Source organism: Heterodontus francisci, chromosome 2, assembly GCF_036365525.1.
Source record: "Heterodontus francisci isolate sHetFra1 chromosome 2, sHetFra1.hap1, whole genome shotgun sequence".
In the NCBI taxonomy this organism is placed as follows: domain Eukaryota; kingdom Metazoa; phylum Chordata; class Chondrichthyes; order Heterodontiformes; family Heterodontidae; genus Heterodontus; species Heterodontus francisci.
The window spans coordinates 25,662,583-25,806,761 of record NC_090372.1 but is presented as its reverse complement, the minus strand read 5'-3'; the positions used below and the strand labels follow the sequence as shown (position 1 = coordinate 25,806,761).

The window sequence follows — 144,179 nt, the reverse complement described above, 5'->3', positions numbered from 1 at the left end:
AGATGGTTGGGCCTAGGACACAACCCTGAGGAACTCTTGCAGTAATGTCCTGGAGCTCAGATGATTGAACTCCAACAACCACAGCCATCTTCCTTTGCACCAGGTATGACTCGAACCAGCAGAGAGTTTTCCCCCTGATTCCCATTGACTCCAGTTTTGCTAGGGCTCCTTGATGCCATACTCGGTCAAATGCTGCCTCTCAAGTCACTCTCACCTCACCTTTTGAGTTCAGCTCTTTTGTCCATGTTTGAACCAAGGCTGTAATGAGGTCAGGTGCTGAGTGGCCCTGTCAGAACCCAAACTGGGTATCACTGAGCAGGTTATTGCTAAGCAAGTGCTGCTTGCTGGCACTGTTGATGACACCTTCCATCACTTTGCTGATGATTGAGAGTAGACAGATGGGGCGGTAATTGGCCGTGTTGGACTTGTCCTGCTTTTTGTGTACAGGACATACCTGGGCAATTTTCCACATTACTGGGTAGATGCCAGTGTTGTAGCTATACTGGAATAGCTTGGCTAGGGGTGCGGCAAGTTCTGGAGCACAGGTCTTCAGTACTATTGCCGGAAGATTGTCAGGGCCCATAGCCTTTGCAGTATCCAGTGCCTTCAGTCGTTTCTTGATATCACGTGGAGTGAATTGAATTGGCTGAAGTCTGGCATCTGTAATGCTGGGGACTTCAGGAGGGGGCTGAGATAGATCATCAACTCGGCACTTTTGGCTGAAGATTGTTGCAAATGCTTCTGCCTTGTCTTTCACACTGATGTGCTGGACTCCCCCATCATTGAGGATGGGGATATTTGTGCAGCCACCTCCTCTAGTTAGTTGTTTCATCGTCCACCAACATTCACGGCTGGATGCGGTAGGACTGCAGAGCTTAGATCTGATCCTTTGGTTATAGGATCGCTTAGCTCTGTCTATTGCATGCTGCTTATGCAGTTTGGCGTGCAAGTAGTCCTGGGTTGTAGCTTCACCAGGTTGACACCTCATTTTGAGGTATGCCTGGTGCTGCTCCTGGCATGCCCTCCTGCACTCTTCATTGAACCAGGGTTGGTCTCCTGGCTTGATGGTAATGGTACAGTGGGGGATATGCCGGGCCATGAGGTTACAGATTGTGGTTGAGTATAATTCTGCTGCTTCCACAGCGCCTCATGGATGCCCAGTTTTGCACTGCTGGATCTGTTCGAAATCTATCTCATTTAGCATGGTGGTAGTGCCACACAACATGATGGATGGTACCCTCAATGTGAAGGCGGGACTTCATCTCGACAAGTGGTCACTCCTACCAACTCAGTCATGGACAGAAGCATCTGCGGCAGGCAGATTGGTGAGGATGAGGTCAAATATGTTTTTCCCTTGTGTTGGTTCCCCCACCACCTGCCGTAGACCCAGTCTCGCAGCTATGTCCTTTAGTACTCGGCCAGTAGTGATGCTACCAAGCCACTCTTGGTGATGGACATTGAAGCCCCCATCCAGAGTACATTTTGTGCCCTTGCCACCCTCAGTGCTTCCTCCAAGTGGTGTTCAGCATGGAGGAGTACTGAGTCATCAGCTGAGGGAGGGCGGTAGGTGGTAATCAGTAGGAGGTTACCTTGCCCATGTTTGACCTGATGCCATGAGACTTCATGGGGTCCGGACTCGATGTTGAGGACTCCCAGGCAAACTCCCTCCCTACTGTAGACCACTGTGTCGCCACCTCTGGTGGGTCTGTCCTGCCAGTGGGACAGGACCTACCCGGGGATGGTGATGGCAGTGTCTGGGACATTGTCTGTAAGGTATGATTCCATGAGTATGACTATGTCAGGCTGTTGCTTGACTAGTCCGTGGGACAGCTCTCCCAACGTTGGCACAAGCCCCCAGATGTTAGTAAGGAGGACTTTGCAGGATCGACAGGGCTGGGTTTGCCATTGTTGTTTCCAGTGCCTAGGTCGATGCCGGGTGGTCCGTCTGGTTTCATTCCTTTTTATTGACTTTGTAGCGGTTAGGTACAACTGAGTGGCTTGCTCGGGCATTTCAGAGGGCATGTAAGAGTTAACCACATTGTAGTGGATCTGGAGTCACATGTATGCCAGACCAGGTAAGGACAGCAGATTTCCTTCCCGAAAGGACATTAGTGAACCAATTTTTTTTAATTTATTTTATTTTATTTAGAGATACAGCATTGAAACAAGCCCTTCGGCCCACCGAGTCTGTGCTGACCATCAACCACCCACTTATTCTCATCCCATATTAATCCCATATTCCTACCACATCCCCTCAATTCCTCTGCCACCTACCTACACTAGGGGCAATTTACAATCGCCAATTTACCTATCACCCTGCAAGTCTTCACAAATTTTATCTACAAACAGTGGATTTATACATATAACAGGAACAAGTGAAAAGATATGCATATATGTTAGCATAGTATCAAAGAATACAGATAATGGGATAGACAAAGCAGTGATTACAAAGCTTGAGTAATTTATGAACAGACCAGGATAAAATGATTGCTACATATTGATAGATACTCATTGCAAAGTCATTTATTCTGTGAGACATAATAATGAGTGATACAAATAAGTCTTACTTGATTACCTTTAATTCATGCCATGGTATGTTTCACTTTGTAGAAAACTGTACATCTTATTCAATTCTTTTTGTGTTTTAATTCAGTTTCTTTCATGGGGTAACATTGTATGAAAAATACATAGGTGTAACATTGGCTCATGATGTTTGACACGTAAAATAGCATCATCATAGTGTGGCAATATTGCATTTCTCTTCAGAATTGGAGAAAACACTTTAAAACATCACATATCAGATGCATATTTGAGAGCACTAATACTGAACTCTGCATTTCATGCGTTGGAGAGGGTGCAGATGAGATTTACTAGAATGATACCAGGGATGAAGGACTTCAGTTGGATGAATAGACCAGCAAAGCTGAGATTGGGCCCCTCAAAACAGAGAAGGCGAAGGGGAGATTTAATAGAGGTGTTCAACATTATGGTGGGTTTTGATAGAGTAGATAGGGAGAAACTGTTTTCACTGCTGGGGGTTCGATAACCAAGGACACAGATTTAAGATAATTGGCAAAAGGACAGTAGGGAAGATAAGGAAATTTTTTAACACAGTGAGTTGTTATGATCATGAAGGCACTGCCTGAAATGGTGGTGGAAGCATATTCAATAGCAACTATCAAAAGGGAATTGGATTGAAAAGGAAACATATGCAGGGCACTTGGGAAAGAGCAGCAGAGTAGGGCGAATTGGACAGCTCTTTCAAAGAGCTGGCACAGGTACAATGGGCCGAATGGGCTCCTTCTGAGTTGTATGCGGCATTCCAGTAGATGGAATTATGTCCCTTGTTATCAGTAAATAACTCTTAAATGCTTCAAAACTCTACCATGCTAATCAAGCTCAGTACTTTGTAGTGTAGCTCCCTTTTATTAAGTGAGGACTTAATTCTAGTTCCCAAGGACATCAGCTTCTGAGATGGATAAATTTGAAGAGGGTGGAGCAGCATCTTGGAACATAAAGAAAAGGATGTAAAAATGGCCATTCATTCATAAAAATCTTTGCACGGTTTCTAATTATATTTCATTCTTGGACTAATCCCAATGTTACTGGAGACAGAGCGAGAGAGAGAGGAGCATGGCAGGAGCGGAGCAGGGAAAAATCGAAAAGTGGCATCAGAATGACATCACAGTCAACAGGGACAGCAGGGAAACAGAGAGCTCTGGGGTGAGTGTACAGGTAAGCTTTTAATTTAATTTAACTCAAACATAGCATCAAACATCACAGGCAAGCAGGTAGGTGATTGGTTTGGGAAGATGCTACCTGTTTGGTGAGTATGTGGTAAGTGATTAAGGTCCATTCTGATCCTAATGTTTAAAATAGTAAAGGAACTAGTGGTAAGCTTAATAAAATATATAGAAAAAGGAAAATAAATTAAATAATTGAATAAAATAATTAAGTAGTTAATTAAAACATATTAATGATGGCAGGACAGATGATGTGTCATGGCTGCAGCATGTGGGAGCTCCTGGATGCCAGTGTGATCCAGGGCAAACACGTCTGCAGTAAGTGTTTGCAGCTCGAAGAGCTTCAGCTCAGAGTCATTGAACTGGAGTTCGAGCTACAGACACTGCGACACATCAGGGAGGGGGAAAGTTACCTAGACATTTTGTACCAGGAGGTGGTCACACTCCTTAGGATAGGGTCTTCTGATTTGGTCAGTGGTCAGGGACAGGAGAATGTGGCTGCAGCTGAAGTAGGTAAGGGGACCCAGAGTGCAGGAGCCTCAGCCTTTGCGATTGTCCAACAGGTTTGAAGTTCTTTCAGCACGTTTGGATGAGAGTGGGGGTGGCCCCCAGGGTGGATGAGCAACCTGACCATGGCACTATGCTACAGGAAGCCATTCAAGTGGAGGGAGAAAAAAGGAATGTAGTGGTAGTAGGGGACAGTATAGTTAGAGGGATTGACACTGTTCTCTGCAGCAAAGAGCAAGAAACGGCTGTGTTGCCTGCCAGGGTTGCAGAGGAATTTACAATGGGAGGGGGAGGATCCAAGCGTCATGGTCCATGTAGGTACCAACAACGCAGACATAACAAGGAAAGAGGTTCTGCATAGTCAGTATGATAAACTAGGCAACAAATTAAGAAGCAGAACCTCAAAGGTAATAATCTCTCGATTATTACTTGAGCCACGTGCAAATTAGCATAGGGCAAATAAGATTAGAGAAATTAATGCGTGGCTCAGAGACTGGTGTGATAGAAGTGGGTTCCGGTTCGTGGGGCGCTGGCACCAGTACCGGGGAAAGTGATGGCTATACTGTTGGGAAGGTCTATACCTGTACCATGCTGGGGCCAGTGTTCTAGCAAGCTGCATAACTAGGGAAGTAGAGAGGGTTTTAAACCGAATAGTGGGGGCAAGGGATCAAATTTTGGAAGATATGATAAATCAAGGAGTGAAAACAAGGCAAGAGAGAAAGGTATTAATATGGGAAATGATAAACAGACTGTGACAGGAAGGGAGAGAGCATACAAATTTAAGAGTAAATCAACAGATAGGGCTAGAAGTTACAAAAATAATAAAAGGACAAAACTAAAGGCTCTGTATCTGAATGCACATAGCATTCGAAGCAAAACGGATGAACTGAGAGCACAAATATAAATAAATAAGCACGATCTGATAGCCATTACAGAGACACGGCTGCAGGATGACATAGATTGGGACCTGAATATTGAAGGGTATGTGGCATTTAGGAAGGACAGGAAGCTAGGAAAAGGTGGAGGGTTAGCTCTGTTAATTAATGATGGTATTAGCGCAATAGAGAGGGGTGACCAAAGTTCAAGAGACCAGGATGTAGAAGCAGTTTCGGTAGAGATGAGAAATCATCAAGGCAAGAAGTCATTTGTGGGAGTGGTGCACTAACATTAACCACACTGCAGGATGGGTTATAAAGGAAGAAATAATGGCAGCTTGTCAGAAAGGTACAGCGATAATTATGGGGGATTTTAACCTACAATTAGACTGGAAAAATCAGATGGGCAGAGGTAGGTTGATGAGGAGTACAGAGAATGTTTTTGAGATAATTTCTTGGAACAATACATTCTGGAGCCAATCAGAGAGCAGGCTACACTAGACTTGGTATTGTGCAATGAGATAGGATTAATCAATGACCTCATAGTTAAGGCACCCCTAGGCAGCAGTGATCATAATATGATTGAATTTTACATTCAGTTTTAGGGAGAGAAGAGTGGGTCCAAGATTCGTGTTTTAAACTTAAATAAGGGCAATTATGAGGGCATGAAAGCAGAGCTAGCTAAAGTGAACTGGCAAATCAGGTTAAGGGATAGGTCAATAGAGATGCAGTGATAGACATTTAAGGGGATATTTCAGAATACACAGAATAGATACATTTCAATGAGAAAGAAAAATTCCATGGGTGGGACCTGCCATTCGTGGTTAACTAAAACAGTTAAAGATAGTATCAAACTTAACGAAAAAGCCTATAATTGCACAAAGATGGGAGGCAGGTCAGAAGATTGGACAAAATATAAAAAACAGGAAAGAATGACTAAAAGATTGATAAGGAAAGTAAAATTAGAGTACGAGAGAAAGCTAGCTAGAAATATAAAGACAGATAGTAAGAGTTTCTATAGATATTTTAAAATGTGTTGGTCCTATAGAAATGAGTGTTGGTCCTATAGAAAGTGAGTCTGGGGAATTAATAATGGATAATAAGGAGATGGCAAATGAATTGAACAGATATTTTGCATTGGTCTTCACTATTGAGGATACAAGTAACATTCCAGTATTAGCTATAAGTCAGGAATGGAAGGGAGGGAGGAACTCCAGAAAATTACAATCACCAGGGAAGTGGTACTGAACAAATTGTTGGAGCTGCGGGCTGACAAGTCTCCAGGTCCTAATGGACTTCATCCTAGCGTGTTAAAAGAAGTGGCTAGTGAGATAGTTTATGAGTTAGTTTTAATTTTCCAAAATTCCCTAGATTCGTGGAAGGTTCTATTAGATTGGAAAATAGCAAATGTAATTCCTTTATTCAAAAAGGGAGAGAGACAGGAAGCAGGAAATGACAGGCCAGTTAGCTTAACATCTGTCTTAGGGAAAATGTTAGCAGCTATTATTAAAGATGGTATAGCAGGCAGGGCATTTAGAAAAATTCAAAAAGTAATCAGACAGAGTGAACATGGTTTTGTGAAAGGGAAATCATGTTTAACCAATTTATTGGAGTTCTTTGAGGGAGTTACATGTGCTGTGGATAAAGGAGAACCGGTGGATGTATTGTACTTCGATTTCCAGAAGGCATTTGATAAGGTGCCACATCAACAGTTATTACCGGCAATAAAAGCTCATGGTTTAGAGGATAGCTATTGGCATGGAAAGAAGATTGGCTAGCTAACAGGAAACAGAGAGTAGGCATAAATGGGTCATTTTCTGGTTGGCAAGATGTATCAAGTGGTGTGCCACAGGGATCTATGCTGGGGCTCAACTTTTTACAATTTATATAAATGATTTAGATGAATGGACCGAAGGTATGGTTGCTAAATTTGCTGATGTCACAAAGATAGGTAGGAAAGTAAGTTGTGAAGGGGACATAAGGGGGCTACAAAGGGATATAGATAGGTTAAGTGAGTGGGCAAAGACATGGCAAATGGAGTATAATGTGGGAAAGTGTGACATTGCCCTTTTTGGCAGGAAGAATGAAAAAACATATTATCTAAATGGTGAGAGATTGCAGTGCTCTGAGATGCAGATGGATCTGGGTGTCCTAGTGCATGAATCACAAAAGGTTAATATGCAGGTACAGCACGTAATTAGGAAAGCTAATAGAATGTTATCATTTATCGCGATGGGAATTGAATACAAAAGAAGGGAGGCAGAGTTAACGTTTCGGGTCAGTGACCCTTCTTCGGAACCAGTTCCGAAGCAGGGTCACTGACCCGAAACGTTAACTCTGCTTCTCTTTCCACAGATGCTGCCAGACCTGCTGAGTGGTTCCAGCATTTCTTGTTTTTATTTCAGATTTCCAGCATCCGCAGTATTTTGCTTTTACAAAAGAAGGGAGGTTATGCTTCAGCTATACAGGGCATTGGTGAGACAACATCTGGAGTACTGTGTACAGTACTGATCTCCTTATTTAAGGAAGGATGTAAATGCGTTGGAGGCAGTACAGAGAAGGTTTACTAGACTAATATATGGAATGGGCGGCCTGTCTTACGAGGAAGGATTGGACAGGCTAGGCTTGTATCCACTGGAATTTAGAAGAGTAAGATGCGACTTGATTGAAACATATAAGATCCTGAGGGGTCTTGACAGGGTAGATGTGGAAAGGATGTTTTCTTTTGTGAGAGAATCTAGAACTAGGGTCACTGTTTAAAAATAAGGGGTCGCCCATTTAAGACAGTGATGAGGAGAAATATTTTCTCTGAGGGTCATGAGTCTTTGGAATTCTCTTCCTCAAAAGGCGGTGGAAGCAGAGTCTTTGAATATTTTTAAGGCAGAGGTAGATAGTTTCTTGATAAGCAAGGGGCTGGAAGGTTATCGAGGGTAGGTGGAAATCTGGAGTAATCAGTTCAGCCATGAACTTATTGAATGGTGGAGCAGGCAAGAAGGGCCGAGTGGTCTACTCCTGCTCCTAATTTGTATGTTTGTATGTTACTTTATGGTTATTTCTCTAGTTTTATCATAAATGTATAATGTTTTTCCTTGCTATCTGTTCTGAATTTATTTTTCATTAGTTAACAGTTATGTCCTCAGGCCCTTTTTCTGGCTCACTTTGAAGTCAGGATCAGGCTTTTCTTATCTTCCTTCCATTATTCCTTGTACATGCTATTCCTCCCACACTCATATCCCACAATCTCCTTCAGGCGAGTCGTTTTCATAGTCGGCTACGATATTTCCAACCACAACAATGATTCAGTTCATATCTTTCTCACATCCTCCTTTGACTGTCATGCATCTGGTGGATGGGTAACATGGTTCACCAGTTGGACCACTTCGTTCCTCATTATCTTTCTATTTTCAACTTCCACAGACATAACTTTGTTTTTGGAAAACTAAGGGGAGAGTCTCTGCTTTAATTTTCCTGAGACAAATCAGAAATTTGCAGGTCTCCAGCCCCTAGATTTTCTATTAATTTCTAAATGGACAGAAAAATCATAGATTGGGGATGTGTCATTTCCTGATATGGCTGGGAACACTGAATCTAAAATGTCTCTTTTAATTTTAAGGCCCCACTTCTTCTCTCCATTCTTCTCCCTCTGAACTTCCAGCTCTCTGTATTCCTGCTAACTAGGATAGAACCAATATTGCGTGATGCAAGACCTCTAACATTTTGAAGCTGAATGGCAGCAATCTGGTTCAAACGTTTATTCCTCTCCTTGATCACGGTCTCACTATCAGCCGTAAAACCACACTGACTCCAACTAATCAAACTTTTGCTTTGCAATGCTCATTTCTACAGTAAGCCAAAGCACCTAAAGAGGATTACCACAGCAGACCCACTGGGGGAACTTTTAACAAACAACAGTGGGCTTAGATGGAGTTGGAGGCCCGGGTTCACTGAAAATGTCAACGCATCTGGAAGCAGGCCCCAATCTGCTGACCTCTGGGTTTACCTAGAGCAGGTTGGGCTTGTTGCTTATAATGCCCCTGGGAGAGGCAGATTGGCTATTAACATATGCTATTCACTCAACTGGAGCAATATTTCAACAAACTTTCAAATGTAATGGCACATCTGTGGGTTCCCCAGGTTTCCTTAAACTCGCCAATGACACCAACAACAATTGATGGGGCTGATTAAAAGTCATGCAAATACTCCAATAAATACTCAGTACTCGCAAATGCTTTCTTACTGACTGGTGGGAAAATGTTTGTTCACAGTACTTGTTGAGAGTTTACTTTCTACACTTCAGAAGTTTTCAGAATCAGATCAGGATGGGTGGCACCTTAGCTGCATTAGATTGGGCCTCAGACAAAGAATAATATGACCATCAGCGGCAACAATAGGCTGCTGTTGACAGACAAGAGCTGGAAAACAAAGAGGGGAGCACTAGAAAAGAGAGAGCAGAGGGGTGCAGCTCCTAGGGGGCACTATCCACCAAACAGGTTATATAAATAGAGTGTGAGCTTCCTTGACCTGTCAGGAGTGATGCTTCCAGAGGCTCAGATTGTCACGTCAGGTGGTGGCAGACATCTTAGCCTCCTAGAAGAAGATCTGGGACTTGCTGAGCCTGGTGGTCACACGTTACCTGTGGCCGTCAAAGTGACCACCACCCTCAACATTTTTTGCCTCCGGATCCTTCCAGTCCGCCACCGGAGACATATTAAGGATCCCCCAGTCGGCAGCACACAAGTGCATAAAACAGGTCACTAATAGGTTGTTTGTCAATGCTGGCTATGTGAACTTTGCCTGTGATGATGCCAGTCAGAATGAGCAGGCATTCGGGTTACCTTTGTGGCTGGCTTCCCCACAGGTGCAGGGCACCATTAACTGCGTACGCGTGGCAGTCCATACACCCCCAGATCAACCTGGAGTATCGGTGAAACTCAACGGCTTCTACCCCATCAATGTGCAGCTGGTGTGCAACCATGAAAAGATATTTATGCTGGTATGTGCAAGATTCCCGGAAGTTGCAATGATACTTTTATCCTGTGGCAGCCCAGGCTCCCTGACATCTGCAAGCAGAGATAAATGGGTGGCTGCTGGAAAATAAGGATATCCCTTTCAAACTTGGCTGATGACACCATGACAAAGCTGAAGCCCAAGAGCTCTACAACGAAAGCCAGATGACAACCAGATGTGTCATTGAGCAAGCAATTGGCATTCTCAAGATGCACTTCAGGTGCCTAGACAGATCTGGAGATGCCCTTCAGTATGCACCAGCCAGGTTGTCCAGAATGGTCATAGTTTGCTCCACGTTGCACAACATTGCGCAGAAACAATGCTTGTACCTGCAGGTGGAACAAGGCGTGGAGCACACATCATCTGCAGATGTATCCAAGGTTGAGGAGGAGGAAGACAAGGAGGAGGAAAGTGACAATGCTACTGTAGCAGCAGCTGCTCACTTTGCTGCCTGAGATGCAAGGAATTCTCTTATTAATGGAAGGTTCAGTTAGTTGCCACCACTGGACCAATGTCGTAACCCACTTTTCCACCCCGCACCGACACTGACCCAAAACAGCCCTGCAAACAACCAACCATTGAGTATCTTCAATTGGTCCCCATCAATTTATTTCTTCCCATTCATCATCAAGCAAGTAAAAAGGTGACTTCGCAGATCAGCAACCAAGAATGGAAAATACAGAAAAGTGGTAAAAGGTAATAACATGTTAATGGTATATCAATTATATGCAGATGAAGGCATTAATTGGAATTTCACATATAAAGAGACACTTGCTGAAACTGTGGGGTGGTTGAGTTAGCAAGTGCATGCTTGTAATGTTTTACACTGTAAATAAATATAAAACTGAGAAAAGATTGGCTCCTGTATGATCCTTCACCAACTGGCTTTCTGGAATAGAACATGGGAGCAGAGAACGGTTGCCTAAAGGTGAAGGTTGGAAGCTTTAACAAAAAATTCAGATGGAAGACTGCAATCCTAGAAACCATTGTGAGACATAGCATAAAGCAAGTGTAAATTGTCAGGGTATGATTACCTTCTCATGTTCTTGGAGTCAGAACTATATGAACAGTGGAAGAATAAAGTGAATAAGTGGACATAGATTACGTCCATACCAGAGAGGATACAAGGTATGCCCTTGGCGTTGTTGCTTCCTACAAGAAGTAAAATGAGAAATAAAGTATTTTGTGATGTGATGGAAATCACACCTGCCAGATGGAAACATATTAATTTCGTCATATGGGACACTGCTTGAAACTTTTTTACTGGACATTGCAAATAACTTGTTTTTTAAAAAAAGCAGAACTGAACAGCTGAAAACATGGTTGCACATTTGTATTCTGAGCAGACAAGAACTAGCTAAGAGACAGTTGAATAGAGAGACAATGGGAGTGCTCACTGATTAAATTAGTGAGATGGGTTCTGTCAATAGTGATGATCAAAAAACATCGACAGCCTTTGACTTGGTAAGAGCCAAAACTCAATGAAATGCTATATAAAATCCCAGCTGGTCAACCACACTGCAATTTGACAACTGCCCTGGCATGGGCAATTCATGTAAAGAATTTGCTTCAGATGGTTGGAGGGTGTGGTCCCTATTAATTGGTCTATGGGCGGAATCCCAAACTGCCTTCTATGCTGTGCAACAGCCTTCCTGCTCTAGAAGGTACTACAATTAGTTCTTTTTTTCTGCACATTGGAATGCTTTACATGCAGGGAGATAGGCTTTCATCGAGGCTCAAGTCTTGGAGAAAATTCAGAGCTCTGAGGCATCATATAAGACCATCTGAGACAGAAACTAATTCAGGAGATTTGGTGTATTATTAAAGAGAAGGTCATAGGGAATGGAAAGGTGTTGGTAAGGTAGTAGGTTGTGATGATAAGACAGTACTTACCAAACATGGCAATCAAACTGTTAAGGTTCATTCCTCAGGATTAATAGGGATTCATTATAAAATCGCAGTGTCTGAGCAACTGTTAAGTAAACAAGGCATCTTGTACCTCAAATGCTCATATGTTTCCTGATGAAGGTCCTGAGGAACAGAGTACAGTTGATCAAGGGCTGGATATTGGTAATGTGAGTGATCATGATGCACAGGACAAAACTATCGCATCCAAAGGCCAATTGCCCAGTGTGGGTACTCAGGTGACATATATTCCAGAGGGGTCTGATGAATGGAGGGATGTGAAAATTATGGGATGTGCAGGAAAAGCTATTGGCAAGTTTAAATATTAGTTGAATGTTCAGGATGATGGCCAAGAAGCGAGGTCCATAGACTGACAGAAAGGGTGAAAGTACAGTGCAAGTACTGATCGTGGCTCTGGAAGTGACAATTCTGTCAGAAAACAATCATGTACTGGAGAAAGAGCCTCTGATAGTGCAAGAGGGAGATGTCACTGCAGTAGACCTGACAGACATCAAACTTCAAGTAAAGGCCGTAGCTTGAATAGATTAAACAATGAAATGAAGGCGATAAACATTTACGGAACGGAACTGGAAGCACAAGTCTTCAGGACCGTGACATTTTTATGGCTGCCAACAAACTTGAGGATGAAGTAATGAGAGGCAAAACAAAATGAAATAGATAGTTTGAGAGAGTTTGGAGTGCATTCTGAGGTATCAGATAAGGGGCAGCCTTGCCATATAGAAGGATTTGTACTGAGTACCTCCTCGCAGATGGGACTTATAAGTCTAAGTGAGGCTAATTTCCAGGGGATGTGAAGAGCAACTGGGTGATACAGATTTAACAGTGGACTCTTCCACAGCTGGAAAAGTAACATCTTTGAAATTGAACATCTTTTTGCTCTTTTGGCCACATATTCATGGGAGTGTAGATAATTGGCATAAAAGCCGTGTTTCTGCAGGACAATACTTTTCAGAGAAATATTTCTGAATCTGTCCAAAGAGGCAGAACATGCAGAAGGGAAACTATGGAAACTAAGCAAATGTGGCTAGTGTCCTGAATGATGATTCCAGGTGTGGTATTTTTCAGTGAGATCTGTTTTGCTGAAAATAGATCGTGTTCAACTAAAAGCAAATCCTGCAATGTTTTATTGGTATCATAAAGGGAAACCTTCCAACATCTTCATGATGGATGTTGATGATTTCTTACGGGGTGGTACTGTGGAATTTGAGAAATGTGCTATTAATAAGATTAGAGTAGAATTTAAGATTGGGAGTCAGGCTTCTAGGGTTTTTAAATATATTGATTTAAATATTAAATAGAGTAGGTCTGGAATCAATAAATAATCCTATTTAGGAAGTGTTACTCCCATCCCAGTTAATCGTGCTCGGTCATCACAGAAAGATGATATTACAGCTAAAGATGAGACAGAGCAATTGCAAAGCTTGATTGGTCAGTTGAACTGGTTGTGCACTTAGACTAGACCATGTTTTGTTGTGTTGAAGTTAAGTACTACAAGGGGCATACTGAGGATAGTATACCCATTGAATGGTATATTGATAATCATTCCTTGTGGGATAATGTACACTCTACAAAATGTGTGTGAATGTGAAAAAGTTATGGATTGACCTTGCTGACTTGAAACTAACGCTGGAGAGAAAAGAAATCTCTAAAATTAAATGGCTGATGCAAGTCATCAACTGTCTGATTGTCTTACAAAAGAAATACTTGGAAAAAGAAATTGCTCATGGACCTAGTATCTTGCAACTATAATATTTTGTAAAGAATACGGAAGCTTCTTGATTTGTTTTAAAATATTATTTGTGCTGTCATGCAGGCCCTGCCAAGAATGAGGCATATTAATTTTGCTACATGGACATTAAATTTGAAATGGTTGCCAGGAAGAAGAGAAAGCCATTAACAAAGACTGCCGGACATTGGCAGGAAAAAAACATTTACATGCTCACAGACATTGAAGGCAGGGAAGTCCATTCCATTCCCTAGTAAGATGATACAATACACAGAGCCAGACGTGGACAGACCAGTTGGTGACATGACTAACCTACTTGGCAAACTGGGAGTTCTTGAATTGCACAGTTTGAACTGAAAGCCAGCAGAAAGTAGAATGTCCTGGATTGAAGAAGACCTCCTGTCTGTTCCCATCTCTTTCTCGCGGAACTCCAAAAACTGACTGAAGACACATGAACCCTAAGAGAGAAAAGTCTCCGACAGTGAACAACATTTAAGAAGAATATTGGGCCACAAGGAAAAGCAAGATCTACCTACAATCAAGGAGTCTACAGTGAGCTTGAAGCACAATAACAAAAAAAACCTCTTCACAGATTGCCGTAAACTTTACCATTTTATTTTTCTTCCACTCTTTCTGTCCCTATCTGCATGTGTGTATCGCGTATGCATGCTAGCTTGGGTGCACCATGCATCCATAGGCATTAACCAAATTAAAGTTTAAGTTTAAGAAATTTCAATCTTTCGTCTTTAAATCTAAGAAAGCTTGTGTGTGCTGGTTTTTCTGCCTTGTAATTGGAAAGCGGTGAAAAAGGATTCACCAAAGGGGAGCTAAAAACACAGAGTGTTTAAAAATAAAACCCTGTTACAGTAAGACCAGGTGAATGCTGAAAGGGAACCCTAGACCTCTTTCTCACCTGGTCGTAACAGTGCATATAAACTCTAAGTTTTATTTAAAGACAGAAGGGAATCTGTCAATTGTATATCAATTGTGTTTAATTATATGCAGGTGGAGGGCATTAATTTGGGTTTCACATTTAAAGAGACACTTACTGAAACTGTGATGTTGAGTTAGGAGGTGTATGCTTCTAATGTTTCACTCTGTAAATAAATGTAAGACTGAGAATAGATTGGCTCCAATATCACCCTTCACCAACTGGCTTTCCAGAATATATTTTATATGATTCTAGCAAAGAACAAAACTTCACAACGTAATGTTTTATCATTATGTTTTCTCATACACCCATGTGCATAGCCTTGTGCAACTACAAGCTTTCCTCTTCCTTTTCCTACTGCTCTTCTGTCACACAGCCCCTGTGGCTTCAACAGAGGTACAGGCAGGCTCCTCAAATCCCTGTTGACTGCTTAGATGCTTTTTGCAACCAACCTCTGCAAGACTGACCCAGAGGCCAGGTGACAGCGTTCTATAACACTTCACCTAACAGTCATTCATGTTGATTTGATTTCATCAGTAACTGAAATGTCCTGATATGCAATATGCTGAGCTTCTACCCTTTCTCAATGTCAGCACCAACACATGTCTTTGAGCTTCCACAGGTCCCTCACGGGTGATAAGGCCAAAGTCCTTAGAATGCCAATAGTCTGAAGATGCGAACACTCTGATGATGCACTATCACATGACTCCTGCGCACTCTCCACCAGGACAGATAAACACACCTCGGGTCAGGGAGTGGAATCCCTTGCAATTGATGAAGGCTCCAGGCTGATCTGAGAGTGCCCTGATTTCCACTTGTGCAATCAATGACATCCTGCACCTGTGGGAATCCAGATACTGAAGCAAAGCCGACAGCCCTCTGTGTTAGACTCGCCTCATCTGTGGTAAAGCGAACATAATGGAAAACAAGGCATTGGTGACCTGGGAGATGCGCTCACAGGCAGCAGATTGAGATATCCTTGAGATGATACCAGCAGATCTCTGGAAGGAGCTGGAGGTGAAGACATTCAGTGCTGTGGTGACCTTGACGGCCACTGACAATGCGTTCCCACCTGGCCCACTTGGAAAGACATCTTCTTCCAGGAGACTGCAGATGTCTGCAAAGACCTGCCGTGAAAGCCTGAGCCTCCTGAGGTATTGTGAATCTGCATGTTGAGGAAACTCGCGCTCAGTCTGTAGACTTGTGCTGGGGGTATTCCCTCCTTCAAATTTCAATGTCCATTCCCTCTGTCATGTGGAGCGGCATGTGGATGCAGAAAAGGCAGCTGATGTTGGTGTTATAGCTGCTCCAACTCATGCTGGTGCTGCAGCTGTTGGTATGATTTTTGGTGCTAGTCTGGCTGCTTCTGTTTCTCCTCATCAGAGGTCCAGACCACAACTGCATAAGTTGCTCCAATTCTGCACTGAAGGATGACAGTAAGGAAGTTGAGGTAATGGTTAGTGCATTCCAAAGTTGTTAAAATTATTTCCAAGAAGTTGGAAATTACCCTCAAAATTCAGGCTCTCAGAACTAATCCTGCAAGCACAAGTCTTTCACCGTGGCTGGCCATAATCTTTGTGATTTCACTCTTTACAGGCTTCCCATCACTTCGGTTTCATTGAGCAATCACTCCCCACTGTTCTCTCCCTTTATTAACCCTGGTGAGTTGCAGACAGCTTGGAAACCCCTTGCACTGGCTATTAAAGCCAGAATGCTGGGTTCAATTCAAACTTAATTGCCTCTTTGAATAATGACTTACCCGATAACTGCATGGAGGTTTTCCACTCACCTGTGAATTCACCTGGGTTAAACCCAGAAGTGGGTGGGACTATGAGTACCTGACCTGACACCACTTTTTTGGGATTTAACCCCCCCTGCCTGCAATTGAGCCCTCCTCCCCTTGGCAGTTAAAATCCTATCCCAGATATTTGGATAAAGATGTCCTTATTTGGAATTGCTTGTTGTTACAGACTGATGGGAAGTGATGTGGATGGCTTCCATTTTTCACCTCCCAACTGACCACAGTAAGTGTTTCAAAAATTATGTTTTGGTCCCCGAGTGTTTGTAGGTTTTCTCCTCAGTTAAAAATGTTAATATTTATACAATAACAATGAACGATAACTAAAAAATGTTCAGGACATCACCCACTCCCACACACACAAACATATGGAGCAGAGTGGCCGCATGCAGTTATAGTCCAGCTGTTGTGAAAGAGTTTGTTGTTTTTTAAAAATTATCAGCAGGGTTCCTGCTTAGCTAGAACTGGAAAAGACCTTCTCTGGCTGCTCTTGCGCGCTTGCTCTCTCTCTCCAGAGAGATAGCTTTTAAGGTAGAAACGTATCAGGTTGGGGTGTCGTTCAGGTGACTGAGGGCTCTCTCCCCTGGGGTGATTCATACATTGTTCGAGGATATGGGAACCATTGTTACATGATAGCATCTGAATGTGGTCCATTCTGATGAATAGGTGTTACTTCACCCCTATTATTTTGGACTTGGCTTCGGAGTCAGTCTGTCTGCAGAAGTCTTTGTTAACTCCATTCCTGCAGATTGCAGTCTTTAGCATGGAATGGACTGCTTTTCATTTCAATGTGTTTTCCCCAAAGTTAATTTAAGCGTGGAAAAAAAAGGTTTCATCTTCAACAGGCAAACATGTTTATTGACAGTTCTGATGAAAGGTCACTGACCTGAAATATTAACTCTGCTTCTCTCTCCACAGATGATGCCAGACCTGCTGAGTATTTCCAGCATTTCTTGTTTTTATTTCAAATTTCCAGCATCTGCAGTATTTTGCTTTTATTTGTGTTTATTGACAGTACAGGAGGGGTCACCTGACCTCTACTCCATTTTGTCTGTGGCACAAATGTGTCCATTTTTTGTAGTTCAGTTCAACAATTGACTTCTATTTCATAATTCCTCCAGTTCATTTCATATTTTATCACTGTTCCCTTCATGAGCATGACATTGTAAAGACAGCTCCTGTGAATGAATGCAGTAAAATGAATTACACCACTGAGATTCTTGTCCGAGGTTATTAGAGTTGGCCTGATATCCTGAAAGAAAAGAACTGGTAAAGATCCCAGAATAACAGGTGTCCTCATCCTAAAAATGAGCATGATTAAAAGCAACTTTGGAACTACATCAACAACTCCTTAGGGCTAGCAGTTCCCTTGCAAAACATTGCCTCGAGCTGCACTTTAGAAGTCTAGGTCCGCTTTTCTGGTGTGCCTGTGCTGCCAGTCATTTCCAGTGTGGCCCTTGCAGCAGGAGAAGGCTGCATATAGGTGCATCCCCTGTGTATGCTGGAAGGTATTGGCTTATCACCATCCTGATGTCACACAGCCCAACCACAGATAGTCATTTTTACTGATGCTTCACATGCGAATCTTCATGATGGGTATTCAAGTGCAGTTGGTTTCATAATATTTCTGATGGGTGAGAATGGAAAATGATCTTTTTTAGCTTGGGAAGTGAAGAAAATAAAAAGGGTTGTTAAAAATACTTTAACTGCTGAAACACTGGCTCTTGGAGAGGCAGTGGATGTGGGATTCAATTTGTCGGATAACATTCTGTACAAGGGGCACACTGAAGATAGTATACCCATTGAATGTTATATAGATAATCATTCCTTGTGGGATAATGTACACTCTACAAAATGTGTGTGAATGTGAAAAAGTTATGGATTGACCTTGCTGGCTTGAATCTAATGCTGGAGAGAAAAAAATCTCTAAAATTAAGTATCTGGTGCAAGTCATCAACTGTCTGATTGTCTTACAAAAATAAATGCTTGTATAAAGAAATTGCTAAGGGCCCTAGCATCTTGCAACTGCAATACTTTGTAAAGAATATGGAAGTTTTTTGATTTGTTTTAAAATGTTATTTGTGCTGTCATGCAGGCCCCCACCTGCCAAGAATGAGGCATATTAATTTTGCTACGTGGACATTAAATTTCAAATTGTTGCTGGGAAGAAGAGAAAGCCTGTCACAAGGACTGCCAGACCATGGCTGGAAAAAAAACATTTACATACTCACAGACGTTGAAGGCGGGGAAGTGCATTCCATTCCCTACTAAGATCTAAGATGATACAATACACAGAGCCAGACGTGATCAGACCAGTTAGTCACATGACTAACCTACTTGGCAACCTGCGGGTTCCTGAATTGCACAGTTTGAACTGACAGCCTGCAAAAAGTAGAATCTCCTGGATTGAAGAAGACATCCTGTCTGCTCCCATCTCTTTCTCACAAAAGTTCAAAAACTGACTGAAGACACCTGAACCCTAAGAGGGAAAAGTCTCCGACAGTGAACAACATTTAAGAAGAATATTGGGCTACAAGGAAAAGCAAGATCTACCTACAATCAAGGACTCTACAGTGAGCTTGAAGCACAGTAACAAAAAACCCTCTTCACAGATTGCCTTAAACTTTATCACTTAATTTTTCTTCCACTCTTTCTGTCCCTATCTGCATGTGTGTATCACGTATGCATGCTAGCATGGGTGCACTGTGTATCCGTAGGCATTAACCAAATTAGAGATTAAGTTTAAGAAATTTCAATCTTTCTTCTTTAAATCTAAGAAAGCTTGTGTGTGCTGGTTTTTCTGCCTTGTAATTGGAAAGCAGTGAAAAAGGATTCACCAAAGGGGAGCTAAAAACACGGAGTGTTTAAAAATAAAACCCTGTTACAGTAAGACCAGGTGAATGCTGAAAGGGAACCCTAGACCTCTTTCTCACCTGGTCGTAACAGTGCATATAAACTCTAAGTTTTATTTAAAGACAGAAGGGAATCTGTCAATTGTATATCAATTGTGTTTAATTATATGCAGGTGGAGGGCATTAATTTGGGTTTCACATTTAAAGAGACACTTACTGAAACTGTGATGTTGAGTTAGGAGGTGTATGCTTCTAATGTTTCACTCTGTAAATAAATGTAAGACTGAGAATAGATTGGCTCCAATATCACCCTTCACCAACTGGCTTTCCAGAATATATTTTATATGATTCTAGAAAAGAACAAAACTTCACAACGTAATGTTTTATCATTATGTTTTCTCATACAGCCATGTGCATAGCCTTGTGCAACTACAAGCTTTCCTCTTCCTTTTCCTACTGCTCTCATGTGACACAGCCCCTGTGGCTTCAACAGAGGTACAGGCAGGCTCCTCAAATCCCTGCTGACTGCTTAGATGCTTTTTGCCACCAACCTCTGCAAGACTGCTCCACATACACCTGTGTGGAGACAGACTGCGCCAATGGAAGGCTGCATTTTTGTATTGGCTGAGAGTGGGGCAACAGGTAAGTAGTAGAAACACTTTGCGTGGAGTTTGCACTTGCATGGCCCCTTTAGCCATCATCACTCTCATTGACCATTTGCACTTCACTGCTACTCCGATGGAAAGTAGTTTTGTTAAGATCAACGAGGCATTTTAAGGCTACTAAAATATTTGTCATCCTAGTTAATGCAGCAGACATGTTGGCATCCAGAGTGTACACAGCAATGGTCAAGTCTGGCATGAATACTTTTCATACCCATGATTGATGTTCCCGAGTTGGCCACTCTATCCAAGCAAGAAGACATCATCGCGAGTTGTTATGATATGGAATGCACTGCACTCCTCTGACCAACATGACTTGCAGTTCTACATGTTCCTTTCTCTCCAGGCACCTACTCAAATCTTCATCTGAACAGCCAACACACACACTTACCTTCATCTTAGTCCGCTCTCGCACCCATCATTCATGGTTACCCTCCTCAAAATACATCCTTAGCACAAATTCAACCTCTCACACTCGTAACTCTCTGCTTTCTCTCATTGCAAAACAGAGCGTACAAGTCTAGGGAGAGGCGGAGAACTGGGGGTGGGCCTGCAACCCAAAACACCCTGACTGCATTGGAGAAGGACTGCCAGGAGAGCGGCAGGTTGACACACTGGGCATTGGCGATGGAGAGATGGAGGTGACCCAGATGCCAGGTGACAGCCTTATATAACACTTCACCTAACAGTCACTCATGTTGATTTGATTTCATCAGTAACTGAAATGTCCTGATATGCAATATGCTGAGCTTCTACCCTTTCTCAATGTCAGCACCAACACATGTCTTTGAGCTTCCGCAGGTCCCTAACAGGTGAGAAGGCCAAGAAGTCGTTAGAATGCCAATACTCTGAGGATGCGCACACGCTGATGATGCACTATCACATGACTCCTGCGCACTCTCCACCAGGACAGATAAACACACCTCGGGTAAGGGAGTGGAATCCCTTGCAATTGATGAAGGCTCCAGGCTGATCTGAGAGTGCCCTGATTTCCACTTGTGCAATCAATGACATCCTGCACCTGTGGGAATCCAGATACTGAAGCAAAGCCAACAGCCCTCTGTGTTAGACTCGCCTCATCTGTGGCAAAGCGAACATAATGGAAAACAAGGCATTGGTGACCTGGGAGATGCGCTCACAGGCAGCAGATTGAGATATCCTTGAGATGATACCAGCAGATCTCTGGAAGGAGCTGGAGGTGAAGAACTTCAGTGCTGTGGTGACCTTGACGGCCACTGACAATGCGTTCCCACCTGGCCCACTTGGAAAGACATCTTCTTCCAGGAGACTGCAGATGTCTGCAAAGACCTGCCGTGAAAGCCTGAGCCTCCTGAGGTATTCTGAATCTGCATGTTGAAGAAACTCGCGCTCAGTCTGTAGACTAGTGCTGGGGGTATTCCCTCCTTCAAATTTCAATGTCCATTCCCACTGTCATCTGGAGCGGCATGTGGATGCAGAAAAGGCAGCTGATGTTGGTGCTATAGCTGCTCCAACTCATGCTGGTGCTGCAGCTGTTGGTATGATTTTTGGTGCTAGTCTGGCTGCTTCTGTTTCTCCTCATCAGAGGTCCAGACCACAACTGCATAAGTTGCTCCAATTCTGCACTGAAGGATGACAGTAATGAAGTTGAGGTAATGGTTAGTGCATTCCAAAGTTGTTAAAATTACTTCCAAGAAGTTGGAAATTACCCTCAAAATTCAGGCTCTCAGAACTAATCCTGCAAGCACAAGTCTTTCACTGTGGTTGGCCATAATCTTTGTGATTTCACTCTTTACAGGCTTCCCAGCACGTCGGTTTCATTGAGCAATCACTCCCCACTGTTCTCTCCCTTTATTAACCCTGGTGAGTTGCAGACAGCTTGGAAACCACTTGCACTGGCTGTTAAAGCCAGAATGCTGGGTTCAATTCAAACTTAATTGCCTCTTTGAATAATGACTTACCCAATAACTGCATAGAGGTTTTCCGCTCAGCTGCTAATTCACCTGGGTTAAACCCAGAAGTGAGTGGGATTACGAGTTCCTGACCTGACACCACTTTTTTGGGATTTAACCCCGCTGCCTGCAATTGAACCCTCCTCCCCTTGGCAGTTAAAATCCTACCCCAAATATATGGATAAAAATGTCCTTATTTGGAATTGCTTGTTTGTTACAGACTGATGGCAAGTGATGTGGATGGCTTCCATATTTCACCTCCCAACTGACCGCAGTGTTTCAAAAATTATGTTTTGGTCCCTGAGTGTTTGAAGGTTTTCTCCTGTTAAAAATGTTAAATATTTATACAATAACAATAAACGATAACTAAAAAATGTTCAGGATATCACCCACTCCCACACACACAAACATATGGAGCAGAGTAGCAGCATGCAGTTATAGTCCAGCTGTTGTGAAAGAGTTTGGTGTTTTTAAAAAATTATCAGCACGGTTCCTGCTTAGCTAGAACTGTCTGAGCAATTCAGCTGGAAAAGACCTTCTCTGGCTGTTCGCGCGCGCTTGCTCTCTCTCTCCAGAGAGATAGCTTTTAAGGTAGAAACGTATCAGGTTGGGGTGTCGTTCAGGTGACACGGGACTCTCTCCCCTGGGGTGATTCATACAATGTTCGAGGATATGGGAACCATTGTTAAATGATAGCATCTGAATGTGGTCCATTCTGATGAATAATTGTTACTTCACCCCTATTATTTTGGACTTGGCTTCGGAGTCAGTCTGTCTGCAGAAGTCTTTGTTAACTCCATTCCTGCAGATTGCAGTCTTTAGCATGGAATGGGCTGCTTTTCATTTCAATGTGTTTTCCCCGAAGTTATTTTAGGCGTGGGAAAAAAAGGTTTCATCTTCAACAGACAAACATGTTTATTGACAGTTCTGATGAAAGGTCACAGACCGGAAACATTAACTCTGCTTCTCTCTCCACAGATGCTGCCAGACCTGCTGAGTATTTCCAGCATTTCTTGTTTTTATTTCAGATTTCCAGCATCTACAGTATTTTGCTTTTATTTATGTTTATTGACAGTACAGGAGGGGTCACCTGACCTCTACTCCATTTTATCTGTGGCACATATGTGTCCATTTTTTGTAGTTCAGTTCAACAATTGACTTCTATTTCATAATTCCTCCAGTTCATTTCATATTTCATCACTGTTCCCTTCATGAGGATGACATTGTAAAAACAGCTCCTGTGAATGAATGCGGTCAAATGAATTACACCACTGAGATTCTTGTCCAAGGTTATTAGAGTTGGCCTGATATCCTGAAAGAAAAGAACTGATAAAGATTCCAGAATAATAGGTGTCCTCATCCTGAAAAGGAGCATGATTAAAAGCAACTTTGGAACTACATCAACACTTCTTAAGGCTAAAAGTTCCCTTGCAAAACATTGCCTAGAGCTGCGCTTTGGAAGCCTAGGGCCGCTTTTCTGGTGTGCCTGTGCTGCCAGTCATTTCCTGTGTGGCCCTTGCTGCATTGCAGCAGGAGAAGGCTGCATATAGATGCATCCCCTGTGTATGCTGGAAAGTATTGGCTTATCACCGTCCTGATATCACACAGCCCAACCACAGATAGTCATTTTTACTGATGCTTCACATGCGAATCTTCATGATGGGTATTCAAGTGCAGTTGGTTTCATAATATTTCTGATGGGTGAGAATGGAAAATGATCTTTTTTAGCTTGGGAAGTGAAGAAAATAAAAAGGGTTGTTAAAAATACTTTAACTGCTGAAACACTGGCTCTTGGAGAGGCAGTGGATATGGGATTCAATTTGTCGGATAACATTCTGTACAAGGGGCACACTGAAGATAGTATACCCATTGAATGTTATGCAGATAATCATTCCTTGTGGGATAATGTACACTCTACAAAATGTGTGTGAATGTGAAAAAGTTATGGATTGACCTTGCTGGCTTGAATCTAATGCCGGAGAGAAAAGAAAATCTCTAAAATTAAATGGCTGATGCAAGTCATCAACAGTTTGATTGTCTTACAAAAATAAATGCTTGTATAAAGAAATTGCTGAGGGCTCTAGCATCTTGCAACTGTAATACTTTGTAAAGAATATGGAAGTTTTTTGATTTGTTTTAAAATGTTATTTGTGCTGTCATGCAGGCCTCCACCTGCCAAGAATGAGGCATATTAATTTTGCTACATAGACATTAAGTTTCAAATTGTTGCTGGTAAGAAGAGAAAGCCTGTCACAAGGACTGCCAGACCAAGGCTGGAAAAAAAACATTTACATACTCACAGACATTGAAGGCAGGGAACTGCATTCCATTCCCTACTGAGATGATACAACACACAGAGCCAGACATGGTCAGACCAGTTAGTCACATGACTAACCTACTTGGCAACCTGCGGGTTATTGAATTGCACAGTTTGAACTGAGAGCCTGCAAAAAGTAGAATCTCCTGGATTGAAGAAGACCTCCTGTCTGCTCCCATCTCTTTCTCACATAAGTCCAAAAACTGACCGAAGACACCTGAACCCTAAGAGGGAAAAGTCTCCGACAGTGAACAAGGTTTAAGAAGAATATTGGGCCACAAGGAAAAGCAAGATCTACCTGCAATCAAGGACTTTACAGTGAGCTTGAAGCACAGTAACAAAAAACCCTCTTCACAGATTGCCTTAAACTTTACCACTAAATTTTTCTTCCACTCTTTCTGTCCCTATCTGCATGTGTGTATCACGTATGCATGCTAGCGTGGGTGCACTGTGTATCCGTAGGCATTAACCAAATTAGAGATTAAGTTTAAGAAATTTCAATCTTTCTTCTTTAAATCTAAGAAAGCTTGTGTGTGCTGGTTTTTCTGCCTTGTAATTGGAAAGCAGTGAAAAACGATTCACCCAAAGGGGAGCTAAAAACACGGAATGTTTAAAAATAAAACCCTGTTTCAGTAAGACCAGGTGAATGCTGAAAGGGAACCCTAGACCTCTTTCTCACCTGGTCGTAACAGTTCATATAAACTCTAAGTTTTATTTAAAGACAGAAGGGAATCTGTCAATTGTATTTCAATTGTGTTTAATTATATGCAGGTGGAGGGCTTTAATTTGGGTTTCACATATAAAGAGACACTTACTGAAACTGTGATGTTGAGTTAGGAGATGTATGCTTCTAATGTTTCAACTCTGTAAATAAATGTAAGACTGAGAATAGATTGGCTCCAATATCACCCTTCACCAACTGGCTTTCCAGAATATATTTTATATGATTCTAGGAAAAAACAAAACTTCACAACATAATGTTTTATCATTACGTTTTCTCACACACCCATGTGCATAGCCTTGTGCAACTACAAGCTTTCCTCTTCCTTTTCCTACTGCTCTCATGTGATACAGCCCCTGTGGCTTCAACAGAGGTACAGGCAGGCTCCTCAAATCCCTGTTGACTGCTTAGATGCTTTTTGCCACCGACCTCTGCAAGACTGACCCAGAGGCCAGGTGACAGCGTTCTATAACACTTCACCTAACAGTCACTCATGTTGATTTGATTTCATCAGTAACTGAAATGTCCTGATATGCAATATGCTGAGCTTCTACCCTTTCTCAATATCAGCAGCAACTCATGTCTTTGAGCTTCCACAGGTGCCTCACAGGTGATAAGGAGAAGAAGTCGTTAGAATGCCAATACTCTGAGGATGCGAACACTCTGATGATGCACAATCACATGACTCCTGCGCACTCTCCACCAGGACAGATAAACACACCTCGGGTCAGGGAGTGGAATCCCTTGCAATTGATGAAGGCTCCAGGCTGATCTGAGAGTGCCCTGATTTCCACTTGTGCAATCAATGACATCCTGCACCTGTGGGAATCCAGATACTGAAGCAAAGCCGACAGCCCTCTGTGTTAGACTCGCCTCATCTGTGGCAAAGCGAACATAATGGAAAACAAGGCATTGGTGACCTGGGAGATGCGCTCACAGGCAGCAGATTGAGATATCCTTGAGATGATACCAGCAGATCTCTGGAAGGAGCTGGAGGTGAAGACATTCAGTGCTGTGGTGACCTTGACGGCCACTGACAATGCGTTCCCACCTGGCCCACTTGGAAAGACATCTTCTTCCAGGAGACTGCAGATGTCTGCAAAAACCTGCCGTGAAAGCCTCAGCCTCCTGAGGTATTGTGAATCTGCATGTTGAGGAAACTCGCGCTCAGTCTGTAGACTTGTGCTGGGTGTATTCCCTCCTTCAAATTTCAATGTCCATTCTCTCTGTCATGTGGAGCGGCATGTAGATGCAGAAAAGGCAGCTGATGTTGGTGCTATAGCTGCTCCAACTCATGCTGGTGCTGCAGCTGTTGGTATGATTTCTGGTGCTAGTCTGGCTGCTTCTGTTTCTCCTCATCAGAGGTCCAGACCACAACTGCATAAGTTGCTCCAATTCTGCACTGAAGGATGACAGTAAGGAAGTTGAGGTAATGGTTAGTGCATTCCAAAGTTGTTAAAATTATTTCCAAGAAGTTGGAAATTACCCTCAAAATTCAGGCTCTCAGAACTAATCCTGCAAGCACAAATCTTTCACTATGGCTGGCCATAATCTTTGTGATTTCACTCTTTACAGGCTTCCCATCACTTCGGTTTCATTGAGCAATCACTCCCCACTGTTCTCTCCCTTTATTAACCCTGGTGAGTTGCAGACAGCTTGGAAACCCCTTGCACTGGCTATTAAAGCCAGAATGCTGGGTTCAATTCAAACTTAATTGCCTCTTTGAATAATGACTTACCCGATAACTGCATGGAGGTTTTCCACTCACCTGTGAATTCACCTGGGTTAAACCCAGAAGTGGGTGGGATTATGAGTACCTGACCTGACACCACTTTTTTGGGATTTAACCCCCCCCCCCCCCCCCTGCCTGCAATTGAGCCCTCCTCCCCTTGGCAGTTAAAATCCTATCCCAGATATTTGGATAAAGATGTCCTTATTTGGAATTGCTTGTTGTTACAGACTGATGGAAAGTGATGTGGATGGCTTCCATTTTTCACCTCCCAACTGACCACAGTATGTGTTTCAAAAATTATGTTTTGGTCCCCGAGTGTTTGTGGGTTTTCTCCTCAGTTAAAAATGTTAATATTTATACAATAACAATAAACGATAACTAAAAAATGTTCAGGACATCACCCACTCCCACACACACAAACATATGGAGCAGAGTGGCCGCATGCAGTTATAGTCCAGCTGTTGTGAAAGAGTTTGTTGTTTTTTAAAAATTATCAGCAGGGTTCCTGCTTAGCTAGAACTGTCTCAGTAATTCTGCTGGAAAAGACCTTCTCTGGCTGCTCTCGTGCGCTTGCTCTCTCTCTCCAGAGAGATAGCTTTTAAGGTAGAAACGTATCAGGTTGGGGTGTCGTTCAGGTGACTGAGGACTCTCTCCCCTGGGGTGATTCATACATTGTTCGAGGATATGGGAACCATTGTTACATGATAGCATCTGAATGTGGTCCATTCTTATGAATAGGTGTTACTTCACCCCTATTATTTTGGACTTGGCTTCGGAGTCAGTCTGTCTGCAGAAGTCTTTGTTAACTCCATTCCTGCAGATTGCAGTCTTTAGCATGGAATGGACTGTTTTTCATTTCAATGTGTTTTCCCCGAAGTTAATTTAGGCGTGGAAAAAAAAGGTTTCATCTTCAACAGACAAACATGTTTATTGACAGTTCTGATGAAAGGTCACTGACCTGAAATATTAACTCTGCTTCTCTCTCCACAGATGCTGCCAGACCTGCTGAGTATTTCCAGCATTTCTTGTTTTTATTTCAAATTTCCAGCATCTGCAGTATTTTGCTTTTATTTGTGTTTATTGACAGTACAGGAGGGGTCACCTGACCTCTACTCCATTTTGTCTGTGGCACAAATGTGTCCATTTTTTGTAGTTCAGTTCAACAATTGACTTCTATTTCATAATACCTCCAGTTCATTTCATATTTCATCACTGTTCCCTTCATGAGCATGACATTGTAAAAACAGCTCCTGTGAATGAATGCAGTCAAATGAATTACACCACTGAGATTCTTGTCCGAGGTTATTAGAGTTGGCCTGATATCCTGAAAGAAAAGAACTGGTAAAGATCCCAGAATAATAGGTGTCCTCATCCTAAAAATGAGCATGATTAAAAGCAACTTTGGAACTACATCAACAACTCCTTAGGGCTAGCAGTTCCCTTGCAAAACATTGCCTCGAGCTGCACTTTAGAGGTCTAGGTCCGCTTTTCTGGTGTGCCTGTGCTGCCAGTCATTTCCAGTGTGGCCCTTGCAGCAGGAGAAGGCTGCATATAGGTGCATCCCCTGTGTATGCTGGAAGGTATTGGCTTATGACCATCCTGATGTCACACAGCCCTACCGAAGATAGTCATTTTTACTGATGCTTCACATGCGAATCTTCATGATGGGTATTCAAGTGCAGTTGGTTTCATAATATTTCTGATGGGTGAGAATGGAAAATGATCTTTTTTAGCTTGGGAAGTGAAGAAAATAAAAAGGGTTGTTAAAAATACTTTAACTGCTGAAACACTGGCTCTTGGAGAGGCAGTGGATGTGGGATTCAATTTGTCGGATAACATTCTGTACAAGGGGCACACTGAAGATAGTATACCCATTGAATGTTATATAGATAATCATTCCTTGTGGGATAATGTGCACTCTACAAAATGTGTGTGAATGTGAAAAAGTTATGGATTGACCTTGCTGGCTTGAATCTAATGCTGGAGAGAAAAAAAATCTCTAAAATTAAGTATCTGGTGCAAGTCATCAACTGTCTGATTGTCTTACAAAAATAAATGCTTGTGTAAAGAAATTGCTAAGGGCCCTAGCATCTTGCAACTGTAATACTTTGTAAAGAATATGGAAGTTTTTTGATTTGTTTTAAAATGTTATTTGTGCTGTCATGCAGGCCCCCACCTGCCAAGAATGAGGCATATTAATTTTGCTACATGGACATTAAATTTCAAATTGTTGCTGGGAAGAAGAGAAAGCCTGTCACAAGGACTGCCAGACCATGGCTGGAAAAAAAACATTTACATACTCACAGACATTGAAGGCAGAGAAGTGCATTCCATTCCCTACTAAGATCTAAGATGATACAATACACAGAGCCAGACGTGATCAGACCAGTTAGTCACATGACTAACCTACTTGACAACCTGCGGGTTCCTGAATTGCACAGTTTGAACTGACAGCCTGCAAAAAATAGAATCTCCTGGATTGAAGAAGACATCCTGTCTGCTCCCATCTCTTTCTCACAAAAGTTCAAAAACTGACTGAAGACACCTGAACCCTAAGAGGGAAAAGTCTCCGACAGTGAACAACATTTAAGAATAATATTGGGCTACAAGGAAAAGCAAGATCTACCTACAATCAAGGACTCTACAGTGAGCTTGAAGCACAATAACAAAAAACCCTCTTCACAGATTGCCTTAAACTTTATCACTTAATTTTTCTTCCACTCTTTCTGTCCCTATCTGCATGTGTGTATCACGTATGCATGCTAGCATGAGTGCACTGTGTATCCGTAGGCATTAACCAAATTAGAGATTAAGTTTAAGAAATTTCAATCTTTCTTCTTTAAATCTAAGAAAGCTTGTGTGTGCTGGTTTTTCTGCCTTGTAATTGGAAAGCAGTGAAAAACGATTCACCCAAAGGGGAGCTAAAAACACGGAATGTTTAAAAATAAAACCCTGTTTCAGTAAGACCAGGTGAATGCTGAAAGGGAACCCTAGACCTCTTTCTCACCTGGTCGTAACAGTTCATATAATCTCTAAGTTTTATTTAAAGACAGAAGGGAATCTGTCAATTGTATTTCAATTGTGTTTAATTATATGCAGGTGGAGGGCTTTAATTTGGGTTTCACATATAAAGAGACACTTACTGAAACTGTGATGTTGAGTTAGGAGATGTATGCTTCTAATGTTTCAACTCTGTAAATAAATGTAAGACTGAGAATAGATTGGCTCCAATATCACCCTTCACCAACTGGCTTTCCAGAATATATTTTATATGATTCTAGGAAAAAACAAAACTTCACAACATAATGTTTTATCATTATGTTTTCTCACACACCCATGTGCATAGCCTTGTGCAACTACAAGCTTTCCTCTTCCTTTTCCTACTGCTCTCATGTGATACAGCCCCTGTGGCTTCAACAGAGGTACAGGCAGGCTCCTCAAATCCCTGTTGACTGCTTAGATGCTTTTTGCCACCGACCTCTGCAAGACTGACCCAGAGGCCAGGTGACAGCGTTCTATAACACTTCACCTAACAGTCACTCATGTTGATTTGATTTCATCAGTAACTGAAATGTCCTGATATGCAATATGCTGAGCTTCTACCCTTTCTCAATATCAGCAGCAACTCATGTCTTTGAGCTTCCACAGGTGCCTCACAGGTGATAAGGAGAAGAAGTCGTTAGAATGCCAATACTCTGAGGATGCGAACACTCTGATGATGCACAATCACATGACTCCTGCGCACTCTCCACCAGGACAGATAAACACACCTCGGGTCAGGGAGTGGAATCCCTTGCAATTGATGAAGGCTCCAGGCTGATCTGAGAGTGCCCTGATTTCCACTTGTGCAATCAATGACATCCTGCACCTGTGGGAATCCAGATACTGAAGCAAAGCCGACAGCCCTCTGTGTTAGACTCGCCTCATCTGTGGCAAAGCGAACATAATGGAAAACAAGGCATTGGTGACCTGGGAGATGCGCTCACAGGCAGCAGATTGAGATATCCTTGAGATGATACCAGCAGATCTCTGGAAGGAGCTGGAGGTGAAGAAATTCAGTGCTGTGGTGACCTTGACGGCCACTGACAATGCGTTCCCACCTGGCCCACTTGGAAAGACATCTTCTTCCAGGAGACTGCAGATGTCTGCAAAGACCTGCCGTGAAAGCCTCAGCCTCCTGAGGTATTGTGAATCTGCATGTTGAGGAAACTCGCGCTCAGTCTGTAGACTTGTGCTGGGTGTATTCCCTCCTTCAAATTTCAATGTCCATTCTCTCTGTCATGTGGAGCGGCATGTAGATGCAGAAAAGGCAGATGATGTTGGTGCTATAGCTGCTCCAACTCATGCTGGTGCTGCAGCTGTTGGTATGATTTCTGGTGCTAGTCTGGCTGCTTCTGTTTCTCCTCATCAGAGGTCCAGACCACAACTGCATAAGTTGCTCCAATTCTGCACTGAAGGATGACAGTAAGGAAGTTGAGGTAATGGTTAGTGCATTCCAAAGTTGTTAAAATTATTTCCAAGAAGTTGGAAATTACCCTCAAAATTCAGGCTCTCAGAACTAATCCTGCAAGCACAAGTCTTTCACTATGGCTGGCCATAATCTTTGTGATTTCACTCTTTACAGGCTTCCCATCACTTCGGTTTCATTGAGCAATCACTCCCCACTGTTCTCTCCCTTTATTAACCCTGGTGAGTTGCAGACAGCTTGGAAACCCCTTGCACTGGCTATTAAAGCCAGAATGCTGGGTTCAATTCAAACTTAATTGCCTCTTTGAATAATGACTTACCCGATAACTGCATGGAGGTTTTCCACTCACCTGTGAATTCACCTGGGTTAAACCCAGAAGTGGGTGGGATTATGAGTACCTGACCTGACACCACTTTTTTGGGATTTAACCCCCCTGCCTGCAATTGAACCCTCCTCCCCTTGGCAGTTAAAATCCTACCCCAAATATTTGGATAAAGATGCCCTTATTTGGAATTGCTTGTTGCTACAGACTGATGGGAAGTCATGTGGATGGGTTCCAATTTTCACCACCCAACTGACCGCAGCAGGTGTTTAGTTTAGTTTAGAGATACAACACCGAAACAGGCCCTTCGGCCCACCGAGTCCGCGCTGACCATCAACCACCCATTTATAGTAATCCTACATTAATCCCATTTTCCTGCACACATCCCCACCTTCCCTCAATTCTCCTCCCACCTACCTACACTAGGAGCAATTTTTACAACGGCCAATTTACCTATCAACCGTCAAGTCATTGGCCAGACTCCACCATGCTCCTTGACAGGGACAGGAGGCTGCCTGAAAGGCCAGCTAATGCACCCAGCATGTCGATCAGCGTTCTCCAGTATGGCGCCCCATCAAGATCCTCTTCTTGCACAGGACTCATCTGTGATCTTGCCCTCCAGGGAGCTTGCAAACTGGCTGATGCCCAAATGTGCTTGAATGACTCACCACATGATGATCCCAACTCCCTACTAACCTCCAAGGTATGTGCAGTGCCAATATCTGAGCTGTTGGCTGTGAATGTCAAAAGAAGTGACAGGGCCTTTTCATCAGTGTTGTTCTGTTGCTCTCTCTTCCTCGTTGGACCGCTATGGCTGGGCAGGCGGCAGTTCTTTGACGTCTGAAAGAAGGGGAATCAGAAGTGGAAGGTTTCTGTGAGGGAAGGGGGTGGAGTGTAACGCAAGAAGTCCATGGTCACACCATCAGCAGCGTGCTCATCGTGCCATTAGCAAGATAAGAGTGTACTGGGAGTTGAAAAGGGACATAAGGCAGGAACATACCACTATATTCAAATTTCTCAGTGACGGCTGATGCCACAGGCTCTGTCGCTGTTGGCCCTATGATACTGAGAGTCATCCCCTCCATAGGGCTCAGGAAATGCAGGTATCATTGTCCCCTGCCAGTTCTGCCCTGCTTCCTCCTGTTATAGGCCATTTTGTCTTGCAAGAGAGAGGACAGTATGTCAGTGATTGATGGGTGTGAGGCTGACAGCATTGGTAGGTGTGTGAGGGTGAGGTGGAGCATCTGGGTGTTACACATGAGTCCTAAGTCCCAGAGATTGCTGATGGGTGAGTGATGGGGGTGTGGTGTATTGAGCAGCGCATGATAGTTTTGTGGCATGGTAGGTAGGAGAGATGATGTGAAGATGCAGTCACTGACTTTGACCACCCACGTGAGGTTCTTGTCGAACTGCCGCCAGGTCCTAGGGTCCAGAATCCAGGAATTGGCCTCCCTGGCTACCTGCTCCCAATCCCTTCTGAGGGTGGTCCTTGAGGGCCTCCTGGTCGCCCGTGGTGTCTCTCTTCCTGCTCACTTCATGCCTCCAATGTCAGAGCCATCATTCTGGAACCCTCTCTCTAGCCCGGTGTTAATTTTTCTGTTTCAAATCACAGCAATTTTTTCAGTGGAGCTTCCTTTTAAAAGGGACAGCCTAGCTTTAAGAAGGGCAGGTTGGCTGCACCATATGTTTGTGAACAACTCTATTCGGCTCCTCTACTGAGCACAGAGGAAGCCAGCAGCGGTATGAGGTAGGAAGTAGGACAGGACACGCTCAGCCAGATGCTGCAATCATTTAGATAAGGCGGGTACATCAAGTTTGGGTGTTGCCCACCTTGATCAGAATGGGTGTGGACAGGTCACAAATAGTAACTACTGTGCCTAGAAAATGGAGCACAGCAATTTTTAGCCCAAAGTGTCAAGATACAGATAACATCCTCTCTCTTTTTTTACCATAAACTACATCAGGGTAATTAAATTCAGACAGATTATATTAGCATTTAAATATAATAGCTACAGTATAGCACAAATAGAGATAAAAAAGAGCAGAAGAAATAAAGTGGAAAGGTTTGAAGCAATATCTGAAGAGTTTTTGTTACGTCTCTTCGAGCTCATTGTAGAGTCCATGTTTGTAGGTGGATCTTGTTTTTCGTTGGGCCCCAGTATTCTTCTCAAACCTTGTTCATGTCGGAGACATTTCTCTCTTGGGGTTCATGTGTCTTCAGTCAGTTTTTGGAGTTCCGTGAGAAAGAGATGGGGCAGACAGGAGAGGAGGTCTGCTTCAGTCCAGCAGCATTCTGCTTTCTGCCAGTTCAAACACTGTCTCTCCAATTTAAAACTCTCAGTTCAAACTCTGCAACAGCCAGTTAGTCAAGTGACTAACTGGTCTGACCACATCTGTTTGTGGATTGGAGCAGGGAGTAGCTCCTTTATCTACAAGCACTGTCTGTTAATATGAAAAAATGTCTTTCCAGCCAGGGGCCTGGCAATCCATTGTAACAGGCCTTTTCTTTTTCCCAGCAACAATTTGAAATTTAATGTCCATGTGGCAACATTAATGTGCCTCATTCTTGGCAGGCGGGGGCCTGCATGACAGCGCATTTCAAAAAGCTTCAACGTACTGAAATATACCCCAAACCGGCAAAGACATTCCACAGAACCCACCACCTCATGCCAGAGTATGGATTGGGTTTACCACAAAAATTTGCTTTGAGATGCTGCAGAATTCCAAAGACCTCAAATATATTTGGGCTCCACCTTATTTTGTCTCTATTCCATTTCTTCGTGGTCTGAACATTAATAATCTTATTTTTTGCTTTTCTCCATTAATCTAACATTTCCGTCTTCAAGGGGAAGCTAGAAGTATATAAGGGATAAAGGAATAGAAAGATAAGCTGATAGGTTTAGATGAAGTAAGGTGGAAGGAAGCTTGTATGGTGCATGAACTACTGGGCCAAATGGCCTGTTTTTGCACTGTAAATTCTATGGCCCCGATATTTACAATGCAGCAGGGAAAATGTGGGAGATGCTTGTAGCAGCCAGGAAAGCTGAATTTGATGGGAGGACCTATTTTACTTTTTGTACTCTGCTTCCCAGCATCAGCCAGCCAAATAGAGTGCTGGAGGCATCTGAAGGGCTGTGGACATCAGTGGGGGATGGGGTAGAGACATTTGATGGGTCAAAGACATCGGGAGGGATGGGGGCTCACAAAGACATCAGAGGGGCTGGAGATATCGGGGTGTGTTCAGATTGTGGAGCGGGGAATATTCAGCCAATCACGTGGGGTCTGATCGCAGGGAGGTTTAGTTTTGCTTGGTGGGCCAGGGAGTAGAACTCCTAATCCTCTTGGTCCACAAGCAGTGCTAGAAAAGCATTTGCCTGTTGGAACCAGCCATTCCAGCCTGTCTTCAGTTGCTAGCTTTCCCCTAAGGCCTGGGAAATTCAGCCTGCAGCCACAAAATCTGAATGCAGCTAAAATTGGAGGTGCGCTGCAAATTAAAATATTTGAATTAGGAAGGAAGCGTATTGGTCACAGTTTGGGGTCGGGTTCCCCATTTTGAAATTTTAACTTTCCCCCGCCGATCCTGGAGCGTTACAATTACCCTCTCCATACTTAACTGTTGTCTTCGTTTCTTTCTTGCTATTGACCTTTGCTCACTGGTTTATTTGCTATGTTTCCTTGGTTACATTAGGAAACACAAGTGAAAAAAAAAACAAAGCTGCACTTATCCACATTGAAAAAAAACATAAAATAAAATATTTTTTAAAATACTACCTATGAGCCATGATAGAAACACACAGAAATACTTCATTCCCAATTTGGGAGCAGTCTGGCCCCTTTTATTGGCATCTTCATTCATCCAATCAGAGAAGACTCTGACCTGTCTCCGGGTCAGGCGGAAGCGGAAGTGGTTGGTGGCCGGTGCTCTGAGTCCAACTGTGCGGGGGCCGGGGGGAAGCGGGGACAGGGCGGCGGGTTCCCCCTTTACCTGTCATTCAGTCAGAGTTGCGACCGGGGGCGGCAGGATGGACCCGAGTGTTCTGGAGCAGGATGCCGTCAAATTTGCTCAGGTGGCGGTGAGAAGCGACCAGAGCGGCCGGTTCACCGAGGCCGTCTTCTACTACAAGGTGAGCCCGGGGGGCGGGGGCAGGCCGCTTGCTGGGTGTTGATGGATGCGCCGGGCCTGGGGTGTCAGGGACGAGCAGAGCGCTGGCAATGCAGTGTTTCTTCAGCTAAAGTGTATTTGTGAGTGTCATTTTGAGGCGACAAAGTCTAATTTAGTGTGAAGCAAAGCGGAGAGCTTCCATTTGCACAGTGTCTCACAAATATTCTGAAGTATTTCACTACCAACTGTGCTGGTGCTGCCCCTGATGCCATATTCAGTCGGTGTGTTTGTACCAGTGGCAGAGCTTTATCCACCAGTACTGTATCCAGATGTTACCCCAGTGCATCTTCTTTCTTCTTCTTTGGCCTCCTTGTCTCGGGAGACAATGGGTAAGTGCCTGGAGGTGGTCAGTGTTTTGTGGACCAGCGCCTGTAGTGGCTATAAAGGCCAATATTAGAGTGACAGACTCTTCCACAGGTGCTGCAGATAAAATTGGTTGTCAGCGCTGTTTCGCAGTTGGCTCTGCCCTTGCGCTTCTGTCTTTTTTCCTGCCAACAGTGCATCACTGGTGCTGAAATAATCCAAGAGTAAAAGGTTGGGATCTATAATTTATATCTGTCAGCAGCTGAAAAGAGGAAAGCTGGATGGAGGTTTTGGGTGTAGACCCTTCATCAGAACTAGAAGATAAACAAGTGCCTGCATCAGTCAGATTGCGGGGCTCAGTCAGGCTCAGTGTTCCTGATTAAGAGCAAAATATTGCGGATGCTGGAACTCTGAAATGAGAACAGAAAGTGCCGGAAGTACTCAGCAGGTCTGGCAACATCTGTGGAGAGAGAAACATCTGATGAAGGGTCGTAGACCTGAAACATTAACTCTGTTTCTCTCTCCACAGATACTGCCAGACCTGCTGAATATTTCCTGCACTTTCTGTTCTCATTTCAACTTTCCTGACTGACTGTGCGGGGCTCAGTCAGGATCAGCATTCGTTCATTTATCTTCCAGTTTACAGTTCTGTTGAAGGGTCTACCCCCAAGGCATTTTCTCTACAGCTACTGACAGACCTGCTGTGTATTTCTAGCATGTTCTGTCTTATTTGATTATCTGCAGTCTTCAACCCTAACCCCATCCCTGCCTTTTATTAGAATTTCTAATTATACCGCTGGGTCTTGCCATCCAGCGAGACAAACAATGATTGCAGCTGTCACCCACTATCTTGGAAAGATGAACAATGACACTGACATCAGATCTTTTGAGAACCTGCAAGTGTAAATGGCACAGATTCCGTTTCTGTTCCTATAGTTTGACACAAGCAGTCTTTTTGCCTTGGCTCAGTGGTAGCACTGTCGCCTCTGAGGCCGAAGATTGAGAGTTCAGGTCCCACTCCAGAGACATAAACACGTTGGATACTGTAGCATAATGGTTATGCTACTAGACTCATAATCCAGAGGCCTGGACAATGATACACAGGCATGAGTTTACATCTCATCATGGCATCTGGGGAATTTAAATTCAGCTCACCAACGACATCCCGCGGGTCAACATTGACCAGGAACTTAACTGGACCACCCACATAAATACTGTGGCTACAAGAGCAGGTCAGAGGCTGGGTATTCTGTAGTGAGTAACTCCCCTCCTGACTCCCAAATCCTTTCCACTATCTACAAGGCACAAGTTAGGAGTGCGATGGAAAACTCGACACTATCCAGCTCCAAACAGCCCATTTGATTGTCACCCCATCCACCACCTTAAACATTCACTCCCTTCACCACGAGCACACCGTGGCTGCAGCCTGTATTATCTACAAGGTACACTGTAGTGACAAACCAAAGCTTCATCGAGATCACCTCACAAACCTGCAACCTCTACTACCGAGAAGGACAAGGGCAGTAGGCACATGCAAACACCACAACCTCTACATTCTCAAGTCTCACACCGTCCTGATTTAGAAATATATTGTTTTTTGTCATCGAATCCTAGATCTCCCTACCTAACCACTGTGGGAATACTTTCACCAGATGGGCTACAGCAGTTCAAGAAGGTGACTCACCACCACCTTGCTGAGGACAATTAGGGATGAGCAATAAATGCCCTCCTTGCCAGCAGCGTTCACATCCCAAGAACAATCTTCAAAAAATCCAGGGGGTGCTGTCTTTCAGATGAAATGTGAAAGATCCCATGGCACTGTTTGAAAAAGAGTAGGGGAGTTCTGTCTGCCGTCCTGGCCAATATTTATCGATCACCCATCTTCACTAAAAACAGATTATCTGGTCGTTATCCCATTGCTGTTTGTGGAATCTTGCTGTGTTTCCTACATTACACCTCAAAGGTATTCCATTGTAAAGCACTTTGAGACATCCTGTGGTTGTGGAAGGCCCTTTCAAATGCAAGTCTTTTTCCTTTTGGAAGTTTGCACCTAAGAAGCCTTAACCTCTGTGCCTGTATCTACTAAAACAAAACATTTATTTTGTAGGAAGCTGCTCAAGCATTGATATGTGCTAGTATGGCTGGATCAAAGTTGGATGGTATTCAGGAGAAAATAAATGAGTACCTGGACCGAGTACAGGCTCTTTACTCTGCAGGTTTGTACAGTTTACCTTGGAAATATGAGTAACGAATGACCCTCTTCTAACGCACTTGTATCACAGCACTGCTAACCAAAATAGGTATAGATTCATGCACTATGAAGCTTAAAAATTGTGTTTTAGCCTATTACTTCTAATCACATATTTTTACAATGCTTTGCTGTTTTGAAAATGTATGTATTCTAAAAGTTGGAAAGAATGTTCGCAGCTCTAAATGTTGACATCTTTACAAATTTTAAGTTCAAACACAGAGCAACACAGGAGACCCTCTAAAGACAAAGCAGCAGATGGATCTAGAGCGTGCTCACTTCCTGGTCACACAAGCATTCGATGAAGATGAGAAGGGCAATGCAGACGAGGCTGTAGAACTATACACTCAAGCTGTTGAATTGTGCCTGAAAACAGTGAGTAAACTGTAGAATCATAAAACTAATTGGGGCACAAGGAACCCTATCATGTAAAGTTGTAGTATGCACATGACCAAATATAAGTTAAAGGGCCAAATGCAGCAAAGAACTAAGCTTAAATGCTGTCGTTTTCATCCTAGGCTCATGAAACCTCTGATCAAACGCTGCAGGGTAAATTAAAGCAGTTAGCTCGACAAGCACTTGACAGGTGAGTCACTTTTTGCCCTCTGGCACACCTACTTCTGAACTTTTATGTGTCAAGACCAAGAATATTTCACTTTCGGGCATCTGTGTGAATCTTGCACACAGTGCCATGTCAGGTACAGCATAACTAGCTGCAGAACTAAATTCCCTCTGCTCTGTCTTAATACTGTGCCTTAATCCTGAGCTGAAAAGAACATCCCTATTGCATTTTGTCTCCTAATTCTCAGTGAGATGTCTGCTGCTGAATTATAGCTGCATTTTGTGCTATTGTTTTGCCAGGAACTGGGTTTGGACAACCCAAGTTAATTTCATGCCACAACCAACCATGTCAATACCTAAGTTTGTTGTTGCATCCGTCTAGATGTAAACCCAGAATTGAAAGTACAATGTACTGACCTGCTGAGTCCCAGTAGTCCCCTTCTTCCTCACTCAGGAGAACGACCTTGTTAGTTCTGCATCACATACTGATCTACCTCAGGTGGCCTTGTGTACCGTACTCTCTTAGGTGATGTCTTTTGACTACCAGAGGTGGTGACTTGAAGTTGGTTAGTTGCTGCTTCAGCATTCTACATTAAGAATGCACTTACTTTAAACCAATTGAGAAATAACTTATTGTGATGCTTTCCTGTGGGAAAGGAGGTTTTTGTTTTGAAGAAAATAAACCCATTAGGCTGTATTGTTTCATTTTTGTTTCTATAACATTTGCAGATCAACCTGTTAGATTTCTAACTGTCTTGTTGCCAATCAAACTTCTCTATTCATTTATAAAATGATCTTGGTATCTGTGAGCGCATGTTTGGAATGCAGATTTCTGCAAGGGGAAGCTTTAGTAGGTGAGGCCTTTTATACGGTGTTGTTATCTGAACATTGCAATTGAGGGTTTTCATAAAGGAGCAGTATTGTTTGACAATACAGGTTCATATACAATGACTAGGGAGATCAATGTAGTTTGGAGGTGGATACAACATTCCATTTAGCCAGTGGTAAACTCTGAAATGCACTTGGGTATATTTTAAAAAAAGACTTGCATTTATATAGTGCCTATCACAACCACCAGACTTCCCAAAGCGCTTTGCAGCCAATGAAGTACTTTTGAAGTGTGGTCACTGTTGTAATGTAAAAAATGCAGCAGTTAGTTTGTGCACAGCAAACACCCACAAACAGCAATGTGATAATGACCAGGTAATCGGTTTGTGTGATGTTGATTGAGGGATAAATATTGGCCAGGGTACCAGAGGTAACTCCCCTGCTCTTTTTCTACATTGTGCTGTGGCATCTTTTACGTCCATCTGAGAGAGCAGACGGGCCTTAATTTAACATCTCATCTGAAAGACGGCACCTCTGACAGTGCAACACTCCCTCAGTACTGCACTGGAGTGTCAGTCTAAATTGATTTGCTTAAGTCCTGGAGTGGGACTTGAACCCACAACTTTCTGTCACAGAGGCATGAGTGCTACCAACTGAACCGCTGAAATCCATGTGGTGAAATTGCTCACACAGTGCTATTAGGTTGGGCGTTCCAGGATTTTAACCCAGTGATCTAAAGGAACAGTGATATATGTCCAACCTAGGATGGTGTGTGATTTGGAGAGGAACTTAGTGTTCCCATGCAATGGTGGCCCTCTTCCTCCTAAGAGGTGGAGGTCGTGAGTTTGCAAGGTGCTTTATAACTTTTTCTTGTAATTTTGCCCTCTGTTTTTTTTAATTTGTTTCTCATCTAGAGCTGAAGCATTAAAAGAATCTGTGTCCAAAACACCTCCAGAAATGAAGTACAGTGCAGGGAAACCGAGTCAGCCTGTTCGAGCCTTCCAGCCCCTGGGATCAGACTTTTCACTGAACGATAAACCACAGTTATCTAGAGTTCAGGGCAGTGAACGATCAACTCATGGACAGCTTTACTCCACAGAGGAAATTGAAGTGCTCCGGTGAGAATATCCTTAAATTAATTTAGGATTAAATCAGCTCGGAACTAATAATCAGGAAATACTTCATACAAAGGATAGTTAGAACGAAAGAGCTTGCATTTATATAGCACCTATCATAGCTTCAGGACATTCCATAATGTCACAGCCAATGAAGAACTTTTGAAGTGATGTCACTATTGTAATGTAGGAAACAGCAGCCAATTTGTGCATAGCAAGACCCCACATCTGTTCTTATTTCAAGTCTTCCTGTTTTGAATGGGTGCAGGCACTCACAAGTTGTATTCTTTGATTCACACTGTACTATATTGAGTTTCACTTGCTCTTCCAGTAAAACAGTGTAATTCAATTTACTGGGTGCATCAGTCTTTAATTTTGGGAAGTGAATTATTTTTTGGATGCATTTGGTAATGTTTGAACCTCTGTACTTTTTAAACCTTACCCTTTCATTTGATGCTTATCTCTTGATTTGTCTTTCAGAAAAACTTCTAAGATTAATCGAATTGAATATGTGCCTTTCATGAGTGTGGATCTTAAAGAGCGGTTTGCATTTCCGATGCCATTCTCGTAAGCTATTTGTGTTTCTGATATAAAACTTGCTTGTAGAAATCCAAGAGTTTTTAATATATCAGCTTTTGAACTCTGCAGCATTGTTCGTGTATATAAGGGAATTTTTTTAAATTCTTGCAGTACTATTTCCATGTGAGAATTTGGGATAAAGAAGTTTTTTTAATACTTGGGCCATCTAAGTATATGACTCATCTTTTCTCTGTGACGATATGTATATGTGATGCTAATGGCTAATTAAGTCTATTAGAATGTTAAAGGTCATTGGACTCTTCACCTTTGACGTGACGATGTAGTGTTGAAGTTTTAGAATCCGCTGACTTGTATCAGAAAGGTCACCAATCCTCTCAAGATAAAATCGGAAAGTAGTTTATTTTTTAAAAAGTCAGATCAGGCAACTGAAATGTTATTTTGTTTTAATAAATAACCTTATTAGATGTTCCAGCAGCACTTCACAGAACAGTGAAGTTTGGCAGCCCAGTGCCAAAGGAAATTGCATTTCAAAAATGTTTTTTGTCACTTCCATGATGCAAAAGAGAGAGGAAACCTAGGCTTTCTCCAGTGTGGGCAGTATGCACTCTACCTTAGCAGAAATAATACACTCTGTATTGCATGGTGTAAAGAAAGAACTTGCATTTATATAGCACCTTTCGCAACCACAGAACACCCTAAAGCCAATTAAATACTTTTTTTTTAGAGTAGTCACTGTTGTGATGTAAGATTAACAGCAGCCAATTTGCACACAGCAAGGTCCCAAAATAGCAGTGAGAATAGTGATCTGAAAGATGCTCCCTCTGACAGTGCAGCACACCTTCAGTACTGCACTGAAGTTTCAGTTCAGGTTATATGCTAAGTCTCTGGACTGGGGCTTGAACCTACAATCCTGACTCGGGTGACAGTGCTACGACTGAGCCAAGGCTGACACTTTGTAGAACTTCTGTGCTTACATTACAGTTAATTATCTGACTTGCCACGTGTGATGTCATGGAAGATTTATATTTATAGAAAATGAGGGTGTGTTTATTCTGTCTCCCTCCAGGTATTAAACACCAGACTTTGTTAGAGATGCAAAACAATGTCTTTTTTTTTAAAGGGCTATAAAGCCAGTCACTTAAGCGGCAATCTGCAACCAGGACTTTCGAACCTTCACAGCTCACTCTCCAAAGTATCAACTTTATTGCTCTGAGACTATTTATTTAACAACAATTTTGAGGTAACCTGATGATTTAGGAATATAGTGGCAGGGATTATTTGCAAAATCCTGAAAATTGCTTTTCAGAAAATGGATGCGAACAGGCCTGAGACTCCATAAGTCTTGGTCTCAATTTAGGGAGTTTACGTTCAGCTTTGTGTGCACTCCTGTCTCAGGCCAGTCCACGTTTAACCTTTTTTAAAATATTTGATTTTCCACTGTAAATTAAGCCACCACTTCAACATCCACTCTCAGGACTGAATTTTGTTGTGACGACAGGAGAAGGTAGGGGGAGGATCCATCTAGGCCCTATATCAGATCCCCGAAGCCATTTAAAGGCAGGTAGGCAATTAACTGTCCTCCGTCCAGGAAGCTTTCGCTTTAAGAGACGAGCTCCCGCCTCCAAGAGCTGCCAGCCAGTTGGAAGGCCAGTAGCTCTGCAGTATCGGCAATGCCACTGGGAGCAATGGCGACTGCCGGTACTGCAGGCGGCCCTGCAGCATTGAGGACATCTGAGATCCCGGGAGAGGTAAGTGGGGTCGGTGTTGTCTGGGCCTTTCAGCCAGGCCCTGGCAATGGGATGGAGAAGGGGATTAGTGAGGGTGGTGGGGGTTTTGGCAATTGCTGCTGGGGGGGGCCTCCTGGGGCCTTGGATTGCCCTCAAAGGAGGGACACACCCCCCCCCCCCCCCCACCCCCAACATCGTTAGGAGACCATCAAGTTTTACCTGTCGGCATCTCCAGGCGGTGGCGGATCCCCTCTGCCTTGAATAAAATTGAGACGGGGGCAGGAAGAGACCTTTAAGTGGCTATTAATTGGTCTGGGCAGGAAGGACATCCAGCCTTCCCTGCCCCGGACTAAATTGGAAGGCGATGGGCACTCCAACCCCCGTCTTCCAGTGCAATTTTATGGGGCCCCCACCTCTCTTCCCATCGCAAAAGGGCCCATAAATTTCAGCCTTCAGTGTCTGCAAAGCCTCAGCTTGACATCAACTTTCACCTTGAGTCATGGGTCTTTAGCTGCATCCTTAACTGTCTCACCATAAAAAGACCTCCTCTCCAGCCCAGTATGTGGTCAGGGAGATCTACTGGTTTTACAAAGTCTCTCTTGTTTGTCCAGGGACAGAGCTGGCAAACTGGTATTGTCACCGAAACAGAAAGCGTTATTTTCCCGGTGGGTCCGACCAGATGACATCTGCACCAACCCTACGATGATCTACACTGTATCTAGTTTTAGTATAAAACAGGTCAGTCTTTTAAGATCAGCTTAATCTGTTCACTTTTGCTTGTTTTAAATGTTAAAGTTTAACATTATCACCCAATTCCATTTAGTCCAGTTTCTAACTGAGCAATTCTAGCAATGTGGGAAACTCTCTTCTTCTGTGCACCCCTACCCAAACCCCCCCCCCCCCCCCCCCCCAAAAAAAAGCTGTGGATGCTGGGGGCCAATAAAAAAATTTCAAAACCATGATTGTTATATCTTTGACTAGTAAACGTGTTAAGGTATATGGAATGTTAAGAAAAAGTTCAGCCGTGATCTGATGGAATGGCAGAACATTTTTGAAAAATGCAATGTAGTTTTGTCTGCTTGCCTTCATTAATGATCTGTTATTTACAGACAGTTCCTCTGGTCTAATTGCCTTTTGTAGTTTTAATAACTTTTCTGCAATGGTAGGTACTAGAATTCACATACAGCATTAAACGGCTGCCCCCTGCAGGAGGTGTTTGGGAAAGTGTGCCCTGTGGCTGTTGAGCATAGTCTCTATCTTGTTCAAAAGGTTTTGTAATGGGTTTAATTGAGGAAGTGGCTGACTAGCTATTTACCAATCCCAAGAATCCTTCACTCTCTTTTCCAGACAGTGGTATCGGACTGCTCTTTTGTGGCCTCTTTAGCCATTGGTGCTGCATATGAAAGACGTTACAATAAAAAGTTGATCACAAGGTAGTCATTTTTTTTCTCTTTGCATAATTTAAAGAAAAATGCTTTTAACAGATCATCATAACCTGTACAGATCTCTCGGGGGTCACCTGTCTGAATATCTCCTTACACGGCTTGATAAATTTCGATCTGTTAACTCCCCTGTTAAGCACCTTTGGAAGTTCTACTGTATTAAAGGTACTATATAATGCAGCCCCCCATTTTACTTTCATTTTTAGTTATTTTTTCTTTTTTACATTTTTTACCATTTTTTTTTTCAGGTTTGCACTTGCTGCTGTTCAATATTCAGTCCATTAACACCTAATCTGTACTAATGCTTTGTCTTTCAACACACCATTAACATATTGTTTGCCTTTGCTCCATGACCTTTTGGTCAGCTATGTGGCCTTGTCCAATCTACACCTTCTCCTTTGTTATCTCTTGCCCCACCCCCACCTCACTTGCTTATAACCTGTGACTTTTCTAATATTTGTCAGTTCCGAAGAAGGGTCACTGACCCGAAATGTTAACTCTGCTTCTCTTTTCACAGATGCTGCCAGACCTGCTGAGTGGTTCCAGCATTTCTTGTTTTTATTTCAGATTTCCAGCATCCGCAGTATTTTGCTTTTATATTACTATATAATGCAGGTTGTTGTCATAATTGTATACATAGGAAAGCAGGGATATTTTGAACTTCAGCTCTTGCTCTCAACACAGCAGCACTTGTTTATGATGGAGCAAGGTGGAAAATGTAACTGTTTGTGGCAGGTATTGGTGACGAGATGATACAGCAGCCAATGATGTCACACAGGGTTACTAAGTAGATTTGTACCTGCTGTTCTACACTTATTTGGTTCCTGACTTCAGCTCTGAGATTCAACAGGAGTGCTGAGCAGAGGTTAGGCATCTCTTTAGTTGGGGGGAAGCTCAGTGGGAATGATTTCCAGACTGCTGCCAAACACCCATGAGCAACTAGTTGTAGAGTGGCATTAGTAGGTGCCTGGGAAACGGTTACCCTTCTCCCAGGCCGAGGATTGTACATGGCATTAAAAAAAACTAGTACAAAGAAAAAGAGAGAAGGTAGTGGAGTTGAACACATGCATCCTTGACGTTGTACATTCAATGTGTGTTTTTCTTTCTTTATATTTTGATCTGCAGCATTATTTATCCTCAGAATAGGAAGGGTAATCCAGAGTATAATCCCTGTGGGAAATACATGGTAAAGCTTCATATCAATGGTGTTCCCAGAAAGGTAAGCCTATCCCACACTCTCGACCATTAAGTCAAATCAAGCAGCAGATTGTTTTCCCTCCCTTTCTTGTATTTAGAAGGTGTCAATTCTGGTTGCTCTTGCGTGCTTCAGTACATTGCCAAGTATCAAGTCGTCTTATGTGAGCCTAGACTCAGACTGTTTGACCCAGGGTCATTGGATAGTGATCATGAGTTAGAAACTTATCTGTTTCTGCCCACCCCTGCCCTCCAATCGTTCTGCAATGTTGGCTGAAACTGGCTAGCTCAACACAGACCAGGGATCAAATCTGCGATCTTCCTTTCTCTGTATAGAACATAGAACATTACAGCACAGTACAGGCCCTTCGGCCCTCGATGTTGCGCCGACCTAAACTATTCCATTTTCATCCATATGTCTATCCAATGACCACTTAAATGCCCTTAAAGTTGGCGAGTCTACTACTGTTGCAGGCAGGGCGTTCCACGCCCCTACTACTCTCTGATTAAAGAAACTACCTCTGACATCTGTCCTATATCTATCACCCCTCAACTTAAAGCTATGTCCCCTCCTGTTTGCCATCACCATCCGAGGAAAAAGACTCTCACTATCCACCCTATCTAACCCTCTGATTATCTTATATGTCTCTATTAAGTCACCTCTCCTCCTCCTTCTCTCTAACGAAAACAACCTCAAGTCCCTCAGCCTTTCCTCGTAAGACCTTCCCTCCATACCAGGCAACATCCTAGTAAATCTCCTCTGCACCCTTTCCAAAGCTTCCACATCCTTCCTATAATGCGGTGATCAGAACTGCATGCAATACTCCAGGTGCGGTCTCACCAGAGTTTTGTACAGCTGCAGCATGACCTCGTGGCTCCGAAACTCGATCCCCCTACTAATAAAAGCTAACACACCATATGCCTTCTTAACAGCCCTATTAACCTGGGTGGCAACTTTCAGGGATTTGTGTACCTGGACACCAAGATCTCTCTGCTCATCTGCACTACCAAGAATCTTCCCATTAGCCCAGTACTCTGCATTCCTGTTACTCCTTCCAAAGTGAATCACCTCGCACTTTTCCGCATTAAACTCCATTTGCCATCTCTCAGCCCAGCTCTGCAGCCTATCTATGTCCCTCTGTAACCTACAACATCCTTCGGCACTATCCACAACTCCACCGACCTTCGTGTCATCCGCAAATTTACTAACCCACCCTTCTACACCCTCTTCCAGGTCATTTATAAAAATGACAAACAGCAGTGGCCCCAAAACAGATCCTTGCGGTACACCACTAGTAACTAAACTCCAGGATGAACATTTGCCATCAACCACCACCCTCTGTCTTCTTTCAGCTAGCCAATTTCTGATCCAAAGCACTAAATCACCTTCAATCCCATACTTCCATATTTTTTGCAATAGCCTACCGTGGGGAACCTTATCAAACGCCTTACTGAAATCCATATACACCACATCCACGGCTTTAACCTCATCCACCTGTTTGGTCACCTTCTCAAAAAACTCAATAAGGTTTGTGAGGCACGACCTACCCTTCACAAAACCGTTACCGAGGGAAGAGGGCATTTGTTATGTTGTTGTACATAGTGGATATGCAGTGGTAATAGACAAGTTAACCTGCAGGTAAGAGTTTATAACTGCTGTGTAATCAATTTAAAACTCACTAAAGATTTCAAAATTTAATTGAACAAAGTTGGCTTACTTGTGAAGGTTCAGAATGAAAAGAATCCTTAATTCGGCCAATGTAAAAATTATTTCTGGTTAATAAGAACAGTTTTGCTTTTTACCTTTCTATTTTGCTTCATTTGTTTTTCTATTTTTTTTCAGTGTTTTACCTTAATTTAGTTTTATATACATCCGTGTTTTCTTTGTTTTTATGTCCCTCTTACTACTTTCTCTCCTGTCCCCCACTTTCCATCATCCACAACAACTGAAACTTGAGATTGCTGTAAAAAGTCATTGGATATTGTACTGAGAAATCTATCCAGAGAAAGACTTTGAGCTTCCGCTAGGCCCCCTTAGTAATAGTGAAGAATTTACAGCACAGAAACAGGCCTTTCGGTCCAGTAGGTCCATGCTAGTGTTTATGCTCCGTCGCTCCCTTCATCTAACCCTATCTGCATAACCTTCTATTCCTTTCTCACTCATGTACTTACTTAACTTTCCCTTAAATGTACTTAGTTATTCAGTGTAATAGGGGATTCCACATTCTAACCACTCTCTGGGTAAAGATGTTTCTCCTGAATTCCTTATTGGATTTATTGGTAACTATTTTATATTTATGACCCTGCTTTGGGACTCCTACACAAGTGAAAACATCTCTATATCTACCTTACTGAACCCCTTCATAGTTTTATCGACCTCTATAAGGTCACTTCTCAGTCTCCTTTTTTCTAGAGAAAAGAGCCCCAAGTCTTTTCAGTCTCACCTGATAGTTGCACCCTCAGTTCTAGTATCATCCTTGTAAGCGACTCCTTCTGTCCAGTGTTGCCAGGATGTAAATGACATTAAACACTTCATATTGTCATTTGCTAATGTGGTTAAAAATTTCCTTCGTCTCTCTCCCTGTCCATTGTGGAACGCTGCCATACAGTTTGCAGTCTCACAAGTAGATTGATTTTAAAAATTTAGTGCAACCATCATCGCCGTTGCCAGTGTTGGTAGGCTAGAGAGCTTGTAATTAAGATTCAACGAGCATGCAAACGGAATTAGACTTTGAATGCTCTCTGGCCTTGATCATGCATCAAGTCACTGTGTTCCTGAATCAGTAGATTGATATATAAACAAACCAGGAGGAAGTCATTGCTCTCAGTCCCAAAGTATAGTGCTAATCAGAGATACTGAACAAGTCAGCAGCGATGTGGTGCTGTCAATCTTACAGCCTGGTCTGTTGCTCCACAGTACATCCTTGAAGTAGATGATCTGCTAAAGGTGATTCATATATCTTCTTTATCTGGATTTACCCGTCACTGGATTTGTTTTGTAATTGTAGAAATTTCCAGTTCACTGATTTTTGTTCCTAGATTGGGACAAATGAGCTAGGAGGTAGGACAGGTAGTCCTTTCTATGTAGCTAAATATTTTCTTGTGCATTTCTTCCACCTGTTTACAATGTTTGCATGCCCTGTTTTGTTTTCTGGTGACTATACATTTAGAATGATTTATCTGCAGCAAACACTGCACTGAAGTCTAATTGCTTCCTTTTCTCAATTATGCCTCCAAAAAGGTGGTCATTGATGACTTTTTGCCTGTGGATTACAATGGTGAGCTGCTGTGTTCATATTCCAATAACAAGAATGAACTTTGGGTCTCTTTGATAGAAAAGGCATACATGAAGGTTATGGGAGGATATGATTTTCCAGGCTCCAACTCTGTAAGTATTAATCACATATATATCTTGAGTTCATTTCTCCAATACAACTATTGGTGCTGTTGTGAATCAATGATGCTGCAAAATTGCTGCTATTCTACATAAACTAATTTCAAATGCCCACATATGCTACTTGAGAAAAAAGTATTGTAAATTTATTGCATTTTTGTGTGGTGTATTATCTTTCTCAATCTGCAGCTGTTTCCCAGCCCACCCCAACATTTCCATTTTAATCAGCCACCTGGTTTGCTTTTAGGTAAGAAGAAACTTCCATTTATGTAGCGCCTTTCATGACCTCAGGGTGCTCATCAGCACTTCACAAACAAAGGAGCATTTTTGAAGCATAGTCACTGTTGTAATGTAGGAAACAAAATCCTCTTGAATGTGGTAAAAGGTAGCATATGATGCTGTAACCAACGGCACTTAGTTCTTTCCACTCAAAGATATTTGAATTCAGGCTCTAATTTGAAACGGTGCTTGTGAATGGAGCAGAGGGTGCGTGGAACATAAGACCCGCTGGTATCTTCCTTTTATACTAAGGCTGCAGAACAGGAACTTTCTACAGGAAATCACAGGAAAAGGAGAGTATGAGATAATTTACAGAAAGAGGCGGGATTCTGTGTGAGGCCTGCAGAAGGTGAGAAGAGATGTAGTGGATTGTCTGGAAGGCGTACTGTTACAACTGAGGCAGGAGAAGTGCACTGTTTGTTCTAGTTCCACTTCTCCACCGGTCACAACATCTATTTAAATATTTTCTCATTTACCGATAACATCAACCATAGACTCTATTTTTAATCCCAGAATAAAACGCACCAACCAGGTTTCTTTAATAAACTACAAATTATCAGTTTATCAAACAAGTCTTAACCAGTAATGAAGTAAAGCAGAAACACACAGATTGAAATATTAAAATTCCCTTTTTACCTTAGTCACTCACACATACATATGCACCGAGTTAAAAAGTTAACCTGAAAAATAAAGGAATTTTTGTTTTTAGAGCTCTATTACAGATTTAAAAAACACTTGGGCTGACTACTTGCTCATTCTTGAAGAAACAGCAGATGGGATCTGTTGTAGCCCAAAACTGGCATACAGTCTGGCCTCCGAGTACACATAGACGGGTCATTGTGATCTTTTAGAACAGCTCTTTTCAGGCAGTGTTGAGAATTAATTTAGCAGGTTTTTCTTCAAAGAAAGGAGACGCAATGAATTGACACAGTGAACTTCTCAAGGTCCTTTAGAGAAGTCCTGGAAAGCTGAGCTTGGTTGTGGTCTTCTCTCCTTCCTTGGGAATTCTCTTCTTTCCTTTGGAAATTCTGTCCTCTCCTTGGAAGTTATCTCCCTTTTCATGCATTTCAACCCTAACTCAAAACAATTCAAAAGTGAAACTGACAACAGGAGGTCAACCTTTTGACCTCAATCAATCTTGACCTGTCACTTCCTTGTAAAATAATTCATCTAGTTGTACAAAATTCTTTGTTGTTTATTGAGCTGGAAGTCAGGTGGTTTCCTGGAAAGACTTGTTTTCCTCACAAGACCTTTCAGTGCCCCTTTTAAACAAACACTTCCAGAGCCTGTGTTTCAAAATCAAGTGGCCTTTACACGACCCTGTTTGAAGAAATGTTAAACTTTGGGGTTTTCAATCTTTCAAAAATGAATCCTCAAAAAATATATTTAACAAAACACAGAGGAACTTTCGTAACAATACACAGAATGGAGAAGAAGCAGTAATGAGGAGAGACTTTTAGAAAGATGAAGACAAACAAGTCTGAGACAGCAAGAAAAAGTATGTGAGAGCCAGAGAATGGGAGACGAGGTATATCAGACAGACAAAGAATTGGATAGTGGTGGTCGAGCAGCTAGGCAGTAATGGGGAAGGATTGTTAAATACTACTATTAGAACAGGGCTCTGCCTATTAGAATCTTAATTGCGGAAGCAAATAACCTATTTTGTCTAGTTTGCCAAAAGAATGCTTTCAAGATGCTTTTTCTGTACCATCCAGGACTCTTAGAGCTGTAAGCAGCCTGTTCCACAGTCCTTCCAATGAAACTGAACTCCAGGTTCACTTCTAATAAGTCTGTCAGCAGCCTGAGCTTTAATGGGTCCCAAGAGTTTAGGTCAAGAATTTGAACCTCCTGTATATTTCTAGCTACAAAGAGGTTCTGATGTTTTTGGTGACTGTAATATTTTATTTCATGAGTGGTCAGTTAAGTGATCAGACAAAAGTACAGTTGTGTCTGTAACCACTTGTGACCTAATCAATCGCATCAGGTCTGAAATCTTTGAAGCTCAAGGTATTTGGCTGTTCCACCTCTGGCAATATAACCTAGTATATAAAATTGTGCGTTTTGCTTAATACTGCAGAACATTGATCTTCATGCTTTGACTGGCTGGATACCAGAGCGAATTGCGATGCATTCAGACAATCAGAAGTTTGATTACGAGGGCACTTTCAGAATGCTCTATCAAAGGTAATCTTAGACTGCTGTCGATGTATCGTTAGGAGTGTTTAAAGGGTTTCAGTGAGCGCTTTGAGAACATTTCTTTGTGTCCAAATCCAACAGATTTCATAAGGGAGATGTTCTGATCACCGCAGCAACCGGCATTATGAGTGAAGAAGAAGGAGAGCGATGGGGGCTGGTACCTACACATGCATATGCTGTTCTAGACATCCGGGAGTACAAGGTAACAATGTTTCCACGTGCGACATACAGGATGGGACAGCCCATTTCCAGGTACAATCAGATCCCTAATTCAAAGTCCTAACAGCAGATTTGGTAACTGATTTGATCCGTTGTCAGTATCACTGCCCAACTTGACGAGCAATCTAAATTACGCTGTATAGCCCTTCTAACTCTGCACATATTAGGGCCGCGGGAATGAGCCCACCTGAGTATATGATGGTTATGCCGTAGGAATTTCATCTATGCCTCCCCACGATATTACAGAGGACGCTGAGAAGTTGTCGCTCACCTAAATTAATTGTCTTGGGTCAGGCCCTACAATGGGGTTTTCATACCCTTACTGAATATTGCATTGACTCTTTTGTTTTCTTTTAAGTTGTCATTAATAAAGCTGTATAAGACATTGTTTAACTCATTGGTTAATGATCCCTTAGTAAAAAGATATTTTTTAAAAGTTACACAGAGGAAAATGTGTGAGATTAATAGTTTAGTGGTGTAGTAAACACTATGTGGTTTAGTACCCATCAGATATGCAGTGACTGGTAAGGTGTGAGCCTTAGACAGTGGCATGAATGGCTGAAGAAAATGATTTCAGTGAGTGGTATTCGTTTTTGCTGCTGTAGTAGACTGACACGAGGCTGATATCTATTGGGCCTTTGTAATTCTATTGTCATAGCTGAATGCATGTGTACAGGTGGGTGGGTTGGCAACAATCTTGCATTGTATTGCAGCTAATAGCATCTGATCTTAATGCATCTATATCAATTAGTCAAATATCAAGTATTTGTGAGCATTTCCTGTTAACTTTTTTTTGTTATTAATTCCTAAGATTGATTTTATAATGAGAATTGTCTGTGTAAACTTGTCATACTGCATTACACCCTTTCGTGGAGGTGCTGCAGTACCACCACTGGCAGGAGGGTGTAATTACAGCAAGTTTAGGTAAGTAAATTCCACTCCAGCTGTGCACATAGGAATTTATAATGGAAATATAAAAAAGAAACTAAAATAGGAATTGCATTTATATAGTACCTTTCATGACCTCAGGGTATCCCAAAGCACTTTACAGCTAACTAAATACTTTTTGAAGTGTAGTCACTGTTGTAATCGTTATGACCAAGGTGGGAGGAGTGCACTATCGTTCCTAGTTCCACTTCTCCACAGGTTACAACATATATTTAAATGTTTAGCCGGGTACCGATGCGGTCAATCATAGACACTATTTTTATCCCAGAATAAAATACCCTAACCAGGTTTCTTTAATAAACAACCAAATTATCCGTTTATCATCAAAACAAGACTTATCTAGTAACGGAGCAAAGCATTAACACACAAGTTGAAATATAAAAGTTCCCTTTTAAGTTAGCCCCTCACACGCGCTCTGAAAAAAAATACAGAAATTCTGTCTCTGCAGAGGTTTGTTACCAAAAAAAAAACAAAAAAAAATACTTTTGCCAATTACTTGCTAATTCTTGAAGAAAAAAAGAGAAGATATGGAAAGATGTTGGTTGTCTCTGTTTGTCTGGCGTCCCAGTTATGCATAGAATGTTGTCACTGGGATCTTCCAAGAACAGTTCTTTTCAGGTGACGTTGAGGATCAGTTTGGCAGGCCCTGCAGGAGAAATGTGGCAAAAGTTTCTGTCTGGTTCTTACTTTTGCTTCTCTGGGCTTCTTATAGAGATGGAAAAACTGGCAGGCTTCTCAAAGAGTTGGAATAAGCTCAGCTGCGGTTTTATTCCCTTGGCAGGTTTTCTCCAACTGTCTCAAACCGTTCACACTCAAACCCTGTCCAAAGCAAAGCCAAAAAAAAACTCTCCAAAAGCAAAACCCTGTTAGATCTCATCAATTTCAGAGACAGAGTCCGATGGTAACTTTCAAAACTTTATTGAGGTAAGTAATTGTTACAGCTTGACTTCCTCTCCTTGATGTAGGTTTTCTTCACTACAGCAAACAGCTCAGCCATGTTATAAAAACGGACAGAACTTTGTGTTACAGCTTGGAGAAAAGACGGACTGAATTTTGCGCGCCGAAAACGAACTGTTCTTTGCGTGCCAAAACCAGCCTCCTTTATACTCGTCCGTAACACACACACACCCCCCCCCCCCCCCCCTTTGTTCCTAATTGGTCTGCAGACTTCTGCAATTTTTGTGGTGTCGGAGCCTAATTGGTCTGCTCACACCAGCAAGTTTCACATTTTCCCCCCCCCTTCCTTGAACTGTTAGCTGCAGCTGTCCTGTCAGTTTCTGCCTGTTAGTTTTCTTTATAAACTGTTAGCTTATCTTTAATCTGTTCCCACAGTCCCCCCTTTGATTCTTCAAACTTCTTTAAGAATCACTCCCTCAATCCCGCCTTGGTGCCTTTGATGGTCTACTAGCTTTCAGCACCCGGAGGGGTTGTGCTTAATACGTTGCCCGCTTGTGCCCCAAGAGGGAGCGGTGGGAGCTCTGTAAGGGCATAAGCTTGGCGGGGGTTTCGGTCACTTGTTTGCAGCAACACTGAATAAGCAAAAACGTAAGTGGTGGCATGTACCGGGTCGCTTATCAGGCTCTTTGGGCGTCCAGCCCACCAGCAGTGCTCGGAGCTTTGCTCCCATGTCCCTGTCCAGCTGACTGCATCGGTCAACCAGTGCTGCGAAGGATATATCTGTGCCGTCCCAATTCAGTAGGGTTACTTTCAACATCTTGGATAGTTCTGGTTTTAATCCCGTGACAAAAGCCGACTTCAGAGGTGGAAACCAGGTGTCGTCTAGTGCCTCTGGGGCAATGTCTCTGTTATCCCCGAGTATTCCAACCAAGCAGATCTAAACCTCTCTTCATACTCCCGCACCTCCTCCATGTCTTTTTGCTGACAGACGGCAATTTTACCCCAATCCGTTTTTGACGGACAGAACGCTCGCAGCCACTAACTAATCACAGCCCATCCGGCATCTAGTTGTTGCTCATCCTCGCCCAAAGCGGTTTGGACCTCTCTGTTCAGCCTTCACCCCGCTCGCCCAGGCACCATCACGGTCAAGATCTGTACCCCGTCCCACGGATGGAGGTGGTAAATTCCCTTCAGACGTTCCAACTGCTCCCACGTCTTCTGGCCCCCCTTTTTCGGGTCAGGCAATTCTTCAGACCATTTATCAATTTTCTCAGGATCCGCTGGGACATGCATCCAATAAGTGTTGTGCTCAGACATGATCACCTCGTTACCGTCTGTAGTCCTCTTTTCCTGCTTGACCTTAACGCGTTTCTGCTTAAGTGGGACGAGCCGCGCAAAAGGAAACTCCTCATCCGAATCACTTTGATCACTGGAGGACTCAGCTTCCTCTATACCGGCTTCACGCCGTTGCGTTTTTCGTTGTTTTTTTAGTAACGACTCCAGATTCGGGTACAGGCGAGACTGTTGTGGTCGGTGGGGTCCGCAGGCGGTCCCGGTCCCTTCGTTTGGGTTGCCTGTCCGCCTTGTAATTGTTTTTTAATTTCTTTAATTTCAGTCTCCAGCCTTTCCTTTTCAGATTGTTTTTCAGTCTCTAATTCTTCTAATTTAAGCTTTTCCTTTCTTAATTGTTCACAGACCGCCTTCAGTTGGTCCTTCGCATTAGTCAGGTTGCGATCATGTTGAGCTTGTCGGATAATTTCATTACACTGTCGGATCTGGCCCATTACGGCTAAGGACCATCTGGTTCGTTCTTTATCCTTTAAACAGGTCGCCTTCCCCCAATCTCTCTTTATATCTTCCAGGGACCACTGTCCCTTGGAGACACCATATTTCTTTTCGATCTCGGTACAGGTTTTGGTCAGGTTAAACCGTTGCTCTATATATTCTTATAGTTGCCGAAGAATTTCTTCTTCGGGAACGTCTGGCGGGGCCCGTCCACCTTTTACGGTGGTTGGTAACTGTCGGTTGCCTCGTCAGGCATTGTACCGATTTTGTGTAGGGGGTCTCGAGCCGTGGGGCTTCTTTTGCAGATGCCGTGGGGCTTTTCAGCCGGGTCGGTGTGTTACAGTCGAACACCATCGAGTATAAAGGGGGTCTAGATCTGTGGGGCTCCTTTTGCAGATGCCATGAGGCTTTTCAGTCGTGGGGCTTTTCAGCCGGGTCAGTGTGTTACTGTCGAACGCTGCCGAGTATAAAGGGGATCTAGATCTGTGGGGCTTCTTTTGCAGATGCCCTGGGGCTTTTCAGCCGGGTCGGTGTGTTACTGTCGAACACCGTCGAGTATAAAGGGGGTCTTGAGCTGTGGGGCTTCTTTTGCAGATGCCATGAGGCTTTTCAGTCGTGGGGCTTTTCAGTCGGGTCGGTGTGTTACCGTCGTACACCACCAAGTATAAAGGGGGTCTCGAGCTGGAAAAGTTTGGGATCGCGTAGTGGAGTACCAAAACTAGACAACGGCCGAGGACTTTTTTTTTTTTAGTAAAGAGGAGTCCTTGCCTCCGGGGCCGATATAGGTCCGATGTCCAGGGCTTCGGTCTCTATCCTCCAGCGATCCTGCCGACTGCACCAAGTTGTTAGATCTCATCAATTTCAGAGACAGAGTCCGATGGTAACTTTCAAAACTTTATTGAGGTAAGTAATTGTTACAGCTTGACTTCCTCTCCTTGATGTAGGTTTTCTTCACTACAGCAAACAGCTCAGCCATGTTATAAAAACGGACAGAACTTTGTGTTACAGCTTGGAGAAAAGACGGACCGCACTTTGCGCGCCCAAAACCAGCCTCCTTTATACTCGTCCGTAACACACCCCCCCCCCCCCCCCCCCTTTGTTCCTAATTGGTCTGCAGACTTCTGCACTTTTTGTGGTGTCAAAGCCTAATTAGTCTGGTCGCACCAGCAAGTTTCACATTTCCCCCCCCCCCCCTTCCTTGAACCATTAGCTGCAGCTGGCCTGTCAGTTTCTGCCTGTTTAGCTGCAGCTGGCCTGTCAGTTTCTGCCTGTTCGTTTTCTTTATAAACTGTTAGTTTATCTTTAATCTGTTCCCACAACCCCAAACAGCAGGTCAAAAAACCTATGACCCTCATAAATCTGGCCTTGTTGCTTCTCTCTAAACATCATCTCTTAGTCCAAGGTTTCCGTTGTTTATCTTAAATCACATGATTTAGAGCAAAAGGTTGTTTTCACAAACATCTCAAGTGTTCCCTCGGTGAACTTTTAAAAGAGTCCAGTAACTATGAAATCTTCAGCCTCCAAAAAAGACTCAATTTCCGCAACATAAATATAAGTCCTCAAAATTTTAACATAATGTAGAAAATGTGGCAGCCAGTTTGTGCACAGCAAGGTCCCACAACTATGTGATAATGACCAGATAATCTATTTTAGTGATAAGGACCAGGTATTTTTTGTTTGTGTGATACTGATTTGAGGGATTAATCTTGGTTAAGACATGGGGGATAACTCTCCTGCTCCTCTTCAGAATAGTGTCATGGGATCTTTTACTTCCACCGGAGAGGACTGATGGGGCTTTGGCTTAACATCTCATCCGAAAGACAGCACCACTGCAATTGTAGTACTCGCTCAGTGCTGCACTGAAGCAAGAGTCTATATTTTTGTGCTCAAGTATCTGGGATCTAAAAATAAGGACAGAATGTAGTTCTTTAAAATGGGACTGAATTATGTCTGCATGACCTGGTCTAATTCTCTTCTACCATCTAACACTGTTTAGTCTGAAAACTATACTCTGTCTTGACTCGTCATGTGCTGTGCCACAAGGAAATTGACTGGCTTTTCTTAGTAGTTTCTATTAAGTTTGCATTTCTAGAAATAAGCTTTGAGAAAAGCATAGGAAAAGAACCAGTTATTGTAGGCACTGGATGATTTAATTGATTCCTCCTTGTACTGCACAAAAAGATGTTGTATTATTTATTTTTAAACATAGTTCATTGTCCTAAATTCTTGATCTGATCTCAAGCTAAAATCTGTAACCAAAGTCTAAGTTACTGAAGTATTGCACATACTATTCAAAAATAAGTTTATAGGTAACACTTGTGTTTTTCCAGTAGTCATCCTAGAATAGTTCTGCACATCCATTTAGGAAGGCATCAGTATTTTACATAGTGCTCAAAATTTGCTGTAATGCTTCTTGAGTGATTGGATATTTTCTTTTCTTTTTGTTTTTGCTATCTTGTAGGGTCTTAAATTTCTTCAGCTTAAAAATCCCTGGAGCCATTTGCGATGGAAAGGACGGTACAGTGACAAGGATGAGAAGAGCTGGACCCCAGCTCTCCAGAAATATTTGAACTTTGATCCCAAAACGGCACAGAAAATAGACAATGGTAAGCTCCCATAGTATTTAGAGAGGGGCATTTTTCATACAATGGTTCACCCTTGTTTCTAGTACTAACACAACAGCTTTATTCTATCACTGTTCTTTGGGGCTCCGCATTTGTCTTAATTGGTGCAGATTTCCTCTTGTTGCTCTTGAACGTTAAGCGTTTCCTGGATGGAGGGTGTCAAGGACAATTGGGTAGGAAGGACTGCACGCCCCTAAAGAAGCTTGTCCTATTTTCTGCCCATTAACTTCAGTGGACCGAAATTTGCAACAGACTCTGTATGAGTGCCTGATCCTTCCTGCCTTATTTTCCTCCCTCTGCTCCTATCAGACATCTTTTATACCCTAGTACTTTAAGCAGATAATTTACCCTAGTGACTTTACTAAGTCCAAGGACTTTGAAGCATTGCATGCTCCCAATAGTACAATAAAAGCTCAACGTGTCCACGTAAAATTCCTCTGGCCCTTGAAAGTTGCAGTGGTGGTCTTTTTTTTACTCATGCTGGTTTTCTGAATTCTTGCACATTACAGGAATTTTCTGGATTAACTGGGAGGACCTTTGCCAGCACTATGATGTAATTTATTTGAGCTGGAATCCTGCACTGTTCAAAGAGTCAACCTACATTCACAGGTTAGTACTGCCTTAATTTCCTTTGTTTCTGAGGGCAGTGTGTGACCTTCTATAGATGGAGTCCTGCACTGTCAGAGGATACAATCCTAAATGAAGGTCTTGCCGGCCACTTCAGGTGGGTATCTCAAATCTTATAGTATTGTTTAAAGTAGACTTAGGAGTTTTCCCAGAAGCCTGGTCAACGTTCATCCCAACTCCGCCAAATCAGAGTGGCTGTTTGTGGGATGTTGCTGTATGCAGGTTTTGGTAGATACTTTTGCCCATGTAACAGTGTCTATGCTTAAAAAGTAATTTGTTGAAGTGCTTTGAGAGAATGTGGGTGTAGCTGGCAAGGCTGCCATTTGTTGCCTGTCCCTAGTTGTGCTGAGAAGGTGGTGGTGAGCCATCTTGAAACATTGAAGCCCATGTGGTTATCCTGTGTAATGGTTTAATACAATTAAGTGCCTTGCTGGGCTACTTCAGAGGGCAATTAAGAGTCCGCAATGTTGCTGTGTGATTGGAGCTACATGTAGTCAAACGACATTAGCAAACCAATTAGGTTTTTAACTATAATCTGACAGCTTCATAGTCATGTTTTTATTTGAGACATGCTAAACAATTATATAAATTAGGTCAGTTTCTTTATTTCTTACTCACTGACATCATCTATATTCTTTATGTTAAGGCTGCTCTATTCAGGAAAAGTAATTTCCTCTTAACAAACTGTATTAATTTTGAGTTGTGAGGAGGATGCAGAGAGGCTTCAGGGTGATTTGGACAAGTTGAGTGAGTGGGCTAATGCATGGCAGATGCAGTATAATGTGGATAAATGTGAGGTTATCCACTTTGGTAGAAAAAACAGGAAGGCAGATTATTATCTGAACGACTATAAACAGAGAGGGGAATATGCAGCGAGACCTGGGTGTTCTCGTACACCAGTCGCTGAAGGTAAGCATGAAGGTGCAACAGGTGGTAAAAAAGGTATGTTGGCCTTCATAGCGAGAGGATTTGCGTACAGGAGCAGGGATGTCTCGCTGCAATAATACAGGGCCTTGGTGAGGCCACACCTGGAATATTGTGTGCAGTTTTGGTCTCCTTGTCTGAGGAAGGATGTTCTTGCTATAGAGGGAGTGCAGCGAAGGTTTACCAGACTGATTCCTGGGATGGCGGGACTGACATATGAAGAGAGATTGAGTCGGTTAGGATTATATTCGCTGGAGTTCAGAAGAGTGAGGGGAGATCTCATAGAAACCTATAAAATTGTAACAGGACTTAACAGGGTAGATGCAGGAAGGATGCTCCTGATGGTGGGGGAGTCCAAAACCAGGGGTCATAGTCTAAGGATACGGGGTAAACCATTCAGGACTGAGATGAGGAGAAATTTCTTCACCCAGAGAGTGGTGAACCTGTGGAATTCGCTACGACAGAAAGCAGTTGAGGCCAAAACATTGTATGTTTTCAAGGAGGAGTTAGATATAGCTATTGGGGCGAAAGGGATCAAAGGATATGGGGCAAAAGTGGGAACAAGTTACTGAGTTGGATGATCAGCCATGATCGTAATGAATGGCGGAGCAGGCTCGAAGGGCCGTATGGCCTACTCCTCCTATTTTCTATGTTTCTATGTTTGTACGGGTAGAATCCATCTAAACAATTTATTTACCTGTTCCTTGTTTGTAGTGAAGTATATTTGCCAAGATGCTCTTCAGATTCCAGTATTAAATCCTTCTGGCCTATACATTTAATTTTTTATGATTTATATTTAATTTGATATTCAAAAGGATATCTGTGACAAATTAAAAAAATTAATTCCTCCTAGCTCTTCAGAGAAAAGTTTCCTGTCTGGATGTATTCTCAATCTATATGGTTAGTTAATATTGTAGTGGGTCTGTGTATCCATGCTGATTGATCAGTGATGTTATGTGGCAAGCATGGACCATTTGCATCCAAGCAAGCTATTAATTTTCTACATTTTTAAATTCCTATTTTAAAAATTATTTTGACCATTATTCCCTCCTTTTATAAAAGCAAAATACTGCAGATGCTGGAAATCTGAAAGAAAAGCAAACTTTTACTTGTGGCTGTTCAGTTTTCAGTCTGTTAACACCCGATTTGTATTGATGCTTTGTCTTTCAACACACCATTAACATATTGTTTGCCTTTGCTCCATGACCTTCTGGTTGGTTATTCCCTGTGACCTTGTCCTACCTACACCTTCTCCTTTGTTATCTCTTGCCCCACCCCCGCTTTATTTGCTTAAAACCTTTCACATTTCTAACATCTGCTAGTTCTGAAGAAGGGTCACTGACCTGAAACGTTTACTCTGCTTCTCTCTCCACAGATGCTGCCAGACCTGCTGAGTATTTACAGCATTTCTCGTTTTTATTCCCTCCTTTTAATTCTGTGCCTAATACAAATGATGCCCTCCCCATTGACCTGGATCCCCTGCCCTCACCAGCTCATGTTTACCCCCCCAACCCTTCAACCTCACCAGCCCACATTTCCACCCCTTCCCCCCCCCCCCCCCCCCCCCCGCCCTCCCCCATTCACCAACCCGGATATCTCTCGCCTTTCGAGTGTACTTTTAAACTTCCAGGCTGATTCTGGTTCTTCACCTTACCCGACTGCTCTCCACTTCCCCTGCCTCATTTTTCTTTCCTCACCGCCTGGCCCATGCCCTCCGTTACCCATGTGTGACATCACAAGAGATCAACTGTTGTTTCTCTGCTAACAATCCATGAATAACTTACCCACAGCACACAATGTTGAAATGTATCATTTATCAATGGCAAGACGGGTTTTAATCAGCTGCCCAGTTCTTTCAAAGTAGTCCACCTTGTATCACAAAATAATTTTGCGTAGATGGCTAACAATTTATAAAGTATTGATTAGAATAACAGTGGGGATGGCAGTCTGTGCAGCATTGTGTTAAGATTTGTTGATTTCCTGCCATAGTCAGTTGTTCTTTGCTGGTCTGGTAGTGAGACTGGCAAGCCAGCACTTATTGCCCACACCTAATTCCCCTGGAGAAGGTGTGGTCAGCCACCAACTTGAACCTCTGCAGTTCGTGTGGTGAAGTTATGGGAGTTGTTGTCGAAGAAGTCTTGGCAAGTTGCTGTAGTGCATCTTGTACACGGCACAAACTGCAGCTGTGGTGCGACGGTATGAATGTTTGTTTCCCTCACAGGAAGAGAGAAAATCTAATGAGTCATTGGAACTGGTCCAGAGCAGATTACCTGCTTGCAACCCTGATTGAGAATTTTCTCTAGCCAAAGAGGTCTTTCATGAAGAAAAAAACTTAAACAGGCTGTGGAAGCTGAAGAAATTTACGTGACTGTATTCTCTGCAGAAGTTTTTATCTTGTAAGGCTTTGTTTACATTGCTGGAAAAGCTCAGAAAAGTGAAATTTTCTTCTTTTTCTCCAGTACTTGGGATGCAAAGCAAGGCCCTGTGAAAGATGTGTACAGCTTGGCTAACAACCCGCAGTACAAACTGGAGGTGCAGTGTCCACAAGGTGGTGCTGTAGTTTGGGTTCTACTGACAAGACATATTACTGACAAGGTAAGCAGGCATGGAGGGTGTTGCAGTCTTCGGTTAGCTGGCCTGGCCTGGCCTGGTTGGAATTTCAATATCTTTGCCACCTTCTTAATTCAAATGCTAATTTGAAACTCAAATTCATTCATGTGTAGTCTCTCTGACTATAAGAGCAGTATACACATTCTGTGTCTGTTTTAATCTCTCTCCTCTTTGCTGTCGCACTAGAATGTCATTTGTGAGCCTTCGTAGAGTGCATCTAGTGTGGTGGAAAGTTCAACATTTTCCTCTTTTGCTCTGTTCATCTGTAGTGTACAGCTTCTATGACTATTCTTTGTTTTTTCTGTGCCTATTGAATCATTTTTGATGCTTTGTTTACTTAATGCCTTAGTTACTGTTGGTTGGTTCTTGCAGTGTAGATGTTAGTCATCACTTTATGGGGTTTTTGAGTTGGCAGTCTATTTTCTAATCCATTTAATTTTCTTTGGTTTGAACTCCCATGGGGAGAGCAGGTTAGAAACGTTTTGGATTAATTTGTGGATTGGTTGTTTGAGCATGCCCCACCTGCAAGAAGGCACATATAACTTTATAAACTGGACATTTATTTATCCTTCATGAGATGTGGGCATTGCTGGGAAGGCCAGCATTTATTGTCCATCCCTACTTGCCCGTGAGAAGGTGGTGGTGAGCTACTTTTTTGAACTGCTGCAGTCTGTGTGTTACAGGTACCCCCACAGCACTATTAGGCTGTGAATTCTGGAATTTTGACACAGCGACAATAAAGGAACAGCTATTATTTCCAAATGAGTATACTGAGTGACTTGGAGCTGGTGGTGTTCCCATGTTCCTGCAGCCCTTTTCTTTCTAGGTGGTAGAGGACGCAGGTTTGAAAGGTACTGTCGAAGGAGCCTTGGCGAGTTGCAGTGGTGCATCTGGTCACTGGTACACACTGCATCTTGTAGATGGTACACATGCTGGTGATGGAAGGAGTGGATGTTTATGGTAGTGGATGGGTTCCCAATCAAGTGGGCTGCTTTGTCCTGGATGTTACTGAGCTTCTTGAGTATTGTTAGATCTGCAATCTTCCAGGAAAGTGAAGAGTACTCCATCACACTCCTGACTACTGCCTTGTAGATAGTGAAAAAGATTTGGGAAGTCAGGAAAAGAGTTATTTGCCACAGAATACCCAGCCTCTGACCTGTTCTTATAGCCACAGTATTTATGTGGCAGGTTCAGTTTAGTTTCTGGTAATGGTGAACCCCCCCTCAGAATGATGATGGTGTGGCATGGCATTCACTGATGGAAATGCTGTTGTATGTCAATGGGTGATGGTCAGATTCTCTTATTGGAGAAGATCATTGCCTGGAACTTCTGTGGCACGATTGTTAGTATCCACTTATCAGCCCAAGTCTGAATATTGTCCAGGTCTTGCTCCATGCAGGCACAGACTGCTTCATTATCTGAGGACTTTAGAATCGAGCAGAACACTGTGCAATCATCAGTGAACATCTCCGCTTCTGTGCCCACTAGTGGTAGAGGGAAGGTCGTTGATGAAACAGTTGAAGATGGTTGGTTCTAGGGCACTGCCCTGAGGAACTCCTGCAGTGATAATCCGGGGTTGAGATGATTGGCCTGCAACAACCTCAACCATCTTCCTGTGTGCTAGGTATGACACCAGCCAGTGGAGAGGTTTACCCCTGGTCTCCCCCTGACTTCATTTTATTAGGGCTCCTTGATCCACGCTCAGTTAAATGCTGCGTTGAGGTCAAGGACAGTCACTCACACCTCTGAAATTCAGCTCTTTTGTTCATGTTTGAGCTAAGACTGTTTTGAGGTCTGAAGCGAGTGGTTCTGGTGGAACCTAAACTGAGCATCGGTGAGCAGGTTATTGCTAAGTAAGTGCGGCTTGATAGAACAGTCGCCAACATCCTCCATCACTTTTCTGATGATTGAGATTAGACTGTGGGGCAGTAATTGACTGGATTGGATTTGTCCTGATTTTTGCACAGGTCATAACCTGGGCAATTTTTGACTTTATCGAGTGGATCGCACAGCTAGTTCTGGAGCACAAGTCTTCAGCACTACAGCCAAGATGTCGTTGCGGCCTATGACCTTTGGTATATACATTGCGCTAAGCATTGCTTTATCATGTGGGGTGAATCGAATTGACTGAACACTAGCTTCTCTGATGAACTTGAGGAGGCTGAGATGGATCATTTACTCTGCACTTTTGGCTGAAGATGGTTGCAAATACTTCAGCCTTATCTTTTGCACTCAAGTGCTGGACTCCACCATCATTGAAGATGGAGATGTTCATGGAGCTGCCTCCTCCTCCTCATCTTGTTTGTTTAATTGTCCACCACCATTCACGACTGAATGTGGCAGGAATACAGAGCTCTGTTCTGATCCGTTGATTGTGGGATCACTTTACTCTGTCTATAGCATGCTGCTTTTGCTATTTAGCAGTGTGGTTCACTAGCTTGGCACCTCTTTTTTTAGCTATGCCCAGCATGCTTTCTACACTCCTCATGGAACCGAGGTTGGTCCCCTGGTCAGATGGTGATGATGGAGTGAAGGATATGCCAAGCATGAGGTTACAGATAGTGGTGGACTACAATCCTGCTGCTACTGATGGCCCACAGTGCCTCATGTATGCCCAATTTTGAGTGCTAGATCTGTTCAGGATCAGTCTCATATAGCACAGTTGTAATGCCACACAACACATGTCTGAGAGAAGTTTGACAAGAGGAGATATTTATGTTGAAGAGTGATTCTGTGGCATGCAAAACATTTTGTGTCAACTGGCCATCAATCTGATGTGAAGTAAACTTTTCTTCTGCACTCAGCCTAGATTGCTAGCCCATAAATAATATGCAATTGTTTCCTTAGCTCATTACCAAGAGCACCTTTCAAATGTATTTTTTTCCAAGTTTTGGACTGATGCAGCAAAGCTGCTTTGCTGCCATGGATTTAAATGCTGTACAAAAAGGGCAAGGGAGGGTAATCCATTTTTAGAAAGAAAGCAAACTGCTGTAGCAGCCTGTGTTCTTGATGTTCTAATGCACTGTGACACAATATGGTCAGATACTGTGTCTGTGATTCTCTGTGTGGTAAGGCTCTGCTTTCAGCTGGGATAATGGGGTGAGGGACTGTCTGGGAGCAGTGAGAGAACTTGAGGCCAAATCGGTCCCTGCCACACTTGCTCATCTAATAACAGGCTTGAGGGCAGCAAATGCAGATTGCATATAATTTGTTTATGTCTGTGATCTCTTGTGTAAAATAAAAGGCAAGCATTATAGACTTGACTGCAGCATGGGACTCCTTGACAATGCGATTCATAAAAAGTATTGAGAGAATGAGCTGGTCCTTATCTTGCATTTATTGACGATGCAGTAAGAGCTTTGTTGTTCCACGGGCTGAGAAGGAAAGGGAGGAGGAAGGTCAGGAAAGCAATAATAATAGGGGATTCAATAGTTAGGGGAAAAGACGAGCATTTCTGGGGCTGCAAATGTGACACCAGGACTGTATGTTGCCTTACTTGGTGACAGGGTCAAGGATGTCACTGATAGCTGCAGAACATTCTGAGGAGGAGGGTGAGGTCATGGTCCATGGGACTCACAAACCTAAACACCTCCTGGATATCAAAGAGCATACAGAGGAGGATAAGGCAAAAAAAAAAGCTTATGTCAGATACCAAGAGCTCAATACTGCAGAAAGCCTAGAGGAGTACAGAAAGTGCAGGTGTGAAATTAAAGAGGAAATTGAGGAAGCAAAGAGAGGGCCTGAAAAAATATTGGCAAATAAAATCAAGGATAGCCCAAAGATATTTTATAAATATGTAAAGAACAAGGATAACTAAGGAAAGAGTAGGGCCAATTAGAAACCAGACAGGTAACTTGTGTGTGGAGGCAGACAGGGCATGGTTCTTAATGCATACTTTGCATCTATTTTCACTAAAAAGGGGGACGAAGCAGACACTATAGGCATGTGAAATATTTGATGGAATAAACATAGTGCTGGAGGAAATGTGAAAGTGTTTAGCATCTTTGAAAGTGGATAAATCACTAGACCCAGATGCAGTGTATCCAGGCTGCTAAGGGAAGAAATAGCAGAAGCTCTGGCTATCATTTTCCTTGCTGGCTATAAGCGTGATACTGGAGGACCAATAACATTGAACCACTAAAAAGGGATGAAGGGATAGCCTGAGTAATTATAGGCCAGTCAGTGGTGGACAAATTATTGGAAAAAAATTCTGAGACACAGTATAAATCATCAATTAGAAAGGCACAGATTAATCAAGAACAATCAGCATGAACTTGTTAGGGAAGATCATGTCTGAGTAACTTGATAGAATTTTTTGAGACAGTAACAAGGAGGGTCGGTGAGGATAGCACGTTTGATGTAGTCTACATGGATTTTAGCAAGGCTTTAGACATGGCTGACTAGTCAGAAAATTAAAAGGTCATAGAATCCAAGTGAAGGTAGCAAATTGGATCCAAAATTGGCTCAGTGGCAGGAAGCAAAGGGTTATGGCCAATGGATGTTTTTGTGATTAATGTCCAGTTTACTGTGGGATTCTGCAGGGATCAATACTGGGTCTCTTGCCATTTTGTGATATATATTAATGATTTAGACCTAAATGTTGGGGGCATGATTAAGAATTTTGTAGACAATACAAAAATTGGCCATGTGGTAGATAGTGAGGAAGAAAGCTGTAGACCGCAAGAAGATATCAATAGACTGGTCAGGTGGGCAGAGAAGTAGCAAATGGAATTCAATCCAGAGAAGTGTGAGGTAGTGCATTTGGGGAGGACAAACAAGGCAATTGAATATAATAAATGGCAGGATTCTGAGAAGTGTGGAGGAACATGGGGACCTTGGAATATATGTCTACAGATCCCTGAAGGTAACCGGACAGAAGGTCAAGAAGGCATACAGAATACATTCCTTTTATTGGCTGAGGCCTAGAGTATAAGAGCAAGGAGGTTATGCTGGAACTATATAAAACACTAGTTCGGCTGTAGATGGAGTACTGGTCACCGCATTACAGGAAGGATGTGATCGCACGAGAGAGGGTATAAAGGAGATTCATGAGGATGTAGTCAGGAAGGGAGAAGGGAGAATTTTAACTATAAAAGAAAAATTGAATAGGTTGGTGTTGCTTTCTTTGGAGCAGAAGAGGCTGAGGGTGGAATTGTATATAAAAGCATGAGGGGTCTAGTTAGAGTGGATAGGAGGAGCCTATTTCCCTTAGCAACGTGTTCAATAACCACAGGGTATAGATTTAAAGTAATTCATAGAAGGATTAGAGGAGAGTTGAGTAATTTTTCACCCAGAAGGTGGTAGGGATCTGGAACTCGCTGCCTGAAAGGATGGTAGAGGCAGAAACCCTCATCACATTTAAAAAGCACTTGGATATAGACTTGAGATGCTGTAACCTACAGGGCTATGGACCAAGTGCTGGTAAGTGGGATGAGACTGGATAGCTTTGTTTTTTGGGTGGTACAGTCACACTCAGCTGAATGGTCTCCTCCTGTGCTGTAAATCTTTCCATGTTTGTATAAAATTTTCATGATTCTATCTTTATATAAATTTAGGAAGGATGTCAAGACAATGGAGAGGTTACAGAAAAGATCTACTAAGATTATATCGTGCATGAGAGAGTTTGGTTATGAGGAGAGAGCAGAGAAATCGGGGCTCTTCTTCACTATGACCGAGAAGGTTGCAGAGAGTTCTGATGGATTTAAAATTTGGAGATGAGCTTACGAGAGAGAAGCTGTTTCCATTTGTCAGTAACTCAGTAACTGAAAGGAATAAACTTATCAAAAAGAATGAAGGGAGCAGTTTCTTTTATCCAGATGGTCATTAGGACATGGAAAGCTCTACTTGAAATGATGGAAGCACAATCGATAATTACTTTTAAAAGGCAAGTGGACAAATAATTGAATTTCTTTAAAGGTGTGGGAAAGGACAGAGACATGGAACTAAATGGATAGCTCCTGTCAGAGAACTAGCACAGGTACAATGGGATGAACGGCCTTTTCCTGTGCTGTAAGGTTTACTATGATTCTGTGTAACTTGTTGACACTCTAACCCAACTACTAAATTCATATTCTGATTACAGGATGACTTTGCCCACAATCGAGAATTTATAACATTGGTAGTTTACCAGACTGGAGGAAAGAAAGTTTACTATCCAAGTAAGTATGATGCTTGCAAAAATGACAGTAGTACTCAAGATTTTAGAAGAGCTATTGGATGGGCTCTGGGAGGATTAAAGTGAAACTAAAGTGTAAAACTAAAGAAGAATGAGTTGTTTTGAAGCCATTTTATGGCATGTGGAAAGGGAATAAATCCTGACAAAAAAGTAATCTAGCGAGTCCAGGAATAAGGAGCTCAAAATAACCTAAAGCCAAAATAGAAATATTTTAAGGTCCAGCGAAGCAAACTGTGTGAGGAACGGGGTTCGTACAGAAGTGAGTGGAGAAGTGCAGTGAATGATGAACAAAGGAAAACTAATGATGGGCTGTAGGCAAGAGTGAAAAGGATCCCAGGGATTTTATTTTTTATTCATTGATCTCTCGTGGTGCTATGCCAGAAGATCAAAGACCAAGTGGGATTAGAAATGGATAGTGGTGTTGCAATTGGGTTTGTTTAATTTGCAGTATGATTGTAGAATTATAGGCCATGAATATAAAATCAACAAGCCTCAAGCAAATTTGAGATTAAAAATGAATTTTCATTCCACAGGGTCGTGGATATGTGAAATAGACTTTTTAACAGACCGGTTTAATGGCAGATCAACTAATGTATGTTTTTAATTTTTTTTTTTAAAAACAGGCTTTTTTGTTAGGGATGATATTGAAGGTTGTGAGTAGAAATGGAGTTAGAGTTGATCACTGTTTTGTAGGCAAATGTGACGGGCAACTTTTGCACAGCAAGATTCCAAAAAAGCAATGAAACCATGACCAGATAACCTGTATTTAAATCTCTGCTACAGCAACTTACATTTATATAGCACCTTTAACATAGTAAAATGTCCCAAAGTGTTTCACAGGAGCATTTATCAATCAAAACTGTTGCTTTCTCAATGATATTACTAATTGAAGATTAAAACTATAATTGCAGTCAGTTAATGAGACTACCAGATAAGTCCACACTGATTTGATTCTTGGATTGCCATGTGCTGAACTCTTAACCTAGTTTGACAAATTTATTTTCAAATATCATGTTTACTTGTAGGCGATCCTGCTCCATACATTGATGGAATTCGAATAAATAGTCCTCATTACCTGACCAAGATCAAGCTGACCACCCCAGGGACGAACACATTTACTTTAGTGGTGTCTCAGTATGAGAAGCAGAACACCATCCATTACACACTCAGGGTATGTAGGGTATTGCATCACATTTGCTTTCTCACTGCTGTTCCTAATTGAAGTTGAAAAATATTTCAGTCATATTTGAAACTCTGCCTGATATGTCCACACTGGTTCCTAAAAAAAAAGTCACTGCACTTCAAAGCATTTTGTTGTGTGAAGTTCTTTTAAAGGTTCCTAAAGGACGTGAAGTACTAAATAATGCAATTTCTTCCTACCTACCTGCTTAACGGGTACCTGCTTTGTCATTTGGCACCCACTATCAGGTGCATTATAGCCCCTGGTCGGAATGAGTTGAGTCAAAAGTGGAAGCACGGGAGCTGTGCAGTGAGTCAATGGATGTCATGGGGAGGGGGAGTGACGAGGGAAATTCCTGTGACTGCAAGAAACTGGCAGGATGGAGGCAAAAAGGGCAGTAATGTACTACAAAACCAAGGAAGGATTACTTGCATATTTATAGTACCATTCACAACCTTAAGACATCACAAAGTGTTTTACAGCTAATCAAATACTTTTGAAGTGTAGTTACTGTTTTTTTCATTTGTTCATGGGATGTGAACTTCGCTGACTAGGCCAGCATTTATTGTCCATCCCTAATTGCCCTTGAGGAGGTGTAATGTAATAATTGCAGTAGCCAATTAGCAAACAGCAATGAGATAATGACCAGATAATCTATTTTAGTGATCTTGGCTGAGAGATAAATATTTGCCAGGACATTAGGGAGAGCTCCCCTGCTTTTCTTCAAAAATAGTGGGATCTTTTATGTCCACCTGAGGAGGCAGACAGGGTCTCCGTTTAATGTCACATCCGTAAGACAGCATCTCCGATAGTGCAGCTTTCGCTCAGTAGTGCACTGAAGTGTACCCTAGATTGTGTGCTCAAGTCGCTGGAGTGGTACTTGAAGCCACAACCTTCAGACTGAGTCAAAAGTGTTAAGCACTGAGTCACGAATGACAGTGCCAAGGTAGGACAGTTGTGGTTTGGAACAGCAGCCAATGGACACAAAGTAACCCTGATTTGCAAGTACAAAGAAAGGGGAAAGCTTTACATGGGTGAAAGGGTTGCTTGAGAAGTAGGTTGGATAGCCCGTTCCCACGCACTGTCAAGGCTAACACGTCACTAGTTTGACGTACCAGGTGGTGACTGGACCCTAACAAGGAATCGATGCTTTCAAGGGAGAAAAAGTTGGCAATTTTAAAAAAATAATAAACTAGTGACTAAAACTGAAAAATGCTGCTGAATAGTTTCCTTATAAATGATTCACTGGACTGTCACGTTGTGGTATATAAATGATCTCGCTAAGCTGTGTAGTAACTTCTTTTCTCAACTCTACCTACTGGCACAACTTGCTGGGTTTTACACCAAAGACAGAAAATATGTTTATCAGTCACAGAATTTTTTTTCTTTAACAGGTATACTCCATGTGCAAGTTTACATTTTCAAAGATCCCATTTCCATACACACAGTATAAGAGGGTGAGTGTTTCTGGTGCCAAACTACAGAAAGGTGAAATTAAAGATTGTATGTGCACCTATAGAAGACATATTCAGGTGTTTGCTGGCCTTTTAAGTAAAACTTTCATTTTTTTTAAATACTGTGTATCCTGTTATAGTTTGGAATGGTGTAAAATAGGTGTCCAAAAAGTTGACTCGCAAAAAATCTGCGATCAATTGAAGGAGATCTGGAGCACTGCAATAAGAGCTGTCAGTCTAACCCAAAGTCACAGATCTAACATCAGCCTGTTACTCAGATCTCAGGCTTGTGAAGGGTCCCATCAGTTCATGGGGGACTGCAAGATGCATTGTATCTCCCTAAACAGAGGGGCATGTTATACATTGGCCGTCTTATTCCATTCGATAATCTTTCCTTCATAGTTGATGAATAACCTCCCTTTAAGTTTAAACCATGCAAGACGGTCCTTGATTCTCAAAAGAGAAGAGAGGGCAATGTTGTCCTTAATTAAAAGGAGAACATTTCTGTGATTCTACAGTATAGAAACATCTTATCACATAGAATGAGGCCATTCAGCCCTTCATGCTTGTGCCAGCTCTTTGAAAGAGCTATTCGATTCATGTACCAGGACACCCAGATCCCTCTGTACCACTGAATTCTGCAATCTCTCCATTTAAATAGTATTCGATTAGTCCTACTCTCCCATAGAATCTTAGCAGTTCACCAACATCCAGAAGAACAAGATGGATTACTGGTTCGGGTATAATACTGTGTTCAAACTCACCTACTCTCAGGAAGCTTAAAAAAGGCAGTATGTTATTTTTCAATGAATAACAATCTTTTGTCACATTACCATCTTGACCCTTAATGTGCTGTGGATGAGTTTGCCAGCTTGATTGCATTTTCCAGTTACTACAGTTTGAGTTACCCACTGCACTTGGGAATCATAATATTGAGGAATTCACTATTCAGTCTAGTTGCCCCTGATGGAGGTGGGGGAAGAAATAAGCAGACAAATTAGGGAATTAAGTGAAAAAAATCAAATATTGATCGTGGGGATTTCAACTACCTTGATAATTGGACAGAAGAGGTAGTTAAAGGGGATAAGGGAATGGAGTTCCTACCATGTGTACAGAACTCCTTTCTGACCCAATATGTAAAAACCCCAACAAGGGAAGGATCACTGTTTGGATCTAGCAGTCGGGAATGAACCAGAGCACACAAAAGATGTAAAAGTGGGGAAACATCAGGGCAATAGTGACCTAATATGCTCCCCCACACTCTCTGTCTCTCCTCCCCCCCACCCCCCCACTCTGTGTCTCCACCCCCCACCCCCACCCACAAGTATTTACTGGGGAGATAGAATTGGTAGACATGACATTGAATGATGGGATGAGTAATGAGATGACTGCATTTAAAATAAAGAGGATGTATTGAATAAACCAATTAAACTTAAGCTCCTTATCCAGATGGATTGCATCCTTGCATTTTAAAAGAATCTAAGGAAGAGACAGCAGAGACATTACTACACATATTTAATTTATTAGAAAATGATGTAGTGCCAGAGAACTGGAGGATAGCTAATGTAATTCCTCTATTTAAGAAAGGAGCTACAACATGGTCTGGGGATTATAGATCATTCAGCTTATCAGTGGTAGGAAAAATAATGGAATTCCTGCTGAAGGAGTGAACATCTGAAAAAGAAAAATATAATAATGAACAGTCAGCATGGATTTCAAAAGGGAAAATCTTGTTTGACCGACCTTATTGAATTTTTTGAGGCGGTAACAAGAGCGTAGATAATGGTAAGGTAGTAGATGTAATTTATCTGGATTTTCAAAAGGCCTTCGATAAATTGCCCCTTTAGAGATTAATAAATAAGGTTAGACAATGCAGAGTCAGAGTACAAGTGGCAGAATGGATTCCGAGCTGGCTTCAAGACAGACAGTAGAGAGTGAGAGTAAAGGGTAGCTATTCAGAGTGGCAGAAGGTGTAAAGTGATGTTCCACTAGGATCAGTGCTAGGGGCCACTGCTTTTCACAACTTGCATTAACGATTTGGACCTTGAAATCAAAAACACAATTCTTAGTTTGGAGATGACATCAAGTTTTGAGGGGGAGGATAGTCAATATGGAGAATGCAACAAATTACAGGAGAATATTAATAATCTTGCAGAATGGGCAAATATTTGTCAAATGAAGTTCAACACAGATAAATGTAAGGTAGGAAGAATCGTGAGGTCACTTATTACTTGGAAGATGTGGGTCTTGGTGGGGTAGAGGAACAAAGGGATCAATCACTAAGTTGCGCCTAGGTGAGTAAGGCCAGAAAAAAGCAAACGAAGCAATGGACTTTATTTGTAGAGGGCGAGAATTGAAGAGTAGGGAAGTTATTCTGAACCTGTATCGAACCTTAGTTAGACCACAGAGGCAGTGGAAAAGATGCAGAGAAAATTTACAAGGATAATACAAGAAGGTGAGGGTATACATTATTGGGTAAGGGTCTCTTTTCCCTGGAGAAAAGAAGGCTGAGGGCTGACCTAACAAAGGTCTTTAAAATTATGAAAGGATTTGATAGAGTGGATAGAGAGAGAATGTTTCCACATGTGGGGAAGAGCATAACTGGAAGATAGTCACCAAGAAATCCAATAGGGAATTCAGAAGGAAGTTCTTTACCCAGAGAGGGGTGAGAGCATGGAAAGCACAACCACAAGGATTGGATGAAGCGAATAGTATAAATGCATTTAAGGGGAAGCTCGACAAGTATATGAGGAAGAAGGGAATAGAGGGTTACAATGATAGATTTAGATAAGGAAAGATGGGGGGAGACTCAAGTGGAATATAAATGCCGGCATAGACTGGTTGGGCCAAGTGGCCTGCTTCTGTGCCATATCTATTCTAGGTAAATTTCAGGGGTAATTGTTTTCTTAGAACTTTAACCCAGAAAGTGACATCCTATTTTCCAAGTGTCTTTACAGCACAACTAACATATGAAGAATAGAATTGCACTCCTGATAATTAATGGCAGTCATCATGAACCTACTAAGTGTCACTTGAGTTTTATAAGATTGATTTCTTAGTAATTGGGCCCACAATTTAGTTTTTTTTTGTTAGAATGGGGCTGTTGTGACGCTATGGAATTTAGGGGTTAATGTTTGAGGCAGAAACTATGTCAACATTCAAGATTAGATTGTACAAGTGGATGAGTTAAAAGGGATGAAGGGATATGGGAACAAGGTTGGTACATGTGATCATTAGTTTGTGTAGAGAGTAATGGACAACACAAACTGGTTAGGTAAATGGAATCTTTCAGTGTTGTAACTTAATCCCGAATGCAACATTACGTACTGCTCGTACAAATGGTTCACTGCTTACTGCTAATATCCAAATAATTCCAGATTATGTTTCTGTCTGTGTTCATTCGGTCCTGCAGTTTAAAAATGAAAGTCCTTGATCTAGCAGAACTACCAGAGATGAAAGGGTTTTATTGAATTGCTTTTCATGATCTGTCTGCAAGAGTGGTAAATACTGAAATGTGTCTGCTGCAATGTCCATGACTTGCAGTACCAATGCTTTTTTGTGTGTGTGTTTGTGCCAGGTAAATGGTCAGTGGAAAGGTCAGACTGCGGGAGGATGTGGCAATTACAGAGATAGCTACAAGAAGAATCCAGTGTATCAAATCACTATAGAGAAAATCGGGCCATTGCTGATCGAACTGCGTGGGCCCAGGTCAGTAAAGAATAAAAATAACCTTGGGTTAAGGAATAACGGTTTGGTTTCTTTGTTTACTTTTGATTACAGAAGGAGTTGCTCCTTTTTGATATATTTATAAAAGATTAGAATGCTCTTTTATTTTCAGTGTATCAAACATTGTAAATATATACTAGACAGAAATTACAGCCCTACTGGTCTTAATGCTCCACATGAGCCTCCTCCCACCCTACTTCATCTAACTATCAGCATATCCTTCTATTCCTTTCTCCCTCTATTTATCAAGATTCTCCTTTAAAAGTATCTATGCTGCCACCATGTGGTAGCAGGTTTCACATTCTGACCACTCTCTGGGTATAAGTTTCTCCTGAATTGCCTATTTATTAGTGACTGTTATAATTATGATGCCGAGTTTTGGATTCCCGCACAAGTGGAAACATTCTCTCAGTCTACCCTATCAAATCCCTTCATAATTTTAAAGACCTCCAATAGGTCTTCAGCTTTCTCTTTTCTAGAGAAAAGAGTCCCATTCTGTTCCATCTTTGTGATAGTTTGTTGTGTAAAACTAAATATGGAACTTTCCTCAGCGTTCCTGTATCTTATCAAAATAAAAATCTTCATTGTAATGGAACAGAGCATGTTCTCATCATAAAATATTTCCTGGTTGCATTTGATGAATTTTGCTCCTTCAGAATGTGGATAGCACTTTGAGGTGTGTGTGTGTTTGTTTTCCCCAGGATGTTATGTGTTCTCTGTAACCCCTCTCATCAAAACGGCAATACCTCTTTAATTTTAAGTAAGTAAGTAATGAAATACGAGTAAAGGAGGTTAGGAGACAAGCATGTCACGACAGGTACATGGGTCTTCTAATGTTGTGTAAGTGCAACTCTGGAAGCTGAGAAGTTATAGAATGCAAGACTTTGTGTATTATTGATATGTCACAAGATCAAAAGTTGCATACAGTTGAGGATGGCCATTTGGCCCATCTTAACTAATCTAGAAAGACCCTACAGTCTCCCTTTACTGTATCTAATTATTTCTTGAATGATTCCAGGGTTTTTGCCTCCACTGCTGCATCTGGGAGTCCATTCCAAATGTTGACTCTTCTCTGCATAAGGAGGAACTTCCTGATATCAGTCTTAAAATTGCTGTTTACTAAATTGCCCTTTTGTCCTGCTCGCAGTGGAATTTAAAGCAGTATTCTGGATTAACCTTTTCCATTCCCTCAACTATTTTGCATTCCTCCATGTCCTAACGCTATACATTGGGTGACTTTTTCTCCCTCTTTCCCAAGTAGTAGGGACATGATGGGGAGCTTACTGGGTTGAGAAGTTGAACCAGGTAATTAAAACAACTTGCATTTATAGAACTCCTTTAACGTAGTAAAATGTCCCATGGTGCTTCACAGGAGAATTATCAGATAATTTGACACCAAGCCACATAGATATTATGACAATGACAAAGTTTGATCAAAGGTGGGTTTTAAGGAGCATCTTAAAAAAGGAGGGGAAAGTGGAGAAACATAGGTTTAGGGAAGGAATTCCAGAGTTTAGGCCTAGACAGCTAAAGACATGGCTGCCAATAGCAGGGTAGTAATGGAGTGGGTAAAGGAAGTGGTGGAATTGTAAAAAGCCAGAATTGGAGGAATGCAGAGTTCTCAAAGGATTTTGTAGGGTTGGAGGAGTTTAGAGATAGGAAGGGGTGAGGTATTTGAACAGAAGGATGAGAATTTTTAAATTGAGTTGTTCAGTGAGCACAAGGATGATGGGTCAATCAGACTTGGTGCGAGTTAAGATGCACACTTGAAGGACATCGTGCACTGCATCAGAAACCAAGCAATTGAGATTACAAATAATCATAAATACATTCTTTGAGATTTTTTTTCTTGAAGCTTGTGTTATTTACCCAATTTCCTTCTCTTTGCAGGCAGTACAGTGTTGGATTTGAAATGGTGACTGTCTCAACAGTAGGAGACACTGAATTCAATAAAAAGCCCAGTGGAGATTATAGGTATTGCTGTGTTCTGTTTATTTGTATGGTTCCCAGTGCTGGAATTTGTTCCTGTGGTCTCCTTAAACACATTTGTAGCATCAGCTTTTATTTTAAACATTGCACATTACTGAAATACTTGGGAGTGAAAAGAATCTGTTCATTCTTGTGGCTGTTGCTTTGTCAGTTGTACCAGCTAACCTGTAGCCCCAGCCCATTCCATCCTTGCCAAGAGCCACAGGCTCCAACTGCCTCACCCTATCATGCATGTGCCCTTCTGGCTCCCTTGCAGCTTCCCAAAGCCTCTGTTTTGACTGCGTCCACCGTAGTCCAGTAAAGCGCTCTAAGCCGGGTCTCTATACGTGAGGAGCACTACAGAAATGCAGCAATTGTCCTTGTACTGCCTTGCAGCCTTTTATAAAATGTCTGCTTTTAGTAATTTTTAAGATCTGTAAGAGCAAAAAATCTGTAAAAGAGAACAAGAAAAAATATTCAGCTGGTTTTCTTCATGAGAGACATGTCCACTTTTTTTCCCACCCACTTGAATTTTGTCCTTTTAAGGTGTCAGCTCATTGGATAGCACTCTCACCAAGGTTGTGGCGTCAGGTCCCACTTCAGAGAGTTGAGCTCATAATCCAGGTTGGGACTGTTACACTCAGACATCTTTAGGATGAGACATTAAGCTGAGGACCTGTCTATCTCGCAGGTGACTGTAAAAGATCCCATTGCACTATTTATTAAGGGGATTTCTTCCTGGTCAATATTGACCTTCAGCCAACATCACATATTATCTGGTCATCACATTACTGTTTGTAGGACTTTGTGTCCTACATTACAACAGTGACTACACTTTAAAAGTTCTTCATTGGCTGCAAAGTGCGTTGGAACGTCATGAGGCCATAAAAGGCACTGTATAAATTCAAGCCTTTTATTTCTTCTAGTGATCACCAGTGTGAGACATCTAGACGTTTGGCAGTTAACATGTGCATGGTTTCTGTTGCAGATGTGGATTTTGCTATTTGGAAGTTGAGCGGGTCCCGACAGGAGTTTACAACATCATCCCCACAACCTTCCTCCCAGCTCAGGAAGGCCCTTTCTTCCTAGACTTCCACAGTGTCACCCCACTCAGGATTACTCAGTTACAGTGAGCCAAGGAACTGTAAAGAGCATCTTTACTCTTGAAGAAATTACAGAATCACATATATGCCTGAAAGATTTTTTTTTTAAAAAGGGGACATTTTCACTCATTATCCAGAATTTCTTTGAGAGACTGCAAAGGAGGTGGTTACTGTTGGGGAAGGTTCCTGTACTTCTACTGAAATTCACCCATGTTAAGCAAAGTTAGTCCAGTTAAAAGAAAGGAACCAAATTTGTGTTTGGATCTCACTTTTTTTTTAAATGAAGGAACCATGTCAATGCTTTTTATATAATAACAGAAGCAAGTGATGTACATATATCTACTGTAGAATGTAACTGGGAGTCTTATGCAATTTAATTTGTAACTGTTCTCCCCCAGTATTGCAATCAGTTAATTGGATCCAGGTAGAATTAAATTGGATTTTTTTCACAAGTGCTCAGTTGCAAACTGTTGCCAGCTCTTTACATGCCACAAAAGTGGAAATGTATTGAGAGCTTTTAACCTGCATGAAAAGCAGCTGTCAATGTTTACTGGATCTACTTCGCAACATAGGGACATGTGCAATGTATATTGTAAACTAATGACCAGTCAATATTTGTAATCATAAATCAATTTTTTCTTTTATAAAAGGGTGGATACTGGCCTGGTGATTCTGAATTCAGCTGTATGTATTTCTATTACAGATTATATATTTTTATCTTTTTTGGTATGTAGCATGCATAAGAATTGAAAAGTTTGCATCCACAGACTGGTTATAGGAAAGTTGAATTTTCTTTATGGAAGATATTTACTCTTATTTCAAGACAGGAACTTATCTGATCAAGTATGGGCATAGCATCTTGAATTATGAATAAAAAAAAAGTGCTTCTCTCATTCATGTTCTGTGGTCTGAAGTTTCTTATTCAGGTTCGGATGGGCCCATTCAGCCATATTGCCTTTGAATTATGATTGCTGTGGGAATTGTGACTCATGATATTGCCACAAACTAATCACTATCTTCATAGCCAGCCAACCCACCTGCCTTTTCCCCATCTCAACTATAGACGCTCACCCAGATATGGGCCCTGACTCCACAGTCAGAGCCTGATATCTTACTACCCCAGAAAAAAAAAATTATATAGCACCTTTCACAGCCACAGGCCATAACAAAGCACTTTATAGCCAATGACATACTTTTGAAGTGTGGTCACTGTTGTAATGTAGGAAATGCTGCAGCCAATTTGCATACAGCAAGATCCCACAAACAGCAAAGTGAGAAATGACCACTTAATCTGTTTTTAGTGATGTTGGTTGAGAGATAAATATTGGCCAGGACATTGGGGAGAACTCCCTCGCTCTTCAAAAATAGTACCATAGGATCTTTTAATTCTGCCCGAGAGGGCACACAGGGCCTTGGTTTAACATCTCATCCAATAGATAGCACCGCAGATAGTATTCCCTCAGTACTGCACTAGTTCAAATCTATAGCCTGGGACTCGAACCCACAATCTTCTGACTCAAGGAAATGTGCTACGCACTGAAGCTTAAAATCATCAGCCTATTAATAGTCCTTCTCCCCATACTGTAAACAATCAATTTTTATATAATAATTTACTCCATTGCATTACTACCCATTCAGCTACAGAATTAAAAGCAAGTTTATCTGGTACTTCAAACTAAGGTGATCTGAAACAAATATTGCCCAAATACAGAGTAAAATTCAGTAACATTTTTTTTCTCATTTAAAACAAGAGTAGATTAAGTCTTGCGGTTCAGTGAAAAAGTTTGGGATTAGTGTGGAGTAAGTGACTGGGTTTGGAACTGTTGGGGAAAAGGAGGCTGAACTCCCAATACATTTAATTTTCTACTGGCTGAAAATGGAACAACATACTTCAGTCAGCAAAAGAAAACAAAAATGCGTTTCCTCCATATCATGGTTGAAGGACGATTTTAAAACTAAACCTAGCCAGCAAAAGATTGAGAATTTTTTTTCATCCTAAAATCTTGGGGCATTTTACAGCTTTCCTACTACGAAGAGATCCTTCATATTTGTTGATGCTTATCCTGTCTCTAAGCCAAATGCGTTTACATTCCTAATATGCAAGAATTGAGCAGTTTTATTCAACTATGTAAAAAAGAAACTTAGACTGCTGGAACTTCTTAACAGGTTGGGCAGCATCTATGGAGAGAGGTACAAAATTAACATTTCAGGTCGACGACCTTTCGTCAGAACAAATGTCATACTTAAAATGTTAACTGTTTCTCTCGCCAGACCTGCTGAGTATTTCCAGCATTTGCAATTATAATTGATTTGAAGCTGTCCTTTAGACAGACTAGTCAGTGTTGCTCTATCATTCTGTTCTCATCTGAGTGTATGTACAAGATACACAAGCACAGTCGCAATAATGAGTTGTATATGTATTCAGAATGTACAGACATACAAGCCAGGTTAATAAAAGACCAAAAATCTATAAAATAGTTAAATGCACCTTAGACAACTCTTTACAATACTGAAAAAAAAGGTACAAAAAAAAACTGAAAACAATGTCAAAAGACTACAACGTGATTGACGATGTTTTAAGCATGCAGGCTTTGCCATTGGGCACATTACTTGCGTGACTCTGAAATCAAACAGCAGCCTTGGCAAACTGGGTTGGGTGCTTTCTGTGGGAAGATATAGGAACTGGTTTTACAATCTGGAATCCCACAGCACTGCCCCAGTGCAGGGCATTACTCTGTTGCCTGCACAGGCAAACAATGCACAGCAGCAAAACCTGTTGATGCATGTAGTTAATTTGGGTTGGCCATAAAGGGAAAAAAAAACTTGACAAGACGGTGAGAATTCAGCAACCTCATAAGCCAACATCCCACTCTACAGCAAAGGTTGGTTGTCTCCCCAAATACTCTGTTTCCTTCTGCATGGTCAAGACGATCTAAAGGAACAGTAGTGGAATCCAACCCCGACAGCCTGGTCCCCTTTCCAGCTACCAAACTGTTCTTTCACTATTAATAAATATAATGCTGAACACAGGAAGTGAACTACTCTTGGCAGTTTCCTTTTTTTGTTTCAAGTCCTTCTGAATAACAGGAAACATGGAAAGGTCCTCAAGGTTTGATTTAACAGGACATGACAGTAAAGACAGATCTAACCCTCGATGCAGCCAGCATATTGCCACGCACAGGGATGTGGCAGGCGTCAACATGAAGAGGGACACAATGAAGTGGCGCACATTAATACAGCACAAAGTACAAGTCGAGCAAAGCAGGACCTTCTGCTGATCCGAGCTCCACCTCTGCCACATGTAAGGAGGTCATCAGTCAGAGAACAAAGCAGACAAGGATCTTACTTCACATCTAGTTCAACAGCACAAAATTGGTTACTGCTACTTTGCCTCCAGTCGGAAATCAGACTGCTGACTACAGACTTTGCAGATGTCCCATGAATCTTCAACCCAGAACTACTCCTGTAGTTTCCTTTTCCCAATTACGAACACCAGCCACTCTTTCGTGAAACCTTTCAGCGCAGTAGTTAGACAGCAATTAGAAGGCAAAGACCGTGTCTACGAGCGAATAAGTCGGTGACGCAATGTTTCCTGGCACATTTAGGATGTTGCTTCACAATATTTAACAGGTCGGCGACCGAGCCAATCCACAGACTTCTATTTCTGAAATTCCCTTCTTCTTTGGCTCTGTGCACTTGACTGAAATTTGAGTTACTCTGATCTCTTGGGTTGCTTCATCAATGGACTGTTGGTTAATCAGTTTGTCTTTTTTATTTTCAACACCTTCAGCCCGGTCCCCTGTCCAAAATGACAAAATAAAATTGATAAAGGTCGATAACTGTCCATCCATTAAGGTGAGTGACACATGGTCTACAAAACCATTATCAGTTCACTGGATGACAACCAATAGATGGTCTACTGGGGAAGAAGTGAACATGGCTGAATTTTATAACTGGCCTATTGACACCCTCACACTTTCTTCCCTCGCCCGAGCATGATGAATATACGAACAAACATAGGAATTAGGATATCAGAGTGAGGTGGTTGCTTTGACTCTTTGAAGTGGCTCCTACACATTGATACATTGACTTCAGAATTCCTAGAGCTGAAAAGGGCAAGAAAAGAGCTTTGGGTGGAACTTGGTTATGTCAGGATTTCATCCCATTTGCTGTGGCCCTAAAATTACAATGAGTGTGGGGGTGGAGGTAAGAGAACTATGGGTAGATCTTTCTCTCTACCAACCCTCCTCCTTTTCAAGAGGAATTCCCAGGCTGCTCTAGGAAATTCTGCCTTTTAAGCCCTTGGGCCTCAGCAGAACTCGCACTAGGTAGCATGAGTTCTGCTGAGGTCATCACAGCACTCTGAAATGCAACTAGGGAATGACACCTTCCTCAAAAGGCCCACTTGCTCTATTGGGAGCAGAAGATGTGAAGAGGAGGATTTATTTTGAGTCCTTTGTCAGGCCTGTCATTGAAATGGCGTGATTTGGAGCAGGCAGGGCAGAAGAGCCCTAGAAGACGCAATGTGTTCACCCCAGCTATGCAAATGACCCTACTGCCACAATTTGGGATGGGGTCTGTGGCAAGTGGCATGGACAAATAGAGGTCCCACTCCACCACACCTACATTGGCACAGCAGAACCCCAGGAATTTCAGAGTCAATGTTCCATCAAAGTATGCCCACTAAACTGATCATCCATTTCCCTCTCCTCACATTTAGTAAAGGAAGGTTTTGGATTGAAATGGCAGCTCAATATATCTCATCCACTGTAATATTTTTCTTCAAAAGTTACCCTTAAACATCACTGACCTTTTTCAGCATCACATTCAGGAGATGAGGCTCCACTGCATTCACTACGAGGCCCCAGAATGGGAGAGCCCATGACACAATCAGACACAGGACTTAACAGCTCCAAGCTGGGGGGACGGTTTACTGGAGGAAAAGGGGTGGGCAGATCCAAGGGGCTGGTGGGGCAGGAACTCAAACTGGACTCAGACTGGCTCTCCGAATCTTCAGAGACAGGGCTGCTGCAGTTATCGTCTTCAAATATTTCAGATGTCACTGCAAATGAGAAAGAGATGTCACTGAATAAGAATCGACTGGAATTCATTAAGAAATCCATGATCAGCCTGCAATCATCCTCACTAGATTTGACAATTCAAGTTATTCGTCAAAAGTAAAGAGGCATTTCTCATTTAAAATGACATCATCAAGCACTCATATCAGAGACAATGCATAAAGGCCTTCAGTAGGTTTGACGTCTATTTCACTGCTTCTGATTGTACTGTGTTGTTACTAAACATTAATTCTAAAGTCTACATTTTATTGAGCACTCAAATGTCATTTGAACTATTTAACATGCAAATCCATTCAAATAGTGCACTGTACAGCAACAAATCATAGAAATTTACAGCATGGAAGGAGGACATTTGACCCATTTTTTCTGGCTAAAAAAAAGAGCTATGTAGCCTAATTTCAATTTCCAGCTCTTCATCTATAGCCTTGCTATGAAGACAGATACAAAGTTTTCATTAAGAACCATGCCCGCGTCTTCAGTCTCCACATACAGATTACCTTTTTGGTTTCAATAGGCCCTACTCTTTGCTCAGTTATCCTCTTGCTCTTTATGTATTTATAAAACATCTTTGGGTTATCCTTGATTCTGCTTGCCAATATTTTTCATGCCCTCTCTTTGCTTTCCTATTACCTTTTTAATTTTAACCCTACACTTTCTATACACCTCCAGGCTTTTTGCAGTATTTAGCTTTTGATATCTGTTATAAGCTTCCCTTTTTTTGCTTTATTCTACCCTATATGCTTCTTGACATTCAGGGGGCTCTAGATTTAGGAGAGAAATCCTTTTTCTGAACCCTCTGTATCTCCTCCTTGAATGCCTCCTACTGCTCAGACACTGATTTACCTACCAGGTAGCTGTTTTCAGTCCACTTTTGCGAAATCACATTTCAGCTTAGTAAAATTGGCCTTTCCCCAGTTGAGAACTTTTATTCCTGGTCTAGTTCTGTCCTTTTCCATATTTATGCTAAATTTAATTGAATCATGATCACCACCACCAAAATGTTCTCCCACTGATGCACCTTCCACCTGCCCAATTTCATTCACTAAAACTAAGTACAGAACTGTCCTTCTCTTGTTGGGCTTGCTACAAACTGGCTAAAAAAAAAAGTCTCGAGCGCATTTTAAGATCTCTATGCCCTCTATACCTTTTATACTGATTTTCTGCTAGTTAATTTTTGGGTAAGTGAAATCTATTATTATTGCCTTATTGTTTTTGCACTTCTCAGCAATTTACCTACATATTTGTTGTCCTGTCTCTCTGACTTTTTGGGGGCCTATTGTTTTTTTTTTATTTCCAAAATATACTTTATTCATAAAAATCTGTAAAAATTACATTGCCAAACAGTTTCCAAACAGCACCAAAAAATACAAACATTGCGAGGGAGATCAGTTTCCTTCAATACTGTCATGAGTTTCTTCCCAACCCTTCCGTTTCACAATTGTCATGTCAATTACAGTTTTACATTTATAGCAATTGAGAATATTAACGATACAGTTCGAGGGGTTTCCATTGGATCCAGCCCCTCAGTCCAGCTTGGTGGGGGGACCTTACACTGTGGTCTTTCCCCATTGAGCCTTTGCTGCGGCTGCCCCAAGCTTTAGTGCGTCCCTCAGCACGTAGTCCTGGACCTTTGGGGGCCCATTGTACACTTCCAGCAATGTGATTGACCCTTTTTTGTTCTTCAGTTCAACCCATATGGCCTCATTTGATGATCCTTCTAGCATATCACACCTCCTATATCTGTAATTGTTCCTTTAACTTCTCTCCAGCTGATCTGAAACCCTGTAACCAGTAATGTTAATTTGCCATTCCTGCCCTTCTTTAATCTATGTTTTAATAATAGCTATGAAATCACACTTCCAGGAGTCTATCTGTGCCTTTCAGCTCATCTGCATTATTCACTAGACTCCTTGCCTTAAAATATACACAATTAAGCACTGTCATAGTCCCTTAGTTGTCTATTTTCTAGCCTTTGCTTCTTCTGCTTTCCACTTTCATTTACTGCCTTCCATTTCCAGCTCTGCTTCTGTCTCTACTGAATCTATGCTAAGGTTCCCATCCCTTTGCCGAGCTAGCTTAAACCCTCCCCAGCATCACTAGCAAACCTGCCTGTGAGGATATTGGTCCTGGTCCTGTTGAAAGGCAACCCTTCCAGCCTGCACAGGTCCCAATGCCCCCAGGAATCTAAAGCCTTCTCTTCTACACCATCTTGCCAGCCATGCATTCATCTATACTATCTTCCTATCTCTGTACTCATTAGCGTGTGTCACTGGGAGTAATCAGGAGATCACTACCTTTCAGGTCTTACTTATTAATTTATTTTCTAAGAATCATCACCCTCACCAGTATTCAGAATTGCATACTGTTTCGGGTGCAAAACGCACTGCTTGGCCCTCCTTGTCTGTTTGGCGGTTACTCATGCCCTCTCTGCCTGCACACTCTTAAGCTGCAAGGTGACTACCTACTGACATGTGCTATCCATGTAGTTTTCAGCCTCGCAGATACACAATAGTTGTGTCAGCTGCAGCTGAAGCTTCAAAAGCTGGAGTTTGAGCTCCTCCAACCGACGACACTTTCTGCACATGATTTTGAAGAAACAACTAGAGTATAAGCCTAGATCCTTTAGAGATGTAAAGATTTTCTGAATGATTCCTTGATCTATAAAAGGGCAGGGAAAGCGTATTGAAGATGGAAATTGTCATTTAATTGATTAGCCTCTCTAAGGATACATTCCATTTAATGGGGAGTGGTTACCAACAGTTAACCACAAGATGGTGAGGTAATTTGCAAACAGCCTTCTCGAGTCACCAGGCCTCATATTCTGCAGCATGCCTGATCAATGGAGAGGGTGGAGCCAAAGGTTCTCACATAATAAAGGATAAATTTGGTTACAGACATAAATATGTTGCTGATATATCATTTTTAGTCTGAACCTGGTAAAGCTAAGAGGGGTCCTGTTAAATGGCTCAGGTTTTAAGAAAGTTTCTGTGACATATTTTGCACGAAAAGTAGTCAGATTCTCAGAAGTAGGAAAAATATTCCCTGACTTCTCAAATGCTGCAAAGCTCACTATTCATTTAAATAGGCTGACTAACCATTTCCTCCAATCAGGGCTTTTTCTTGCTACTGAAACCCACACACTAGGCTTTGAAAAATCACAGCAGTAAAGCCTACTGAATTCATCGGGTACCCGAGAGATGCTGTCGACAAATAAATTGTGTGCTAACCTTTCAAATTAAAATGAGTTTAACTAGAATTTACCAGTGATCTATTTTGGGAGAGATCAGTTAGCTTTAAGCAGTATACTTAATAGGAAAAACATGTGAGAAGTTAATGGGTTTCTGCCCCTCCCCCAAATGGTAGAACAAATTCCCAAGGCATGAATAAAACACAAAGAATCTTTACAATTTAGTTTAAATATATATCAAGCATGATCTTCTTATTCCTACTAATTAGATATAATCTAAAATTGTGTTAAAATAATTTCCTTTAGTGATTGAATTTACCAGTTCTCACTAGGCTATAAGACAGTGCACTAAATATAGATCATCCAGTAGACTCCTGGATCAAAATCTCACTCATCGTTGTGCTGGCTGATTAGAATATTCAGTGATGAATATGAAATTCTGGTCTACAGTCTACATGGCAAGAAAAATACATATGGGGGCCAGCAGAATGGCATTCACTACCTTGTTCTTAAAGGACAGTCAAAAAGTTTTGAAGTGAGAAATAAAAATGTCTTGCTGCTACTATTGAGTCACCTGTCCCAAAATATTCTCTGCAAACTTTTCTGCTGGTATCAACCATGACCAGATAATCTATTTTTATTTAAAGTGATATTGGTCAAGTAAGAAACATTGTCCAGGACACTGGGAAGAACTCCCCTGATCTGCTTCAGATAGTGCCACAAAATCCTTTCTGTCCACCTGAGAGGGGAGACTAGGCAGAGTTAGATTTAATGTCTCATCCAAAAGATGGCACCTCCGACTGTGCAGCACTCCCTCAGTACTGCATTTGGAGTGACAGCCTAGATCATCAACCTTAATATCAAGAATTTAGTCAAAAACACACCATTTTTAAGAACTGCAATGCTGTTATTCAAATACCAATAATAATGAAAAACAAGACAGGGACACATTTCAACAACATTTTAAAGGTTTCTACAAAAAAAATTAATTGAATGATGCTTTGTCACAAGTACAATGTTAATAAAAGTTTTTAAAAAAAACAGAAGAAGCCATTTAATTGCCATCAAAACGAGTTTGATCGATCAAGGTCGGGAGCCGCACTGGAGTCTTGAATGAGTCGCATGTGGCCCCGGAGCCGCAGGTCTCAAACTCCTGGCCTAGATTATGTGCTCAAGTCTCAGAGGGGGGGCTTGAACCCACGACCTTCTGAATCAGAGGTGAGTGTGCAACCACTGAGCCACGGCTGACAAACCACTGCTCTATATTTGGGACAAAGATTAATTTACTACCCTTCAAGATTACTCAGTACATTGTTTTCCTATGGGTAGCTTGAGAAAATATAGCACATTGTTGAAGTGTTTTTATTAAAGTACCTATAAAATCTGTAAATAAATATTGCAATTTACAAGGGAATGATGATCGGTGCCATTTTATTTGGATAAATGAGAAGTGAAAGCATGTACAAAGACGATTTGTGAGGCTGTGTTTAGAGAGCTGACACTACAGAAGCCAATTCAAAGTAAGTCACAATACGCTTCATTTATCTGAAGTCACATGAATGAAGTCGCAAGTGACCCTCTATGTCTTAACATTAAGATTGAAGATACATTGATTAATTTAAATGTGAAAGATTAACAATGTATCCATTAGTCACCCCTCATAATATCTCCTGTGGCTCAATGCCCACTCTATTAATCTCTATGGGATAATTTTCTACATCAAAGACTCGATTGCACATGTTTTACAGAGCAAGGTCAGTCATGTGCTGACATAAGTTAGCACATTGATAGTCCCCTGAATACTTAAGCACAGACTCAGACCACACACCAGGGCTTTGTTTAACCATTCTTTCCCTGTGCATAATTTCCAACTATTTTTATTTCCCACGCCCCCCCCCCCCCCCCCTCCACAGTGACAGGCGAGTGTCTGGAATTAAACAAGTGCTCGAAACGTTGAAATTTAAATACAGGAATTGAGGGGTTAATTTGATCTGCTGGTGAGCCCCAGTAAAGGGGTATCCATGAACTCTAAATAATTATGGAATGTCAGTTAGATTTGCCTTATTTTTTTTTTAACCCTCTGCTTGTTTTGTGCTTTAGTGATTTGCAACATAAAAACAGATCTTTTAAAATATCTGAATTTACCTGGGGGTATTTTAAAATTTTATCCCTTTTTTCACAAATTCAAAACATGATTTTCCAAAATGGCAGGTTTTTAGAAATTGACAATCAAAATCAACTTCGAGAATCTTTAATGAGAAGTTCAACATCAGTGTTTAAAAAGTAGAATGTTATTTTTGGGAATGCTGCATTGTCAGAGATGCTGAGCTGAATTTTGTTATGGAGACAGGGGTCCCAACAGCGGGCCAGATGCAGGGGAGATGCCGCCTCGACCCTTCATTGGACCCCCAGTGCTATTTACCATAGGCAGGCAATTAACTGCCCACCATTGGGGATGCTGCCCCTCCAAGGGACAAGCTCCCACCTCCAAAGCTGCCAGCCAATCGGAGGCCGGCAGCTCTGAAGGACTAGCAGCGCCAATGGGAGTAGAGGCCACTGCCGGTACTGCAGAAGGCCTTGCAGTACTGAGGAATGGTGAAGACTGCAGTAGAGGCTTGTAGGGTCGAGGTCGCTGAGGCCTTTCAAGCAGGCCCCAGCGACGGTGTGGAAGTGGGGTCAGTGAAGGTGGGGATGGTCTTCCCGGGGTAGGGCCGGCGATTGCTGTCGGGGGCACGATTTCCCCCAAAGGAGGGACCCCCTTCTTGCCCCGCTAGGTGGCTACCAGGTTTCACCTGGCAGCATCTCCATACTGCAGCAGACCCCTCTGCCTTCTATTAAATAGAGGCGGAGGCAGGAAGAGGCTTTTAAGTGGCCATTAATTGGCTACTTAGGGCTTAGGGGCCTCAATTGGCCTTCCCTGCTCCGACCAAATTGGAAGGCGGCAGGAAGGCAACAGGCACTCCACCTCCCGCCTTCCGATGCATTTTTATAGACCCCACCCCCCCGCTCCTGTCCTGAGGAGGCCCATATAATTCAGCCCCCTGTCCTTCAGGTGAGATGTTAAACTGAGGTCCAATTTGCCTTCTCATGGATGCAAAGGATTCTTATCTCTATAGCGCCTTTCACAGCCTTCAGAAATCCCAAAATGCTTTATAGCCAGAGAAGTACTTTTGAACTATAGTACTACTATTATATAGGGAAATTTAGTGGCCAATTTGTGCACAGCAAACAGATAACCAGATAATTGGATTCAGTGATAATGGTTTCTGGATAAATGTTGCCCAGAACACTTCAGAGTGTCATGGGATCTTTTGCATCCATCATAGAGAACAGACAGAGCCTTAGTTTACTGTTCCATCCAAAAGACAGCACCTCTGACAGTGCGACACTCCCTCAATACTGCATTGAATCGTCAGCCTAGCTTACATGCTCGTCTCTGGAGTGGGGCTCGAATGCACAGCAGTGAGGTTGCGAGCGCTGAGCCATGAATAACGTGTTAGACTGTCTTAGCTTCAAACAAGAGGTTCTCCTCAATTGAATGATTGCTCTGAAACTGGCCCCAAGCTGCTAATACACGAGAACAAATGGGATCACTGATTATCAGTTAAAAAGAACGCAATTCATAAGGAGTTCAGTATTACATTTATGTCTGCAGGCCCATTTGGTAAATCTGTAGAAGTTGCAATTTGCTGCATTCTCTGCCAACAACTAGAAAATCTTTGTAGTTCTAAAATTAACTAAGTTGACCAGATTTGGTCGAGCATTGGGAAAATGCTGATTGTATTAAAGAAACCACAAAGTACACACAACACACAATCCACTCTTGAAATCTTTAGGAGAGAAAACGTGACCAATAAAGTTGAGCATACACTGTACACATTTAGTTTGTCCAGGGTGCAGTTGGGCAAGGAAGCTGCAGTTCCTAGTTTATTATTAATATGCGCAATTGGAAAAGAATAAGGGTCAAGAGAAACCAAAATAGAAAGCGAGTTCGAAACTCATAGCATGGCCACAAGAAAGGCAGAGGCTGCATAAGGGAAACAGACATATGGGGTAAACTCTAGGGGCTGCATTTTGGCGGCGGGCTTAAAAATTTGCGGCCCATGTCCAGCATGTCTGGGGCAGCCGTCACCCCACCCCCCCCAACCGATAACATGGCGGGGGCAGGCAAGCCATCCCCAGCAACGGCATCCAGCACCAAGTCACAGGCGTCAGCGCCATTTTTAAAGGGCTTAGAGCCCTAAATGACGTTACATTTTTTAAAGGGTCAGTTAATGTAAATTTTTTTTTTAATGAATTGAAAAGTCTTCCCATGCCTTCTCCCCCACAATGGCATTAAGCTTCACTTCTACCCTTCACCCCCGCCCCGCAATACCTACCATCATTAAGTGGCCTTCCCCCACCACTATCCCCCACCCCCCCAAAGTTCTGACCCTTCACCCCCACCCCTTTGTCCTTTACTCTTTCCCATCACCCCCCGAACCAATCTGAGGAGTTTGGCCCCACTCCCCTCCCCCACACTGAGAAACATTCCTCCTCCCCCCCCCTCCCCACACAGGAGTCGCGCCTCATTTCCCCGAACTGGGATTTGAAGGCGCGGCATTGCCGGCCGCCTGAATGGAGATCGGTGCGGCGATTAAAGAGGCAACGGGACCTTCATTAAATCAGGAATGTAAATTAATTTACATGTGGAAATTGTGGTCCCGTCGCCGAGCGGTGGGATGGCTGCCACAAAGCCTCGCCGCCGCCGAGATCGGTATGGGGCCTGCCGTGTCAGGGTGGGTGGCGGGCCTCCTCCGTTCCTATCTTCATTGCCACCCTGCCACCATTCCCGCCATCGGAGAGGCTTTAAAATCCAGCCCTAGAAGTCAATAAAATGTCTCCAAATAAGTAACAGCACAATGATATAACCACAAGGAATACTCACTGGACAATTCATCAGGATCAGTCTTCAAACTGGATAGATCTTCGAGAGAATTTCCATTTCGTTCAGCACCAACTCCTCTCCCCCTGGGCCCCATCATATTGGAACGTCTCCTTTCATGAATCTCATCGGAGATCATCTCTAGGTTCTTCAAGGCAGCCTTGTACTCCCCTTTGGATGCTGACAGTTTGGCCTGTAGCTCATCTACATTTTTCTTTAGTTGCTATCAAATCAAAAGAAGAGAATTTAAAATGCCAATCACATTTTCCAAACTGCATACAATTTGATAAAGTTTGAGTAAAATCTTCTATCAGCATATAATCTCTCTACAATCCTTTCACTTTGTGTTCGGACATATCCTGTTTTTTTAACACCTCATCCAGATGCCTTTTGTTTCTTCACTTGTCCCATTACTACCCACTTTGGCTTTATACCATGAAACCTTTTGTCATTTAATCTTTCTTACCCTCCACCCTATCACAGACTTTCCCTTTTGTTGTTCTTCCCCCTCCCCCCCATTCACTTGCTCAAAACCTATTACATATCTAATTTTTGCCAGTTCTGATGAAAGGGCACACAGACCTGAAACATTAACATAGTTTTTCTCTCCACAGATCTTGCCTGACCTGCTGAGCATTTCCAGCATTTTCTGTTTTTGTTTCATGTGAACATAAAAAATTAGGAGGAGTAGGCCACTTGGCCCCTCGAGCCTGCTCCGCCATTCAAGATAATGGCTGATCGGATTGCAACTTAAATTCCACATTCCCGCCTACCCCCGATAACCTTTCACCCCCTTGCTTATTAAGAATCTATCTACCTCTGTCTTAAAAATATTGAAAGACTCTGCTTCCACTGCCTTTTGAGGAAGAGAGTTCCGAAGACTCACGACCCTCAGAGAAAAATCTTCTCCTCATCTCTGTCTTAAATGGGCGACCCCTTATTTTTAAATAAATAGTGACCCCTAGTTCTAGATTTTTCCACAGAAACATCCTTTCCAAAAGCACCCTGTCAAGACCACTCAAGATCTTATATGTTTCAATCAAGTCGTCTCTTACTCGTCTAAACTCCAGTGGATACAAGCCTAGCCTGTCCAACCGTTCCTCATAAGACAACCCACCCATTCTAGGTATTAGTCTAGTAAAGCTTCTTTGAACTGCTGCCAACGCATTTACATCCTTCCTTAAATAAGTACTTGGATGCCCTGTATAATTGAAGCATAACCTCCCTACTTTTGTATTCCATTCCCCTTGTGATAAACGATAACATTCTATTAGCTTTCCTAATTACTTGCTGAACCTGCATACAAATCTTTTGCGATTCATACACTAGGACACCCAGATTCCTCTGCATCTCAGAGCTCTGCAATCTCTCACCGTTTAGATAATATGCTTCTTACTTATTCTTCCTGCCAAAATGGACAATTTCACATTTTCCTACATTATACTCTATTTGCCAGAACTTTGCCCAGTCACTTAACCTATTTATTTCCCTTTGTAGCCTGCTTAGGTCCTCTTTACAATTTACTTTCCTATTTTGTGCCATCAGCAAATTTAGCAACCATACCTTTAGTCCCTTCATCCAAGTCATTTATATAAAAAGTTGAGGCCCCAGCACTGATCCCTGTGGCACTCCACTTGTTACATCTTGCCAACCAGAAAATTACCCATTTATGCCTACTCTCTGTTTCTTGTTAGCTAACCAATCTTCCAACCATGCCAATATGTTACCCCACTACACCATGAGCTTTTATTTTCCACAATAACCTTTGATGTGGTACCTTATCAAATGCCTGCTGGAATTCTAAATACAACAGAGAAGAGGGTAAAAGAGGGGGGGGTGTGGCATTGTTAATCAAGGAAAGTATTACAGCGGCAGAAAGGACGTTTGAGGACTCGTCTACTGAGGTAGTATGGGCCGAGGTTAGAAACAGGAGAGGAGAGGTCACCCTGTTGGGAGTTTTCTATAGACCTCCGAATAGTTCCAGAGATGTAGAGGAAAGGATAGCGAAGATGATTCTCGACAGGAGCGAGAGTAACAGGGTAGTGGTTATGGGGGACTTTAACTTTCCAAATATTGACTGGAAATACTATAGTTCGAGTACTTTAGATGGGTCTGTTTTTGTCCAGTGTGTGCAGGAGGGTTTTCTGACACAGTATGTGGACAGGCCAACCAGGGGCGATGCCACATTGGATTTGGTACTGGGTAATGAACCCGGCCAGGTGTTCGATTTAGATGTAGGTGAGCACTTTGGTGATAGTGATCACAATTCGGTTAGGTTTACCTTAGCGATGGGCAGGGACAGGTATATACCGCAGGGCAAGAATTATAGCTGGGGGAAAGGAAATTATGACGCGATTAGGCAAGATTTAGGATGTGTAGGATGGGGAAGGAAACTGCAGGGGATGGGCACAATCGAAATGTGGAGCTTATTCAAGGAGCAGCTAATGCGTGTCCTTGATAAGTATGTACCTGTCAGGCAGGGAGGAAGTTGTCGAGCGAGGGAGCCGTGGTTTACTAAAGAAGTTGAAGCGCTTGTCAAGAGGAAGAGGGCGGCTTATGTTAGGATGAGACGTGAAGGCTCAGTTAGGGCGCTTGAGAGTTACAAGCTAGCCAGGAAGGATCTAAAGGGAGGGCTAAGAAGAGCAAGGAGAGGACACCAGAAGTCATTGGCGGATAGGATCAAAGAAAACCCTAAGGCTTTCTATAGGTATATCAGGAATAAAAGAATGATAAGGAGTTAGAACAGGGCCAATCAAGGATAGTAGTGGGAAGTTGTGTGCGGAATCAGAGGAGATAGGGGAAGCGTTAAATGAATATTTTTCGTCAGTATTTACAGTAGAAAAAGAAAATGTTGCCGAGGAGATTACTGAGATACAGCCTACTAGGCTAGATGGGATTGAGATTCACAAGGAGGAGGTGTTAGCAATTTTGGAAAGAGTGAAAATAGATAAGTCCCCTGGGCCAGATGGGATTTATCCTAGGATTCTCTGGGAAGCCAGGGAGGAGATTGCAGAGCCGTTGTTGTTGATCTTTATGTCGTCATTGTCGACAGGAGTAGTGCCGGAGGACTGGAGGATAGCAAATGTTGTCCCCTTGTTCAAGAAGGGGAGTAGAGACAGCTCTGGTAATTATAGACCTGTGAGCCTTACTTCGGTTGTGGGTAAAATGTTGGAAAAGGTTATAAGAGACAGGATTTATAATCATCTTGAAAAGAATAAGTTCATTTGCGATAGTCAGCACGGTTTTGTGAAAGGTAGGTCGTGCCTCACAAACCTTATTGAGTTTTTCGAGAAGGTGACCAAACAGGTGGATGAGGGTAAAGCCGTGGATGTGGTGTATATGGATTTCAGTAAGGCGTTTGATAAGGTTCCCCACGGTAGGCTATTGCAGAAAATACGGAAGTATGGGGTTGAAGGTGATTTAGAGCTTTGGATCAGAAATTGGCTAGCTGAAAGAAGACAGAGGGTGGTGGTTGATGGCAAATGTTCATCCTGGAGTTTAGTTACTAGTGGTGTACCGCAAGGTTCTGTTTTGGGGCGACTGGTGTTTGTCATTTTTATAAACGACCTGGATGAGGGTGTAGAAGGGTGGGTTAGTAAATTTGCGGATGACACGAAGGTCGGTGGAGTTGTGGATAGTGTCGAAGGGTGTTGTAGGGTACAGAGGGACATAGATAGGCTGCAGAGCTGGGCTGAGAGATGGCAAATGGAGTTTAATGCGGAGAAGTGTGAGGTGATTCACTTTGGAAGGAGTAACAGCAATGTAGAGTACTGGGCTAATGGGAAGATTCTTGGTAGTGTAGATGAGCAGAGAGATCTTGGTATCCAGGTACATAAATCCCTGAAAGTTGCTACCCAGGTTAATAGGGCTGTTAAGAAGGCATATGGTGTGTTAGCCTTTATTAGTAGGGGGATCGAGTTTCGGAGCCACGAGGTCATGATGCAGCTGTACAAAACTCTGGTGAGGCCGCACCTTGAGTATTGCGTGCAGTTCTGGTCACCGCATTATAGGAAGGATGTGGAAGCTTTGGAAAGGGTGCAGAGGAGATTTACTAGGATGTTGCCTGGTATGGAAGGAAGGTCTTACGAGGAAAGGCTGAGGGACTTGGGGTTGTTTTCGTTAGAGAGAAGGAGGAGGAGAGGTGACTTAATAGAGACATATAAGATAATCAGAGGGTTAGATAGGGTGGATAGTGAGAGTCTTTTTCCTCGGAGGAGGATGGCAAACACGAGGGGACATAGCTTTAAGTTGAGGGGTGAAAGATATAGGACAGATGTCAGAGGTAGTTTCTTTACGCAGAGAGTAGTAGGGGCGTGGAACGCCCTGCCTGCAACAGTAGTAGACTCGCCAACTTTAAGGGCATTTAAGTGGTCATTGGATAGACATATGGATGTAAATGGAATAGTGTAGGTCAGATGATCGGCGCAACATCGAGGGCCGAAGGGCCTGTACTGCGCTGTAATATTCTAATTCTAAAAAAAAAAAAATTACATCTAGCAGTACCCCTTTATCCACAGCACATGTTACTTCTTCAAAGAAATCCAATAAATTGATTAAACATGCTTTCCCTTTTACAAAACCATGTTGACTCTGCCCGATTACCTTGAATTTTTCTAAGTGCCCTGCTATAACGTCTTTAATAATAGCTTCTAACATTTTACCTAAGACAGGTGTTAAGCTAACTGGCCTGTGGTTTCCTGCTTTCTGTGTCTCTCCCTTTTTGAATAAAGGAGTTACATTCGCTATTTTCCAATCTAACAGAACCTTGCCCGAATCTAGGGAATTTTGGAAAATTAAAACCAATGTATCAACTATCTCACTAGCCAGTTCTTTTAGGACCCTAGATGAAATCCATCGGGACCCAGGGACTTGTAGCCCACAGCTCCAACAATTTGCTCAGTACCACTTCCCTGGTGATTGTAATTTTCTTGAGTTCCTCCCTCCCTTCCATTTACAGCTATTTCTGAGATGTTACACCTTTCCAGCATCAAATTTCCAGCATTCACAGTATTTTGTTTTTGTAAGAATAATGAACCTGTACTCAGAACTGTCAACCTCAAGTCAGTGTTAGGAATCATCAACAGCAAACCCATTGGAACAGATGAGGGAGTTCGATTGAAATTGAGCAACTTATTTTTGCCTTTACAGCAATTTCCTTCCCTTCGCCTCCTTGCTGGTGTTGATAGGTTGCTCTGATCCAGTTCTACGGGCTCCAGTTGCTCTTTGATAGAAGCATCACCGCCAGGCCACATCCTCAGCTACTGTCCACTTCCAGGAGAGATAGTTTGCTACTGATCAGAAATGGGAACCCTGAAGATCTTAGCGGAGCACCAAAATATAAATGCAGAATGGGATTTAAGAAGAAAACCTGAGCCCCCTTCCCCCCCTCCCCCAAAAAAACAGAAATACCTGATTACAGTGGACCAGACACACTGCTAAAGGACCAGCAAGCACAGGGCCAGTGTCAGCCTCAACACCTAAACTCTCACTTTCTCATCAATAGCTAGACTGCTTGCACAGAGGAACCAATGTTGATAAGGAACTCTATAGTAACCAGCTTTTCAATAGCGTTAAGTTAGACCAGTCCAGTGTTGTCCAGTACCTTAGCCACTAGTCATACATGGCCAGTTGGGAACCCAGGTGTAGTTAAATTCAGATATAGCCAAGTGCCTGATTAATAAAAGAAAAAATGATAATATACACCATTGTTGGCCATATGATCTCAATACTCATCGTTGCATGGCCTATGCATGTGAACTTTGACCTTTTGGTGCATTTGGTGGTTAAATGACAAAATGAAAAGCAGAATGCACAAGTGTTTTTTTATCGTTATCGCTGCTTCCTTGGTGATAGATGTTTGTTAATTAAATGAAGCATATTTACCTGCATTGTGTGTACACAAGGCATTTGCTACTAAAATGAATGCATGTAGCTAAAACTTTGTCGCATAGTAACACCAGTGGCTGGTCAACAATTTCTATTGGACAATACTGGGTTAGATAATCCAATCATTGCTGGTTTAAGATTTTAAACTGTAACTCAAACCCTGCCTCCCCTCTGCCTGTAATGCAACATCATCGCTGCATCCTGCCTTGCAATATGGAAAAGTCTTAATAGTTTAACCCTCACAGTGCAAAGCTCCACACAAGTGTGCACACAGGCTATTCTGGCATGGAAATCAGCACGTCCCATATAATTTTTCAACCATTAAAAATTTGTGGACTGAAAATTGTGCGGGAAGAGCTGACCTTGATTTCCCTAATCCAACGAAGCTGTTGGCTGGCAGCACCAAACTGGAAAACACAACCACAGTGTCTTGCCAAATGTCTTGGGCCTTTTAGGCATTCATTCCCAGTAATACACACCATGGATCCCACCTATATAGTGCAGAGTTTCAAATAAATGCTTACCTCCAGCTGCAAGTAGTATTTTCCTTTGAGTTCAAAATAAGGTCTACACAAGAGAGAAAATACACATATTACAAGGGGCTACTTCATGGTCAAAACCAAAAACAATACTTTGCCCTTTTTTTGATTGAGCTGCTAACTTTTCTTCTCATTATGCAAGAGAAACAAAAGAAAGAACTTTCATTTAGATAACACCTTTCACAACCTCTGGATGCCCCAATGTGGGTGTGTGAGAGGATGCGAAGAGTGGGCAGTAGAGTGAGGAGTGCATGGTTTTAAGTGGAAGTCACTCACTTGGATTTATTAATAGCTCGTTTCAGTTTCTTCTCCAGTTGCTTCATCCTGCTCATTGCTGCATTATACTTCATGGCCGTGTCTTTGTGCAACAGCTCGCTCCTCGTCTTGGTCTGTTCTGCTTCCATAACCTGGGATAGGGAAAGAATCAGAAGGGTGAGGCTCTACTCATACACCATGGACGCACAATAATGGCCTTTAAAAAAATGGCTTACAAAAGCAGCTCAGCATTGGGAGGTCCACCTGACCTCGGTCTACTATTCATGGTTTGTTTAAATTTTGTTGCCGGTAGCGGGCTTTGCCGTGGCTTTTTAACTCAATTGCCTGACCAGAAAGGGGGGGGGTGGGATGATACTTTGAATCCGTTGAAGGAAGGATTTCTAGTTAAAAGGGACCCCAGTAGGGGTCAGAATATCAGAACAGTACATTGATTCCTGTGGCTTCAGCAACCACAGGAATGGAAAGGAGGTCTGCGAGGGCTGCCCCCACACCCTTGGGTCTCACATTTTTATCTGGAGGCCCTAATGTGGGATCTGAGGGACTTTCAGGTGTTACATTCTGATCTTCCCAGCATTCCCCTGCACAACACTCCTCAGACCCACACACCTTGCAGCTCCACTCATTCCTCGCTCTGCAGGCACCTCACAGCCCCACCTGAACAGCCAACACTCACACCCCACCCACATCCTATTGCCCTCTCACACCCATGCCTCACAACCACCCTCCTCAAATGGTGTCCTTCCCTTCTCTCCACACAATCCATTTCTCACACTCAATTCTCTGCTTTCTCTCCTTGCAGGAGCAGAGAGTGCAGAGCTCCAGGGACAGGCAGAGAACCGGGTGAGCATTGGGGGTGGCGATCCTCCAGTGACAGTCCCCTTGATGACCACTGGCACTACATGCCCACCTGGTCCACTGGGAAGCATTCTTTTTCCTAGAGATTGCAAATGTCATCAATGACCTGCTGTGAAAGCCCGAGTCTCCTGAGGCACTGGTGCTCAGGGATGTCAAGAGAGCTGATCCTCTGCCTCTAGATCCTGTGTTGGGGAGGGGGTCTCACTTCCTTGGAGCTGGATTCTGTGTCCATCCCCTCTATCCTGTGGAGTAGCATGTGGCTGAGGAGAAGGCAGCTGGTGCTGCTGCCCCTCATGTTCCTCATCTGAAGTCCAAGGTAGAGCTGCATTAGCTGCTCCCATGTCACAGTGAAGGCTGACAGCAAGGAAGTTCAGATCAAGGTGAACTAACTTTCAAGTTGGAAATCACCTGCCAAGCAGTGAAAGCACGCTCTCAAAAGAAGTGCTGCGATCGCCAGCCTCACCCCTAGACACGTGTGCAGCTATAAAGTTTCACTGTTTGAAGGCTTCCCAGCCTGTCAGTCTCACTAAAGAAGCACTCCACACAAATCGGGAAACCCAAGTGCTGGCTGTTAAAGCCAGAATGCTGGGTTGAATTTACAGCTAACTGCCTCTAAAATTTAATTATTTACCCAACAGCTGCATGGGAGAACCCCACCCCCACACCATGTTAAACCCAGAAGATACAGTATCGTATTGTATTCCAATCTGATGCCACTTTGAATCTTTAACACCTCTCACCCATACCCACCCTCCCCTTGGTAGTTAGAATTCTGCCCTTAGATTGGATTTTGAAAACTCATGTAAGCACCAGCCACTATTTCTCTTAATTGGCTTACATTTCCAAATCACATTTACCCACGAATGCTTTTACCAGTCAATGTGTCAGTGTTAAAAGATCTGATAAGGAACTTGACCTATGGGCAGCTCCAACAACAACAACAGACATTGCTTGAGATTGCACAAGGTCATGAATAGAACACTGCCCCAGTGGAATTTGTGACCAATTTTCTGGAGAAACAAATTCATCCGCCATTCTCCACTGTGTGGAACGCCATAAAAACAATTTTTTAAAAACCATAGATTGAATCAGAATTCATCTGCAATAATGAGAAATAACTAAACATGAGTCATTCAAAACACGAAACTGGTTTCTGCATTTCCGTTCCACATTGGCAGGAAATGATACAAAATTGTCTAAAGTGCACGCAGACCATTGAAATTTACCTTTCAACCATAATGCTCAGAGATTTATTAGTTTAATACTTGACACAAGAAGTCAAATGTCCATAAGTGACAACTATTAATATGGTAGCTGCCGAAACAAAACACTAAAGGGTTGAAATTCCTCCCACTGGTAATTTATAGCTGGCGCAATTACAAAATGGGGATTTCCTGTTTTGTAGTCATTAGCGCAGTAACAAAACGTTACAGGGATTGAAGAACATTAAAAAATGATTTTACAATTACATGGGGCAGATGAGACAGATCGCCACCTCTCTGGTATCGACTACAGGACTTCTTACCACAGTGTGCAAACACTTCCAGAATCAGGCTTTTGCAATAGATTGGGGAAAGCCCCATGGAAATTCCTGATATGTCTGTGGGGAGGAAAAATGCAACTTCCTGTTGACAGTTGCAGCTGATCAGAGGTTTTCAGCTCAGACTGCATCAACCTGCAGCCCCAGATAGAGGAAGTGTGGTGGCAAGAGAAAGAAAGGAACCTAGCAAAGCAGAGCTTGTTCTCCTTAGAGCAGAGAAGGTTATGGGAAAATTGAACAAAGATGTTCAATTTTATTAATGGTTTGAAAGAGTAAATAAGAAACCAGTCCACTGGTGGAACAGTCATTAGCCAGAAGACATTTAAGATAATTAGGAAAAGAATCAGGTGGGGGGAGATGGGGAGATTTTTCTTTTTAAACACAGCGAGCTGCTATGATCTGGAATGCACTAGCTAAAAGGGTGATTGACGTAGATTCACTAGTAACTTGCAAAACGGAATTGGATATATACTTGAAAAGGAAAGATTTGCAGGTCTATGAAGAAAGCGCAGGGGACTGGAACTAATTGGATTGCTCTTGCACTGGCACGATAGGTTGAATGGCCTCCTTCTCTGCTGTAAGATTCTATGATAGCTGAATTTGAATAGCAATCCTGGAGCCTGGATCAGCGATCGAATGGTCCAGTTGTCATTCCACCATCTGCAAGACTAACACAAGTTTCAGCAGATGCTGCTTTTACACGGAGAGCAGCAGTAAACTCTGGGTTCAACTGAGGAGGTGTTATATTTCTCAAAGCTAGTGTTGGTGACAAGCAGCTTAACAGAGTCTTTATCAAAATGCACTTCATAGAAACATAGAAAAACTGGCGGCACAGAAGGAGACCATTCAGTCCATCTTGTCCTTGTTGGCCGAAAGAGTTATCCAGCCTAATCCCACCTTCCAGCTCTTGGTCCGTAGAGCTATAGGTTACACCACCACAAATGCATCTCCAAGCTTTTTTATAAATGCAATGAGGGCTTCTGTCTTCCAAGCAGTGAGTTCCAGACCCCCCCCCCCAAATCACCCTCTGGGTGAATTAATTACTCAACTTCCCTCTAATCCTTCTACAAATTACTTTAAATCTATACCCACAGTTATTAATCCCTCTGCTAAGGGAAATAGGTCCTTCCTATCCACTCTATCTAGGCCCCTCAATTTTATACAGTCAATTAAATCTCCCTTCAGCTTCCTCTGTTCCAAAGAAAACAAACCCAGCCTATCCAATCTTTCCCAATAGCTAAAATCCTCCATTCCTGGCAACATCCTCGTAAATCTCCTCTGTACCCTCTCTAGTGTGATCACATCCTTCCTGTAATGCAGAGACCAGAGCTGTATGCAGCATTCTATCTGCAGTCTAACAACCGTTCTATCCAGTTCTAGCACAACCTCCAAGCTCCCATAACGTATGCCTCGGCCAATAAAAGGCAAGTATACCACATGCCTTCTTAGCCACCTTATCTACCTGTACTGCTACCTTCAGATATCTGTGTACATGCACTCCAAGGTTAACTCTGAATCTCGAGTAATACAAGACCCGATTTTAACTCGGGGTAGAAATTGGGTCGGGAGGAGAACATGGTGGCCAACCCAGGCAAGCAAGGATTTTGAGCAAGATCAATTTTTTTCTCTGTGCATCACCCCAGTCTCAGTACATTCATCTGAGTCCAGGATCTCAGAAAACCATGCTACAGACAGGCCCGGAGAACAGTGGTACAGTATTTGTAACCTGCAGGTTCAAACTGTCAGGTTAGGGTTTAACATACACGTTGCGTTGCATGATTAAGCATCTCTTGCCATGCTGAGTCAAACTGCCGTTCCTCATCTTCCAGCAGCCTCTGTTCAGCCAGAGCAATGGTCTCTTTGGCTGCCCGCAACACCTCAGTGGCTCTTTGAAAATCCTGGGTAGCTTTCTGGGCCTCCAGCTGTGCCTGTGGGGAAACAAGATAAACAGCAAAATCATTTTTTTGAGAGAATATGTGAAATCAGAAGTGTTTTGACAATGAGTTTGATTAAGGGCAATTGATGGATTCAATTTCCAATCCTTCCATCACTGGTGCACAGCGTATACAATCTATAGGATGCACTGCAGCAACTCACCAAGGTTACTTCAACAGCACTTCACAAACCTCTACCACTGGGAAGGACAGGAGAAATAGTGTCATCACCTCCAAAGTTTCCTCCCAGTCACACATCATCCTGACTTGGACATAAAGTGGCTTTCCTTCATCGTCACTGGGTCAAAATCCTGGAATTCCCCACATAACCCCAAGAGCACCAGCACAAGATTGCAGCAGTTCAAAGAGCACATCACCTTCTCAGGGAAACTAGCAATAGGCAACAAATGTTGGCCTTGCCAGCAATGGCAACATCCCAAAAACAAATACATTTAAAGAATGAAGCAAGATACCGAGAGACATAAAGCAAAGTGGGAGTGGAAGCAGGGTAAGTGAGTCACTGAGAACCATGTCTAAGCAGTGATCCATCATCATTTCTGTGCCTAGTTTCTGAAATGAAGTCAAGTGCACTGGACAGTGTTAGCCACATTAAGAATTTTTTTTTTTTTAATTCCCACAATCTGTATAACGTAGCATATTTTCAGATGAATAAAGGATAACAGCATGGACTGAAGGTCATGGGTTCAAGACCCCATCCTGAGACTTGAGCACGTAATTTAGGCTGACATTCCAGTACAGTACGAAGGGAGTGCTGCACTGTCGGATGGGCTGTCTTTGGATGCCATGTTAAACCAAGGGCCTGTCTTTCCTCTCCAGCAATGTAAAAGATCACTATTCATGGAAAAGCAAAGGGGTTCTTCCCAGTTTCTTAATCAACACCTAAAACAAATCTGTTCATTTACCTCATTGCTGTTTATGGGCATTTGCTAAGTCCACTGCAGTTCCTACATTCCAACAGTGACAATACTTCAAAAGTATTTAATTGGCTGTAAAGCACTTTGGGACACTGTGAAGTTGTGAAAGGCACTGTATAAATGCAAGTTTATTTTTAAAAAGATGAGGGCAGTACATGAAGACAATAATCAGTGCAAATGCTCACATTTTCAGTGCCACAGTGTGACCTATGAATGTAGATCAGATAAACATTAATTAAAAAGAATGCATAGGAGGAAATTTTAACGGACAAGGGGAGGCATGTTTGGGTGCATGCAGAAAGTTAAATCCTCTAAAAATGACATCAGATGGGAATCCCAACATCATCCTGCTTACTTCCAGGTTTCACCTGGGTGGTTTGCAGATGAGTGGCGAACCCCTTTGCTGGAGAGGGAGACAGGAGAGAGATGTTCCTTCTTGGAGTTCGGTTATTGTCTTTCTTCTGAGGCACAATTCACAAACTCAGTTATACAGGCAGGTATATCATGTGACCACCTCTGTTTAAAAACAGAAGTTTCTGGAAGGTGTTTTTGAAATTAAAACTTCTCTCAAGCTGTGCAAACATACTTGGTTGGGGGTGGGGTGGTGGTTGGCTCTTTCAAAGTCAATGGGTGTTGAGGGCTTTTGACAACCAATATTGACAAAATTCATTTTAGATAACTGAATCAGAGTGCACCCCTATTGTTCTGACTAGACTGCGTAATTACTTCTGTCTCCCAGCTGGCTTTCGGCTTCTCCGATGCTAATTGTGCCTGGCCATCTTAAGCTGTTCTGTTCTGCTTTTTTAAAAGTTATTTGTAATAATGCCCAGGAAAAGGTCTCAGGCAAAGTTTCATACGATGAAATTAATATTTTTCCATTTGGCATGTGGGTTTTCTGTCTTACATCCATTTCAAAACAATGTTGGTTCAAAACTCCAATAGCTGAATTATAGCGGCATGCCAAACTTACATGATTTCATTACTGGAAGATCATAATTTATGGGGAAAATCAATTTATGGTGCAGGACAATTTGTAAAACCAGAACCTCCTTAGACCCTCATTTTGTACAGTACAGATCCATCAAGCAGATCCGATAGCACAGTATAGTAAGAATGTGCTCTGACCTTTGTTCCCATTTTATTTCCTGACCTAAGCATACTTCACTAGATCGTGAGCCTCCAAAGTGTTCTAAACAAACTACCAATGTAGCAATGACCACACTGAATGGTTAAACAACTCAGTCGCTGAAGTGCTGCTATCTTCTCTCAAAACATAGGAATGTTTTCTGAATAAAAAGATTGGCAACAATTGCCAGAGGCAGCGTGACAGTTCCTCAGTCCCCACAAGTCAGTGTGAATTATGAGTGGTTAGAATGAATGACTTGACTGATAAAACTTAAGTCATTTCACAATAAATTCCTGGGTCAAGTCAGTGCTCTGAATGAATTGGCAAGTAGCCTGCATTGTTGGCCAGCTGAGCAAGCTTTGTTCACAATGGGAACAATGAATCCTGCAAAAGAGTAGTTTGATGAATACCAAGCAGTAAGACACCAAATTCCAATGCAGCACAGTAAGAAATGCAAATTTTGGCATAGGTGTTTGTGATTTTGCCCTTGTGCAATATTTTGCATCTGTTCTCAATTCACCTCGTAACACTTTCTGCACTTCAAAAGGTAATGTGTTGCGTGAAGTACTTTGATGTGGTAGGGTGTAATATCAGAATGGTTGGCATCCTTCCAACTTCGAAAGATAATGGACATGCTGCAAACCATCCATTTAAGTGGGGTGTCTTCTCTTGGTGCACCTTTGCTGATGGCTGTGAAGACCAATCCCTGACAGGCAGGTTCTGCCACAAGTGGTGCATGTGAAGCTGCCAAGTGATGCTGTGAGTTGTTGTTTTTGACATAGATGCCTGTCACCAAGCTGCTGTAGCCACTGGTCATCGTGGTAGTGCACACCAGTCCACAGGATGTGTTGCCATTTCCCCCTTTTGCCAGCTAGTGACCCTCAAGTGTGATAGTCGCCATTCACGTCACACATGCAAGCATCCTTGAAGTGGAGCTTTGGGCGCCCCACTGGTTGTCTGGCCTCGGCTACCTCACCACACAGAAGGTCCTTGGAAATGTGACCATCTTCCATCCTGCGGACGTGTCCGATCCACTGTAGCCGCCTCTGTTTGATTAGTGTCAACACACTTGGGAGCTCTACCTTTGAGCAGACTGCCACATTTGTGATTTTATCCTGCCAGGATATACATAATGCACCGCAACACAGCGAAGAAGGTATAAAATCAATGCAAGAATTATTTGAACATAGAAGGCACAAAGCAAGAAATGGGCCCAACTGATCTGTGCTGGCGTTTAGCCTCCACATGTGCAAACCCGCATAGATTCTGGGAAAAAATGCTCCCATAAGCTATATTTTAAAAATATACCCCAGCCCCTCCTCCACTCCCTGCAAAATAACCTAACAAATAATAAGGGGAAGAAATGAGAGGTTTGATTAGCTTCCAAGAAAATGGCAGTAAGAACTACAAGAGTGAATGGCACTCCAAGGGCAGGACTGATAGAAGGCCAGATATGTTTTTAATAAAACACTTATTTCAGAAGGAATTTCAACAGATCCTTCCCCAGTGGATCAATGAATCAATGCCTTCAGAACTGCACAAAAATTAAGACAAGGACAGAAGTGGCTTATTCTAAAATAGGACAGTAACTTAGCAATCATTTCCTTTCTGAAACCTGCGCTCTCAACCTTAAAGCCACCAGATGTTGAAAATAAGATTCAAATGTCCTAATAATGCTATTTTTATTTTGCAAATACATGTAAATTTAATAAAAGTGTTGGAAATTATGAGGGGTTTCAACAGATAGAGAGGAACTGATGCACTTATTGGTAACTGCAGAATCTGCACACAAATTTTGAAAACACTAAATAGTCATAGATCATAAACGCCATCAAATGCAACAGATCTAAGATATAAATGGAACCTGTACTGTATTAGGGTACAGGGTCGAAAGAGAAAATCTACAGAATTAACAGAGCCAGGCTCTTACTTAGGTAAAATTATTGTTTTCCTTTGGATTATTTTCTCACTTCTGCTCGTTTTCCCCTCTGTCGATATACATTTGGGCAAGTAGTCTTCCTTGTCACAGTCATCCATTTGTTGTTTTTTTTCCTTAGCTTCAGTTTATTCAATTTTATTTTTCCTCCTCTCCCCTGTTCTGTTTCTTTGACCATACGCTCATGCTGTACGAAGATTATCCTTAACAAGATCCTTCCATTGATCCCACAAATTAATCCTGTGCATCATACCAGAGCACCGAGACTCTCAATATTCATTGGTTCCCAGGTTTTTCCACACGGCAATACTGGCTGCTGATTTAAGATGCAGGAGACACATTCGGGGGCAATTTTAACCACAAAATAAGGGAAGGTTGTCAACATTTTAGAAATCTGAAAGCCAACCTGCCCACTTCCAGTTTTAACAGAGGCGGGACGGGGGTGGGGGTACAGGCAACCAATCCACACCCAGGAGGTGGGTTGACCACTTAAATACTATATTGAGGCTGCTTGCCTCATATATAGCCTGTCTTCCAGGTTTAACCCTTTCCAGCTGAGTTTTTCAGACCTTTGCAGCTGAAGAGAGGCGAGGACAGCTTCCTGGGAAAGAGAACTGCCTCTACAGCACTGCTTCTGGGCCAAGAGGAGCAGGAGTGCTTCCTCCCATCCAACCAAGCTTACCACTGGGAACAAAACTCATTCCCACCACCCCACTCAATATAAGGCCACAGACTTACTATTAAATACACGCACTCACATTCAGCTGACTGAGTTCACACTGCAGACACTAGTTTGAAACCATTCGATGCAAAATCAATTCCACCCTCAGGGGATTTGGTTTATGTCCAGCTGCAATCCAGACTCTCAGCCAGCAGAGACCTGGCACATGCAAACACGACCATTCAATTTACAATTATCTTTGTGTTACTAATCACTTCACGGGAACATAAACAAGCAACTCCAATTATCTCCCTGAGCAGGTTTCAGAAATCTATGTCAAAAGAAAACAAAAGAGGAAATTTTAAACAGAGCAGGATTCTGGCAAGGTGAGTGAGTTGTGGGACTAGTGCCAAACCCACACCTCCTCCAATCCTGGCAACGTTAGGCCCAGGCGACTTTAAGATTTTAACTCCTGAGCCTCATCTGCACAGGTAGGAAGAGGCAGTTAACCAGTCAGCTATTGGAAACAGAGGTTCAGGCAGTCAGAGGCAACAAATGGAATGCTCGCACACAGTGGAATTTTAAAGAGGAAGCCTGGGCAGGGGAGGCCTCAACTTTCCTTTCGATGCCTTTGTCGCCTGCTCAGAGAAGCGGGCCTAAATTGCGGGTGGTGAAATTCAGGCGGGACATAACAGGTACATAAGAGAATAAATAGGAGCAGGAGTAGACTATATGGTTCCTCGAGCCTGCTCCGCCATTCAGTATGATCATGGCTGATCTTTTCCACTTTCCTGCCAATCCACCCAAGACGATCCTTAGTTTAATGCCTCATCCATGAGACACGAACCCACAACCTTCTGCTTCACAGGTGAGAGAGCTACCAATGAGCCACAGCTGAAGCACTGCTTAAAGGGTAAATTTTAACAGTGCCACTGGGCAGCAGTGGGTCATTTACCAGTTTTATACCAGCCTAGTTTTTCTTCCCACTAACTCCAATAGAAAAGAAAATGAGTTGCGTGTGTGAATGGGGCAGTAAGTTAAATGGGATGCTACTCCCCAGTTGCCTATTTTCTGCCTTGTGTGGGACTCTTAAAATTGGTGCCCCAGTGTTGACTTGGGAACTGTAGTCAATGTGTTTGGTTAAAAGTTACCTTCAGGCTCTCTTAATTATAAATGGGTTTACCATTTTGTTATACAAATCTCAGAGAGAAAATCCTCTATGTTATTTAAAATTAGACTATGACATTTTCCATCTTTGCAATCTTCATGCTAATAACAAAACTGAAAGCAATGCAGAATTGCCTTCAGAACGATGTTCACCCATGCACAGTGAAAGCGCTGCTATAGGAAGTGCAAGAACAAGTCAATAGTGAACCCAAACTATGCATCATTCCAGTAACAGCTGTTGACAGCCCTACCGGAAAGGGCACAAGCATCTGAACAACAAAGACTGCCGCGTTAAGCAATAGTAACTTACTTATGGCCTAATAGGATGTAAATTTGGTTTTCCTGGCACAGGCTGCCTCAGGGCAAACCAATCCTGAAGTAACAGGCCTCAAGCATTCGTTAGGCCCCTTAACAGGCGTTGGACACTGCACAATTATTTTTTTTCCCTTTTCCCAATATGACAGGTAGCACAATTCCCACCCATATTACAGGCTTAGGAGGCTGTTCAGCACCAGAAAAATGACCAATTTTCTGGGCTCCATTTGTTTCATACAACTCTTCTGTACAGCCCTCAGTACTGCCATACACATACATTAAACTTAAAGCTGGGGCTCTACACTTTAGAGAAGCATAGACTTAGGGGAAACATTCCCTCTAAGCTACGTGGCTGTGCAGCAACCCAAAAGTACCCAGCAGTCCATGCACAAGTCGATCCCTTTAAGTTGCCACAAATGTGCGTATGCAACTGCCCAAAATTTTGAGAGAGACCGCGCACTCCAAAAAAATAATTAAGGGCACGTAGCTTTGGGGTGATCGGATCGCGGTTATAAGACAATGAAGGGAATAGATGGTGTTCAAATTGACAGTTGTTCCAATTAATTAGGTTAGGGAGGACCAGGGATCACAATTTTAAGTTGTGTAAGGCCAGATCCAGGTTAGATGTCAGGAGATGACTCTTTTTCTTGTGAACGGTGGGCCTCTAGAACCGGCTACAGCTTGTGTGGTGGACATTGATTTGCTGAATTCTTTCAAGTGAGAACTAGGCCTGTTTCTGGCTAGGGAGGAGATCGCCTCTTACAAAAAGGTAGGCACTGCAAGAACTCAGGGCTACAATGATCTGGTGGGCTAGTTTTGATTGCCTGGTTTGGGGTGGGAGGTGGAAATGGGGGGCCTTGGAGAGGAATTTCCCAGATTTATTTCTCTAAATTGTCCTGGGTTTTTAAACCTGTTTTTCACCTCTCCCATGGATTCACTTGGTTTCAGCTCAGGTGAAGTGTATAGATATTGTGGTACACAGGGTATCACAACTGAGTGGGTCAGGCTGGATGGACCGAGGATTTTTTTCTAGCTAGTATTGTTCATATGTTCATAAATAATCAAAGGATTGGACAATCTGTTCTATTACCATTAACACCTACGCTAATCTCAATTTAAGAATCAAAATGTTAGAATTAGTTCCTTCTGGAGTAGTTTTTTATTCTCACATCATCACTTCCGGCATCAGTTGTTCACATGTGTTAAAAATATAGTATTTATTCCAAAGAAAATTTTGAGCTTGTTAGAAAATTAATCCCCAAAAAACAAATTTCTGCTCTATAAGCCTTCAGAATATTTTTAAATTCACATACTGAATGAATATTTTATAAAATATTCAGTCAGCACAGTTGAAATATCAAACATTGCTATCATACATTTTTGTTGGATATCAAATGAAAATGCTCACAAAGTGCTCCACAGTGAGAGACAGAATGAGATGTTAAATCAGGTCACAGCTCCCATATTCCAAATAACTCATCCTAATTCTTCAAATTATAAAAGGAAACAATTGGAGAATAGGTCACTATTTTAATCAAAAATTCCAGGGGGAAAAATCTGCAACGACCTGATCTGAAATGGGAAGGGGCGGTTTAGGTTCATCTGTTACTCTAATCTATCAAAACACATTTATGTAAAATATTAGCTGGTGTCCTGTTGCATTGCAAATATGGATCGAGACCAACTATAAAAGATAAACTTGCACCTTTCACAATGACAGGACACCCCAAAGCATTTTACAACCAATGGAATGAGAATAAACAGACTTACATTAGAACCCTATACCATTTGTAGGGCCTCAAATACAACTGAACATTTGAACTAACTGTATTCGCTGCTCACAATGTGGTCTCCTCTACATTGGAGAGGCCAAACGCAGACTGGGTGAACACTTTGTGAAACAACTCCGTTCAGTCCGAAAGCACCACGCTGAGATTCCGGTTGCTGGCCATTTCAACACTTCCCCCGGCTCTCATCTCTGTCCTGAGATTGCTACAGTGGTCCGGTGAACATCAAACCAAGCTCGAGGAACAGCATCTCATTTACTGATTAGGCACATGACAGCCTGCCGGACTGAACACGGAGTTCAATCATTTCAGAGCATGACGCCCCCCACCACCACCCCCCTCCCCGTTATACTTTTATTTTTAGTTATTTTTTCTTTTTAATATTTTTTTTGTGTTCATTTTATTTTATTTCATCTTAGTTTGTTCAGTTTGCTTACCCACTGTTTTTTTTCATGTTTGTACTTGCGGCTGTTCAATTTTCAGTCTGTTCACACCCTATCTGTACTAATGCTTTGTCTTTCAACACACCATTAACATATTGTTTGCCTTTGCTGCATGACCTTCTGGTCAGCTACTCTGTGACCTTGTCCTATTTACACCTTCTCCTTTGTTATCTCTTGCCCCACCCCCGCTTCACTTGCTTATAATCTTTTACATTTCTAATATTTGTTAGTTCTGAAGAAGGGTCACTGACCTGAAACGTTAACTCTGCTTCTCTTTCCACAGATGCTGCCAGACCTGCTGAGTATCTCCAGCATTTCTTGTTTTTATTTCACTTTCTTCAACCTGCCTGTAAAATGCACCTTTTTGCCATCTGAGCTAAAGGCCTCCTCAGGTCTGCAAAAAAAAAAAACCTGACCCGAGCCCAACAAACCGCATCCGACCCGAGCCTGTCCCAGCCAGAGTCCTTCCATTTTTTCCCACACCCGACCATCAGTTAACTTCCCTTCCGTTTTTCACTTTGTTGCTGATCTGCACAAGCTTAAAATAACTAACAAAACCACCTTTCTAGTCAAAAAATTACATTAACAGTGGAGCCACTTACTTGTGATAGTGTTCGACCCGACCCGAGCCGGAATGCCGGACCCGGAAGTGCGACCCAACTTGACCCAAACCAGACACGTCGTCGGGTCCGGGTCGGGTAGCAGACCTTTAATCTGAGCTTGTATGGCTCTGTCTCCTTTTTATCTGGTTACAACCAGTTTCAGTTCCCCCAGAAACCTGAAGGTTTTGGTTTCAATTTCTGTTAGGACAGTCTGTTCCAGTACCTCACAGTTTGTTCCAAAAAAAAAAAATCTTTGCAATCAGGGTCAGTGCACCTAACAGAATATTTGACAAGTCACCTGTTCAGAGGACAGCTCTCACACATTCCCCAGGGATCTGCAGATTCCATGACACCATATTATCACTATTCTGACATTGATGGAGGAAGAGGTCCTGGAGCTTGGAGGCAGGCTGGTCCATTGCTGATGGCGAGACAGGATTGGAACCCTGAGAGAGTGAATGGCCTAATTGATGGGCACAAGAGAGACTCTAGCAAGCATGAAGCATAGTGCTCATGTGTCTACCATTGGTTACATGACGCTCTAGTATAGGAATAGTCTGAAGGACATGGAATGCGCATTACCCTCTAATCACTCTTTTCTCTCATTGGTCACTGATGAGAGCCAGTGAATGGGTGGAGAAAGGAGAGACCTCAGAGGTGCACCATTACATCATTCCCCCACACCCTCCACCAGTGCAGATACTCTCACATCAGTGGGTTGTCATGCGTAAGTAGCTATGGGATCACAATCTGGTGAACACGCCACAGATGCGCCCGAGCAGCTGACTGAGACTGTGACAGCAGAGACTACTCACACTCAGAGGACTGCGGGAGGGCCCGGTGATGCTTAGCTTCAGGCTGATGACATGCCTCTGGAGTCATCAACAAGGTGGCAGATACTGAAGCTGCAATGTGAGGTGCGTGAACATCTGGTGTAGCTTCCAGAGGCTATGCGCACCCATGCACGAATGATGGAGGAGTTCATTTAGACCATGAGTGCAGCTGTGACCCTGGCATGTGTTGGCATGGCGTCATCCAATGAGAGATTGGCAACCTCATGGAGAGCCATATCCAAAGACCACCCAGTGGATTCCGGAGATGCACGCAGACATGCTTTCCTTCTCCACATCCATGGGCTCGATGGAGCAATGGCTGGTTGAGAGGGGTGAGAGAAGCCTGGAGCCACCAGCAGGTCCTTAAACTCCTCAGGTGAGCAGGGAGGGCCAAGTGTGCCCTGAAAGGGTGAAGTGACTGTCTGCAGCATCTGGGTGCTTCTTTCAGGGCACTCCTGGTGCGGACAGCGGCTCCTCAGCTCTTCCAACAGTGACACCAGCACCTCATGAAGCCACGATGACAGAGTCAGCTCCTGCACCTGTGCAGGGAGCCCTCAATATGCCAGAACCTTCCAGTTCTCCGGCAGAGAACGACTTCCAAGATCATCAAAAACCATACAGCAAAATGGTCGGCAGCTTGCCTCCAGCTCAGCTGACAGCACAGGGTGAGCACAATGTAGGAGCACATCTAAGTGATTAAAAAAGACCACCTAACTGCACATGTGGTGCATGGGGTGATTCTTTGTCAATGCATGTAAACTTGCTATGTTTGTATTTGAAATGAAATGTGGAATGGTGCAACACAAGAGAATTCTTTTAATTTTTGAAAGACTGTTGGGCCTTCAAGAGTGCTCTGGCTTCTACAAAGGTGGTGATGGGAAGGACCAGACCGAATGTGGTCAATGCATACCCCATGTCACTGTTTACTGTATTAATAGGTGCAGACAAATACTATGGGCAATCAAGGAAATGGCAACAGCACAGCAGAAGGCTGAAGCTTTATTGGATTAAAGGGGTCTGTTAGTCAGGTTCAGCTGAAATGGTATTAACCTGTCACAAGCCTCCCTTGCCCATATCGCATGGCGCCTTGCCCACAGTCCCTGGGGTTCTTCATCCAGTTGCGTTCGCTCATCATTCCCCTCCATATCCACATCCTCGGAGAAGGCATCGCCCTCCAGGATGTCCTCATTGTTCAAAGCTTCTCCCCCATGTAGTGTCAGGTTGTGCAGAGCACAGCACACCACCACGCTATATGAGACCCCCCTTGCTGGGACATACTGAAAGGCTCCACTGGATCTATCCAGGTATCTGAACTGCATCTTCAGTAGGGCTATGGTCTATGCTAGATGGTCGCTTGAACTGTGCCGTGGCAGCTGGTATATCTCTCCACTGCATCTGTATTTGGGTTGCATAACAGGCATCAGTAGCAATGTCTTTCTTGGGTAGCCCTGGTCAGCCACTATCGATTGATGAAAGCACACAGAGGGGCTGAACAGGTTGGGCACCTGGGATTGCCCTAGTGTGTAGATGCATTGGCTGTTTCCCAAGAACCTTGCAGCGGTTGTAGATCAATTGTACATTGAGCGAGTGGGCGGAAGATCCCTGGAATGTTCCTGAGGCGTAGAAATTCAGTGCCACGGTGAGCTTCAACGTGACAGGCATTGGGTACCCACCACCTCATATAGGGCTCAGCTCATCCTCCATCATGGCACACAGCTCAGTTACTGCCTCCCTGGAGAGGTAGTCTTTGGTGACACTCCTGCTCTGACATTTACTAGAAGTTGGGCCTCTGACGGTAAACCCTCTCTGGGTGGGTAACCTCTTCTGTATGCCACAGGCTGGTTGAGTGCCCCATGACTACCTCGCTTGTACCCACTTCCAGGATCCTGATCCTGGTGCCCCTCTGTCTACTGTTACCCTGCTGCCTGTGGCTGCAGCTCACTCCCCTTCTAATGCACCGCTTCACTGCAGACCTTGAAGCCTCAGTGAATGAGGTCCATAGCAAATAGCTGCACTCAGTTCTCTGGGCCTCCCACCCCTCATTGCTATGTACATACAAGTGCCAAGTCTGAGATGGCACTCAAGCAGAATGCCCCCACTGTGCTAGGCAAGTTTGTACCCGCTCCCAATTGTTACTTCTGCTGCCCACCCTCCACACCAAGCCAAGCTACTGCCGATTGTAGCCTATACTGACATCCTGCTAATTCACTGCCTCGTTATAGCTGGCGAAGCTCTGAAGCCCCGTTGCTCCCATGCACCAGTCGTAAAATTAGAAACCCAAGTAAAATCTGAGTTAATTGCCTGTTTAACAGGCTTAGTTACCTTCCCACCGCGTTCCAGCGCGACCTCTTCCCACCCGCCCAGCTGCCTCTGGTAATATCCAGTTGTGACCTTCACCACGATACTGCCGCTCCTCCAACCTCCCAGCCCACCTCTAATGGAATGGTAAAATCCAGTCCCATTACTTTAAGCAATCCTTTACTCTGACATGGTGTATTTATTGTTCTTTTTTACTATCCAAGAGTATCTCAGAAGAAACATCCTATTGAATGGGAAACAGAAAATAAAGTCCATCCTTTTACCTGCCGTGTGACTCGCCTGGCTTCCCAATAAGGCTTAGAATCATCCACAGCTTTTCCCACCTTCTTCCCAACTTCATCAAGCTTAACAGTGGCCTCGACTAAAACAGTTCGAAACTTCTGCCGAGCCTCCTGCAAGACAAATAGCAGAGCTGGTCACGCACACAAAAAAATGGCAGTAGCAGACAGCTTCAATATTGACAAAGGGAGGTATTAGTTTCAGTCTGCAGTAAACAATGAAAACGAACACAAGACAAGCACAAGGTCGTCCTAATCCTTATTTCAGTTTGCATCAAGAGTCCGGCCCATGCCCCTCTCCACCCCCATTTACAGTGGGCACATTGCTGTTAATGCAATTTCACCATTATATGCGATGGCCAGTAACCAAAAAGCTAAGTCACCAACATATTTGTTAAAATCAGGTAATCCTCACTTAGTAACTGTCTCTCCTACTTGCTAGCAGTTGCATTCAGAATCTCATCATTAAGGTAACCAGGTGCGAACAGCTGATTGAAAGTGCTTGAGGACCTGACCTTGCCCAAAATCAGCAGTTTTTTTTAAAAATTAGTAAATGCACAGCAAGAACTTATTGAACTGCCAGAAATAGTCAGCGTGGGTAACCCATTATAAGCAGCACCTTTCTAATTGACTTATATGGTGATTGCAAATTGTTATTTGCCCAATACTGGCAGCTGCCTGCAATAAGGACAGTATAAGTGGTGGGGTCTGTAATTCATCCTGATGTCACTCTACAAATTACAACTACGATCAGAACAGGAACTGTCCCAATGTATAATAGAATGGAGCTCATCCACCTCTTATTATAGACTATTGATGGTAAGAAGGCATTGAGAAAAGTTAACCATCAAAATTCACGTCAATCTGTGTTATCGGTCTTACTAGCGCAGTCAGAGTATGGAATTTCCTGCCAGAAATCATTGGAGAGTTGATAAATATCTTCCTTTTAAAAAAAAGATAAGACAGCTGCTTGAAACAGAGGGTACAAAAATAAGGGAAGGAGGCTGAATGAAAAGAACTTGCATTTTTATAGTATTGTTCATGGCCTCAGGATGTTCCAAAGTGCTTTACAGCCAATGAAGCACTTTTTCAGTGTTGTCACTGTTGTAATGTAGGAAACACAGCAACTAATGGGCCCACCACAAACTCCGAGAAGCTGCAATGTGATAATGACCAGATAAATTTGTTTGTGTGACATTGGGTGAGGGATAAATATTGGCCAGGATACTGGGGAGAGCTCCCCTGCTTTTCTTCAAAATAGTCCCATAGAATCTTTAACATCCACTTGAGAGGACAGACGGGGCCTCAGTTTAACAACACATCCAAAAGACCAGCACCTCTGACAGTACAGCACTTGTTCAGTACAGCAATGAAGTACCAGCCTGGATCATGCACTCAAGTCTCTGAAATGGAACTTAAATGTACAACCTTCTGACTCAGGCAAGAGTGCTACCAACTGATCCTCAGCTGACAATTAAAGAGCAGAGAAATAGAAGAGAATAGAATAGAAAGGGAGAGAGAAACAAAATCAGATGAGCAGACAGAAACAGGTAACTAAAATGCTTCCCGAGTTTCTGTGGGCAATGCATTAATATTTATGTAACATGCATTTATATAGTACCTTTACATAGTAAAACTTCCCAAGGAGTGTTATCAAACAAAATTTGACACTGAACCATAAAGGGAGATATTAGGAGAGGCGATCAAAAGTTTGGTTTAAGAGGTATTTTTCAGGAGCATTTTAAAGGAGACGAGGGACAGAGCGCTCAGGGTCTAGACAGCTGAAGACACAGCCACTAGTGGTGCAGCGATGAAAATTGGGGATGCGCAAAAGACCAGAATTGGAGGAAAGCAGAGATCTGAGGGTTGCAAGAGGTGGAGGAGGTTACAGAAATAGGGAGGTGTGAGGCCACGGTGGGACCTGAAAGCAAGGATAAGAATTTTTAAATTAAGGCATTGCCAGATGAGGAACCAATGGGGTTCAGCGAGCATAGAGCTGATGGGTGAATGGGACCGTGCGAGTTAGAATACAGGTGACAGAGTTTGGATGAACTCAGGTTTATGAAGGGTGCAAAGTGCATTGGACTAATCAGGTCTGGAGGGAACAAAGCCAGGGGTCAAACAAAGAACCATTCCCCATTGTATGTCAGTTTACAGGAATATGCGTGACCTCTCAAGGTTACATCGATTTCTGATATAGTTGGTCACGTTTTACACAGTCCATTAATGCTATGGAGCCAGACTGAGCTTGGCGTTTACCAAGCTTCCTCTTAAGTGCATCAATGTTATTCACCTCAACTACTCCATGTGGTAGTGGGTTCCACATTTTAACTACTCCAGAGAAAACCAAGCCATTTCTGATCAAACCCCAGGGCCCCAGGTTAGTAAAGAGTAAAATACCCTCAGGTTCAAGAATACCTATTCAGTCTCTTTGTTTATTTTTGATTACAGATTTCGATTGATTTATAAAAGATTACAATACTGCTTTTACTTTCAAGGTTGAAAATTACAAACGTTTTCATATATAATGCATAGATTTGCAACACAAATGTGGAGCATTCGTCCTAGCTGGTCTATGCTCCTCCTCCTCCCACCCTACTTCATCTAACCCTATCAGCATAACATTCTAATACTTTCTCCCTATCTAGCTTCCACTTAAATGCATCAATGTTATTCATCTCAACAACTCAATATGGTAGCAAGTTCCACATTCTAACCATTTTCTAGGTAATGAGGTTTCTCCGGAATTATCTTTTAGATTTATTGATTACTAGCTTGTATGCATGGCCCCTAGTTTCAGATTCCACCACAAGCAGAAACATTTTGATTCGATTTTTTTTGATTTAGATATACAGCACTGAAACAGGCCCTTCGGCCCACCGAGTCTGTGCCGACCATCAACCACCCATTTATACTAATCCTACACTAATCCCATATTCCTACCATATCCCCACTTGTCCCTATATTTCCCTACCACCTAACTATACTCGGGGTAATTTATAATAGCCAATTTACCTATCAACCTGCAAGTCTTTGGCATGTGGGAGGAAACCGGAGCACCCGGAGGAAACCCACGCAGACACAGAGAGAACTTGCAAACTCCACACAGGCAGTACCCAGAATTGAACCCAGGTCGCTGGAGCTGTGAGGCTGCGGTGCTAACCACTGCGCCACTGTGCCGCCTGATGTCTACCCTATCAAACGCCTTCATAATTTTAAAGATCTATATTAGGTCAACTCAGCCTTCTCTTTTCTAAAGAAAAAAACCCCAGAATGTTCAATCTTTCCTGAAAATTATAGTTTCTCAGTTCTGAGATCATTCTTGTAAATAGTCTACATGCACACCATCAGACCAACGCTCAACCAAAAGCATATTTACTTAACATTGAACAGGTAAGTGAGTAGCATTCAATACAAACTGGATATTAACAGTAATTAGAAGCTCTACTATTCTCCTTGAAATATCAGGACAGCAAAGACTCTTTTCCTGCACAACCTCTCAACCTAATGTTGAACATGTGTCACATAGTCACTCAGTATTTACACATCACAATGATGCCATGGAGCCATATGTAACTCAGTCTCCCAGCTGGCTTCTGATTTATTAACAAGCTGAGCCTTTGCAGCCCAAATACAAACCAACAATCAGAAATTCTAGCCACAGAATTGTCCATCGAAAGGATGGCAAAAAACTATTGGTCCTGTCCCATCACAGGCCGGCCCATAGAGATGTCAGCCTTCAAGTACTGAAATCAATGGGATAGTCTCGTCAAGACTTTTTGGGGACCTCTGAAGGTTAAGGAAGGTCTTTACTTGCACTGTGAAGGAAGCCAAGCATCTAGTTTGTGTCTCCAATGGATTAGCTAAACTACCTCAGTCGATTTCGACAGTTGTAAATTTATTGTTTCACTAGAGGGGGGACTCTCACTTTGTTTTCCTTTGACACAGCACAGATTGTAAATCCAGTGTAGTGTCATGCCCTAGCTCATATTTTAAAATTACATTTCCATGTTCTTGATTTCTCCATCAGATAGTTTCTCCATATCCATCCTATCAAATTCTATTAACATTTGAACACCTCGATTAGATTGCCCCTCAATCTTCACAATCCAATACATTGACACTTTAAAATAAAAATCATCTGAAGATGTTCCTGCCTCCAACAGTCAGAGATGAATGCTTCCATCTGCTAAGCCTCCCATGCACCACTGTTAGCAGGGAAGAGGTGTTAATGTTCTGGATATAGCCCAATGATAAGCACACTAGTAAGACTGGAGAAGAATGGGGTTGTGAGATAATTAAGGTGATGAATGGCCTGCTTGTTAGACGATATAAAGATTCTCAGAGGAACAAGGGAAAAGTATTAGAGAAGAAAACATAGAATGTACAAATAGCTAAGATGGTGGAAAGACTAAAGGGAGGCCCACACAATGAAAAAGACAAAAATCTTGCTCACCTACTAAATAGTGGCACCACCTGCAATGAGATGAATGATCAGATCACCTGTTTCAGTGAAGTTTGTTGAGGGATACACGTTGGACAGGACACCAGGGAGAACTCTTTTTTATGTCCACCTGAGAGGGACATCGGATCTCGCTTTAAAATCCCATTTGAAAGACAGCATCTCAGACAATGCAGTACTCCCTCAGTACTGCAATGAAATGTCAGCCTTGATTATGTGCTCACATGCAAAATTGGGGCTTAAACCCACAAATGAGGCCCTGGAATTCCAATCCCAGATAGTAACATTTTTTTTTAAATCTTACTTCAGACCCTCCTATAGTTCTGGTAAATTCCTAGACTGAAGTTGATATGACCTACTGTCATAATGATGGTTGCTTTGACTGCCTATCACCAGCTTGTGCAGAATTTTTAGAAAACATTTTGCTAAATGCATTAAATTTATAACCATCTGTGTCTCCTAAAGCAGGCAGTGCATTTCCTCAATAACTTTCATAATTAAGTTTCAAAGTATCTTGTCCTAATTAGACACTCAGTTCCCTTGAAACTCTCACATAAAGGGCTTCCCAAAATATCTCTTGCAAATTGAGAACAGTTTGTCTTTGATTCATTTCGTGTACAAAGATACAAGGAGTTAGTCTTGACTCAATGGTAGAGTTTTTGCTTTTGAGTCAGAAGGTTCTGGGTTTGAGTCCCACTGCAGGGACTTGAGTACATAATCCAGAAGCAAGTTCTTTTGGATGAAGTGTTAAACGGAGGCCTTCAGATAGACTTAAAAAAGTTCCATGGCATATTTGAGGAACAGCAAGGTAGTTTTCCAGAGTGTCTTGGACTTCCCAAAATAGCTCCTACTTGATAAAGAGGTTTTCCAATTTTCATTTACAAATACATCAAAGTTTCTCACATTTGCTGACAGTTGCCTGCATGTTCAGGTGACTATGAATCTGCTCCCAGTCAACACTCACGTAACTTATCACTGTTACGCTAAGCAAATACTAGATGATCTCCAGTAGTTTTGCTCACAATAAGTCAGAGTATCTGCCACTTGATAATAACAAGAGTGTTGTACCACATAATGTACAGTTCATTATTATATACTTAGAAAGGAGAGTTTTTACATTGGAACAAGGGTACCACCTTGAAAAGAGTGATGTGCTAAGGGAGAGCTAAAATTAACTTGCCCCATTCCTTTAAAGCACACAAACTGCAACCAGAGCATTGTAGAAACCTAATCATCCACCTGCTCCATTACTTTGTGGTGATGTACTCTCAACAGGTACCTCCTGAGATCAATTAGAGGCTCGTTGCTGTTGCTGAAAAAAATTTATATCTGGATTGTCACTGCTTAGAAATAACAGGTTCCTCTCCTTGCAGCTGGACTATATTATCAAGATCAGGAGAAATTAGGAGGAAATAACTGGCATTCATTTTCTATAGGACTTTTCTTTCTTAAAAAAAAAGTTATTTAGTTGTGATTTGTTGTTTTATAAATTTAAGCCAGTTTGGGTTCCAGTGTCTTTCTTTTAAAAGTTATTTTGTGACATACTTGTAATTTTTCACACAGCTCACATCAATGCCATTGTGACAATTCTGACCAACAGGTGAACATTCATATGCATAAAACTAAATCAAAAGATAGTTTAACACTGCAAGATAGAAGCAAAAAAATTATATTTAAACATAACTTTTATGTTTTGGAGATTGAGGTTTTAGAATTTCTCTGTTCAGGATACGAAGAAACAGTTGAAGGCACTGGATACAACAAAAACTGTGGCCCCTGACAACATCCCAGCTGTAGTAATGAAGACTTGTGCTCCAGAACTAGCCATGCCCCTAGCCAAGCTGTTCCAGTATAGCTGCAACACTGGTATCTACCCAACAATGTGGAAAATTGCCCAGGTATATCCTGTCCACAAAAAGCCAGACAAATCCAACCTGGCCAATTACCGCCTAACAGTCTACTCTCAATCAGCAAAGTGAAAGAAGGGATCATCGACAGTGCTATTAAGCGACACTTACATAGCAATATCCTGCTCACTAATTCTCAGTTTGGGTTCTGCCAGGGCCACTTGGCTCCAGACCTCATTGCAGCCTTGGTCCAAACATAGACAAAAGAGCTGAATTCAAGAGGTAAGGTGAAGCGAGAGTGACTGCCCTTGACATCAAGGCAGAATTTGACCAAGTGTAGCATCAAGGAGCCTTCCAGAGGCAACCTCTTTACCTAGAAGGACAAGGGCGGCAGATGCAAGGGAACACCACCATCTGCAAGTTCCTCTCCAAGCCACACACCAGCCTGACTTGGAACCATATTGCTATTCCTTCACTATCACTGGGTCAAAATCTGAAACTCCTTTCCTTACAGGACTTTGGAGGTACCAACACCACATGGACTGCAGTGGTTCAAGAAGTCAGCTCACCACCACCTCAAAGGCAATTAGGGATCAGCAACAAATGCTGGCCTTGCCAGCGATGCTCACATCTCAAAGAATCAAAAAAGGATCATGAATCTTGTGAAAGCTGGTCTTGTTGTCTGGGGAACCATTATTTTACAAGTAAAAGACACATCCTTAAAAAGAAAGCCACCACATTATAAAGTAAGTTGAAGTGTAGGATGTTCAAGAGGGAAAAAAATACACAATTGCAGTTTTATAAGGAATTCCACTGAATGAACTTTGGTCTGTTAAGTCTTCGAAAACAGCAACACTCAAGGGTGATGTTGGCCACATGTTACAAATATATCAAGCATACTTAGTGCAAACCAGTACCAATGCATAGAACGATTCCTTAGCAACAACACAAGAATACTTTCATATCAATTTTACCTCCAGTTCAGTTTCCTGACGGTTTATAGCATCTGTTGACTGGTTCAGCTTCTCAAGTTCCCCCTAGAACACAATTAGGGAAATGAATTAAGACTCGAAACAGACAAAGCTAAAGAATTAAAAACTTAATTACCCACATTTACAAACACCTTGCCATCACATTGTATACTGTGCCATGATTGAATCGATTTTTATACTACTCAATGAATATTTTGAATTAACATGCCTCTTGGATAATTTGCAAAAATCTACAAAGTTTGACACTAATCAACAGGCAGTAATGATGTCACGATCACTCATTCTCTAATATTAGAACATTGTAAAGCAAGGAGTGAAAAAGAAAGTTACTGGGTATAAAACTGGTTGTTGGTAGCAATGCTAAATGGGCTCACAGCAAGTCAGCAGTCATATTAAACCGTGCCCCATTTTATTTTACACAAAGAAAGACCTTGGTGCCGGAACATCCAACTTGGTGGGTGGGGGGAAAAAGAGGCAGGAAATGGGTAACATAGGCAGTAACCAATCCACCATCACCCATTGTATAAAGTGGGCAATATTAAATGGTGCCCATTATACACCCCTCCCCATTTTCCCCTCTATTTACTTTGATGGAAAGTTAAAATCAGGAGAAGTGGCAATGGGCACTTGTCCACAGCAACTCATTGAACCTTAGGCTATTTTAACCAGGGAGCATTGTTACTTAGTAACCCAAATGTTACGAACAGCTGAGAAAGAGGTCTAGGGTTCCCTTTCAGCCTTCACCTGGTCTTACTGTAACAGGGTTTAATTTTAAACAGTGTTTTTAGCTCCCCCTTGGTGAATCCTTGTTCACTGTTTTCCAATTAAAAGGCAAAGAAACCAGCATGACAGCTTTTCTCAGGTTAAAGAAGTTGAAATTTATTAAACATAAACTCTACTTCGGTTAACGCCTACGGATACATGCCGTACCGCACGCTAGCATGCATACGTGACACACACATACAAATAGAGACAGAAAAGAGAAGAAAAAAAATAAAGTGGAAAGGTTTGAGACAATATCTGAAGAGCTGTTGTTATGGTTCTTTGAGCTCACTGTAGAGTCCTTGATTGTAGGTAGATCTTGCTTTTTGTTGGAGCCCAGTATTCTTCTTAAACCTTGTTCGCTGTAGGAGACTTTTCTCTCTTGGGGTTCATGTGTCTTCAGTGGATCCAGAGGCTTGTGAGAAAGAGATGGGAGCAGACAGGAGAGATATCTTCTCAGTCCAGGAGCAAACAGCTTTCTGTCCAAACTGTTTGTACAAATTCAAAAAACTCAGGTTGCCCAGCAGGTTAGTCATGTGACTAGTGGAGGTGGGGGGTGCAGGGGCCAGCACTCCAGGCAGGCTTTGAGGCCCACTCTGACTGCCTGGCCACACACTCCCTCCACAGTAAATTTAAAAACTTATTCTCTAGTCTCTCGAACTGCAGGTGCTGCTCCTTCCGAGCTGGAGGGCCTCCTATTGGCCCTCAGGATTTGAGAGCCTGCCCACTGCTGAGTACTTACAGCATTTTCTGCTTAACTTGTGACTAACAAAGGTTTCTTGTTGGGCCTTTATACTCAGCACAGAGAGGCTTTTTTCTTTATTCATTCACGGGATTTGGGCGTTGCTGGCAAGGCCAGCATTTATTACCCATGCCTAATTGCCCTGGAGAAAGGGTGGTGAGCCCCTCTTTTGAACTGCTGCAGTCAGTGTGGTGTAGGTACTCCCACACTGCAGCTAGGGAGAGGGTTTCAGGATTTTGACCCAGTGACAGTGAAGGAACTGCAATATACTTCCAAGTCAGGACGGTGTGAGAATTGAAGGGGACCTTGCAGTTGGTGGTGTTCCCAAACACATGCTGCCCTGTCCTTCTAGGTGGTAGAGGTCATGGGTTTGGAAGGTGATGTCGCAGGAGGCTTGGCAGGTTGCTACACTGCATCTTGCAGATGGTACACATTGCCACCACTGTGTGCAGTGGTGTAGGGAGCGAATGTTTAAGGTGGCATATGGGGTGCCAATCAAGCAGGCGGCTTTCTCCATGGATGGTGTTGAGTTTCTTGAGTGTTGTTGGAGCTGCACACATCCAGGCAAGTGGAGAGCATTCAATCCTGACTTGTGCCTTGTAGATGGTGGACAAGCTTTGGGGAGTCAGGAGGTGAGTTACTCTCCACAGAAGTCCCAGACTCCGACCGTCTCTTGTAGCCACAGTATGTGTATGGCTGGTCCAGTTAAGTTTCTGGTCAATGATAATCCCCAGGATGTTGATGGTGGGGGATTCAGTGATGGTAATTCATTGAATGTCAATGGACGATGGTTAGATTCTCTCTTGCTGGAAATGGTCATTGCCTGGCACTGGTGTGGCACGAATGCTACTTGCCACTTATCAGTCCAAGCCTGAATGTTGTCCAGGTTTTGTGCATGCAGCCATGAACTGTGTCATTATCTCAGGAGTTACGAATGGGACTGAACAATCAGACAATATTTTCACTCCTGACCTTATGATGGAGGGAAGGTCATTGATAAAGCAGCTGAAGATGGTTGGGCCGAGGACACTGCCCTGAAGAACTCCTGCCATGATGTCCTGGGGCTGAGATGATTGGCCTCCAACAACCACAACCATCTTCCTTTGTGTTGGGCATGACTCCAACCAGTGGAGAGTTTTCCTCCCGTTTCCCATTCACTTCAATTTTGTTCGGGCACCTTGATGCCACACTCAGTCAAATGCTGCCTTGATGTCAAGGATAGTTACTCTCACTTCATCTCTGGAATTCAGCTATTTTGTCCATGTTCAGACCTAGTCTGCAATGAGGTCGGGAGAAGAGTAATCTTGGCGAAACTCAAACTGAGCATCAGTGAGCAGGTTATTGCTGAGTAAGTACCACTTGATAACACTGTCAACAACACCTTCCATCACTTTGCTGATGATCGAGAGTCGACTAATTAGACAGTAATTGGCTGGATTGCATTTCTCCCGCTTTTTACGGACCTGGGCAATTTTCCACATTGTCAGGTAAATACCAGTGTTGTAGCTGTACTGGAACAGCATGGGCTAGGAGCATGGCTCGTTCTGGAGCAGTAGTCTCCAGCACTACAGCCGGGATGGTATCAGGGCCAACAGCCTTTGCTGTGTGCAGTGTGCTCAGCCATTTTTTTATCACGTGGAGTGAATCAAATTAGCTGAAAACAGGCATCTGTGATGCTTGGGACCTCAGGAGGAGGCCGAGATAGATCATCCACACATTCTGGCTGAAGGTGGTTGCATAAGCTTCAGCCTTGTCTTTTGCAACAACGTGCCCATCCTATCGCTCTGGGCTGGATTCAAACTCTGCCCCAATCAGCTGTGCCAGCCAATCTGTTGCACTGAAATTTCATGTTCTGTTTCTGTCTAAGTTTTAAATCAAACCAGACGAGAGGAAGTTTCAAAATTGTAAAAAAAAAGGAAGGAACCAGTATGTTTGGTGGTCACAGCAACCATTTGATGGTGGTTAATAGAGAAACCATAGTCTGTTAAACTTTGTGTTGTGATTACCACATGGGTTCTGCTATTTATGAGGAGGGTGAGGGGACGTGTTTATGGCCACAAAACCTGGAAATGTCAGAAATGTGCAAGTCATTTTTTTCCCACTTTGTTTCTCATCCAGCAGGCAGCCAGATTCGGATTGGAAAAGATCCAGATGGGAACAGGTTGTGGGTGGCTCAGAGTAGGGCAGCAAGGGAGGAGGGAGGAGAAGATAGTGGTGAGGGAGGCAGAGCGCAGGGTGTCGGAAGATCAGGTGGGGGTGCTGGAAAAATCACAGAAAGGGATTATCAGACTGCGGGAGAAGATTTGCTGGGGAAAGCACCCCTACTCCTCCTGGCCCACCAGCAATGCTCTAAAAAGCACTTACCTGCTGGATCAGTCAGCTCCTGCCTCCATTTAGGTGCTGGATTTCCTGAGCCCTGGCAAACCCAGCCTGCAGCCATTAAATTCAAATGGTTCCCAACATCTGATCAGCGCCTCAGGGTCATAGAGCCATTTACGGCACAGAAGGAGGCCATTTGGCCCATTGAGTCCATGCCGGCTCTCCTCCGAACAATCCAGTCAGTCCCACTCTCCCACTTGATCCCCATCGTCCTGCAAATTTATTTCCTTCAAACACCCATCCAATTTCCTTTTAAAATCATTGTATCCACTTCTGCAATCCTCATGAACAGCGAAGTCATTACCATCCGCTGTGTGAAAAAGTTCTTCCTCACGTTCCTTCTGCATCTCTTGCCCAAAGCCGTCAATCTGTGTCCCCTAGCCCTTGTACCATCAGTTAATGGGAACAGTTTGTCATTGTCTACCTTATCTAAGCCTGTCATAATCTTCTACACCTCTATTAAATCTCCCCTCAATCTCCTTTGCTCCAGGGAGAACAACCCCAGCTTTTCTGACCTAATCTTGTAATTAAGATTCCCCATCCCTGGAACCATTCTGGTAAATCTCCTCTGCACCTTCTCAAGGACCCTCACATCCTAAAGCCTCCTTTAAATATTATAATTACTGACCCACCTCTTCAGACTAGGCCACTCAGATCCATCAAAATCCATCCCAGTTAAACCAAAAGTAGGTGCATTCATGGCCACTGGGGAGGGGGGGGGGGGGGGGGTGTGGGGAGAGGAGGGGGGGTGTGGGGAGGGGGGAGGGAGGGGGTGGGGTTCACATATTTACTGATTTAAGCCCAGCCCCGAGCCTCTTCCACCTATTGTGGGGAAGGGTGGGAGATAAAAAGTTCCCTCAGGTAGTCTGGCCTGTGATGGAAATCACACCTGCCAAATGGAAACATATTAATTTCGGCATATGGAACGCTGCTTAAAATTTTTACTGGACATAGCAAATAACTTTTTAAAAAGCAGAACTGAACAGTTAAAAAAAATGGCCAAGCACATTTGCATTTTGAGAAGACAAAGGCTGACTGAGAGACAGAAGTAAAGAACCAGTCTAGCTGGGACAATGGGGGTGCTCTCTGATCCAATTAGCAAGATTGGTTTTGCTAATAGGGGCAATCAAAAGATTTCGACACCCCTTTGATTTTTTAAGAACGAAACTCCATCCCTCAACAAGTATGTCTGAAAAACTCTGAAATCCAACCACCCTCCAAGAACTGCTGTTTCTAGCAAAGAGATTGTCACATGATAGCTGCTGGTGTAACCCTGGGGTTTTTTTTTTTTTGAGTTGTGCCTCAGAGTGAACAGGAGACTGAAATTTTAAAATCCACAAGAAAACCTGTCTGATTGGTTCATTTGCAATTGTAATTAGAGTGCAGTGAGCAAGGGCTCACTGAGGTGGTAAGCTAAAATCACTGTTTAAAAAGAAAAACCCTGTTACAGCCAAACCAGAGAAGGGGCGAGAGGGGAGCCTGAGACCGCTTCCTCACCTGGTCGTAATAGTCCCATTAGTTTACAATGACTGTCACAGTACAGAACTGTTCCGCATCCTACGAATGGAGTTCAAAGCTATAACTGTGTCAACATTACACAACAGCAGTAATAAATAGAAGACAGTCTGCAGCTGGTTTCTATTCAGGATTTTACCATTAATTCTCACGGTTTTATCAGTACAACCAGACATTTCAAATTGGCAGAACCTGAAAGAAAAAGCATGCATTCTGGAATTTTGACATTTTTCAGATGAGCGCATGCTCATATGGTGTGCTGGCTCATTTGGTACAAATTATACCACATTTCCTGCTCCTTCCAAAGGAAGAAGAAGAAAACAGAACGAGGTCTGCATGAATGAGTGATCATGCTTTTCAATAGAAGAAATTCTATTCTTTCCACCAAAAACAATGTAGTTAGAGATGTCCAATTTAATTACACACTATTTAATCATTCAACCAGCTTAGCTCAACATCTTTGTATTTTAATAAATGCCCCAGTATAGTCAATTAAATAAACTGGTAAATCCCAGCCATGTAATCTGTGGGATAACAATTCCTCAGTTGCAGAAATAGAAGTCAGTAAATAATTAAACTACTTAATTTCCTTTTGGAATTGTGCATCATATTAATTTGAGATAGCAAATCAGATGCAGAATACATCAAGATTTATAAAACAAGACAAAGACAAGATCGATCCCTGATATGCTTCACATTGTGCAATGTCATTACAGGGTAGGGTTTGTGTTTTTACTGTTCAGTATAACTGAACAAAAAAATGGGAGCGCACTGACCTTTGCACTAAAAGCCTACTCTTATTATTGACACTTTGTAAGTGGCATACCCAGATAAGAAGCACATGACAACAATCTCTGAATATTGCAGCAATCGCCAAACTGCAGCAGCAACCATGAGATAATGAAGCAAAGATTGGACTTTAAAAAAAATGAAAAGCAAGCTAGACTCAGTGGGGATTGGAATTAAAATTTCACACCAAGAATAGATCTCAAAAAGCACAAGAGCTAGCCAAGTCTTTTCACAAATAATAGATATGAAATAAAGGTTGCAATTACATTCTGCAATTTCTTTATGAAACCCATAAATAATTTTCCTCACCCTAGATTTTCTCAAACCCAAACCTTCAAAGAGGCTCAGACAGGAACACATTGACAGCTTCCTTCTCATATGGAACCAGATTTTGCTCCTATTGGCAAGCCTCACATAAAAATCAAGTGACAGTTATTGGTCCTGACCAATCAAGTCAGATGGTGCCTTGCTACATAGCATCTGTGCCTTCTGCTTATTGGGTTGTTTTCAAAGTACTGATAATACATGGGAAATGGATTGATAGTCACCTTGGCACCAGAACTCCTAAATACAATTATATGATTTTGCTTTAGCATTTTGAAAATAAATAGAACTAGCTCCTTTCGCAATCTGAGGATAGCCCAAAGTGCTTCACAACCAATTAAATACTTTTGAAAGTTATTCATTGTAGTAATGCAGAAAACATGGCAGCCAATTTGCAAACAGCAAGACCCCAAAAACAGCACCGAGATAAATGACCAGATAGTCTGTTTTAGTGATGGTGGTTGAGAGATAAATATTTGCTAGGTCACTGAGAGAACTCCCCTGCCTTTCTTCAAATAGTGTCATGGAATTATTCACATCCATTCGAGAAACCAGACAAGGCCTTGGTTTAACATCTCATCCAAAAGACAGCACCTTCGACAGTGCAGTACTGCACTAAATGCATGTCTAGATTTTATGCTCAAGTCTCTGCAATGGAGCTTGATGATTAAACCTGGCAATTTGCAATGCTGGAACAGATGCATCATCAGTGCAGGAACAGTCTAATAAATCCATAACACAGTAGAGTCCCTATTTTAGGAACAGTATACCACCAATGGAAATCTAAAAGGTACAGAGATTAGAAGAACATTGCATGGAGGACAGCAATGGGGGATAGGAAGGAAGAGAACAAAAATAAACACAATCCTGCAATAAATTACATAGAATGGACAGCACAGATACAGAGCATTCTGCTTAACTAGTTTGTGCTGATGTTTATACGCCATACAAGTCTTCTCTCATTCCATCTACCACACCTCAATCTTTCGGAATATCTTTATATTCCCTTTTCTCTCGTGTGCTCACCTAGTTTCCTTTTGAAAGCATCTAAGCTATTTGCCTCCACAACATCCTGGGGTAGCAAGCTCCACTTTCTAATCAGACCTAATAGAGACATTTTGCCTTATTTTCCTATTGGATTTATCAGTAACTATCTTGTATTTATAACCTCTAGTTTTGGATTCTCTCAACATCTATCCAGTCAAACCCATTCATAATTTTAAAGACCTCCATCAGGTCTCCTCTCTGTTTTGTTTCTAAAGAAAAAGCCTCAACCTGTTCAATGTTTCCTGATAGCTCGAATCGCTCAGTTCTTGTACCATTAAAAAAAAAGAGAAATTCTTGCATTTACGTAGCACTTTTCATGACCACCGGATGTCCCAAATTGCTTTACAGCCAATGAAGTCCTTTTGAAGTGTAGTCACTGTTGTAAAGTAGGAAATGCAGCAATCAGTATGTGCACAGAAAACTCCCACAAACAGCAACATGGAAGAGTACTGAGTCATCAGTACATTAGGCGGTGGTGTAGTGGTATTATCACTGGACTAGTAACCCAGAGACCCAGGGTATTTCTCTGGGGACATGGGTTCGAATCCCACCACAGCAGAAGGTGGAATTTGAATTTAATTAATAAATCTGGAATTAAAAGCTAGTCTAATGATGGCCATGAAACCATTGTCGATTGTTGTAAAAACCCATCTGGTTCACTAATGTCCTTTAGGGAAGGAAATCTGCTGTCCTTACCTGGTCTGGCCTACATGTGACTCCAGACCCACAGCAATGTGGTTAACTCTTACATGAATCTGAAATGGCCTAGCAAGCCACTCAGTTGTACCTAACCGCTACAAAGTCAATAAAACCGGACGGACCACCCGGCATCGACCGAGGCACCGGAAACGACAACGGCAAACACTGGCCTGTCGACCCTGCAAAGTCCTCCTTACTAACATCTGGGAGCTTGTGCCAAAGTTAGGAGAGCTGTCCCACAGACTAGTCAAGCAACAGCCTGACATACTCACGGAATCATACCTTACAGACAATGTCCCAGACAATGCCATCACCATCCCCGGGTATGTCCTGTCCCACCGGCAGGACAGACCCAGCAGAGGTGGTGGCACAGTGCTATACAGTAGGGAGGGAGTTGCCCTGGGAGTTAACATTGACTCCAGACCCCATGTCTCATGGCATCAGGTCAAACATGGGCAAGCTAACCTCCTACTGATTACCACCTACCGCCCTCCCTCAGCTGATGACTCAGTACTCCTCCATGCTGAACACAACTTGGAGGAAGCACTGAGGGTGGCAAGGGCACAAAATGTACTCTGGGTGGGGGACTTCAATGTTCATCACCAAGAGTGGCTCGGTAGCACCACTACTGACCGAGCTGGCCACGTCCTAAAGGACATAGCTGCTAGACTGGGTCTGCGGCAGGTGGTGGGGGAACCAACACAAGGGAAGAACATACTTGACCTTGTCCTCACCAATCTGCCTGCCGCAGATGCTTCTGTCCATGACAGTATTGGTAGGAGTGACCACCGCACAGTCCTTGTGGAGATGACGTCCCGCCTTCACATTGAGGATACTGTCCCTTGTGTTGTGTGGTACTATCACCGTGCTAAACGGGATAGATTTAGAACAGATCTAGCAATGCAAAACTGGGCATCCATGAGGCACTGTGGGCCATCAGCAGCAGCAGAATTGGACTCAACCACAATCTGTAACCTCATGGCCCGGCATATTCCCCACTCTACCATTACCATCAAGCCAAGAGACCAACCCTGGTTCAATGAAGAGTGCAGGAGGGCATGCCAGGAGCAGCACCAGGCATACCTCAAAATGAGGTGTCAACCTGGTGAAGGTACAACACAGGACTACTTGCATGCCAAACTGCGTAAGCAGCATGCGATAGACAGAGCTAAGCGATCCCATAACCAACGGATCAGATCTAAGCTCTGCAGTCCTGCCACATCCAGCCAAGAATGGTGGTGGACAATTAAACAACTACTGGAGGAGGTGGCTGCACAAATATCCCCATCCTCAATGATGGGGTAGCCCAGCACATCAGTGCGAAAGATAAGGCTGAAGCATTTGCAACAATCTTCAGCCAGAAGTGCCGAGTTGATGATCCATCTCAGCCTCCTCCTGAAGTCCCCAGCATCACAGATGCCAGACATCAACCAATTCGATTCACTCTGCATGATATCAAGCAACAACTGAAGGCACTGGATACTGCAAAAGCTATGGGCCCTGACAATATTCCGGCAATAGTACTGAAGACCTGTGCTCCAGAACTTGCCGCGCCCCTAGCCAAGATGTTCCAGTACAGCTACAACACTGGCATCTACCCTGCAATGTGGAAAATTGCCCAGGTATGTCCTGTACACAAAAAGCAGGAGACGTCCAACATGGCCAACTACCACCCCATCAGCCTACTCTCAATCATCAGTAAAGTGGCACTTGCTTAGCAATAACCTGCTCAGTGACGCTCAGTTTGGGTTCCGCCAGGGTCACTCAGCTCCTGACCTCATTACAGCCTTGGTTCAAACATGGACAAAAGAGCTGAACTCAAGAGGTCAGGCGAGAGTGACTGCCCTTGACATCAAGGAGGCATTTGACCGAGTATGGCATCAAGGAGCCTGAGCAAAACAGAGGTCAATGGGAATCAGGGGGAAAACCCTCCGCTGGCTGGAGTCATACCTAGCACAAAGGAAGATGGTTGTGGTTGTTGGAGGTCAATCATCTGAGCTCCAGGACATCACTGCAGGAGTTCCTCAGGGTAGTGTCCTCAGCCCAACCATCTTCAGCTGCTTCATCAATGACCTTCCTTCAATCATAAGGTCAGAAGTGGGGATGTTCGCTGATGATTGCACAACGTTCAGCACCATTCGTGACTCTCAGATACTGAAGCAGTCCATGCAGAAATGCAGCAAGACCTGGACAATATCCAGGCTTGGGCTGATAAGTGGCAAGTAACATTCGCTCAACACAAGTGCCAGACAATGACCATCTCCAACAAGAGAGAATCTAACCATCTCCCCTTGACATTCAACGGCATTACCATCACTGAATACCCCACTATCAACATCCTAGGGGCTACTATTGACCAGAAACTGAACTGGAGCAGCCAGATAAATACCGTGGCTACAAGAGCAGGTCAGAGGCTAGGAATCCTCCAGCGAGTAACTCACCTCCTGACTCCCCAAAGCCTGTCCACCATCTACAAGGCACAAGTCAGGAGTGTGATGGAATACTCTCCACTTGCCTGGATGGGTGCAGCTCCAACAACACTCAAGAAACTTAGCACCATCCAGGACAAAGCAGCCCGCTTGATTGGCACACCATCCACAAACATTCACTCCCTCCACCATCGACACACAGTGGCAGCAGTGTGTACCATCTACAAGATGCACTGCAGCAATGCACCAAGGCTCCTTAGACAGCACCTTCCAAACCCGCAACCTCTACCAACTCGAAGGACAAGGGCAACAAATACATGGGAACACCACCACCTGCAAGTTCCCATCCAAGTCACACACCATCCTGACTTGGAACTATATTGCCGTTCCTTCACTGTCGCTGGGTCAAAATCCTGGAACTCCCTTCCTAACAGCACTGTGGGTGTACCTACCCCAAGTGGACTGCAGCAGTTCAAGAAGGCAGCTCACCACCACCTTCTCAAGGGCAATTAGGGATGGGCAATAAATGCTGGCCTGGCCAGCGATGCCCACATCCCATGAATGAATTTAAAAATATATATATGATAATGAGCAGATAATTTGTTTTTGTGATGTTGGTTGAGCGATAAATATTGGCCAGGACACTGGGGAGAATGCCCCTGCTCTTCTTCGAAATTAGTGCCACATGATCTTTTGCAACCACCCAAGCTGGCAGACAGGGCCCTCATCCGAAAGCTGGCATCTCCGACAGTGCAGCGCTCCCTCAGTAATGCACTGGAGTGTCAGGCTTGATTTTTGTTCGTTGCAAATCTTTTTTGCACTTAGTCTAGTGCTTATATGTTCTTTTTAGAGTAAGGAGAACAAAATTGTGCACAGTAGTCCAAGTGTGGCCTGTTCACGGTCCGATACAAGTTTAACATAAAAGCCTTCCGAAGAAGGGTCACCGACCCGAAACGTTAACTCTGCTTCTCTTTCCACAGATGCTGCCAGACCTGCTGAGTGATTCCAGCATTTCTTGTTTTTGTTACAAGTTTAACATAACCTCCCCACTTTTGAATTCTATATCCCTAGAATTAAATCCCAGTACTTTTTTTAAAAATTGCTTTGCTGACCTACGATGTCGCTTTTTATCATGTGCTCATCTGTTCCCCTCGATTCCTTTGCTCTCCTAACCTATTCAGTTTCTTATTTTCTAATGTGTAGGTGATGTTTCTACTTTTTCTACCAACATGCATCACCTCACATTTATCTATGTTAATGTTAATTTGCTACTTTTAATTTCCAGTCTGCAAGTTTTTGAATGTCTTCTTGTATTATGTTGCATACTTCTTCAGTTTTAGCTGTACTTGCAACCGCCACTCCTCCCCCAGTTTGCTATCATCTACAAATTGAGAGTTATTTCTTCCCAAGTCCAAATTAATGTAAATTATGAATAATAGTAGTCTCAGTACTAAGCCTTGTGAAACACTGCTTTCTACCTTCTAATCTGAATAACTACCCTTTACCTCTATTGTCCGCTTTCTGTTTTTTCGCCAATTTGCTATCTATTCAGCTTTTTGTGTCCTGACTCCACATGCGATAATCTTTGTCATGAACCAACACTGTGGTACCTTATCAAGGGTCCTTTGAAAATGCAAGTATATAACATCTACTGCATTACAGAAGAATATAAGAAATAGGAGCAGGAGTAGGCCATTCAGCCCCTTGAGCCTGCTCCACCATTCAATAAGATCATGGCTGATCTGATTGTGGCCTTACTCTACTTTCCTGCCAGCCCCCAATAACCCTCAGCTCCCCTGTCAATCAAAAATCTGTCTAACTCAGCCTTGAATATATTCAATGATCCTGCTTCCACTACTCTCTCGGGTAGGGAATTCCAAACACCAACGATCCTTAGAGAAGAAATTTCTCATCTCCGTCTTAAATAGGATACCCCTTAATTTGAAACAGTGCCCCCTAGTTCTAGATTCCCACAGGAAGGGAAACATCCTCTCAGAACCTACCCTGTCAAGCCAACTCAGAATCTTATACGCTTCAATTAGATCACCTCTCAATCTTCTAAACTCCAATGAGTATAGGCCCAACCTGCTAAACTTTTCCTCATAAGACAAACCCTTCATCCCAGGAATCAGGTAGTGAACCTTCTCTGAATTATTTTCAATGCTAGTATGTCCCTCATTAAATAAGGTAACCAAAACTGTACACATTATTCTGGGTGCGGTCTCACCAATGCCGTGTACATTTGCAGCAAAACTTCCCTACTTTTATACACCATCCCCCTTGCAATAAAGGCCAACATTCCATTTGCCTTCCTAATTATTTGCTGTACCTGCATGCTGACTTTTTATGATTCATGTACAAGGACACCCAGGTCTCTCACGCCACAGCATTCTGCAGTCTCTCCATGTATATAATATTCTGCTTTTCTATTCTTCCTGACTAAGTGGAAAACCTCACATTTTACTCCATCTGCCACATTTTTGCCCACTCACTTAACCTATCTCTATCCCTTTGCAGACACTTTTTGTATCCTCCTCACAACTTGCTTTCCTACCTATCTTCATATCATCAGCAAATTTGGCTACAATAGTCAGTCCCTTTATCCAAGTCATTAATATGGATCGTAAGTAGTTGAGATCCCAGCACTGATTCCCTGTGGCAGTCCAATAGTTACAGTTTTCCATCCTGAAAATTACCCATTTATCCCGACTCTCCTGTTAGTTAGGCAGTCCTCTATCCATGCTAATATATCATGCCCAACACCATGAGCTCTTATCTTGTGTAGTAACCTTTTATGTGGCAACTTATCGAATGCCTTTTAGAAATCCAAATACACTACATCTACTGGTTCTCCTTTATTCACCCTGCTTGTCACATCCTCAAAGGACTCTAATAAATCTGTCAAACACTATTTCCCTTTCACAAAGCCATGTGGGCTCTGCCTGATGGTATTATGATTTTCTAGGTGTCCTGCTACTACCTCTTTAATAATGGATTCTAGCATTTTCCCAACGACAGATGCTAGGCTAACTGGTCTATAGTTTCCTCCTTTCTTGAACAGAGGTGTTACATTTGCAGTTTTCCAAACTGCTGCAACCTTTCCAGAATCTAGGGAATTTTGGAAAAATGCCCCTACTATCTCTGCAGACACTTCCTTTAAGACACTTGGATGCAGGCCATCAGGTCCAGGGGACTTGTAGCCTTTAGTCCCATTACTTTTTCTCTAGTGATAGTTTTAAGTTCCTCCCTCCCTTTTGTCTCCTGATTTCATACTATTCTTGGGATGCTTTTTGTGCCTTCTACTGTGAAGACAGATTACTAAATTGTTGTTCAAAGCCTCAGCCATTCCCTTGTTCCCATGATTAACTCCCCAGTCTCACCCTCTAAGGGGCCAATGCTAACTTTAGCTATTCTTTTCCTTATTATATTTTGTAGAAGCTTTGTTTATTCTTTTCCTTATCTCTTCAAAGAATTCTATCAGGTTAATTAAGCATCACATAGCCTTTCGGAATCCATGCCAACTATTTTATTATATTTTCCATCTCTAGATGCTCTTCTATCACTTCTTTTAGTATAGATTCCAGTATCTTGCCTATATCTGACATTAAGCTTTCTGGTCTATAATTCTCTGGTTTTGTTCTATCTCCCCTTATATATATTTTGGAATAACATTAGCTATCTGATAATATATAATCTATAAATAACCACCCAAAACCCTCAATTAGCTTTCAGCCTGTCACCAACTTCCAGGTATCTGTTATTATAATACATAGACAATAATGTTTACCTCAGAGACATCATGGACATTTAATTGAGATGCTCAACTGTCAAAGTTTAGAGGAGTTTGGAGATGATATTACTGAGCTGAAATCATGTCAGAGTACTTGTTACTAGTTAACATGTACCATATGATTTAATGAGCAATTTAGTCCACTTCCTATTGGTCCATTCTGGTGCTTAGAGACTATTATATGGTTACCTACAAGGATATTCACACCATAACACTCGTGATGCGGACGTCATGACTGCAAGCTCACAGAGAACATGGCATGCTGCCAAGATATTGTTTAAAAATAGAGTCTATAAATACAGAAGATGCAAACAGTGGCATCCACCCCAAACAGAAATGTCTCAACCTACAAAGAAAATGTGGAGCAGATCACGGTTTTACTCAACTTCTTGGCTCTGATAGACCACATTTAATATGGGTATTTTTAAAACACCTTACCAATTTAGACTACACTAGACTTTAGGGCAAGCAGCGCTGGTCTTTCAAACTTCACCAGAAACAAAGATAAGACCCTTCCTACTCAAGAAGCAACTAGATCATTCTGATCTACCATATAACCCAAGTTGCCAATTCGAAAAAGATGATTCTACACTTGTCTATCATCATTCATTCAGTGTTCAGCACTTTTAAACAGGTGGTGAGGAGTAAATGAGAGACAGACAACTTGTGTTAAATTTACCCTGCAACAGCATCACAAACAGAGACAAGAAAAGAATTCAGTCTGAAGACTGCATTGCATACAGCACATAACCCTTTCTTATCTTGCTGCAATTGACAGTTTACAAAAATAATTGCCTCACTGTGTAGCAACAGCAGGTTTAAACCAAATGGGAACCAGGGAGAATAAAGACAACAAGAGGAAATTTGGGGGAATTTAACTGAGTACAGCACCTTTTGATAAAATGCGAGCCTTGACAATGAGTGTTAGCAGGCTATTTATGGTGGGGGAGAGAAAATCACAGCTGAGTCAATTCCTATCCTCAACCATGTCACACACTCTCAGATCCAGAAGGGTTCTCCAGATAGCGATCAGGAGCAGGAGCCCTGGCTAATATCCCCTCTTATAACACAGAGACATGAAGTGAGCTATAGCACCCCTTCCTCCACCACACAGATCAGCTAACCCAGAGCATGCCAACAGTTGAACTTCAGACCTTCTTGTTCTTTCCACCTCAGTGACTCACTGGATAGGCATTTTATTTCAATTATATAGGATGGTATGGTGATAGAACTCTGGCATTTAGTGCCACAGGATAGGGGACATAGGTGCAACTCCCTTCATTTCCAATTCAAGCTACGTCAAGTTGAAGAATGTACTGCTGTAGGCATCACAGATATCGTACTGTACCAGCAACCTAGAAGCCAGGAGTTCATACTGAATTCAACAAATCTGGTCATTTATTGGCTAGCTCCAAAACAAAACGACAAAGTCAATAAAAGCTTCTGGGTTGTCGTAAATGCCCAACTGCTTCAGTAAAGTCCTTCAAGTAAGAGAACCTGCCACTCCTTGCCAGTTGGATCTACATACAAAACTAGCCCACATTATGCAACTGACTCTTAAAGCCCCTGAAGTGGCACAAAAACCTATTCGATTGTGCAAACAATCCTTAAGAATTGTCAATAAACAGTGTTTGCAACATCACCCTACAGAAGACATAGGAAATAAAAGGAGGCTGTGGCATTTCCTGGAAGAAACAGCACAGAAATTGCACATGATAGCCGTGCCAAAGTAATTCCTTAGGCCTCTTAGTGGCTGGCCAAAGTGGCCATTGGCAGAAGTCAAGGAGCAGTCAACCTACTCACCCCTCTTAACAGCAGAGGCATAGTCCAAGGCTGGAATTTTGCACTTGTTGGACAGGAGCCATCCACCGGCTGAAAAGTCGGTGGCAATCCCGCCTTCGCCGGGCCTGGGGATCCAGACTGAATTTTATGGTCCCCAGACTCTTAAATGGTTTTAGGCAGAACTTCCACCTCATTGAGGCAGGAAGTCCTGTTTAATGGAGCTGCTGGCCAATCAGCGGGCCAGCAGCTCTTAGTCCCAGCAGTGCCACCGGGAATGGTGGCTACTGCTGGGACTGCAACCCAGCTTCAAGATCAAGATGAGGGAGAGGACGGAGAAGAGGTAAGTTTTTGGGGCCTCGCCAGGGGTGATCAGTCGGGCTCCAGTGAGGCAAAGGGAGGGGGGAGGGGGGGGGGGGAAATCGACTGGGTGGGGGAGGGGGAGCGGGGGTTGTGTTGGGCATTGGGTTGCTCATCGGGCATCAGGAGGGCACACCCCCAGGCTGTCAGAAGGCCGGCTACTTTTTATAGGCAGCTTTTCTCAGGCCTGGGCCACCTGCCTGCCATTGGTAAAATCCCTGTGGTGGCGGGCGGAGGCCCTTAAGTGGCTGTTAACTGTCCACTTAAGGGCCTTGATTGGCCTGGGTTGGGCGAGCCATTTCTCACCACCACTGCCCCACCTAAAATGGTGGCAGAGGCAGGAGCAAGTAAGGAAGGGCACCCCCCCCCCACACCTGCTCTGTGGGGAGGCATAAAATTCCAGCCTAGGTGATTGAAGATCAAGGACAATTTACCTTGGAATTAAAAGCACCAGACTAAAATCAGTTGGAGCAGTAGTTAAAGGGAATAAGATATTTACCCTAAGGATAAGACAAGACGCATTGATTAACTTTTCCAGTTGAACCTACATTAAATTTTGATGGGAGTACAATGAAAGGTGGAAGTTATTAACACTCTCCTCTGGATAGGGTAGGTGGAGAGAAACTATTTCCACTGGTTGAGGAATCTAGGAGTAGTGGACAGAGCCTAAAATTTCTAATGGGTCAATTGTTAATTTTAAATCTGAGATTGGTAGATTTCCGATAAAGAAAGGTATTAAGGGATATGGGGCAAAGGCAAGTATATGGAGTTAGGTCACAGATCAGCTATGATCTCACTGAATACTGGAACAGACTCAATGAACTGTCTGGCCTACTTCTGTTCCTGTGTTCCTAACCAAGGCTTAAAATATCTTATTCTCAACACATAAAATTTCCAAACCGTTCAGCATCTGCACAAAAAGGCAACACATTCCATAATTAAAAATCACTTAACATTGTCAAGAAAACATCAAGCATTAAACTGCAATTATGCTTTTTGTAACAGTGCCAACATTTTCTGAAATGAAAGTGTTCGCTTAATTGCAGGCATTTGGGTGGTCATAATTTTTTTTAAAAACAGAACTTGCTTCAATTGTGTTTTTTCAAAAAAAATTGGCAACATATCAATGTTTTACTGATTTAAGTTAATCTTTTAAATACAGTGGAGAACATTTTGTAACGCAGCAATGCTATCTCTGTCTATCAGAGCATCTTTTAAACTCCAATGGCCTCACTCCTTATGCGGCATTGGAAGTTGGATTTTTCCCTACAGTTGTTCTTTATTTTGAATCCAGATTATTTCATTTAGGTATCAGCCCTGGCTCAGTTGGTAGCATTCTTGCCTCTTGAGTCAGAAGGTTGAGAGTTCAAATCTCGCTCCAGAGACTTGAGCACAAAAATCTAGGCTGACACTCCAGTACAGTACCAAGGATGCACTACACAGAGGTGCCATCTTTTGGGTGAGATGTTAAACTGAGGATCTGTCTACCCTCTCTGATAGATGTACAAGATCCCATGACACTATTTGGAAGAAAAGCAGAGAATTCTTTCTGGTGTCCTGGCCAATATTTATCCCTCAACTAATGTCACTAAAACAGATTACCTGGTCATTATTTCATTGCTGTTTGTTGAACCTTGTGTGGAAATTGGCTCCTGGATTTCCTACATTACAAAAGTGACTATACTTCAAAAGTATTTAACTGGCTGTGAAGCATTTTGGGACATCCTGAGGTCATGAAAGGTTCTATATATTTTAGGTTCTTTTATTGAAGAATATAATGAACACGATGGGAACAGCAAGCAATAAAGTCACTGATTAGTGTTCCCCTGTAGTAACTACACTGTTAATACCAAACTGAGGCAAGTGGGTATAACAAGTTCTAATTTCAGATTATAAAAGACTGCAGGTGGACACAGATAATGTAACAGGGTGGGGAAGTGGGAGACAAATACAGTTATGTTGTAAAACATGAAGTACTGTCTTTTGGAAGTAAGAGCAGCAGGGAAAATTGGTAAGATTTGAGTGAGGGTTGTGGTGTGCAACTGCAGAAATCATTCCTAGTGGCAGTACAAGATAAGGCTGCAAAATTAAATAAACAAATCCGAGGAGATAACGTCCCAAAGTGCTTGTATGAGACCTTAGTTCGACTGCAGTTGGAATATAATGAACAGCCTTGGACAACCCGCCATAAGAAGGATGTTAAATCAATGGAAAAGGATTCAACGGATGTTACCAGGGATGAGGAGTTACAGTATTTTTAATTCATTTGCAGGATATGGGCAGACATTTATTGCTCATCACTAGTTGCCCTGAGAAGGTGGTGATACAACTGAGTTTGCTAAGCCACTTCAGAGCGAAAGCAAGTCTCAACCACATTGGTGTGGCATTGGAGTCACATTATAGGGCAGACCGGGTAAGGACAGCAGGTTTCCTTCCCTAAAGGACATTAGTGGCCAGATGGCTTTTTAAAGACAATTTGACAGCTTTCCGGTTACTTTTATGCATACCAGCTTTTTAATTTCAGATTTTTAAAACCAGAATGACTTTGTGCTCTGCATGGAGAGCACTGGGCAAAGTCAACAGGAAAAATCAAAACCCTGAAAACAGAGCACCACAGATAAATGACAGAAGGCCTGCCCAAACTGCAAAATGCATGTTGTTCACAAAAAAAGTTTTTTTTTTAAGATGACAATTGTGCAATCTGGGCCCAGGAAGCAATCAGTGGTTTCCACCTCTACCAATTACTGAGAATTTATAGCAGAGAGCTTTTGTATTCCATGATCAACCAAGTGCTGAGAAAAATGATATGTTATGTAGCTGCATCACCAAATTTCTTTGCTGCAGTGTGGTTGGGCAGAAAGGGCTTGTGCAATTTATAAGTGAATAGCTAATATAAAGTGTCTAATTAGAAAGAAATTCTGACTAAATTACTGAGGGGGAAAAAAAAACATTGTTCACATGTGCCACAAAGCTTTAAGATAAACAGACTGTCAGATAGACAGACAAAGAGGTAGACAGTCAGAGAGGCATAGAGAGACACAGGGTTAGAAAGAGGGCCAGACGATTTCAAAAATGCAGTTATCAATATCACAGCTAATACCAGTTTAGGACAGGCTGTTAAATTATTTAAACATGAGCAACGGTATTTGAGATATTTGTAAATAAATAGCATATTTCTTTCTGCAAAAAAGGCAGCCTCTCTCCCTGATGGATAAAATAGAGGGCTCAATTCCTGGGAAATTATCTCTCTTTGACACCGTCAAATCTAATACTGAGTAATTATACCGGGGATATAATACTGTAGATATACAGTAGATTACAATATGGGTGCCTTACTGTAGATTATATAATACAGGGGTTTTCTGTAATTTACACAGACAGAATCTAACACTGTGGTTCCCATCCCTGAGCAACTTGCATTTAACATTCTTTCGGTTATGCAGTGAAGCTTTACAACAAAACCTGTCCACAGCACTGGAGCTTTGCAATAAGTAATAAACCACAAAACCGACCATTTAAACAAACATTTTACAAAACAATTACCTGAATTCTCGGATCGACTTCTTCCTCTTCTGGGACTTCTAACTTCTCATTCTTTTTCGATAACCCGTCCATTTTGCTACTTAATTATTTATATTTCACAGAAATATATTTTTTTTAAATCCTAGATGGGATTGAAAACGGAAAGTGAGAAAAAGGGAGAGGGGAAAAGCAGGACAAAGTCAATAGGATTGGTCTGGTTACTGGCACTGACTGAGACTCAACGCCGCGCTCTCCTCCAGAAACATCTGGAATTCATTCTTGAAATAAAACAGGCTCCAATTAACCGGGGAACTAAACTCAGACATTAAAAAAACCTGCAATAATTCAACATTTTAAAATGGCCAGAGGAAATACGTCGCCCTGTCGATTTCAACCTCCGCCAGAATCCCCAACACGACTGGAAGGAGGAAAAAATAATAATTCTAAATATATCTGTCTACACGTTATGGTTAGATATCTTCCGCTATTAAAGGCGGGTCCGCTCGAATACAATAGGGAGGTTCGCCTGCGGTTTCAGAGGCAGTCGGTGCTCCCACTATTCCGCTCACTAGGATTCCTCACTGCGCTGCTACTCCGCCCCTTCCTCTTGCTCCAGTCTTGTTACCATCGCTTTGTTACAGCGAGACATGAGCGGGATAAGCAGTGAAAACCACCTCCTTCCTCTCAAACTCACTGGTTGTAACCTTTGTAGGAATACAGCCACTTTTTACATTTAGCACCCCCGCTAGGGCTTATTTCTTTGGTTGTAAAGAAGTCCCTTATTTGTTTTAGAAATAACGGGCTGGGGATTGCATCACCGATCATGGCTGCCGCGACTTGGTTTCTTAATGAAATACAACTGAAGAGTTGATCAAGAGTGTGTGTGCGCGCCGGGGAATGGAATATTTTTCCGCTTTTGTCACCAAGCGTGAGCATCAAGTATTCTAGGTTAGGTATAACACACAGAACAGATGGCAGCGTAAGTCCACTCTCTGAGTCAAAAGGTTGTGGGTTCAAATGCAACTCCAGAGATTTGAGCACAAAAGTCAGGCTGACACTACTGAGTGAGTGTGCCATCTTTCAGATGAGATGTTAAACCAAGGCCCCATCTGTCCTCAGGTGGATATTTAAAGATCCCATGGCACTGTTTTGAAGAAAAGCAGGGGCATTCTGCCCATTGTCCTGGCCAATATTTATCCCTCAACCAACATTACAAAAACATATTATCTGGTCATTATTACACTGTAGTTCAAAAATATTTTATTGACCATAAATTTTGGGACATACTGAGATTATGAACGGTGCTATATAAATGCAAGCTTTTCTTTTGGATCTGTACCCTTTGGAAGCTGATTGAAACTAATAAGAACTATGCTACATTACAATCAGCAGGGACAGCAATCTTCCATTCCATCATTCTAGACTGGAATGAGACACAGAGTTGGAGTGAAAAGGCAATTAGTATTTGTTGTATCAGTTCCTCCCTGATTTAACTATATCCATGAAAATGTAGGATTTTAAAAAAAATCTCACTGTAGCAGACGACAATGCACTGCAAATGCACAGAGCAGAATGTCCAAAGAAGTGGGGCCCAGAGATTGCAGCCTGCTGAAAGTCTGTTGTTGTGGTAACAACGTTCAATTAATTATCTGTACTTCAATAGTAAGATGGTTTGTATTGGTGTAAGATTACTGTATTTTATAGATTGGGTACTAAATTGTTAATGGAGATGTCGGATGAGTGAATTTTAGTTTCAGTTTCCTTTAAACCTTTGTAGAAGACTTCACTTAAGTTTGTTAATAATACAAACGTGCACACTATCATGCACACAGGAAGTGTAATGATACAAATTATGGACTAACTCGGAAGAGTTATTTAAAAAAAACTGACTTTGTCTTTTAAAAATAAACCTTTATTTTAAAAAGTGAATAATGGTCCAAAATGGCCACCAAAGGAAAAAGGGATTGGCCTTTGTGGATTCAAACTGTCTGACAGGGAGGAAGGAAAAATTGTCAAAGCTAAGAGGTGTCAATTGCACCCATCCTAAAACATTCCAGTATTGAATGTCTTCTTCTGAAACAAAGAAGGTGTGAAGTAGCCACATCCTGGGCCATTGTGAGATCACCATGAGGAAGAGATCAGAGCATCTCCTACTAGGAGGTGAGAAGTAACACAGCTTTACTTTAATAAAAGACAGCCTCGAGAGAAAGAGACTCTAGAGAGAACGAGAGAGAAGAGAAACAACATCCAGCAGCTTGTTTACCAGCAAACCAGAAGGCACATGACCTGCTGTAGAATCCTAAATATCTACATTAGACAGCAGTGAACTAGAAGTGATCTATCATCTTCAACTGAACTTTCAATCAAGAGAGA

General features: G+C 42.6%; 2 protein-coding genes across 5 annotated transcripts; one reads left to right on the top strand and one right to left on the bottom strand.

Moving 5' to 3' along the window:
- The first annotated feature begins 35,433 nt into the window (after positions 1-35,433).
- capn7 (calpain 7) lies at positions 35,434-78,642 on the top strand. Its single transcript, XM_068055976.1, has 21 exons — positions 35,434-35,642; positions 38,091-38,199; positions 38,443-38,606; positions 38,750-38,817; positions 40,535-40,738; positions 41,216-41,302; positions 43,614-43,740; positions 44,350-44,435; positions 45,570-45,663; positions 48,880-49,026; positions 51,389-51,495; positions 51,589-51,709; positions 57,818-57,962; positions 58,490-58,589; positions 61,991-62,126; positions 68,224-68,299; positions 69,342-69,487; positions 70,891-70,953; positions 74,528-74,658; positions 76,567-76,650; positions 77,633-78,642. The coding sequence occupies exons 1-21, from the start codon at positions 35,541-35,543 to the stop codon at positions 77,775-77,777; spliced, it is 2,442 nt and encodes an 813-aa protein (XP_067912077.1). The 5' UTR covers positions 35,434-35,540; the 3' UTR covers positions 77,778-78,642.
- On the bottom strand, positions 77,006-142,543 carry LOC137383320 (SH3 domain-binding protein 5-like). Of its 4 annotated transcripts, none has more exons than XR_010977382.1 (10): positions 141,828-142,382; positions 121,652-121,714; positions 114,354-114,482; positions 101,796-101,960; positions 97,638-97,768; positions 97,347-97,389; positions 90,940-91,159; positions 82,558-82,809; positions 81,094-81,546; positions 77,006-77,095 (listed from the first exon to the last, which is right to left on the bottom strand). XR_010977382.1 is itself a non-coding variant. In XM_068056003.1 (10 exons), exons 2-10 carry the CDS (start codon positions 141,897-141,899, stop codon positions 81,371-81,373), a joined length of 1,251 nt encoding a protein of 416 aa, XP_067912104.1. In that variant the 5' UTR covers positions 141,900-141,948; positions 142,501-142,543; the 3' UTR covers positions 77,895-81,370. The 4 variants fall into 4 exon arrangements, 3 of the variants coding, with proteins under 3 accessions (XP_067912104.1, XP_067912113.1, XP_067912094.1); XM_068056003.1 differs by lacking the exon at positions 77,006-77,095 and adding an exon at positions 142,501-142,543 and having other exon boundaries at positions 77,895-81,546; positions 141,828-141,948; XM_068056012.1 differs by lacking the exon at positions 77,006-77,095 and having other exon boundaries at positions 77,895-81,546; positions 141,828-141,948; positions 142,376-142,424.
- Positions 142,544-144,179: the final 1,636 nt, after the last annotated feature.

Coding starts and splice junctions, on each gene's coding strand:
- capn7 (XM_068055976.1), top strand. CDS start 35,541: ATGGACCCGAGTGTTCTGGAGCAGGATGCCGTCAAATTTGCTCAGGTG. Junction 40,739..41,215: donor GAGGAAATTGAAGTGCTCCG/GTGAGAATATCC, acceptor TTTGTCTTTCAG/AAAAACTTCTAAGATTAATC. Junction 57,963..58,489: donor GGCACAGAAAATAGACAATG/GTAAGCTCCCAT, acceptor TGCACATTACAG/GAATTTTCTGGATTAACTGG.
- LOC137383320 (XM_068056003.1), bottom strand. CDS start 141,899: ATGGACGGGTTATCGAAAAAGAATGAGAAGTTAGAAGTCCCAGAAGAG. Junction 97,769..101,795: donor TTAATCATGCAACGCAACGT/GTATGTTAAACC, acceptor TCCCTATCCCAG/GTTATGGAAGCAGAACAGAC. Junction 81,547..82,557: donor TGAATGTGATGCTGAAAAAG/GTCAGTGATGTT, acceptor CATTTTGGACAG/GGGACCGGGCTGAAGGTGTT.